The sequence below is a fragment of the Sorghum bicolor genome, chromosome 9, assembly GCF_000003195.3.
Source record: "Sorghum bicolor cultivar BTx623 chromosome 9, Sorghum_bicolor_NCBIv3, whole genome shotgun sequence".
NCBI classification, from domain to species: Eukaryota; Viridiplantae; Streptophyta; class Magnoliopsida; order Poales; family Poaceae; genus Sorghum; species Sorghum bicolor.
Genome location: NC_012878.2, coordinates 47,219,700 through 47,363,878, shown reverse-complemented (window position 1 = coordinate 47,363,878; position 144,179 = coordinate 47,219,700). Strand labels below are relative to the sequence as shown.

The 144,179-nt window shown below is 43.0% G+C and overlaps 8 protein-coding genes and 1 non-coding gene across 23 annotated transcripts; 5 read left to right on the top strand and 4 right to left on the bottom strand.

Annotated features, from left to right (window-relative positions):
• On the bottom strand, nt 687-1,866 carry LOC8077952. Its single transcript, XM_002439675.2, has one exon. It carries the CDS (start codon nt 1,718-1,720, stop codon nt 1,085-1,087), a length of 636 nt encoding a protein of 211 aa, XP_002439720.1. The 5' UTR covers nt 1,721-1,866; the 3' UTR covers nt 687-1,084.
• Nucleotides 25,075-78,961, top strand: LOC8077951. 14 transcript variants are annotated; one of them, XR_002447489.1, is made up of 5 exons: nt 25,075-25,427; nt 29,944-30,028; nt 30,113-30,211; nt 75,336-75,745; nt 76,003-76,241. XR_002447489.1 is itself a non-coding variant. In XM_021447343.1 (4 exons), the coding sequence occupies exons 1-4, from the start codon at nt 27,610-27,612 to the stop codon at nt 78,805-78,807; spliced, it is 426 nt and encodes a 141-aa protein (XP_021303018.1). In that variant the 5' UTR covers nt 26,505-27,609; the 3' UTR covers nt 78,808-78,961. The 14 variants fall into 14 exon arrangements, 6 of the variants coding, with proteins under 6 accessions (XP_021303018.1, XP_021303019.1, XP_021303020.1 ...); XR_002447490.1 differs by lacking the exons at nt 75,336-75,745; nt 76,003-76,241 and adding exons at nt 35,360-35,508; nt 35,602-35,906 and having other exon boundaries at nt 25,080-25,427; XR_002447487.1 differs by lacking the exons at nt 75,336-75,745; nt 76,003-76,241 and adding exons at nt 35,360-35,508; nt 35,594-35,906 and having other exon boundaries at nt 25,081-25,427.
• Nucleotides 81,950-84,840, top strand: LOC8077950 (ABC transporter G family member 23). Its single transcript, XM_002440977.2, has one exon. It carries the CDS (start codon nt 82,395-82,397, stop codon nt 84,516-84,518), a length of 2,124 nt encoding a protein of 707 aa, XP_002441022.2. The 5' UTR covers nt 81,950-82,394; the 3' UTR covers nt 84,519-84,840.
• LOC8076829 (mitochondrial fission 1 protein A) lies at nt 95,558-102,904 on the top strand. Its single transcript, XM_002440975.2, has 5 exons — nt 95,558-95,811; nt 96,477-96,606; nt 96,738-96,859; nt 102,368-102,431; nt 102,629-102,904. Exons 1-5 carry the CDS (start codon nt 95,719-95,721, stop codon nt 102,709-102,711), a joined length of 492 nt encoding a protein of 163 aa, XP_002441020.1. The 5' UTR covers nt 95,558-95,718; the 3' UTR covers nt 102,712-102,904.
• On the bottom strand, nt 102,878-105,021 carry LOC8077948 (annexin D3). Of its 2 annotated transcripts, none has more exons than XM_002439674.2 (5): nt 104,681-105,021; nt 104,343-104,488; nt 103,976-104,209; nt 103,565-103,873; nt 102,878-103,249 (listed from the first exon to the last, which is right to left on the bottom strand). In XM_002439674.2, exons 1-5 carry the CDS (start codon nt 104,874-104,876, stop codon nt 103,049-103,051), a joined length of 1,086 nt encoding a protein of 361 aa, XP_002439719.1. In that variant the 5' UTR covers nt 104,877-105,021; the 3' UTR covers nt 102,878-103,048. The 2 variants fall into 2 exon arrangements, with proteins under 2 accessions (XP_002439719.1, XP_021303175.1); XM_021447500.1 differs by having other exon boundaries at nt 103,976-104,255; nt 104,681-104,796.
• On the bottom strand, nt 106,170-106,242 carry TRNAR-CCU. Its single transcript has one exon. It is a non-coding gene; the product is annotated as a tRNA-Arg (tRNA).
• Nucleotides 108,966-110,702, top strand: LOC110430077 (annexin D4). Its single transcript, XM_021447011.1, has 3 exons — nt 108,966-109,298; nt 109,387-109,790; nt 109,916-110,702. The coding sequence occupies exons 1-3, from the start codon at nt 109,259-109,261 to the stop codon at nt 110,453-110,455; spliced, it is 984 nt and encodes a 327-aa protein (XP_021302686.1). The 5' UTR covers nt 108,966-109,258; the 3' UTR covers nt 110,456-110,702.
• Nucleotides 127,158-131,189, top strand: LOC8076828. The gene is made up of 2 exons (XM_021448159.1): nt 127,158-128,381; nt 130,707-131,189. Exons 1-2 carry the CDS (start codon nt 127,158-127,160, stop codon nt 130,716-130,718), a joined length of 1,236 nt encoding a protein of 411 aa, XP_021303834.1. The 3' UTR covers nt 130,719-131,189.
• LOC8076827 (cytochrome P450 94B3) lies at nt 133,877-136,060 on the bottom strand. The gene has a single exon (XM_002439673.2). The coding sequence runs from the start codon at nt 135,558-135,560 to the stop codon at nt 133,986-133,988; it is 1,575 nt and encodes a 524-aa protein (XP_002439718.1). The 5' UTR covers nt 135,561-136,060; the 3' UTR covers nt 133,877-133,985.

Sequence of the window (144,179 nt, the reverse complement as noted above, 5' to 3'; positions counted from 1 at the left end):
TTAACTATTTATTACATATATTAACCAAGAGAAACAATATGGCCAAGAGCTTAGATTGGCCGTTGCATTGCACCTATCTTAAACTGTAGTCCACTTATAATTTTTTCTAAGTCAAATTTATCTAACTTTAATTAATTTTATAGAAAAATATAGCAATGTCCATAACATCAAATTTATTTCATTAAATCAACCATAAAATATGTTTTGATAGAGGATTCAGTTAGTTATTATGTAAATTTGTTTTTAAATATACTTTGTTAGAGAAGTTTGACTTACAATAAAACTAAAACAATATTTCGAAACAATGGAACTTGCTTCACTGGATCACTTCTAACCAATTAAGCATATATATCCCACCAACATGACAGAGTATGATCTATTGCATTTAAATCTTCATTTCAATTACTGTATTCGAATTACTAGATGCAAAGATACTTTTATAAAACTTCTAATATGTAAAATTTGTTTCAATTTCAAACGAGTTATGATGCCATGTGAAAACCTACTCCAGCTAGATGGATGACGTGGGCAAGTACAAAATGCATATTAAAACTAATAATGGATCAAATAAAAAGATTCTTAAAACCAACTGAAAGGCCTGCTGTAACAAATTAAAAGGTATACCACAACAAATTGAAAAGGACCTATTTCCAAACTGTGACAGCAACCACAACAAAATTGAAGGGCTCTTGCAACAATTCTAGCTTAATTAAAGTTTGTTGTTCTACTCCAAAGCATGCTCAATGCTCATATACATCTGCACTTCTGAGGATCATGTGGGAAGTGGAAACTGCCTTACAATTTTAGACTCTTTTTCCCCTTAGTAGGACAACCCAAATGCGAACTTGCAATGGATGACATGTGCAATTTTATTCAATAATTTTCATGATTCAATCCACTTGGAGTATCCTCCGTTCAAAGGAGAGAAAAATGATGAACTAAAGCTAAATCTAATGTGCCTACTCCTCTCGTTTCTGTATCTATCTACATTGCTTCTTCTCCCTCTTGCATCTCAAGAAGCGAAAATTAGGCTAAACTCTCTATCCCCATCTGCAATCTATCCATGCATATGCAGGGGGCCGGGCTATCTTGAAGAAGCCTTTGCCAGCCCGACCAGCCTCACCGGCGACGGCATCCTCCTCTTCTTGTCGGCCTCGGATATCGTCTCAAGCCCCGGCGACCACGGCCTCTCCGCCCGCGCCCCCACAAGCTGCATGTAGTGCTTCCTCAGCTCCGGCGTGCTGCACAGCTGCTCCGCCGCCGCGGTGCCACACTTGCCGCCGCACGACGTGATCACCTTCTCGATGAACTCGGGCAGGATCCTGATGAGCGGCGCGCCGTCGGAGCCCGTGACGTACTCGAACGGGGACGCCGCGCCGCCGGCGAGGGGCACCTTCGCGGCGGAGGACGACGGCGAGAGCTTGGCGAGCGTCGCGGCGGTGAGCGCCTGGCTGCAGGAGAAGCGTGCCGCGGGGAGCACGAAGTAGGTGCGCCCGGCCACGAGCCGCTCGCACGGAGACAGCGCCGGGACCGGCAGGCCGATGAAGAAGGAGTCCCCGGCGCAGACGAGGTGCTGGTCGGGGAGCTCCGCCATGACGTCCCCGGCGGTGACGGACCGCCGCTCGTCGGCCATCCTCGCCGACCCGCCCCAGAACACCAGCCTGGCCGCCTCGCCGTGCGCGGCCCCGGGGCACAGACAAGGGGAGAGGCCGTTGCCCATGGGCGAGGGAGGGTGTCTAGACACAGAAGCTTCTAGAAGTTGCGAAGGTGAAGGATTGTGAATTGGCGTTTTGAATGGTAGTAGCCTGGAGAGGCGTCGTGTGGAGGGAGATGCATTTATAGTGGAGGGTTGACCACGTAGGGGGTCTGACTTTGGAATGGTCAGAGGTTGGTGTTTGATTTCTTTGTGTTTAGCTAGAGAGTTGACCACCGATAGGTGTTCAAAATCGAAACAGTCGGCCTGAGTTAATTACTTTATTTTATATGTAGTGTGACGCTTGTTCGTCAATGCCCAGTTGGGGCCAAACATCTGGAAACCTTTTGCCTTGTTTAGTTTCCAAAAATTTTTGCAAAATTTTTCAGATTTCCCGTCACATCGAATCTTTAGACGCATGCATAGAGTATTAAATATAAATGAAAATAAAAACCAATTACACAGTTTGATCGAAATTGACGAGACGAATCTTTTGAGCCTAATTAGTCTATGATTGGATAATTTTTGTCAAATACAAACGAAAGTGTTGCAGTGTCGATTTTGCAAAATTTTTTGCAACTAAACAAGGCCTAAAGTAGTGCTCAGCACGGAGACAACACCAGGACTGAGGAGACTGATGAAGAACTTCTCTAATTTTGATTAGACTTAAGAAAAATACACACAGATTAAACTAGCTTCAGCAACTCTCTATAATATATCTTAATTGTATTTATTTGAACATGTCCATGTAAATAAATTAAAAGGAGAGGGAATAATATCCATTTCAACTTGCCAAAACTTTCGATGTGATAATTAATTGATGATATCATTCCTACTAAGGCCTAGGCCTTGTTTGTTTACATACAAAAACTTTTGGAATTTTGACACTGTCACATTTTTATTTGTATTTGGTAAGCAATGTCCAATAATAGACTAACTAGATTCAAAAGATTTGGATCACGATCTACATACAAACTATATAATTTATCTATATTTAATACTTCATGCATGTGTCGCAAGATTCGATATGACAGGATATCTTGTAAACTTTTGAAATTTTGAAGGGATCTAAACAGGCAAAAACCATATTATTTGTTCATTAATTGAAGTAATTGCATAGTTATAAAGTTACACAATAATTATAACATTTACTACACCTATCTAATTGCAAAAACTCAAGCCTGGATAGCTAGGGCCTTGTTTAGTAAATACGAGTTGACTTCAACAAAAAATAAATTGACAGGTGGACTGTTGAGTCATCTAGAGATTGATTTACTATAGATAATTTTTTTTGCTAGGAATCTATTTATTTAGGCCTTGTTTAGATCTATTTTAAAAAAAAATTTGACACTATAGCACTTTCGTTTTTATTTAACAAATATTGTCTAATCATGGACTAACTAAGCTCAAAAGATTCATCTCGCGATTTACAGGTAAACTGTGCAATTAGTTTTTATTTTCATCTATATTTAGTGCTTTATGCATCTGCTGTAAGATTCGATGTTATGATGAATCTTGAAATGTTTTAGAAACTAAACAAGGCCTCCAAGATAATTTATTTCATAGCCACATTTGTTGACCTCCACTTCTTTGAATTTCCAGATGTATTATCTAAAATCTAATTCAAAATATTGATGAGTATGGAATTCTGTGAAGGCAAAAGTCTATTGACCAAAAGGCTAATTGGAATTTGGATTCCCTATTACACATGTATAGTAGATCTAATCAAAGGATCATGTATTCATGTTCGGGTCAGGTCAGAAAAAATGATCAGGTCAAAATCTTTGATCCGAGTCGATCAGAGGTACTGTTGGGTCAGAATATTTTTCGGATTTTCGTACTTATGTCAGTTTTTTTTAGGTGAGCAGGTCAAGTAAGGTCTTGTTTAGTTCACCCTAAAATCCTAAAATTTTTTAAGCCGTAAAATCGAATTTTTAGACACATACGTAAAGCATTAAATATAGATTAAAAATAACTAATTACATAATTTGTCTATAATTTATGAGACAAATCTTTTAAACCTAGTTAGTCTAAGATTGAATAATAATTGTCAAATATAAATAAAATACTATAGTAGTTAAATCTAAAATTTTTCACCAACTTAGGCCTTTTCGGATAGGTAAGTTTGGTGCGGGCGAGATGTCCCATAAAAAGTCTAATGTATAGGTGGAGATGGAGGACGGCGCCAGACTAGATAGATATCACACTGTAACTTAATTTTGAATCTAAAATAAACTAAAACAAGTCCATGACAAGCCAAAATTTGCCATAGCATGATGTAAATATTTTGCCCAATCCAACGTAATCGAGTAGAGGTCAATCACCAGGCGCTTCCTTAACCGGTTAATCGATTTCTTTGTGCAGTGTGCACCAAGTCAGCCCAGCCGACATGCTTCAGAAATAAGATTGCCATGTTATTTCTTCCTGATGACATATCTTGTTATGTCATACAAACAATACTTAATCAGCACTCCTTCTATATTATTATAGAATTATTATATATGTCGGTGCTGACCATCCATCACATTCATTCATTCATTCAAAGGGAGGCTATTCAGCTATCTTCTGAAGAACAGAGCAACTTTTTTCCTTTCTGATGAAGCTTGACCTCACCAGTGGACGGTTGACGACATCGTTGTTCACCCCAGGTTCGTTGCAGCGATCAGGTCCCTCCCCAATGCAAATTACGGCCTTGTTTAGTTTTGGTGAAAAATTTTATAAAATGTTTTTATAACATTTTTGTATTTATATGACAATTGTTGTCCAACTATAAACTAACTAGCCTCAAAAGATTTGATTTATTTCGCAAATTATTAACGGACTATACAATTAGTTATTTTTTATGTATATTTAATATTTTATACATATTTCACAAGATTCGATATATACAACGAGGAATCTTGATCATTTTATAAAATAGTTCAGAAATGCTTTCTGAAATACTCCTATAGGAGTACTAGTAGTATTTAATTTCACATGGAGTGACGGTCGATACCTGAGTATGTAAGGGCACTCACAATGCAAGACTCTATCACAGAGTCCAAGACAATTAACTACATATTATTTATGATATTTTGCTGATGTGGCAGCATATTTATTGAAGAAAGAGGTATTAAAAATAAGACTTCAAGTCTTATTTAGACTTCAAGTCCACATTGTTCGATGTAATAAATAACTTTAGACTCTATGATAGAGTCTGCATTGTGAGTGCCCTAAGTACTTCCTCCGTCCCTCCTAAAATAAGTGTCGTTTTCGCTTCCCGAGAAATAACTTTAACTAATTATATAGTAAAAAATATTAATATTTATAATACATAATTAATATCATTAGAAAGATTTTTAAGTCTAGTTTTTTAACAAATTTATTTAGAGATATAAATATTGTCATATTTTCTACGAATTGAGTCAAACTTGTAGTACGAAAACCTAAAACGACACTCTTTTTGAGACGGAGGGAGTACGTAGAGATGTCGTTGTCATATATGGCACCGTAAGCGCTTGGACCCCGTCAATTTTCGTGAGATGTGAATTATCGCTGCCCGAAGGACGAGACAGCCGCTTTTGATCCGTGGTCCTTGCTTCTGGTGAGCACGTGCGTTTAGCAGCCTTTACGGTCAGCACGCCCATTCCACCACATGCTTCGTGTGCTCAAATCTCAGCAACTGGACGTGCTTGACGGGACGAAACAAAAAACAACGCAAGAAGGCCATGAACGAACGTCGTCGAATGCATGCGCCACTCCGTTGTCCGTTCCGATTCCTAATCTGGGGGCTGCCTTGGTCATTTTCGACCTGAAACCTTTGAACAACTTATTTCCTTTTTAGTGTTTTGCTGCGTATAAAAAGTCTCATTTTTTTTTGTTGGTCCGGGAACACGTGGGCAGCCCTCAGCCCTCTCGATGTCTCAGGAAAGATAAAGTAGTGTAATTGATTAGTTGTAGGGGTTGTATGAGTTTCTTGCTACTTTAGCCGTTTAGCGTAAAAAAAATGAAGGGCGGGCTCTGCGGTTTGCTTTAGAGGGTGTTTGAATGAGGATGTTAAAAGTTTAATATGTACGGTAATATTTTTATTTTATATAGCAATTAATACTTAATTATGGGCTAATTAAGTTTAAAAGATTTGTCTCGCAAATTACTCTTTAACTATGTTTTTAATTTCGTAAATAATTTATATTTAGTACATCATGCATGTATCCAAACATTCGATGCGATAGATGGTAAAAAAATAGTGTAACCAAATAAGCCCTTATTAGCTATTATTCCCTTTGTTCATTTATCTTCATCGTTTTAGTATTTGATGTACTGATCAAGGAGCAGAACAAAAGTACTTAGTTTGTATTTAATCATCGTGTGCTGAACACATACGAGGAATCACATGCTAGGAACAGCCAATGAACAGCAAAAAACAATAAATGCAAGCAAGTGGTAGTCAAGAAGTAGCAAATAGGCAATAAATATAGGCAACTCTCAAGCTAATATTAAGAAGATTTTTTGAATAAAATGTTTTTGCTTAGATGAAGAAGATAAATCAATAAAGAGAGTACTATAGTAGTATGAGTTTTGCTCCAATGATCCTCTTAAAAAAAGTTACACGGACTTTAAAGCGCTAGAGTAGGAGTAATTAACTATAATTAATTTCATTTTGAATTTGGATTAGGGCCAGCCCTATCCATGCCCAATGGAAGCCCAGCCCTTGTTTACTACTCCATCCGTCCCAAAAAGAGCAACGTTTTTTACTTTTAGATAATGTTTTTTTATTTTTAGATATTATGTTTGATTGTTCATTTTATTCATTTTTTATAAATTATAAAATAAATAAATCATTAGTAAAGTATCTCCATTAATAAAATAACTCTGAATAAAATATATAATATTTATGTAAAAAAATAAATAAGACGAATGACCAAACAAGATGTCTGAGATTTTAAAACGACACTCTTTTTTGAAAGGAGGGAGTAGACCCAAATTCACTTCTTTCGATTTCTTGATCTCCCGTCAATGCGTATTTCTTCATTTCTCCTAGGCCTTACTTAGACATCAAAAGTTTTTGGATTTTAACACTGTAACACTTTCATTTATATTTAATAATTATTGTCCAACTATAAATTAACTATGCTAAAAAAATTGTCTTGCAAATTACGTACAAACTATATAATTAATTATTTTTATTTTAATGCTTAATTGTAAAAGAAAATTTTAAAATGTTTTTAGATTTGGGGGTCAACTACACACGGCACGAGAACTCGGGCGGACGGCGACGCTGGCAAGGCAGCGACCTGCGATTACTGTGGAACCACGGCAACGGCGATCGTGCTGACGCTGCCAGAAGCCTGCCGTGTGACCGCCTCGTGCATGGTCCTAAGGCCCTGTTTAGTTCCCCATCAAAAAATTTTTCATCCATCCCATCGAATCTTTGGACACATGCATGGAACATTAAATGTAGATAAAAAAATAAACTAATTACACAGTTTAGTTGAAAATCACGAGACGAATCTTTTAAGCCTAGTTACTCCATGATTAGCCTTAAGTGCTACAGTAACCCACATATGCTAATGACAGATTAATTATGCTTAATAAATTTGTCTTGCAGTTTCCTGACGAGCTATGTAATTTGTTTTTTTATTAGTTTCTAAAAACCCCTCCCGACATCCTTCCGACACGTCCGATGTGACACCCAAAAAATTTTTATCCCCAATCTAAACAGGCCCAAGGCCTTTTTTTTTGAATAGGTCCTAAGGCCTAGTTTCAAAAAAATTTAAGATTCTTTGATATATCGAATATTTAAATATATGTATAAAATATTAAATATATATATAAATAACTAATTATATATTTTATTTATAATTTGCGATACGGATTAAATGAAAGTGCAATAGTAGATAAACTCAAAAAAATTTCACGAACTAACTTTTTAGATTTAGACACTATTTATATTTGATAATTAGTGTCTAACCATGGACTAACTAGGCTCAAAAAATTCATCTTGCAAACTATATTTAATGCTCCATACATGTGCCGTATTATTCGATATGATAGGGAACCTTAAAAATTTTTTATATTTTGGGTACAATTAAACAAGGCCTAAGGCCTAAGGACATTCCTAATGCTAGAAAGTTCATGTAGTTTCTATAGACACCACATATAGAAACCATAGTCCCAAATCCTAATAGATAGTTTCTACAAAATATTTTTTTATTTAATCATATTCATTCTCTCTGCATTCTCAACCAATCACATTACTTCATGTCTTGGTTCTCGTGTAGACATGGTTTCTAACTTAGACTCGATTTTTATAATTTTTGCTCTCTCTCTATTTAATAACTACCTTGTCATATCAGCAAAATACTTAGGCCCTGTTTAGTTTCCTACCCAAAATTTTTTCATCCATCCCGTCGAATCTTTGGACACATGCATGGAACATTAAATGTACATAAAAAATAAACTAATTACACAGTTTGATTTAAAATCGCGAGACGAATCTTTTAAGCCTAGTTACTCTATGATTAGCCTTAAGTGCTACAGTAACCCACATGTGCTAATGACAGATTAATTATACTTAATAGATTTGTCTTGCAGTCCTGACAAGCTATGTAATTTGTTTTTTTATTAGTTTCTAAAAACCTCTTCCGACATCCTTCCGACACATCCGATGTGACACCCAAAAAATTTTCATCTCCAATCTAAACAGGACCTTAGATGATAGTATAATCAATATTTATAAAAATATGATAATTTCTGCATTGGGAGTGCTCTTACAGGTTCTGCTCCCACCATGTCGACGCCCATTCTACGCCGACTGCCACGCCGCCGAGGCTGTCATCCACAACGAATAAGGCCAATTGCTATCGCCGTCCACCGTGGTACTTCCACAGCGCCGTTGGCCTTCTGTACCATGCGGCTACCAGAGTTTGATCTTGCACAGCTCAGTTCTATGAGTCGCTTGGCTGAAAGTACTGTTTACTAAGGCCTTATTTAGTTACTAGGGTGAATTTTTTTGGTACTGTGTCACTTTTGTTTGTATTTGGTAATTATTGTCTAATTATAGACTAACTAGGCTCAAAAGATTTGTCTTGCAAATTACAGACAAATTATGCAATTAGTTATTGTTTTTATCTATATTTAATGCTCCATTCATGTGCCGCAAGATTTAATGTGATGAGGAATCTTAAAAAGTTTTAGGTTTTTAGGTGAAACTAAATAAGATTTTATTGTGAGAGAAAAATACTACTAAATAGTTGACAAATTCAGGAGATAAACTCAAGTGCTCTACGACGTTCTGTTTGATCTGTTCGGGATGGAACGTGGAGTAGATGCACTGACAAGCTAGCTAGATGAAATGAGTTCTACACGCCTAGGAAGCTAGGACTGACACTGAACTAATCATAATTTTAGCTAGCTAAAATCAGCACTTCTAAGATCTAGTTCAAGCTTGTTTCAGGCCTTGTTTAGTTGGGGAAAATTTTTGGCTTTGGCTATTGTAGCATTTTCGTTTGTATTTGATAATTATTGTCTAATTATAAACTAATTAGGTTTAAAAGATTTGTCTCGTAAATTACAGATAAATTATGCTATTAGTTATAATTTTTCTATATTTAATGCTCTATGCATGCTTCTAAAGGTTTGATGTGACAGAAAATCTTGAAATATTTTAGGAACTGAATAAGACCTCAATTTTTGTTACTTGTTCTGTTGATCAGCTCAAAAATCACGCAGAAACAACATGACTTACAGACAGTCAAATACTTCAAGGAAGAGTCGACGATTAGTGTCCTTATTACAAATCATTTAAATTAAAGCTCACGGAACTGAATGCACACTCCCACTCTTCCGTGTAAGTGGTAACTTTTTTCTTGCTTTTCATTATCAGCCGGCCGTAGCCTCAAATACAATTTGATCGTACAGGCACGCTGGAGTTACATGCCACGTCTTCAAGCTATGCGACACTAACACGTGTTTTTTTGCTAGAGTACGTGCTACTTTATTATAATTTTTACTAACAAAAGAAAGTGTAAAATTCTAAAAAGCAGAGCCTGTTTACTGGTCTAAAAAGCTATGATTCAATATATTGTTTGCTGATTTATCGTAAGAGAAAAACATTATTGACTGACAGAAAAAATATGTCTTGTAAGACAAGTGAAAGTTCAGCAATCTTCCTCAGAGTCGAATCAATAACTGATCATTGATCTTCTCTTTTGTTCCAAAGCTACACCAACTGTAGACAATCAGTTTCCATCGTCACCCTTTGCACTCCCAGCTGGTCGGCAAAAATCAAAGCTATCTTTACATGCCTTTGCCTCCATGGAACACGCATCAAAACCCTTCTCATACCATTTCGCTTGTGCAGCATAAAAAGCCCCTCGATGGTCTCTGATGATACATGATGTTGCCCCCTGTTTACTTTCTTTAGAGAAAGCGGCATCTATCTATATTGATCTTCGGACACTCCGGCACCGGTTTCTTCCATCTCTGGACAGCTTGCTCTTCATCCCGGTGCCAACGCTGGTGGCTCCACTGCCATAGGTCGAAGTCCATATCCTTGGCCCAAATCATTGGCCGACAGAGAAGGATGCGTCACCATGACGTTGCTTATTGCATAGCATCCAGAGAGCCCACATACCACACAAGATAACGGCTCGATCACGTTTTGGACATAGGTGTGACATCAGGTACACTGTCTAGGACGCTATATTCAGTGTAGGTATCTTCACCTGTGTAGTAGGTATATTCAGTGTAGCCTACATTCAGTCTTGTTTGTTCCAAAAAGAGTTTGGCTATTGTACAATCTTGAAGAACATGCCTGATAGATTCGTCTGGATCACCACAAACTTCACAAAAGGATATCGGTCCCACATGTCTTCTACACAGTTCTTGACGTGTGGGCAAAAAATCATTCAAAACCCGCCACCGAAACACTCTCGTACTTTAGGAGGGATTTCATGTTTCCGTACCTTTCTCCACGGGCCATCATCAAACGAGGCTAATGGGAGAAGAGGCCTTCAGACTTCTTATTATGCAATAATCTATACGCTGAATGCACCGAATATATCCCAGATCGTTCTAAGTTCAAGGCCCAAAAATCAGAAGCACCCCTACCAATCGGCTGTCTCATGATAGCTTCGGCATCAATCCGCAAGAAGCGATCCCTGATCAGCCCTTCATTCTAGAAGCCATCCTGTAGCAAATCCGATACAAGAACAAGATGTTCAGCATCTCCTGTTGTGATCGGTTGGGCTCCAAAAGGATCTAAGATCCATCGATCCCTCCATATTTCTATATATAGTCTCTCCATTGAGAACTCTTCTTATCAGCCCATGCATGTTGCAGAGAGCTTCACGACCAACTAGGATTGCTCTCCATGTGCTGCTGGCAAGCTTTTTCCTAGTGGCCTGCATAAAGTCTGTGTCATGGAAGTAACTCCCTTTATGAATTCGTGCATATAGAGACTTTGGCCAACTGATGAGGTGCCACCCTTGCTTTCCTAGCATTGCAAGGTTAAAACACCTGAGATCCCAGAATCCCATACCACCTTTGCGTTTAGGTTGGTTTACTCGCTCCCAACTCATCCAATGCATATGTCGGTTGTCGACCAACCTGCCTATAGATAAACCCCACTAGCTAATTCTCTTGACATGCAAAGCATCCACATCATCATCATCCATTAGAGCATCCCACTAACTAATTCTCTTGCCATGCAAAACGTCCACATGAACATCCATTAAATCATCCCACTAATACATTACCCCGCCATGCAAAGTGTTCACATCATTATCCACTAATAAATCAAACTAACACATATCATTTATCCTGCATCTATGTTATTCACATTAGCAAACCACATCATTTTCTAATATATATTTAGTTGTCCATACTAGAATACTAAAAATCATCCACTAACATATATTATGATAATATAATTTTACCGATAATTTCCGCAGCAACGCGCGGGGCATTCTCCTAGTAGTTTGCTATTGCTAATTTCAACTTCTTACAAATATTGATTAGCAACAAGAAATAACACATAGAGTATGTTGGGACTCCTTGGGCAATTGATTTGATCAAGATTTCCCTCCCCGCACAACTGGCCTCACGTCCACACCAGATCTATCCTGCCTGTCACTTGAGCCGGCAAGTAATTAAAAAACCTCAGCTATGTTCCTGCCCGCCTTAGTAGGCAGCCCAAGGTACCTCTCTGCCAGAGCCTCCTTGTGGATGTCAAAGACCTTGGCTAACTGTTTGCTTCATGTCTTGGGTGTGGTTCTTGCTAAAGAAGATAGCTGATTTTTCCTGGTTCACCAACTGTCCCGATCCACGATGATACATCTCCAAAATCTCTAGAAGTAACAGAAATATTCCAAATTGACCTTTTTCGTTTTCTATGTTATGATATCGTTTTCTATATTATGATACCGTTTTCGAATTTTGTCAAACATAACATTTTGTCACTTTCAGTTGGTTTCACAACCATTTTGAATCATTTTTTGTATTCTTTAATTGCTAAAATGTAGAAATATTCCGAACCGACCGTGTTCGTTTTCTATATTGTAATTCCATTTTTGACCGTTTTCATCCTTACCTATGATGCTTTGGAAAAAACTATGCAATCATCTATAAAAAGAAGATGCAAGATCCAGGGGGAGTGGATACCCACTCTAATACCCCTTGACATAGATGCATTGGGCCAACAACTCTTAAGAGACAAGTGAGCCCTTCATCAGAGTATAAGAGAAAAAGATAGGGCAATATGGGATCACCCTGCCTGATGCCCCTTGATGGTCTGAAGCTGTTAGTTAAGGACCCATTAATCTTGATGGAGAAAACAGAAGTTACACATCTCATGGTCTCTGGTGCACAAAATCACTATGATTCAATGCTCAGCGACCCACTACAACAATACTAGAAGTCACAATGCAACATATTTGGAGAATATCTCTACCATTGTACAATCTGTGAACACACTAAAATTATGCTCAACGACCCACTACCACCTAACTCTGACAAGGAGGACAACAATCGAAAGCTACACAGAAGAACCCTACAAGAACCCTACACTACTACAGAATGAGGCATTGGTCGATGCCCAAAATCGCTAAAAACCTCGGCCTTTTTGCGGCCCGGGGTTAAAGACTCTTTTAGCACCGGTTCGTACTGACAGGTGCTGTCGGGACAGGGACCCTTTAGCACCGGTTCGTGTTACCAACCGGTGCTAAAGGGTCTACTTTAGCACCGGCCAGTTGCCACGGGCCGAGGCAAAGCCTTAAGGTCCGATTTATAGGCCGGCTCCCTCCTCCCCTCTGCCCATTTGAAACCGAGAGCACCATTGTTGTTCTTGGAGCTTCTTCTTACTTGTTCTTCATCTCCGACGCCCATCGTTGATCTTCTTCGACTCCGTCATCGTCTCTTCGTGCTTGGAGGTGACCAACTTCAGCCTTTCTTGTCTTTTTCATGTTGTTTTTGGCTTGTGATGTTTCCATCATTTTTAGCTCAAATCCACTTTGTTATTTTGAATCATTCACATGAATTAGTATCCATATATATATATATATATTATATTTCATGGTTGACCTAATATTAATGTAGTTTGCAAGATGAATTATAGTATCTTTTTATGATCTTAGATAGTTCAAATTAATTGGTTTGTTAATATCACTTGATTTATTTTTATTACTACATAATGTCCATTGTATAATTTAGAAGATTTGTTGAAGTAACTAGACAAATAAAGGATATTATTAGGTTCTTCTTTAATCATACATGTTTACTAGTAAATGTGGAATTTATAAGGCAGTGTGGACAGCATCTCATGAGACAGAAGTCTGCACCAATCTTATGAGGTTCTTTGTGAACCAAAAAGAAAAACAAAAAATATTCTTCCCCTTCAACTTCGAGTGAGTTATATAGTTATTAAGTGCATGCATATTTTATTTTACTTATTATTACTCGAAACAAGTTTTATATAGTTATATATAGGACTGACTATATATATATATATATGTGTGTAAACAACTTTCACTGGATACTCATGGTCATTGAAATTTCCAAGAACCGGTTGATAATCTTTGACTCAACGAGAAAACCACAAGAAAATTATCAACAAATGGTAAACATTATTCAAAGGTACGTAATGTCGATCTCAGCTAGAAGAATATCATAATATGACTCTGTAATTATTAGTTCACTGTAACACCCAAAAATTTACAACTTTTGAAATAGGAGAAAAATGATTTAATTTTGTATTCTGTGCTCATGAAAATATAGGAAAATAATATTTTTCATTTATTTAAAATTTATCATAGGATGTAGCAACTTGTTGTGCATTCTTATTGGAGCATTTACTCTCTTGTGCTGTGTGATTTAGGGGAAAGTCAAAATATTTTCAAACTGATTTTTAAATTGTTTTGAAAAGGCTTTAAAAGAAAAAAAAACAAAAGAAGGAGCAAATCCTTTTCCTCTCTCCGGTTTCGGCCTGGAAGGCCCAGCAGCAATGCGCCCAGTTTCCCTTCTCCCTTTTCCCCCTCGGCCCAAACGCGCAACCGGCCCATTCTTCCTCCTCGCCCCGGCCCAATTCCCCCGCCCGAGCCCAGCACGCTGCGCGGCCCAGCGGCCAGCTCTCTGCGCGCTGATTTCTCCCCCTTTCCTTGGCTGACGAACTGGCCCCGCCAGCTCTCTCACTGCGCGCCTGGACCCACTTGTCAGCGCGCTGTTCTTCTCCTTCCTTGTACCGTGGACGAACAGGATTCCACCGGGGGAAAACCGACTCCGTCTATTCCGTGATTCGTTGCCTTTTTCGCCAAACCGACGCCCCTATAAAGCTCGAGGATTTCCCCGCATACTATTTTCCCCACCCGCGAGGCTCGAGAGCTTGGATTGCGGCCATTGTCGCGGTTTCGGATCTCGCCGAGAAGCAGGGAAAGCCGCCGTCGCAAAATCCTTCCTTGGCTGTTGCGTTTCCGAATTCAAGGGCTTGCCGAGCTTCGGATCGAGGTTACGAAGATGCCTTGTCCCTTCTCTTGTTTTCTATTCCATTAGAACGCTCTCCTAACGTCGCCGAACCTTGCGCAGGGAGTTACCGTCCGCCATCCGCGTGGTCCGGCCGACCCCGAGCCTTCTCTGCCGCGATAAAACCCCTAGGTGAGTTCCCCTCGCCTCCCTCTTGCCTCCCATGCTTTTATTTCCTCGAATCGTGCCCAGAATCGCTTTAACCACGAACTCCGGCGAGGTGTGCCCAACTCCGGCCATGGCGCCACCGCGGCTGCCACTGTTCCGGCGGGCAGCTGCCCCTTCTCTCTCCCAGCTCTAATCTGGTCCATCCAGAGAAGATCCAACGGCTGCAGTTAGAAGATACCCCTTCGTTGGGAATTTTCTTAAAGAGTCCCTGATGTTTTTAGAAATAGAACCCGCAATCCAAAACACGCTTTGTGAAATACGCTTTCTCAGTTTAAAAACGTATTCCGCGCCGGTTTGAATTAAAATACGTTTTCACTATTTACAAGTTTGCCACTGATTTTATAATGCTCATAAAATACTCGTTTTAACTCCGTTTTCATCCATTCAAATTTTGTTGGATTCATATTTATGAGCTCTACATCATAGAAGTATTATTCCACTGTTTTGAAACTTTTTATTTTTGCAGTAGCATTTAATTAATTATTTATCTATAGAAAATCCTGGAAAAAGTCATATCTTCTCCGTTTTAACTCCGTTTTTCGTGATCTTCACGTCTATGAAATCGTAGCGCTGCGTAGAATCTTTTTATAAACTTTTCATACTGTTTTTATATGATTGGTGTACTGTTCTAATTATAGCCTTGTTTGCTTCGTGTATGTTGTCTCCGTTTGTTTGTGTGATGATGATCGAGTTTAGACGGAGAGCAGTTTCGGTGATCAAGATCAAAGCTTTGGCAACAAGTGAGACCAGCAGAAACAAAAGGATAAGCAAGAGCATTTGGATTAAGGCAAGTATAGCATTTGGATTTTATTTCTGTGACCATGATCCCGTGACTAGATTAATGTTAAGTAATAAATGATAAAAATGACTTTTTAGCCACTTGATGATTTATCTGTAAGTGATAACCGGGACAACAGTGCAACCATGAGGGCTATAATGGCTCTGGCTTTAGTTAAGTATGAGTAACTTTTCTAGCTCGTTAGCGGTTACCCGTTGTGGCGCAATTGGGGAATAGCAGACCGTGGATTCCTGCGGGTGAATCACATGGACTGACTAATGAAACCAAGCGGCCCTAACTTGTTAGACGAACCTTTGAAAGACTTCATAGTGATCCCTGCCGACCTCCCTTGGAAGGGGGTTAAGAGATTAGCTACCTCGGGCGAAAGGGTAAATCATGACTCATGGGTAAAGATGTACAACCTCTACAGAGTGTTAAAAACTAGTATACTAGCCGAGCTCACGGTCAGGAGCGGCCTTGGGGATTCTTGCGGCGATGATGATGATTCTTGTGTGTTAAATATGCCCATTATTTATTATTTAATGCTCTACATTATTTATGTCACATTGGTCATGAGATTGTGGGAGCTATACAATCTAGTTGCTATACTTGTTGAGTTCGACATGGACTCACTCTTGCTATTTCCCCAAACCTCAGGAGGAGTTTAGGCTTGTGATCAACCAGTCAGTTGGATCCTGTAGAGAGAAGTTAATACCCGAAGTTTGGAGTTGTCTATCCGCTGTTTGTTATCAAAGGTTATCTCTTTTATACTAAGTACGTTATATATTTATGCATTGTCTTTTGATATTACCCCTTATTTGTAGCTATATATGAGAATTGACTTCTAAAACTCATATATAGTGTATATCTGGTTTTGTCCTTAAAATCGGGTGTTACAAAGTGGTATCAAAGCAATGCTGACTGTAGGACGCAAGCCTAGTTAGAACTGGACGTTTTGGCATGCTTCTATCTTTGCTTACTTCTTGCTTTTCGCCTTGACCTTGATAGTTGCTAAAAGTTATGCTTACCTCTTGCCTAGTTCTTTTATAAAACCTTGTCTCGATTCTAAATCCTCTCTCTTTGTCTCTTTAGATGGATCATAACGAGGAGACCTTTGACAAGAAGGAACGAAAGCACCCATATTTTCCAACCGTAAAAGCATTCGACATGGAGAAGCTTCTAGCCATGCAAACACAAGTAGTGGAAGGAATAACTCAGAATAAGAACTCTCAACAACGTATCTCAGGACCCGTGAGGAGACAAGTAGCAGAAGCTTGGAAAAATATGAGAAATCATGGAAGCGTTGGGAGTAATACATCAGGATATCAGGATCAATGCCACTGTTGTGAGCATTATGGTCTTCCTTGTCTTCGGAATATGTCATCTAAGAAGGAAATTAAGACAAAACCAACCTGTGTGACTAATGAGGATAAGAAGAGGAAGGCAAAAGCACTAGAGCTGAGATTGGGAAGTGATCAACACCCAAATCCCAAGATGTCACATGTAGCTTCAAATTCTCGTCAGGAAAACTCAAACCTTGGAGATGAACAAATTCCCCAAGCTAATCCCACTGCTCATGAGGTATGCATAGATGGGTGGACAATTACTTATAGAGAGTTTCAACCTCGGAGGATCAAGCAATGTAGAAAGAAATCTAACCAGGCAAAGATAAACCATCAGAGTATGCAAGTTGATAACACACCGAACAACACTTCAGTGGAAAATAACATCAAAGAGGAACCAGCTAAGAGAAGGTGTTATCACTGCCAACAAGAAGGACATTATATAAGCTCTTGTCCACAAAAGAAGCAACAGATGCATCGTGAAGATAACCACACTAAGTCTAAGATATAGGTGTCCGTGTCCCCTGGTGTAATAAAAACGCTAGTAGCGAAAGTTGAGTTTGTGTGCCTTGTGAACCTTTAATGCTTAATTGCTTGTTATTATGTTTATGTTTGATTTGGATCTTTGTAATGAGTGTAATGATTTTGTGAAGTTCTTCACAATTTCATTTAGTTTATAGAACTAAGGCATACGGAGTAATGACATAAGTAGTTGGGTTTGGTTATATCCTGTTTCTGTCTTTTGCTGATTTCTGGAGCAGTCTGCAATAATCATAGTGTATATCAAGATCTGATCGTGCAAAGTTTACTAAACTTATCTGGAAACAACTAGACTCCAAGATCTTTCTCTAACCACAAGAATCACCCTCATAGCTGTTATGGTTTGGAAGTTACAAAAATCACAACAGGATACAACTGTGCTGTCAAGAACCTGGACCAGTTTCGGTTGCTTACTGTTTTAGACATATATAACTATAGAATTTGGAAGAGTATTCTATAGAAAAGTTGTAGACAATTTTCTATTATTTCCAACGGTATAAGCTGGAACTTATTTGGATAAGTAGAACCTGAGATATGATATTTACAATTGGATGTTTCTGTTCTGTTTCAAAATCTGGGTAGATCTGGCAATTCCTATTCTCAGCCAAGCTTAAAGACAGAATCTGGGGAAAAGTTGTATACAAAAGTTGTAAAGGATTTCATAAGCTTTTCAACAATATAAAGATCATCTCCATATGAGTTAAGTAGCTCGAGGTATAATTTCTGGAATTTACTGCATCTTTGCTGAGATATTATCAGGAAGGATATTATGTTTGGCTGTTTTACCTGAGCTTAAAGACAGAACCTAAGGACGTCTTCTACAGGAAAGTTGTAGGGAATTTCATAATCTTTCTAACAGTATAAGCTACAACTCTATTGGATTAACAGAATGGGAGTTATACCTGTTTTTCTATGCTGGTGTTTTTCATATCGCGGGAAAATTTCAGGATACATGTTTGTTCTCTTGCACAGAAGCTCTTTGGGATGTCATAAGTTCTCAATGTTAGTTAACTTGTCTGGAAAACATGCTAGCTACCTTTCTTGTGTCCCCTAGATGACCTTTATTAAGGGGGGTAGCCTAAATAAAGGGGTTACATGGAGAAGAATTGGATAATGTTGGAACAAGAGACTCGGTACCACGAATGTAAAAGACTATGATGTGTGGCGTTCAAAAAGGATAGGAGAACTAGTCCCTAGTGTCCCCAATCAATCTAATTTTAAGGGGGATAGTACCTTGATATCACGAGTGATGCATTTTAAGACTAGCTTGGAGTGATAATTGTCTTCTAAGATATTCTATGGTTATGATCATCTATCCTTGCCGTGTTACTGACATTGGTCACTTGATGACAGGGAGTGTAGTGTCCCATGAATCCGGAGCACAATATGACACCTCTCATGGATAGGTGGGAAGAATATGATCATCTTGATTTTGAAGAAAGATGCTATGAGTATGACAAAGCTGAGTGTTATCAAAATAATAATATGGAAGAGCAAGTTGACAACGAATCAAATCAAAATCCACAACGACGGAAGCGTAAAAGGAAAGCTCGTAAGAAGCCCGCTCCTGGAAATAAAGTACAGCCAAATTATATCAATAGAAGACTGAACAATGTGGATAGGCATAACATTCAAGGAGCCACCAAAGTGGTGGGAGGCTATATTCAAGTGGACTCAGTACTAGTTTTTGCTCTGTTTGACCGAAGTGCTTCGCATTCTTTTATTTCCGCTGACTTGGTAAAGACAATCGAACGGGTGAAGTGTCCGACAAGAAAGCCTTTGTTAGTTCAAACCCCAATGGAAGAAATACAGGCAGATCAGGTTTGCTCAAATATCAATCTTGTCATAAAGAAGGAAAACTTCACTGTAAACCTCATTGTGCTAGAGTCACTCAATATTCCTTTGGTTCTTGGCAATGGATGGTTATGTGCACACAAGGCAGTGATCTATGCTACCCAGTGGAAAATTTTCTTAACCGCACCATCAGGGAAAAGAATTGAGTATCAAGGTGGTCCACTCCTACCTGAGGAGGCATACCCATGCTAAGTTATCATGCCTTTGAGTTGTATAAGTCAAAAAGTTGGTAGTCAAGATGGATTTTAATCAGCTATGAATAATAGACATTTTATGGAAGTTTTGTTCACAAGTTGTGATCCCGAGACATGAGTGTCTGCTTTTGGAATACAAGTTGTGAAGTTGAATTAGATATCAAGATCTTGTGCTTGTTTTCTCTTTTGGAATCCGTGCTCTTCTGAATCTCGAGGACGAGATTCATTTTAAGGGGGGTAGATTTGTAACACCCAAAAATTTACAACTTTTGAAATAGGAGAAAAATGATTTAATTTTGTATTCTGTGCTCATGAAAATATAGGAAAATAATATTTTTCATTTATTTAAAATTTATCATAGGATGTAGCAACTTGTTGTGCATTCTTATTGGAGCATTTACTCTCTTGTGCTGTGTGATTTAGGGGAAAGTCAAAATATTTTCAAACTGATTTTTAAATTGTTTTGAAAAGGCTTTAAAAGAAAAAAAAACAAAAGAAGGAGCAAATCCTTTTCCTCTCTCCGGTTTCGGCCTGGAAGGCCCAGCAGCAATGCGCCCAGTTTCCCTTCTCCCTTTTCCCCCTCGGCCCAAACGCGCAACCGGCCCATTCTTCCTCCTCGCCCCGGCCCAATTCCCCCGCCCGAGCCCAGCACGCTGCGCGGCCCAGCGGCCAGCTCTCTGCGCGCTGATTTCTCCCCCTTTCCTTGGCTGACGAACTGGCCCCGCCAGCTCTCTCACTGCGCGCCTGGACCCACTTGTCAGCGCGCTGTTCTTCTCCTTCCTTGTGCCGTGGACGAACAGGATTCCACCGGGGGAAAACCGACTCCGTCTATTCCGTGATTCGTTGCCTTTTTCGCCAAACCGACGCCCCTATAAAGCTCGAGGATTTCCCCGCATACTATTTTCCCCACCCGCGAGGCTCGAGAGCTTGGATTGCGGCCATTGTCGCGGTTTCGGATCTCGCCGAGAAGCAGGGAAAGCCGCCGTCGCAAAATCCTTCCTTGGCTGTTGCGTTTCCGAATTCAAGGGCTTGCCGAGCTTCGGATCGAGGTTACGAAGATGCCTTGTCCCTTCTCTTGTTTTCTATTCCATTAGAACGCTCTCCTAACGTCGCCGAACCTTGCGCAGGGAGTTACCGTCCGCCATCCGCGTGGTCCGGCCGACCCCGAGCCTTCTCTGCCGCGATAAAACCCCTAGGTGAGTTCCCCTCGCCTCCCTCTTGCCTCCCATGCTTTTATTTCCTCGAATCGTGCCCAGAATCGCTTTAACCACGAACTCCGGCGAGGTGTGCCCAACTCCGGCCATGGCGCCACCGCGGCTGCCACTGTTCCGGCGGGCAGCTGCCCCTTCTCTCTCCCAGCTCTAATCTGGTCCATCCAGAGAAGATCCAACGGCTGCAGTTAGAAGATACCCCTTCGTTGGGAATTTTCTTAAAGAGTCCATGATGTTTTTAGAAATAGAACCCGCAATCCAAAACACGCTTTGTGAAATACGCTTTCTCAGTTTAAAAACGTATTCCGCGCCGGTTTGAATTAAAATACGTTTTCACTATTTACAAGTTTGCCACTGATTTTATAATGCTCATAAAATACTCGTTTTAACTCTGTTTTCATCCATTCAAATTTTGTTGGATTCATATTTATGAGCTCTACATCATAGAAGTATTATTCCACTGTTTTGAAACTTTTTATTTTTGCAGTAGCATTTAATTAATTATTTATCTAGTTGCTATACTTGTTGAGTTCGACATGGACTCACTCTTGCTATTTCCCCAAACCTCAGGAGGAGTTTAGGCTTGTGATCAACCAGTCAGTTGGATCCTGTAGAGAGAAGTTAATACCCGAAGTTTGGAGTTGTCTATCCGCTGTTTGTTATCAAAGGTTATCTCTTTTATACTAAGTACGTTATATATTTATGCATTGTCTTTTGATATTACCCCTTATTTGTAGCTATATATGAGAATTGACTTCTAAAACTCATATATAGTGTATATCTGGTTTTGTCCTTAAAATCGGGTGTTACATTCACGATCCACAATGACTGTGTAGGGTTTGGAAAAGATTTATTGACCGTGAACATCTCAGTGGATGTAAAGCGCCGCTTAACATAATTCATCCACAAGTAAGTTTTACTAGCTAGCAAACTTTCGCTAACTTTTAGCCTTCTTATTGTCGTGGTCGTGAATATATATATATATATATATATATATATATATATATATATATAGTGGTGTTTAAGACAAGAAGGGGGGGAACAACCTATGTGCATATTACGTATGCAAATTCATGATGGCACAAGTCAATCAAACACCCACAGAGACGCTCAGAGTACGTTACATGTCTCTTTTCATTATCTCCTGAATTATATTGAATAACTTAGATAACTAATACCTTTTTTATTTATTTCAAATTAATGACAGAATAGTTGAGGGAAAAGGTCATGCAAAAAGACTAAATCAAAGCTATCCAAGAGACAATAGCAGGATTTCTCCGCGAGCAAGTGATCAATCCAAACGGCGAGTTTCACTTCAACGGCAACGAAACTCTTATTCCAAACAGCGATGTTCATTTGTATCCTTTTTAGACATTAGGAGAAAAAACTCTATGTATATATGTGTTACGAATTTTGTACTTATAAAACTATATATAAAGCTTTTTATATATCTATTTAATTTTTGATGTGGTCTATTCATTTTATTATAGGCAAAGCTTAATTATAAAGTTAAGCCTATAATTTACATTTATATATGCTTAATATGCGTGTAATATAAATATATTATTGTATCAGCAAAAATATGTATTGAAAAACATATTATTATTATATAAAAACAATAAACAGAACCGAAGAAGTGAACCAAAAAAAAAAAACCCTTTAACATCGGTTGGTAATACCAACCGGTGTCAAAGGGTCCTGCAACGTGGCAACCCTGGCAGGACCCTTTAACACCGGTTGGTATTACCAACCGGTTTTAAAGTGGGGGGCTTTAGCCCCAGTTCCCCGGACCAGGACTAAAGGGTGGGCCTTTAGTCCCGGAAGGGCAGCACCGGCTGGGGAACCGGGGCAACATGCCCTTCCCAACCGGTGCTAATGCCCCAACATGCAGCAGTGTTAACAAAAGAACCTGGACATAGGCTCGGGGGCTACTATGTACATATCCTCAGAAAAGATCTTTAAAATTTTCAAAAACTGAAAGACCCTCTATCTTTTTGTTCCAAATAGCAAGAGGCTCGGGGGCTACACTTAGTGAGTGTATTTTTTCTAAGCGAAAAAACGCACATCACTTAGGAATTTTTTTTAAGAAATCACTCTAAGATTTCTCTCAGAAAGAACACAGGTAAAGTTTGTTTTCATCCGTCAAGACTTGAAGAAGTAAGAACGACTTTTGAGTTCAACCATGGAACGCTCAGGGGCTTGTCGGTACGGGACCATTAGGGTTCCTCACCGACAGGATTCTAAAAGGTGGGTCCTGGTCTGGCCAACGATTCCTAAGAGAAGCATGGTGAAGCACGACACCAACTTCGAGTAGAATAAGGCCGGACTAGCCGGATTCTTATAGAAAGTACCTTGTGTATTAGAATCGGAACATTGTCTATGAATCCGTCTAGGACAATAAACCACCCTTGTCGCCTGTATTGATATAAAGAGTGGCTGTGAGCACCTCTTGTAACAACAAACAGTATTATACAATCAATCCAACACAAAGGCTAACGTTGACTGGACGTAAAGACTTTTACTTGAGATTTACTATCGAGTTCCAGCTAACGCCAAAACCCTGTCCCGGGTACCCTCGTGGCAGGTTATCGATGGTAAAACATCAACAACATGATTCATAGAGGTGAATCCAAACTTTAATAAATATATCACGTTGTTTATTTTTGTGTCCTCCCAATCTACTTATTTGTGTGTGTGTGGTTATAGATCTTCAGAGTAATCAACTAATTCATCTCCAAGAACCTTTTATAACAAGTAGAATCAAATAAATAGGTGAAATATCTCTTGATTTGTGTTCTTCTCGTTACCCATACCAGATATCCGGTGTACACTAGTTCTGGTGCAGACGAAATTTTTGGTCTAGACCATCATGTAGAAATTACGGAACATCTTGTCCTGTAACAGTTTTTTCAAGTTTTTTTTTATCTAGGAACGTCTATTCACCCCTGTGTGGCACCTAATTAAGTCCTTTCACTTACAGATTTTTTTTGGGTAAGCACTCACCACTAAATCTTTTGTACACCAGATTTTCTTATTACAGTCTAGTATGATAGACGTTTCATAGTTTATTTTTGTAACTTCAACAAGATTAATTAGTATAGTCATTACCTAGGTGAATTCCATGCAATGGAAACCAAATGTACAATCAATGAAACTGAATATCCTTACTCTAAAATGCTAGTATTATGCAGTCATAAATTTTAAATTTAAAGTTTATATCAAATATTGAATCTACAACTTATCTCATCAATCACTGTAAGGAATTCGTCAAAGTATCTTAAATTTTATAAAATTTATTGAAGATAGCATCATCATTTATAACTTCAGATATTTAATATAATAAATATATCTTATGACAAATCTAAGGATACTTATCTAGTATAATAAATATTAATATTTTTTATAATAAACTAGATCAAATTTAAGATCATTATATTTAACACTATCTCAAAATCATATCTTTTAGAACAGGGAGTGTAATAGATGACTTCTTCAATTATCTAATTAGTAATTATTTGCTAGCTCTAAACCTGACTAAACTCATTTCTTCATTGCATTGGCGGACTCACTCAATCACGTGTACCGTGCTCCCCTATCAGCCACCATCCGCGGCTTAATTTATCCTCGGTTTTTTTATAAGACATTATATTATTTACAATTTAAACGTTTCATAAAAAGCTATTTTTCTTTCTCCACATCTCATCTCTCTTTTAGATGTAGACACAAAAAATATAACATGAAATCGAAATCTATAAGATAGTCGAGGTGTATCATTAGAGTCTGGAAAGCCCTAACTAAGAAGCTGCTTCGTCGTCCAGAAATCGATTAAGCGGAAGCACTTCTAAGAATATGCGATGACGTGGAAAGCTACTTTTGTTAAGCATGCTTCCAATGCTTGGGCCTTGTTTCGGCAACCTGATTAAATGAACGGCTCGGGGTTGCTAAACATTGCTCTTAACCAGAAATTTGTCAGCTAGTCTTTCTAGTCCTTGTTAAGCTCTCTTTCTTGTTGTCTTGTTTTCTTTTCCTTCGGGCTTGGAGTCAAAGAACTCGTGTGTCTTTTGGTTATATATATATATATATATATATATATATATATATATATATATATATATCATGTGTATATAGAGGCTGGATTTTATATCTATCTAAAAGATCTCTTGTGAAGATTTAGTGATACTGCTCCAACTCTCCTCGTGGCGCTGTGGTCCGCCTTGCACAGTTGCACTGCAGCCCACAGGTGACAGCCACACCACCAGACATGCCTTGCATCAACGGCTCTTCCGCAGACAGCCCCGCAAGAGCTGCAGTGCACAAAGTCACACCGCACACGCAACAAAAATAAAAAAGGCCACGAGATAGAAAGCAGCTGGCCTCCCCTCCCCCGCTCCTCCTCATGTCTAAAGCCTCGCCAAACCTCTCTCATCCCATCTCCGAGCTAGGATCCTGCAGTCCTGAATCCCGATCCATGTCCTAGCTAGCCCCCAGCACGACGCACGCGGCAGGGGTGGTGGCGAGTGTCGGGGATCGGCCGTCGTATTGGGTGGTGCGGTGAGGATGAGGAAGGCTGCCGCCGTGGAGATATTGAACGCATCGCAGGATCCGTTTCGGTGTTGCTGGATCTGTGGAGAGCGGCGTCGTCGACTCGATCAGGTTTTGCATCTCGGATCCCCACTCCTCTTTGCCTCGTCAAAATACTGTTGAATTCTTCCTGGCGCGGCCTATGTTCGTTTTTCTTTCCTTAGCTCCTTGTTTTTGTGTGCCACAAAATCGATGGATGCTCTCACAACAACGTGTTTTCCTTTTGTTTTTTATTGCGCTAAATTCTGCTAAAGTAGTAGTGGAAGAGCTTGTGTTCGTCAACTCTGCTCTAGCTAGTGATGTAGATCAGGGCTTCTGTTAGTTCCCAGCAATTAGAGATACAACAGTTGAACATGGGGCATGGATTTGGTAGCTTCATTCTTGGCTCTGTTTTCCGTGGAGAGACTGCAGTAGTATCGGATTCTTTAGTACCAAATGCTTTTCTCTAATCTTGTCCGCATCATCAAATCACTGGTCTAGTGTTGTCAAACACTTGCTGTGTGTATGGTGAAAGCTGCTTTGAGAGGAGTGGCCAACAGTGGGTTGTATCAGTATATCTTAAGCAATAATATGATTCTAGCCTTGCCGAGCATAGGTTGCTATTTGGTACTTGGTAGAACAAAAAAAAAGAATATATGTTTGGGTTGGCATTTTGCTATATGTATCTAGATAGAACGTATATCTAGATACATAGCAAAATGAATCTATCAAAAAAGTCAAAGCGATTTATAATTTATAACTTTAATATATAATATAATAAATACATCTTATAAAATATCTAAGGATACTTGTCTAGTATGATAAATATTAATATTTTTATAATAAACTAGATAAAATTTAAGATCAGTATATTTAACACTACCTCAAAATCATTTTTTAGAACAGAGAGGGTCGTAATAGATGACTTCTTCAATTATTTAATTAGTAATTATTTGCTAGCTCTAAACCTGACTAAACTCATGTCTTTGTTGCATTGGCGGACTCACTTAGTCACGTGTACTGTGCTCCCCAGCCACCATCCGTGGCTTAATTTATCCTTGGTTACTGTATATATATATATATATATATATATATATATATATATATATATATATATATATATATATAAGACGTATCTGTTTGTTTGGCTTATAAATATTGTTTACTGATTTATTATGAAAAAACACTGTTAAATAGCTTCATAGAAAGCTATTTTTCTTTTTCCACATCCCCTCTTCTCCTGTTTTATATGTAGAAAAAATATAACATGCATGAAATCAAAATCTAAAGTGTATCATTAGAGATTTATTATTAGAGAGTCCAAACTAAGAAGCTGCTTCGTCGTCCAGAAATCGGATTAAAGTGAAAGCACTTCTATAGTAATATATGCAATGACGTGGAAAGGTACTTTTGTTAAGCATGCTTCCAATGCTTGGGGCTAGCTTGTTTGGCAACCTGATTGAATGAACGGCTCGGGGTTACTAAACATGCTCTCTTGCTCTTAACCAACGAAATATGGCACCACGTATCTCGTGAAGACAAAACAAGTCGAAAGCATTGAGGAACAAAAAATTTGGCAGCTAGCTAATCTTTTTATATTTTCTAGTCCTTGTTAAGCTCTCTTTCTTCTTGTTTTTTTTCCTTTGGGTATAAAGCTTTGAGTTAAAAACTCATCTATCTATCTATCTATCTATCTATCTATCTATCTATCTATCTATCTATCTATCGGTCAGATTTTATATCTATCTAAAAGATCTCTGCTTGAAGATTTAGTGATACTGCTCTAACTCTTCCCTTAGCGCTGGTCCGCCTTGCAAGGCAGCCCACCACAGCCCATAGGTCATAGCCACACCATCAGACGGGTAAGTACAGAAGATGCTTGCCTTGCCGTCGACAACTCTTGTGCAGATAGCAGAGCAAGTGTTACAGTGCTCCAAGTCACACCACGGACGCAGGCAACAACAAACTCCCAAGCCAAAAAGGCCACAAGATAGAAAATGCCTGGCCTCCCCTACCCTGCTCCTCCTCGTGCTACTCTATCTATCTATCTATCTATCTATCTATCTATCTATCTATCTATCTATCTATTCTCACACTCTCAAGGCTTGCCAAATCTCTCTCATCTCTTCTCCGAACACTCCTAAAATCACGATCACTCTCAAGCCTTGCCAAATCTCCCTCTTCTCCGAGCTAGGATCTCGCACTCTTGAATCACGATCCGTGTCCTAGCCCTCTCGCCGTCGCTGACTCCGCAACGTCCGTCTACACAGGCGTGATGCACATGGCAGGGGGCGGTGGCGACCGTCGTGGGTTGGCCGTTGTGTTGGGTGGTGTGGTGGCGTTGAGGAAGGCTGCCACGCGTGGAGATGCTGAGCGCATCGCAGGATCCATGTTGGCCTTGCCGGCTCCATGGAGAGCGACGTCGATCAGGTTTGCGCCTGGATCCTCGGTCTCCGCTCCTCTTTGCCTTGTCAAAATACTATTAGAATTCTTCGATCTTCGTGGTGTGGTCTATGTTTTTTTCTTGCCTTAGCTCCTTGTTTTGGGGGGCCATGAAATCGATGGATGCTCTCGACAGTGTGTTCATTTTGTTTTTTTTATGGCGTGAATTCTGCTCCAGTAGTCGTGGTTGGGCTTCTTTTCGTCAACTCTGCTCTAGTTAGTGGTGTCAGGGTTTCGATCTGTTAGTTCTCAGCCATTGGAGAACTACAATTGAACTGTATAATCTGTTGGCATGGGGCATGGATTTGGTAGCTTCATTCTTGGCTCTGTTTTCTGCGGATAGACTGCAGTAGTATCAGATTCTTTAGTACCGAATGCTTTCGTCTAATCTTGTCCGCATCGTCGAATCACTGGTCTGGTATTGTCAAACACTGGCTATGTGTAGGGTGAAAGCTGCTTTCAAAGAAGTGGCCAACACTGGGTTGCATCAGTACATCTTAAGCAATAATGTTTCTAGCCTTCCCGAGCAAAGACTGCTATTTGGTACTTGGTAGAACAAAAAAGAAGAAGAATATATCAGTTTCCGTTGGCAAGCTAGGCGATAATAACTAAAAGAAAAGGCTTCTCTGAGCTATTTCTTGCACCGAGTACATGTAAAAATTATTTTCTGTTTGTCCCGGAGGTGTTACCAGCGGGCGGAGGCAAAAAGCTAGAAAAGGGGTGCTAGACTACAAAGTTGTTGCTGAATTTATTATATTGCCTATCTTTCTCTTATGAATATAGATCTTTGACCGTGGGACGTGCATTGCCGCGGGTTTCTATAATTTATCTCTAAAATTGATATTCATAACTTTTCCTCGTCCTATGTTCAAGTATTCGAATACTCGATTTTTTCTCTTCTCTTCCTCTCCCTCACTTTTTCTCCAAATCTAACAAGCTTAGAAGGGGCTTGATCGGGAGAGGCAAGCCAGCCAACCAGCAGTGGGGACGGCGGGAGGACAGTGGTTAGGGTTCCGGTGGCTTAGGAGGCGGATGGACTAGGTTAACACAGGGGCGCACCCATAGCCATTGCGGCGACGAGAGGGGGGAGAAGATGACGAAGGTTGCCACGGGCAGTAGGGTCTGTTGCCGTAGTTATACGAGAGGAGGAAGGAACAATGAAAAAAAAAATCCGGTGTTGGGAGAGCCCAAAACGCTGAGTGCTGAGCCTTTAAATAAATCATATGGTTTACTGGTTTTCAGCAGCATACGAAAAAGTGTAGGCTGAATTTTAATTACCCTTAGTCTTTTTTTTTGAACACCCTTAGTCTTTTTTAAAAAGGAACTAACTTTATATAAGCACGTATCCTAAATATGGTAGAGAAAAATAGAAAAAGAAATAACAGAGGAATCTGGAGCAAGAAAGGAAGAGGAGCGGAAGCAACAACATTTACGTGTGTCCAATATATCGATCTACTCAATAGAGCTAGCGATGCATCAAGTCGCTGATGACTCGCGACTGCTCCAAGAATGGCGTGGTGGGATTGATTAGTGCATGCTACCACAGGAATTCCTTGATGAGCCGGAACGGATCTAGATGCAAAACCTGTGCTACACCCTCCTAGCACCAGTTATTGCTCAGCCCCTGGGTGTTTATGCTTTAGCAGTGTCACGTTGAGTAATGGTTACTAGAAAACACTACTACTTGCATATTCTATCATGTTGTTGTTTGTTTGTTTTGTTTTCCTACCACAACTTCAGAAGTAATCTTGTCCGTAGTACTAATGTATTTTTTTGGCCAAAATTTATGCTAATGAAAGATCAGAGACCCTTCTAATAATAAATCCAAAGAACCAATGTCTTCATAATTCCACAACGTCTTGTGTAGTATTTACACCAAATTTTTTCAGCTCCAAAAACCAGAATGTTCTGAATATTCTATTGCCAAATTTGTCTGGACAAGCAATAGGAAAATTTTCACCGGAACTTCTGAGAAATCGGTAACCTTGTGTGAAACTAACCTCTTTTTTTCCCGTTGCTATCTAGAGAGCATGTTGTTATTTTTTCCCCACTTTATAACTTGAGTTCAAGCTACAAAGCCAGGGTATGCGAAAATATGGGTGATCATATTACTCAAAACACATTCTTTATTCCATGAAACTTTCACCGTTACATGGTATTTCTATAGGTTATCATTGTTCTCAAGAAAGGGGCATACCTATTGGAATTTGGGCATAGAAGGAAGCCAAAATTTTGTGTTCTTGGACTTTACGGTGTGAGCTCTATTCTCAATTTCCTGAACACATTTTGTTTAGTCTGCCATCTTCTCGCTCATGTTATACATGTCAATTCCTCAGGATGGATCAGTACTAATATGGTTCTCATGGAATGAGGAGAAGTGGTTAACGTCAAACCATGTGTCCAGAGACCAGAATGATTCCTTGCGACAGAATACTGTGAGTCCTGAATCCTGATACAAGTTTCTTGAAGAAAACTTATTTTGCTATTAATGGGCACAATCATGTGATGCTAAAAAATCTACACTAGTAGAAGAACCTTTTGTTTTAAAAATATAACTAGGCTATAAGATTAACTTGCAAAACAAAACTTTTGTTTTCAATGTAGTCGCTTATCTTTCGATAATAAGATACTTCGAACATTGAACAATCTTTCTTACAGCCGTTACCATAAAGTTATTACTAAAATTGTTTGATTATACTCATTTCTACTGTATCCGTCTAAATTTGACACACTAAAGTGCAAATCATAGCTGTCATTAGAAACTAGCTCCAACATTCCATTAGAAACTAGGAAGACAAGTGGGGTAAGACTAGAGATGACAATGGTCCAATTCCTATTTTCCTGTGAGGAATTCACCTATTAGAGGATGGGGAGGGGGAGTTTTATTCCTACAAGGACGCAAATAGGAAAATCTATCCTCATCCATGGAGCAGTACCATCCCCATTTTCCTCCATGGCCTTGTTTATATGATATGTAGGCCAATTTGTATATATTACCTAATTGAAGTGATCAAACCCTAGATCACTGTCACACCCGATTTTAAGAACAAAATCAGATATGCACCATATGTGAGTTTTAGAAGACAAGCCTCACATATAGCTACAAATAAGGGGTAATATCAAAGGACAACGCATAAGTTATATAGCGTAGATAATAAATTAGAAACAACCTTGGGCAGCAAACACGGAAGAGAACTCCAAACTTCGGGTGTTAACCTCACTCTACAGGATCCAACTGACTGGTTGATCACAAGCCTAAAACTTCTCCTGAGGTGTGGGGGAGATAGCAAGAGTGAGTCCATGACGAACTCCGCAAGTATAACAACTAGATTGTATAGATCCCACAATCTCATGATCAATGTGACATAAATAATATAGAGCATTAAACAATAATCAATGAGTTTCTTAACACAAGATTCATCACCCTTAATGTAAGAGTTCCCAAGGCCGCTCGTGACCGTGAGCACGGCTAGTATACCAGTTTTTAACACTCTGCAGAGGTTGTACATCTTTACCCATGAGTCATGATTTACCCTTTCGCCTGAGGTGATCAGCCTCGTAACCCACTACCAAGGTAGGTCGGTAGGGATCACTATGAAGTCTTTCAAAGGTTCGTCTAACAAGTTAGGGCCGCTTGGTTTCAGTAGTCAGTCCGTGTGATTCTACCACTCGCAGGGAATCCACGGTCTGCTATCCCCCATTTGCGCCACACGGGTAACCTCTAACAAGCTAGAAAAATTACTCATACTTGACCAAAGCCAGAGCCATTATAGCCCTCATGGTTGCACTTTCATCCCGGTTATCACTTACGAATAAATCCTCAAGTTGCTAAAAAGTCATTATTATCATTTGTTGCTTTATATTAATCTAGTCACAAGATCATAGTCATAGAATTAAAATCCAAATGCTATACTTGCCTTGAATCCAATTGCTCCTGTTGATCTTACTTGCTTCCAAGGCTCTGATCTTGATTACCGAAGTAAAGCTCACCGACTAGACTCGATCATCGATCATCAACACACAAGCAATCGGGGACAAACATACATGAAGCAAACAAAATTATAATTAGAACAGTACACCAGCAGTAAATAAATTTAAATAAAAGTTTTCCAAAATCATCTACGTGCTGCTACGATCACGTCAACGGGAAATTCACGAAAAACGGAGTTACGACGCGAAAGTTACGCTTTAACGGGATTTCAACAGTAGTTTACGGACTTGTAATTAACTAGGGAATCTAACAGTGGTGACTCTAGCCAACAAAGGTACCAACGCGAAGCTTATGAAATTATAAAACTAACGCAACTTGAACGGATCGAATCGGAGCTAAAACAGAGAAGATATGAATTTTCTAACATTTTCTTTAGAAAAGTAATTAATTAAATAGGGTCACAAAATTAAAATGATACAAATTGTTAAACCAAGTTTACTAACACGTAGATCTCGCGAAAACGAATCTAACGCAATTTGAACGGGTCAAATCAGAGTTAAAACGCACATTTTATGAGCTAAAGAAAATCAGTGGCAATTTGGTAATTACTGAAAACGTCTTTTGAAACAACCCGAACTGAATTACGTTTTCCAATCTGAAAAGCGTATTCCTCCTATGCGCTTTGGACCGCGGGTTGGTTTGTAAAGATTTCAGGGACTCTTTAATAAAAATCCCCATGAAGGGGTAAGTTCTAATCATAGCCGTTGATTTTAGATCTAAGGGCCGAGGAACGATTCAGGGGGAGGGAGAGAGTGCTGGCCGGAACAGAAGGGAGACCACGGTGGCTCCATGGCCGGAAAAGACCGAGCCCCGCCGGAGTTCGTCGGGACAACGTTCTAGAGCACCAAACTCAAATCCGAGAGCATGGGGAGATAGAGGGAGGCAAGGGGAACTCACCTAAGGCAAAAACGAAAGTGAGGACAACTTGGAGCGAGCACACCACACGAACCGACGGACGGCAACTCCCTGCGCGCGTTCTGCAGTGTTAAGAACAACCCCGAGATCGGGAAAATGAGGGGAAGGTGCACCTACGGCTTCGTGATCGCGTTGCGGAGCTCGCCAAGCGGTTTTTGATGGCCTTAGAGAAACAGTGGGCGCTAATGGCGATGGCGGGCGGCTCGGCGAGATGCAAAGTGCCGGGAGAGAGAGGGAGCGGGGTCTGGGGGAGAAATGAATGCGGGGCAACGGCGCGGGCTCAGGCACGACTCAAAGGGAGCGAGGCACGGGGAGAACGTGGGAGAGTGGGAGCGGGGCGCGCGGCTTCGGCCGACGGTTTCTTCACTGCCGTGATGGGAGCGCGGGAACGGTTGGAGGGAGGGGATGGATCTGACAGGTGGGTCCCGTATGGCGGTGAGAGAGAAGAGGAAAGGAGGGGGCTATCGGCTGGGCCTTGACCCAAGAGAGAAAAGGGGGCGCGGGTGAGAGTTGGGCCTAGCAGGCCGAGAATAAGAGAGAAGGGAGAGAAAAGGAATTCCATTTTTCTTTTTTTTTTCCAAAACAATTTTTCAAACTAATTTTCAAAGCTTCTTTCAAATTGAATTTTGAATAAATTTCTTTGCACAAATTCACACATCATAAAAATATGTGCTGCAGCATGAATGCATCAACATGTTTCTAGACTTATATTAAATTTTATTATCCCAAACTTTATTTATTATTTTTTTTTCTATATTATAATGCTCACAAAAATTATTTAATTAATTCAAATTCATCTATTTTAAAAGCAAGCAAATTTTAGGGTGTTACAATCACCGGCGTAGTGCTCTCCTACCACCTCTCTCTCTCTCTCTCTCTCTCTCTCTCTCTCTCTCTAGTAAGAACATGATTAAACATTCTAACAGAATGAACACCACTGCCAGATGTACGGATTACATGCCTGAACTAACATAAACCCTTTGTGTCTTAAGTGTTTATGCCACTGAAATCACATGCATGAACCCACGTTCAGATCACTAATCACTGTCGTGGAATCGAACCCATTATAGTCCCACTATGATGGGAGTGGACGTCCTGAAGATGGATCTATGATACTGTTGTAGGACAAAAAAGATCTACAAAGATGTCCTTGGGAGTGGCAATGGATTCTCTTATGGGGAGCATAGCAGGGAGGTAGTGGTCGATTCACAAAACCTAGACCTATGATACCATCTTACGAATAAGGGAGGTTGAATTGGATGATTGTATTGAGGTCCAATGTCGACTATATATATTCTATTCACCTAAATGGTCATTTAGTGTGTTTGAATGGTAAATGAAGGCTGCCTATGTCATTTAGGCCCTAAACATCAAATTAAATTGTTGGACCATTTATACCCATCTAAATAGTCTAAACATAATCAAGTTAAATGTGGTAAATGACCATTTAATTTACCAATTAGTAAATAGGAGCATTGCAACTACAATATCTAGATAATTCACATCGTAAGTGTAGAAGGTGAAGTGGCATTTAGTTTTCTTCCAATAAGAATTATTTAATAGAATAATTATTACATATTTGACTTTTGCACACATAAAAATGTATATTCTAGCGTTACTACTTACTATACAAAATCTATTACGCTGTTTAACTCTGTTTAACCACCGTCTACAAATGACCTAAATGCTAAACTACAATAGGTGACCAACTTCTTATGGTTTAGCACTTAAGATAACTTTATAAAGTACATGGGAGATACAAGAGGGAAACCCTAGACTGGGAGATTGCACTAATATCATTGATTATTATACCTTAACAGCGAGAACTAAGCAATCCCTAAAGGAATCTTAGCCCTATACTCCTTAACAATTGTCATTAGTCTTCTATGGCCTCATAATTGAAGTGTGGATTATGATGAGAGGAAAATCCCCTTTCCCGATGGTCAAGATGAGGATAGGGATTTTGAAATTTTCTCTACATGGGCCAATTCTGCATATGGGACCATGTATGGGGTAGGATTGGAGGTGTTGCTATAGTATCTATAACAGCAAGAGAATCAATATTGTGGTGCGAGTGACAATGGCATATCTCCACAACATAGGAGAAAAAGGTCTCCTAGGGTGCCTCCCAAGTAGCTTGACTAGAAATATGGGGAAATAAGATGTTTACAAAGTGGTGGTAGCCATTAATCCATCAATGTTAGACATATCCCCCAAATAGTCATAGAACAACAGTGATGCATGGAACATTGAGCCTAGTCCATGGTCAAACATCCCTGTAGAGACTGCCACATGGTAGTAGGTGGTCGAACAAGGTCCCAACTAAGGGTGAACTAGGGTATAAGGATTGTCACCATGAGCCAAAGGATGGTCATAGAGGCCCTATGCGGAAAAGTATAAGACATGGCTCATTAGCGTCACCATGTTCAATGACCATGACCACTAGCAAGCAACAATTGAGGTGGGGGGAATCCTTCTCACTCAAAAATTGCAATAGCCTAGATGCCTGATCCCAATGTGGTAAGCATGAGAGCGCTTTGCTAGGGTCCTAGCAATTCTAGTCTATGGTTCTTCGATGAGGAGATCAATAATGTTGTGAGTGTGATCCAAACATGAGAACCAGGCCCAATGATTGAAGAAAACATAGGAAAAATCTGACTCTTGGTGTGCCTCATAGACCAAGCATACCTCATCGAGGAGAAGCACCGCCACCTCAAGGTCCCTTGCGTGGCTCAAGATGCCCATGATCTTGATGTTGACAACATTGGGTAGGACAATGCTAGAGGAAAAGAAGTAGGAGCCCATCACTCAGAAATTTGGACTATGGTAATGTGTCTACCTATCTTATAGTTTGCAAAGAAATTACTTTAGATTATTTGGAATAATTCTTCTTATGGTACCATTTTTATAGTGATGCAGGTGGGGTGGGTTGAGAACACATCCACAAAGCTACCATGTTTGTTGCAAATAGTTATGGAGAGTTTGTATTTTTCCTAGCCATTTCAACCATGCCACTACCTTATGTTGTGTGGTTTTAGGGGCCAATACATACAAAATACATTGAACACATAGTTGGGTGTGTCGTTGACTTCTACAAGCAATTTTGACTAGAACTACTATGGCACAATGCTTAGTCATTTTGATGTATCTATGATGGCTTCGTGCATTGTTGTAACAATTTGTTGTGTTACGATTAATCCATTCTCATGCCACCTTTTTCTTGACATAATTGTTGTGGAGCTCTGTCACATGCGCTCCGATGTTAGGTACGCCTACCCCTAGACATTTTGGTGGCTGCATGGCATTAATGCCCACTTTTGGTATTCATGGTGATCGAGTCAAGCATGGTTAAGGGTAAGATGCACAAATAGATCAAGCATTACAATATGCCATGAATGTCTCACTTCCTCACGCATAGGTGATCACTAAAGCAAATTATCGCCTTTGTGGTGGTGTCCACAAAAACATTCCTTGCAATGCATGTGCAGAGTAGTGTGCCATACTGAGTGGAGCTGAGGAAAAGTGAACCACAACACCGAGGAGATAATGAACTAAGGAGGCAGTGAATAAAGGAGTAATCTATTGGTCTAGGTCAAGGCATTCAAACAATAATCATCAAGACAATGTAACAAATTCTATTATGTTTTGTAGAGTCTATTTGGTTCCCTACATAACCCCCTAGCTAGGCTTCCACAATACAGGTTAGGCCTGTTTGGTTGCCTGGTTGGCCTTTTAGCCAGGCTTGCAGAAGCCCAACTTTCTGGCTTGCTGGGAATGGCCTATTCAGCCATCCCCGCGGAGCCAGGCTTGTCCCAGCCTCCCGCGCCCCCTCTGGTTGGTCCGCTCACCCCCTCTCCGCCATAGTCGTGGATCCTGCTTGTCCTCCTCTCCACCTAACTGGTAGCGAGCCTTGCTCTCTCCTCTCCACCGTCGAATCGTGCCTCCCCATCGCCAAATCGATCTTCCCTGCCTCCTTCATGCCATGACTCCTCCTCCGCCATCGCCTACTCAAGGCATGGATCCACTCGAGGCGGATCTTGCTGAGGCACTCGACACCAAGCCGGCGCAGGGAGGTGTTGATGGCGGGCTTGCGGACGGAGACGTACACCAGCGCGCACTTGCGGCCTCATCCTCGAGCCGTGCCATGGCGACCTGCACGGCGCCGCACCATGGCAACCTGCTGGTTGTCCTCCTCACACGGTCGGACCTTCCCCTTCCTCCTCGTGTGGTCGGACCAGGAGCCATGGCCGTGGGTCTCTAGCGGGCCACGCGGCCGCCGCTCTTCCCGGCCACTACTCCGGCTCCGCTTCCACTCGACGCCTTGGAGAGTGACGAACTCACTTCGACTCCACACCTCCACTTCCTCCTGCAGCGGAGCATTGATGGCAGCGCGGTGGCCCCGTGCGGGTGGAGGTCATGGCTTCGAGCATATTGACGACGAACTTTGCATTCAGTGATGAAGTGAGGATACGCGGCCATGGCGGACAGACACGCTCCAGGGTGTAGAAGGGCGGACATGCTCCGAGGTGTTAGATGAAATGTCGGCACAGGTAAACTTACCATTTCAATGAAGAGGTGATTCTAGCCAGGCTTAGATGGTACAAAGCAAACCAAGCAACCAAACACATGGATTTCTAGCCACGCTTAGATGGTACAGGCAACCAAACATGTGTTGCTTGCATTGGCTAAAGTTGGCTTGAGCTAACTTGTCTTGGTTTTGCTAGCCAGGCTAGTCTAGGAAACGAACCAAACACACCCGTAGACTCCTATTATTGTGCAATGTGCTATGGTTAAGTTGTATGCCACAAAGGGCAATTTGATGGGGCAAGTAAGGCTATGGAATAATTTGCCACAACTATATTGTTAATTCTCTACATTATACAAAGTTGATGGTTTTACCCAAATCTAATGCTTTTAATCATGTCATATAGCATCCCATGTCACCTAATTATGTTTTTTATCAAGTTGGAGCCATGCATAAGAAATATTGTGTAAAATTCATGAACAAACTTGGCAAGTGGTGTCATTCTAATAATCTAACTAAGGAAATGCCATATTTGGGTCCCTCAACTTGTCTCAAGGTGCCATCAAGTTCCCCAACTTAGAAAGTGTCATTCTCATGTCCCTAAACTTAGCTCAGGTGTCTAAGTCCAAATGGATCCTTGCACTAACGTGGCAATGTGACATGCTGACTGTTCATTGATGTGGACCAACATGTAGGGACCACACGTAATGTCAACATCTCTCCTACCCCTCTAGGGGCAAATGAGGGCTAGCACTAGCTACTGTTGCTAGCATAGATAAACCTACTAATGGTTTGGGCCAAACCCAAATTTCATGGTTGGGTTTAAATTTTGGGCCAATCTAATTTCCTAGAATATGTGCTCACAAGTCAAATGGTGTGGGTCAGTTTGGATGAACACATAGAATGTATTTATTTGGTTGGGTTTGAGAATTTTTGGTGTTGAGATGAGGGTCTCAAACCCATTGCTACTCTCACCTTCCTCCAAACTTCCCAAGGCCACGCTAAGGTTCTACAGGTACAAGGGTGTACCATTGTGCACTTCTATCATGCTCAAGGAGGGCAATATAGTGGAGCGTGTGGGAGCAGAGGAGGTCATGGCATTTTGCTAAGTAGATGCCCTTGTATATGGCACCCCGAACAATGTGTTCAAGCTAAAGGAGTTGCACAAGATTGCCAAGGAAAAGGTGTAGAAGCTCATGCTCCAAGAGCATGAAAAGCAATGGGCATCTCCTACTCTAGCTCCAAGCAGTAGGAACAACAAGGTATAATGAGCAAGCCCTGAGCTAGCATTTCACTATCATCTCCATTGTTGGTGATATGGTTGGGTGTGAGTGCATCAACAACTTGATCATCATCTCATGATCCCTTTCACAAGGTAACTCCATCCCAATCACATAAGGTGTCCATTGCGATCCATTGCCAGCAACATGTCCTTTGAATAGTTTTTGTAGATTGGGAAGTAGTGTTTGGAGTAGGAGATGCATAACATAGTAGGTCACCACAAGCAACATATTTTGTTTGCTCTTCTAGTCATAAACTAGTTTTTGCTCTTCCTGTCTCGACCATCATAGCCCCTGATTCCTATCCTGTATCTCTCTCTTGCTCCCTCAAATCTCCAATAGTAGCGCCGCTTGACTCTACTCAATGCTCCTCGAACCCAACTAGCCCCATTCACCCAATGTTGTTTCCCCCACTACAACTGCCAATGTCATATAGTCACCCTCATGCATTAGTGCCTTAGGTGGATTTGTGCACCATCTATCACCGATGGGCTAGCATCACATAGGGTACCGCCTATCCCCCACTAGGTGGTACCCCTCTGCTCAGCATAGAGGCATGCCAAATGAGCACAGAAGAGCGCATTTTTGAACACTAGAAACTAGGACACATTTGATTTTTAGCCATGCACACTTCCTCTCAATGGACACTTTGTCCAGCTAATCAATTTGTAAAAAGTATATTTTAGTTCACTATTCATAATATCATATTTAATCCTCTCTCCCCCATAATCACCTAATCTTTTCTGTATGCAATATCCCTCTATTTAATGCAAAAGGTGGATGCTCTAGTTGAAACACTTCACAAATGTTGTTGTTACATTTGGTAGTATTCCTACCTTTAGCGTAAAGAGACAAACACACTCATGCACTGAAAACAACAAGGTGTGCAATGTTTAAATGAGAAGAGAACCACCTATTTAGGTCTTAGGCGCACCTAGGTGAGCCTAGACTTTAGCATATAAACACAAGCCAAGGCCCATCAAACAACACAAAGCCCAAGTCTGATGTGCTCACACCCCACTTACAACTTATGTACCACTACAAACACATACATGTTATTCCCTTGCCACACGATATTTGGTCCAACTCGTGGGTTAACACTTAATCCAAGCACGACCATGCATTTGTTGATCCAATCACTTGAGTGATCTAGTGATATCTCTCTCACATAGAGAGGGGCAAATTCCATCTTGATTATCTATGTCTCACAACATGTTTCCTGACAAACCCAAAGACCACCTTTATAACTATCCTATTATGGAGTAGCGTTTAATAGTCCCTAAGTAGGTCGTTTCACATCTTGAGAACATACAATAATCTCAGGTCTAAGGACATAATATACATGACACATAAAGAGACAATAAGAACATCTCAGGTTAGGTCAGTCTAGCCTCATGTCATACATGTGCCCACATTATTAGTTTGACATCTCTATGTCTATGACTTGTGAAACATAGTCATCAACTAATACATGTGCTAATCTAATATTCATGTGTGTCCTCACATGAACTCTAATCTGAGACAACTTTAGAATAACAATACAAGTAAAAGAGTTTCACAAACAATTCACATAATCATCAATCGATACAAGTTTGTCTATAATGGATATTCATTGAACTCATAATATATGTGATGGAAACAATCGTAATATCATCATCTCTATGATTACCTCTAGGGCATATTCCCAACAAACACATACAAAGGCCCATCAATCAGCCCAAAGCCCAAGTTTGATGTGCTTCCACCGCACTAACACATGATATATTTAGGTCCCCTTTGTGCTCTACTAGATCTGTATCCCGTCTCAACCACCACCACCGGTGGTTCATGTCCCTATCTCTCTCTCCCCACTGACCTACTCTGCTCGACGCTCTTCCACCCCCACTGGCAACCTCCGCTCAATCTCCCTTCCTCCACCACCAAAGCCAACATAGTCACCCCAATGCATCCGTGCCTTAGATGGATTTGCATGCCTTCTATTGTTGTCGGGCTGGCATCGCACAGGGTACCCCTCCACCTAGTACAGAGGCACGCGTAGACAAGCATGAAAGAGTGCCCTATTGAGCAATCCTACTAGGATATGTTTGATTTTTGTCCATGCATACTTACTCTCAAGGGGACACTTAGGTCTTATATGTGCACTATTGGATCTCTATCCCATCTCGACCACCACCACCGCCACTAGTGGTTCTTTCCCATATCTATCTCTCTCCACTGCCTGACTCTTCCTCACACGCCGCCAACCACACTGGAAACCTCCACTCAATGTACCTTCCTCCACCAGCATAACCATTGTCATAGTCACCCCAATGCGTCTATGCCTTAGGTGGATTTGCGCGCCTTCTATCATATCCCCCTCAAGCTGGCATCACATAGGGTATCGCCTATATAAAGTTAGGTGGCACCCCTCTACCTAGCGCAGAGGCATACCTAGACAAGCATGAAAGACCGCCTTGTTCAACACTTGTATTAGGACATGTTTGATTTTTTGCCATGCATACTTACTCTAAAGGGATAGTTAGTCTAGCTAGTCTATTTGTAAAAAGGTATATTTTAGTTCAATCTTCATAATATCATATTTAATCTTCTCTCTCCACTACTCTCGCCTACTCTTTTCCGTATGCAAGTGTGTTCCTCTATTTGACGCTAAAGGTGGGTGCCCCCATTGAAACACTTCACAAATGTTGCTGTTGCATTTGGTAGTATTCGTACCTTTAGCGTCAAGAGACGAACACACTTGCCCATCGAAAACGACAAGGTGTGTAGTGTTGGAACAAGAAGAGAACCACATATTTAGATCCTATAGGTGCAACTAGGCGAGTCTAGGCTTTAGCATATAACACATACAAAGTTCTATCAAACAGCCCAGTTTAGATATTCTCCCACTCCACTAACACCATATATACCTAGGTCAACTATGTGCTACACTATCTCTCTATCTTCGCTCAACCATCACTGTTGGTGGTTCCTATCATGTATCTCTCTCCCCTTCGCCTAACCCCGCTCGACACTCCTCCACCCTAGCTAGGAACCTCCAGCCAATGTACCTTCCTCCACCACTACTTCCAATGTCATAGTCACCCGCATGCATCCGTGCCTTAGGTGGGACTTGGATGCCTTTTATTGTCATTGGGCTGGTAACACATAAGGTACCACCTATCCCAATCTAGGTGGTATCCCTCCACCTAGCACAGGGGCACACCCAAAGGAACATGGAGGAGCGCCTTACTTAATACTCATACTAAGACAAATTTGATATTTGGCCATGCATACTTCCTATCAAGGGACAATTAATCCAACTAGTCAATTTGTAAAACATATATTTTAGTTCACTCTTCATAATATCATATTAGAATCCTCCCTCTTCCTCACTCTCACCTACTCTTTTCCGTATGCAAGTGTGTTCCTCTATTAGATGCTAAAGGTTGGTGCTCCTTTTGAAACACCACAAATGTCCTTGTTGCATTTGGTAGTATTCTTACCTTTAGCGTCAAGAGACGAACACACTTGCCCACCGAAAAGGACAAGGTGCGCAGTGTTCGAATGAGAAGAGAACCACCTATTTAGATCCTAGGCACACCTACCTGAGCCTTCGCTTTACAATATGAAATACACACAAAGGCTCATCAAACAACCCAAAGCCATTGTATTATGTTCTCCAACCCCACTAACACCTTATATACTTATGTCTCCTCTATGCTCTACTAGATATTTATCCCATATCGATCGCTATCGCTCACTTAGCTTGACGCTCCTCCACCCCTACTGTCTACCTCCGCCCACTGTCCCTCCCTCCACCACCACCACTAATACCAAAGTTAACCCCAATTCGTTCATGCCTTGGATAGATTTGAGCGCCTTCTGTTGCCCTCGGGCAGGCATCGCAGAGGGTACCACCTATCCCAAGCTACGCTCTACCATCCGCTTAGTGCAGAGGCATGCCTAGGCAAGAATGAAAGAGCACCTTGTTGAACACTAGTACTAGGAGATGTTTGATTTTTGGCCATGCATACTTTGTCCCAAGGGGCACTAAGTCCAACAAGTCAATTTGTAAAATTCACTCTTAATAATATCATAATTTAATCCTCTCTCCCATAGTCTCACCTACTCTTTTCCGTATGCAAGTGTGTTCCTCTATTTGATGCTAAAGGTGGATGCTCCTAATGAAACACTTCAAAAATGTTGTTGTTACATTTTGTAGTATTCTTACCTTTAGCGTCAAGAGAGGAACACACTCGCCCACCGAAAATGACAAGGTGTGCAGTGTTGGAATATGAAAAGAACCACCTATTTAGATCCTATAGGTGCAACTAGGCGAGTCTAGGCTTTAGCATATAAACACATAAAAAGTCCAATCAAACAACCCAACTCAGATGTTCTCCCACTCCACTAACACCTTATATACCTAGGTCAACTCTGTGCTGCAAAAGGTCTCTATTTTGGCTGAACCACCACTGTCAGTGATTCCTATCATGTATCTCTCTCCCCTTCGCCCGACCCTGCTCGACACTCCTCCACCCCGACAAGCAACCTCCAACTAATGTACCTTCCACCACCACTGCTGCCGCCAATGTCATAGTCACTGGCATGCATCCATGCCATAGGTGGATTTGGACACCTTTTATTGTCATTGGGTTGGTAACACATAGGGTACCGCCTATCGCAATCTAGGTGGCACCCGTCTACCTAGCACAGAGGCATGCCTAGATGAACCTTGAAGAGCACCTTATTTAATACTCATACTAGGACACACTTGTTTTTTGGCCATGCATACTTCCTATCAAGGGACACTTAGTCTAACTAGTCCATTTGTAAACATATATTTTAGTTCACTCTTCATAATCTCATATTAGAATCCACCTTCTCTCCCACTCTCGCCTACTCTTTTCCGTATGCAAGTGTGTTCCTCTATTTGACGCTAAAGGTGGGTGCCCCCATTGAAACACTTCACAAATGTTGCTGTTGCATTTGGTAGTATTTGTACCTTTAGCGTCAAGAGACGAACACACTTGCCCATCGAAAAGGACAAGGTGTGTAGTGTTGGAATGAGAAGAGAACCACCTATTTAGATCCTATAGGTGCAACTAGGCGAGTCTAGGCTTTAGCATATAACACATACAAAGTTCTATCAAATAGCCCAGTTTAGATATTCTCCCACTCCACTAACACCTTATATACCTAGGTCAACTATGTGCTACACTAGGTCTCTATCTTCGCTCAACCATCACTGTTGGCGGTTCCTATCATGTATCTCTCTCCCCTTCGCCTAACCCCGCTCGACACTCCTCCACCCTAGCTAGGAACCTCCAGCCAATGTACCTTCCTCCACCACTACTTCCAATGTCATAGTCACCCGCATGCATCCGTGCCTTAGGTGGGACTTGGATGCCTTTTATTGTCATTGGGCTGGTAACACATAAGGTACCACCTATCCCAATCTAGGTGGTACCCCTCCGCCTAGCACAGGGGAACACCCAAAGGAACATGGAGGAGCGCCTTACTTAATACTCATACTAAGACAAATTTGATATTTGGCCATGCATACTTCCTATCAAGGGACAATTAATCCAACTAGTCAATTTGTAAAACATATATTTTAGTTCACTCTTCATAATATCATATTAGAATCCTCCCTCTTCCTCTCTCTCACCTACTCTTTTCCGTATGCAAGTGTGTTCCTCTATTTGACGCTAAAGGTTGGTGCTCCTTTTGAAACACCACAAATGTTCTTGTTGCATTTGGTAGTATTCTTACCTTTAGAGTCAAGAGAAGAACACACTTCGCCACCGAAAAGGACACGGTGCGCAGTGTTGGAATGAGAAGAGAACCACCTATTTAGATCCTAGGCACACCTACTTGAGCCTTCGCTTTACAATATGAAATACACACAAAGGCACATAAAACAACCCAAAGCCATTGTATTATGTGCTCCAACCCCACTAACACCTTATATACTTATGTCTCCTCTATGCTCTACTAGATATTTATCCCATATCGATCGCTATCGCTCACTTAGCTTGACGCTCCTCCACCCCTACTGTCTACCTCCGCCCACTGTCCCTCCCTCCACCACCACCACTAATACCAAAGTTAACCCCAATTCGTTCATGCCTAAGATAGATTTGAGCGCCTTCTGTTGCCCTCGGGCAGGCATCACAGAGGGTACCACCTATCCCATGCTACGCTCTACCATCCGCTTAGTGCAGAGGCATGCCTAGGCAAGAATGAAAGAGCACCTTGTTGAACACTAGTACTAGGAGATGTTTGATTTTTGGCCATGCATACTTTGTCCCAAGGGGCACTAAGTCCAACAAGTCAATTTGTAAAATTCACTCCTAATAATATCATAATTTAATCCTCTCTCCCATAGTCTCACCTACTCTTTTCCGTATGCAAGTGTGTTCCTCTATTTGATGCTAAAGGTGGATGCTCCTAATGAAACACTTCAAAAATGTTGTTGTTACATTTTGTAGTATTCTTACCTTTAGCGTCAAGAGACGAACACACTCGCCCACCGAAAATGACAAGGTGTGCAGTGTTGGAATATGAAGAGAACCACCTATTTAGATCCTATAGGTGCAACTAGGCGAGTCTAGGCTTTAGCATATAAACACATAAAAGTCCCATCAAACAACACAACTCAGATGTTCTCCCACTCCACTAACACCTTATATACCTAGGTCAACTCTGTGCTGCACAAGGTCTCTATTTTGGCTGAACCACCACTGTCGGCGACTCCTATCATGTATCTCTCACCCCTTCGCCCGACCCTGCTCGACACTCCTCCACCCCGACAAGCAACCTCCAACAAATGTACCTTCCACCACCACCGCTGCCGCCAATGTCATAGTCACCCGCATGCATCCATGCCATAGGTGGATTTGGACACCTTTTATTGTCATTGGGTTGGTAACACATAGGGTACCGCCTATCGCAATCTAGGTGGCACCCATCTACCTAGCGCAGAGGCATGCCTAGATGAACCTTGAAGAGCACCTTATTTAATACTCAGACTAGGACACAATTGTTTTTTGGCCATGCATACTTCCTATCAAGGGACACTTAGTCTAACTAGTCCATTTGTAAACATATATTTTAGTTCACTCTTCATAATGTCATATTAGAATCCACCCTCTCTCCCACTCTCGGCTACTCTTTTCCGTATGCAAGTGTGTTCCTCTATTTGACGCCAAAGGTGGGTGCCCCCATTGAAACACTTCACAAATGTTGCTGTTGCATTTGGTAGTATTCATACCTTTAGCGTCAAGAGACGAACACACTTGCCCATCGAAAAGGACAAGGTGTGTAGTGTTGGAATGAGAAGAGAACCACCTATTTAGATCCTATAGGTGCAACTAGGCGAGTCTAGGCTTTAGCATATAACACATACAAAGTTCTATCAAATAGCCCAGTTTAGATATTCTCCCACTCCACTAACACCTTATATACCTAGATCAACTATGTGCTACACTAGGTCTCTATCTTCGCTCAACCATCACTGTTGGCGGTTCCTATCATGTATCTCTCTCCCCTTCGCCTAACCCCGCTCGACACTCCTCCACCCTAGCTAGGAACCTCCAGCCAATGTACCTTCCTCCACCACTACTTCCAATGTCATAGTCACCCGCATGCATCTGTGCCTTAGGTGGGAGTTGGATGCCTTTTATTGTCATTGGGCTGGTAACACATAAGGTACCACCTATCCCAATCTAGGTGGTACCCCTCCGCCTAGCACAGGGGCACACCCAAAGGAACATAGATGAAACGACCTAGATTTTTCCAAAAAGGGAAAAATCCACAGATTCGAATTATAATGTGATAATTCAGAAATTGAGCCATCACATTATCATATATCAGCTGTTATCATAGTCATACATCGTGAAAACAAGATTACATCACATATACTTTACAACTCTTGGTCAACAAGCCTATTACATCATTTTTCTAGCGGAAACACACACGGGTCTTATCAGAGTTGATGTAGCGCGTCAGCGGTGAAGGCTCCTCCTTCACGGGCAATCATCAGAGTCGGCGTAGTTTATCAGCGGGCGTAGGCTTCATCTTTGAACCAAACTTGAGCGCAGGAACGAGACCACCTAATCCTTCTATTCTCTGTAGTTATCGTCATAGGCCACGTTCAAAACCTGCTAAACAATTTTCAGTACGATTTGTACTGGCCACTGGCTCCCACCCTATGCTTTTGCGTAAGCTTTGTGGTGAGTGGAATGCAAAGGGTAGATCAAGAGGCCTATATATATGGCTGCAGTTTTTCCTATGCAAGTTCATCAGTATTTAATAATAATAATTCATCAAGTTTTAATCCATCTCAACCACACGTCCATCCATCCATCCATCCCATCACACACATCTCACCACACTCTCACTCTCTAGGCGGGAAGTACGACTCCCGCTCATGCCTTGCCTCAACGGCCAACGCCGGATCCAACACAAACCCAGGGGAAGATAGAAGGGACTCCTCTCTCTAGTCAAGTGAAGCGGAAACATAGGAAAGGTCCATAGCCGAAAAGACGGCATATGTTTCGATCGATCAACTAGAAACTCTGCAGAGGTTTGCACTAACCACAAGATCACCATCATCGGCGGTGCGCCCCACCTAGGCTGATGCCGGGCTGCCTTCCAACTAAGTACGATGCCACCCTACCACTCAGAACTGGGACCATACCGGAGTACCACCGGTACGCTGAGACTGTGAGGCGTAGTACCGAGCCCCCAAAGGTCACTACACTGTCTTAGGAGGGTGTGGGTCCTCATGCCCGTACCTCCCTACACTATCTACCAACAACCTAGTAGTAGTGGCACCGCCCTAACTGGTCGTACATCCATCTCCTCCCTATAAGAGCGAGTGGGGTGCAAGGCTTCCTACGAACCGGTTCTCAGAACATCTCAGTCCTTAGGGTGACCGAATAGGACATCTTCATGAGGGGCCAACCGATGCTCCGCTCGACGAGACATCCGGCTACCCCGTGCTAAACAACGCCTCCCATCCCGGTGCTTCGTCCCACGAAGACACTCCACTCCGGGACCTCTCCCTGTCACATGTACCCGCCATAGGTAACTCTCGTGGAGAACGCCCAGGTAGCGTTCTCCGGCAAGACTTGTCCCAAGACTCGTCGTAGATCCTGCTCGGTCGACTCAACCCTCACCACACACCCAAGACACACGCCAAGATCTCCCCAAATCCATTATCATCTCATTATCCAGTTATCGGCACCACGTGCCTTATCCACTCACATCCAATCCTCCACAGTGCATCACATCACAGATACAATGCGTAGTAGAAGCAGTAGCAAGTAGTATGCAAGCATCTAACCTAACAGCGGGTGTGCGAGGGTTATAGGTTGCGACAAGGCAATGGCTCACAAGCATTTCTACCATGCAACCTATCTCAGTTCATTTGCATAAAAGTAAAGTACTAGCATCTACATTATTGCATGTCTAATAGGATTCTATGAGGTTGGGTGGGACGTGGCACCTGTTGAATGTCATTTCCAAGATCCTCAGTGCACTTGTGGTTGTTCTTATCCAAAGTCCTTTCATCTACATGTCCTTCCTCCACCGGGTTCCGATTCGACCAACGCTAACCGAAGCAACTACCTCGAAAGCGACAAACAAGGCGAAACAATCAAACCACTAGACCTAGAAAGACTGTGAAAAGAGGCAACAAAACATTGAAGGACAACTACACTGAAAGAACACCGATAGGAAAACAGCCTAGCCCTCTCGACAGATGTCCGATCCCTAGGCTAAAAGAAACGGAAATGGCTGTTCACTAAGTACAAGTCAGAGTCTTAGCCTAGCCGGTACCTCCCGGGTCGACTGAGTCAACCTGTACGGCTTTAATAAATTGCTTAGACTCTAACTCATTGTAAGCAAACACCACAGCTTACGGTCTTTTGATCCAAGTGTTATAGAGATCGACAGGAATCGAAAAGACTAGGAGCACGAGAAGTTCCGATCTCTCTCAATCCATACGCCATTGTAGTTGGCGAGAGCCAAGAGAGGGTGGAACGAAGAGAGAAGAAAATGGGAGTGGTCCACTTCTTCCAATCCACTCGCCATGGTAAGAGACGGGGAATTAGAAAGAGTGACACACAAAGAACATGAGTGCTCAAACTACTTGTAGGGTACCACGACCTAGGTACATTGAATGCACTAAGACATCACCAGGGTTCTTAGCGGTGCGGTTGTCACCACGAGAACCAAGGAAATGCTACGCTCGAATAGGTACAAGCATACAAGAGTTTAAACACAAAGAACCAAAAAGGCGGGAAAAGACACGGGTTTCACTTCCCATTGATCCACTTGCCATAGCGACGACGGGAATCACGGAATTGGAAACAAAACATTAAACAAGCAAAAGGGGATCAAATCCACATCTTACTGGATCGACGGGGATTAATAACAGGAGAGAGAATAGGACCGCACTCTCTCAACCAATTCGTCATGGAACGGATAAAGGTTGGGAGGACACAAGATCCCATGATCTACACCAACTCATATCACTTCACAACCTGGGTGCTTCTAATTCTGCACAAGGTCATTCCTTTAGTTCCAGGCGATGCGGTTGTCACCGCGGAAACTAGGGTAATGCCCGGGTCTAGGTGGCATAAGCATATGAGACGGATAAGATAAACATGCGAGAAGCAAGGTAAAGCCCGATGACCATGGCGAGGCAACTCGCGGCCATGAGCTCCACCTAACGAGTTGGCCTCCGACAATTCCACGAAGGTTGTCCCCTAATTCGTATCCCACTAGACTAGGTCACTTAGATCTCGAGTGTGCGGATAAGAACCGCGTCGATAAAGACATCGAGTCCACGATGACCACGCCTGCGGGACAAGAACAAGAGCTAACGACCGTAGCGCGACAGAGTCAACTGAACATGGGAAATGAGTTACACTCGGCATCGCGATCATGGTGGGACGAACCCACGATCGAAATGGTCAAGCGCACTACCACTTCCCCGACCGGCTCGAAGGCTCAGTCCTCAGGCAAATAACAAAAGAAAGAACAACGACAACACGAGAGAAGGGACATGCTTGGCACTACGACCATGGCGAGACGAACTCGCGATCGCAACATTCAAATACGTCACTCTCTCAACCGGCTCGACGGCACGGTCCACAATGACAAGAACAAACACACAAAGAATCACGACTCGACCAAAGACAACACAAAGGACACGATGACAACTCGGAGTAGCACATTTCCCATAGCACGAGTTAGAGAGATTCATAGATAGATAAATAGACCGACACGAAGGCACGGCACAGGCAGAGATATAATAGAGACAGATCATGTATTAAACGAGATCAGAGATGTATGACATGCATAGATGACTATGATCAAGTATCACCAGTATACAAAAGTATAAGAAAGAAGGACAAGGGTTTTGTCGACGTCACGAAGGGCGTCAACACAGTTCAAGGTTCGACCTTGCTGGTGCAGAGGATGGCAGCGGGCTTCTACAGCTTGGTCGCGGCTTGCTGCAAATGGCCGGGGTGCATCTGTCGTGTTCGGTTGGTGCTGCGGCAATGGTAAAGGCGCGGTCTTCGTCGGCAACGAGGCAAGCTCGGTGTTGCGGCACTGTGGAAGGCGCAGCAGGTCCGTGGACTCCCTGTGACAGCGGTAAAACACGGCACGAAGGCCGGTCTCAGCAAGGTGAACGCAGGAAGTGAAAAAGTTGGGTGTTGGCGAGGCTCACCGGCGGCAGAGGTGGCAGTTTGCACGATGGTGACCGCGGACTGATGACGCACGGAGCAGAGCACGACACCAACGTTCAGCAAGGCAAGGGAGACATCGCGACGCGGCTCTGGATCAGCTCAGTGCGGCGGTGCTTGGCGAAGCTCCTACTCGGCGATGGTGGGGCTCGACGTCGGCGCTCGGCTTGACAGTCGGTGCAGCTCGTGACGTCGGGGATCGCGGGCAGGGTGGTGACCGCGGCGAGCTCGGAGCCGCGGTCGGCTCGGTGGCGCGGCTCGACGCAGAGGCAGACCGGGGCGTCGGGGATGGCCGGGCTCAGGGCAGACCACGGCGAGGATGTCGCCGCGGTTCTGCTGCTGCTCGGCGTCGCGGATGGAGCTCGACGGAGAGGGAGGGTGCGCGGGGCGGTGCCGAGGACGAGGCGCGGTCGTGACGGTGGCGTCGCAGGGCGAGGACGAGGACGCGTCGGGGCTCGGCGTGGTGGGCGGCTCCGGTGCACGAGCCGGAGGGAGCTCGTGCTACTGGTTCGGCTCGGCGTCGCGGACAACGGCGAGGTCGTGGCCGCGGATCGGCAGGCAGCATCAGGGCGAGGCCGGTGGATGCGGGCGCACGCCGAGGGGAGAGGGCAGGCGCGCACAGGCTCAGGCGTGTGCGCGTCGCAGCGGCGGCGCTGAGGGTGCAGGGGCGCGCGGCTCTGCCCAGGAGGCGGGGGTGGTAGCGCCATGGGGAAAAGAGCAGGGGAGCGGCGGCTCGGGCTCTTATACGCGCCATGGCCTAGGGTTCTAGAGGTGCTAGGCGCTGCAGACGGTGATCCTCGGCTTCCGTGCAGTGGGGGTCCGCGTGGTGCACATCCAAGAGGGCACGGAGGCTAGGGCGTGGAGTCGGGCACGCGTGGCAGGGAGCAGGAGGGCGCGGGCGCGGCTCTGCCACTCTGGGTGGTGGCGGCGGCTGTCTTGGGGAGCAGGCGCTCCCCACTCTAGGGTTGGGCACAGGGGAGGAGGAGGCTCGCGGCTAGGCCTTGGGCCGGGGCAAGGTGGGCCACGCGGGGAGGGGGAAGGGGTTCTGGGATGGTTGGGCCAAAGAGGAGGTAGCTGGGCCGCGGAGATGGGGCTGGGCAGGTTGGGCTAAGAGGAGTAGAATGATAAAGGCTCGGCCCAAAAAGGAAAAGGGGTTTCTCCATTTATGAGCAAGGGGATTTGAAGGAGATTCAAATATATATATATATATATATATATATATATATATATATTAAAACGGATTTGGAGGGATATGAGAAGGATTCGAGAGGAGATTTGAAAGGATTTTGAGACGTACTCCAACGAGAAGGTTGAGAAGGGATTCGCTTCGCTTTTGAGATAGGCTCAACGAAAATTCGGGAAGACTTGCTACAGATTTGTGCACTCTAAAAGAAACTCAAAACCCTAAACAAGACCCAACTCAAAACGACTCTCGAACAGGGGCACTCGCCTATAAACAAATCTACATGTATGCTACAATTTGTTAGGGGGTCAGGATCGAATTAGACCTAAAAACTATATGCTTCACAAGATTCAAGAAAAATTTTAAAAAATTCGTATTTTTGGTTTCGTAAAAATCCGGGTTGTTACAATGGAGGAGCGCCTAGACAAATTTGATATTTGGCCATGCATACTTCCTATCAAGGGACAATTAATCCAACTAGTCAATTTGTAAAACATATATTTTAGTTCACTCTTCATAATATCATATTAGAATCCTCCCTCTTCCTCACTCTCACCTACTCTTTTCCGTATGCAAGTGTGTTCCTCTATTTGACGCTAAAGGTTGGTGCTCCTTTTGAAACACCACAAATGTCCAGTATTGATGGAAAATATATAGTTTGAAGACCTGCTGCTGCTATAAGCTTCGCAATTATCGTTTGGTAATCAGCCCATGAACTCTAACTTGATGCATAAATGGTAAGATGGACTTTTCATTGTTGTGTCCAATCAAATTCTTCACACTGAATCTATTTGCACTATCTTGAAATGTAATGAATTTCCTTCTATACATATTTGCATATTGTAGTATGACTATAGAGGGTTGTTAGCTGTGCCTCTGGATTGCAAATTCTTATTTGCCGAGGATTCTTCATACTGGACATGGGAATGTTGATGTGCAAATTAGCATCAATTGCTTAATGTTTTAATGACTTGTTCTGATTACCTTTTTATACATATATACTAGATCTAGGATGTTGGAAATGATCAATTCTTGCATGTCTGAAATGATGGAGATTAAAAGCGAAGAAGGAAGTAGCAAGATTCTGATAATTAAGCCTTCGAGAGTGATGATTGGAAAATCAGTTTTTTTTACAATCCTTATGAATTGTACACTATATTTTTAGATATTTTAAACTTAGTTGATTATAGTAGCAGAACATGTATGGCCATTGTACAATTATTTATTAATGAAATAGCCTTTGGAAGAGCCATTTATGATGTGTTTGCATTGTCATTTATTATTTTGCCGGTTATACATGACAATCAAATTTATATGTACCGACGTACACAAAAATAATATTTTATAATATAGTAAAAAAATTAGTGAAACATCCGAAGTGTAGGCAGCAACACATACAAACGTTGGAAACACTAGGAAAATTCTGTTGCTAGCTTGCAACGCTTTACGGTAGATGTTACCAACGCATAAATATATGTTGCTATAGCCCCTAGCAACATCGCCTCTAGCAGTGCATATTTATGCGTTGGTATAGACTCTGCCAACACTTATTTGGACTTCAAGAAACACATATATGTTGCTAAAAGGGGGTTCTATTTGTAGTGAAGATGGTCTCAAGTTATACTTGAGCTTTCCACATGCTCCTGATCGTCACAGTATTGATCTTGCTCACCAATATGTACTGCTCACCGTCTATACTCGATCATCAATCAACAACACACAAGCAATCGGAGCAATCATACATGAAGCAAATAAAAACTATAATTAGAGCAGTACATCAACAGTAGCAAAACAAATTTAATAGTTTATAAAAACATTCTACGAATCTCTACGATCACGAAAATCAGAGCTAAAACGGAGAAGTTATGAATTTTCTAAGATTTACTATACAAAAGCAATAAATTAAATAGTGTCAAGAAATTAAAAAGTTTCAAACTGAAGAAACAATGCTACTAACGTATAGATCTCATGAATAAGAATCTAACGCAATTTAAACGGGTCAAATCAAAGTTAAAATCAACATTTTATGAACAATACAAAATCAGTGACAAACTTGTAATTACCACTATAGCACAGCCTATCTACAGCGACCTACGGATGGTCGCTATAAATCGGTATAGCGACCTACGGACGGTCGCTATAAACATATACCGACCAACTTGGCCGGTCCCCGTAAGTGGCGTCGCTATAAGTTTTAGCGTCCGACCATACTTATAGCGACCGACCGTTGGACAGTAAGTTGAAGATATAGCGACCAGCCGTTCGACGCCTTTTAGAAACTTATAGCGACCATTAGTCAGACGCTAGTAATATATAGCGTCCAACTGTCAGACGCTACCCATAATAGAAAATAACAGCGCAATTATTCATTAACCTCAAGATTAGTACTAATCATACAATCAAACATACAATCAATGAGCCATAAAATCACCAATTCCATTTTGAACAATACACAATATTTCGGACCAACGGTAAACCTAAATAAAACTAGCGTCCAACCGTCGGACGCCAAACCAAAATATAGCGTCGGACCGTAAGCCTCTAAGCTATACCGACCAACCGTCCAACGCTATTTCCATATCTTTAGCGACCCTTGGTCGGACACTAGTTTGGGTTGTGGTATAGTGTACTGGAAAACGTATTTTGAATTAAACCGACACAAAATATGTTTACACATTCTCTGGATACCCTAAAGGACTGCGGGTTCTATTCTTCAAAATCTCAAGGACTCTTTAACAAAAATCTCATCCAAAGGGTATCTTCTAATCCTAGCCACTACTTTGAGATAGGACGGCTCACATTCATTCAAGGGGGAGCGGTCGGCCGACGGCGAGCATCACCACAACGACGCCATGGCCGGCATCCAAAACCTTGTCGTGTTGTCGTTAAAGGTGGATGCTCCAGTTGAAGCACTTTAGAAGAGTTGTCGTTACCTTCGCAGTATTCTTGCCTTTAGCGTAAATAGAAGAACACACTTGCCCATTAACAAAATAATGTGTGCAGTGTTTGAATGAGAATAGAACCACATATTTAGTGTTGAAAGATGCATTTTGATGGGCACCATACATTTCGATCTTGTAGAACTCACTAACTATTAATTTTACTATAGTTTAAAAGTTGTTTCTTACAGCCATTTCCAATAATCTCACACTTGGTTTCATCATGTGCATTCAACTATAAAAGATTAAAGGTGGATGCTCTCAATGAAACACATGCCAAGTATTGTTCCTTTGGCAGTATTTATACCGTTCATGTTGAGAACACAAACACAAATAAAAGGGGTGAAGTTTATAAATGCTAAACATGATGGGGATCCACCCACATGGTTTGAATGGTGAATGTTGTTTACACCTAATTTAGCCTCATTTTCATTACAACAAAGTACATATTTTATTTTATTTAATAGATATTATTCTTCATATCATTCTCACACTTACTCTACTCCATGTGTGTTACTCATTTTAATGCTTCGTGCGCCGACTTTAACCTGGATGCTTACTAGATGTTGTTACCACCTATATTTTTGTGTTCATAACATAATAGCTAAATAGAAACACATTATTAATAAGACATATATGAAGCAGCTCAGTAATAAAATATGGTTCTATTGTTTTCATATAAGAAGCAGCGGAGCCAGAAACCTTCATGAGCCATGCATTATAGTGCACAACAACTTCTTGCAGCTACTTGTGTTGTTCCATCGTGTCCCTTCATATGTTGATATTGGGTGTAGGCTCAGGCAGCACCGGTGCTCGCGGCTGCAATGTAGGTGGTTTCACCTCCCAGCTCCCGTTTGTGCTACCATATAGGTGTAGGGGCCATATACCTATAATAATATAATGATAATACAGTAAAAATAAAACATCATGTTTATTTGATCACCTCAAATCATGTGCCAGAGAATTGATGTTGGTCCTACAAGCACTCATCTGGATCACATTTTTGAAAGAATGCATCTTCATCTACATAACTACAAACAAGAGTGAATACTAAAATATTTGTTAAATGACTATATTTACTTGACAAAGTAGGAAAATAGATACACTTAAGTATATAATTGATTGTGTGCCATGCATACTTCCTCTCAGAGGGCACTTAGTCCAACTAGTGAATTTGTAAAAAAAAAGTGTATTTTAGTTCATCTTCATAATATCGTATTTCGATCCTCTCTCTCTCCACCACTCTCTCCGACTCGTCTCTGTATGCAAGTGTGTTTCTCTATTTAATGCTAAAGGTAGATACTCCAGTTCAAGCACTTCACAAATAAAGTTGAAACACTTCATAAATAATATTGTTAAATATTGTAGTATTCTTATCTCTAGTGTCAAGAGATGAACGCACATGCGCATCGAAAAAGACAAGGTGTGCAGTGTTGGAATGAGAAGAGAACACACTTGCATACAATTTTGTATGCAACTGTGTTCCTCTATTTGAAGCTAATGGTTCCATCTGAAGCACTTCACAAGTGTCGTTACCTTCACTAGTATTCTTGCATTTAGCGTAAACAGATGAACATACTTGCCCACCAACAAGACAAAGTGTGCAATGTTTGAATGAGAAGAGAACCACATTTTAGTGTAGAAATATGTATTTCTATGGACACCATACACTTTGATCTTAGAGAACTTACTAACTATTAATTTTACTATAGTTAAAAATCCCTTTCTTACAAGTCAATTCCATTACCCTCTCATCCTTTGTTTCTTCATGTGCATTTGACTGTCTAACATTAAACGTGGATGCTCTCAATGAAACACATGACAAGTCTAGTTTCCTTCCCAGTACTTCTATTGTTCATGTTGAGAGCATGAACACAAATAAAAAGGGTGAAGTTTATAAATGCTAAACATGATAGGGACCCACCCATAAGTTTTGAATGATAAATGTTGATTACCCCTAGTTTAGGCACATTTTCATAAAAACAAAGTACATATTTTATTTTACTTAATATATATTTTTCTTCAAATCATTCTCGCACTTACTCGTCCCCATGTGTGTTCCTCATTTGAATGCATGTTGTGCTGACTGTAACCTAAACACTTTCTAGATGTGAGTGCCACCTATTGTAGTGTTCACAACATAATAGCTAAAGAGAAACACATTATTAATAAGACATATATGAAGTAGTGAAGTAACAAAATACCATTTTGTAGCTATCATATATGAAGTAGCAAAGCTAGAAATCTTCATTGGTCATACATAATAGTGCACAACAACTTCTTGCATCAACTTGTGTCATTCCGTCTTGTCCCTCCCTATGTTGATGTCGAGTGGTAGCTTAGGCGGTGCTAGTGCTCGCAGCTTCAACACAGGTGGTTTCACCTCCCAACTCCTATCTATGCCACCATATATGTGTAGGGGCCTCATACCTATAATAATATAATAATAATATAATAAAAATAAAACATCTTGTTCACTACATCACCTCAATTCATTGCTAGAGAATTAATGTTGATCCCTCAAGCACTCACCTAGATCACATTTTTGAAAGAACACCTCCTTATCTCCATAGCCACAAACAAGGCTCCCGTTAGATACTGAATAATAAAACATTTTTTAAATGATTACATTTACTTGACAAAGCAGGAAAATAGCTACACATGAGTACACATTTGATTTTGTGCCATGCAACATTCCTCTTACGGGACACTTAATCCAACTAGTGAATTTGTAAAAAGCATATTTCAGTTCACTCTTCATAATATCATATTTTAATCCTCTCTCTCTCTCCACCACTCTCTTTGACTCTTCTCATTATGCAAGTGTGTTCCTCTATTTTTGATGCTAAAGGTGGATGCTCCAGTTCAAACACTTCACAAATGATATTGTTAAATATTGTAGTATTCTTACCTTTAGCGTCAAGAGATGAACACACCCGCCCTACAAAAAAGACAAGGTGTGCAATGTTCAAATGAGAAGAGAACCACCTATTTAGATCCCAGGCGCACCTATACATTTCTGTATGCAACTGTGTTCCACTATTTGATGCTAAAGGTGGATCCTCCGGTTGAGGCACTTCACAAGTGTTGTTGTTACCTTTGCTAGTATTCTTGTCTTTACCATAAAGAGAAGAACACACTTGCCCACCGACAAGAAAAGGTGTGCGGTGTTCGAATGAGAAGAGAATCACATATTTTGTGTTAAAAGATGCATTTTGGTGGATACCATGCACTTTGATCTTATAGAACTTACCAACTATTAATATTACTATAGTCAAAAAGTCCTTTCTTACAAGTCATTTTTGATACCCTCTCACCCTTTGTTTCTTCTTGTGCATTCGACTGTCTAACATTAAAGGTGGATACTCTCAACAAACAATATGCCAAGTCTAATTTCGTTGGTAGTATGTCTACCGATCATGTCAAGAACATGAACACAAATAAAAAGGGTGAAGTTTATAAATGCTAAATGTGGCGGGGACCCACGCAAAAAGTTTGAATGATGAATGTTGTTTACACCTAATTTAGGCTCACTTTCATAACAACAAAGTACATATTTTACTTTATTTAATATATATTTTCTTCATATCATTCTTGCACTTACTCTTCTCCATGTGTGTTCCTCATTTTAATGCTTTGTGTTCTGACTTTAACCTCAACACTGACTAGATGTTGTTGCCGCCTATTATTGTGTTGATAACATAACATAATAGCTAAAGTGAAACACATTATTAATAAGACACATAAGAAGTAGCAAAGTAATAAAATACCATTCTTAAGCCATGATATATGAAGCAGTTGAGCCAAAAATCTTCATGAACCATGCATCACAGTGCACAACAACTTATTGCAGCTAATTGTGTCGTTCCATCGTGTCCCTCCATATGTTGATGTCGGGTGTTAGCTCAGGCGGCATCGGTGCTCGCAACATCAGCGTAGGTGGTCTCACCTCCCACTTCCCATCTGTGTGCCATATAGGTGTAGGGGCCACATACATAATAATAATTCAATAAAAAGAAAAAATATTCACTTGATCACCTCAATTTATGCACCAGAGAATTGATGTTGATCCCTAAAGCACTCACATGGATCACATTTTTGAAAGAGTGCCTCCTCATCTGCGTACCCACAAACAAGTCTCCCATTAGATAGTGAATATTAAAACATTTTTAATTGACTATATTTACTTGACCAAGGAGGAAAATAGCTGAGTACATGTTTGATTTTGTGTCATGCATACTTACCTCTCAAGGGACACTTAGTCTAACTAGTGAATTTGTAAAAAGTATAATTTAGTTCACTCTTTATAATATCATATTTTAACCATCTCTCTCCCTATCTCCCTCTCTCCTCCACTCTCTCCTGCTCTTTTTTGTATGCAAGTGTGTTCCTCTATTTGACACTAAAGGTGCATGCTCCAGTTGAAACACTTTAGAAATGAAGGGTGAAATACTTCAAAAATTATGTTGTTAAATATTGTTGCATTCTTACCTTTGGGGTCAAGATAAGAACATACTTGTGGGGGTATAAACCTCTATACCCTCATGGATTGACATGGGCCGCACCATCAGAGGTGGCTCGGCCCACAAGATGAAGACATGCGGCACACGATGCTAGTCGGCGTGCACCGCAAGGCTACAAGATATTGTACCAAATAGGATATTTTGCTTGTAACTCTGTCCCTTCAGGATATATAAGGAGGGGCAGAGGTCCCCTAGAGGAACACAACAACAACAACAATTGAATTCAACATGCAGTAATACAATCAGACGCAGGACGTAGGTATTACGCCCACACGGCGGCCGAACCTGGATAAAATCCTTGTCTGTGTCTTGCGTCACCATCAAGTTCGTAGCTTCTGCACCTGTCTGCCGATAAACTACTACCATGGGTATACCCCAAGGTAGACTGCCGACTAGCTTTCGTCGATAGTGGTGCGCCAGGTAGGGGGTGTGTGTACAGTTTCCTAGACGAACAAGATGGCCATCACCCCCAACTCCGCGGCCATGGTGGGCGGCATCACGTTCATCGTCGACCATACCACTGGCTTAAACAGCTTCACCGTCATGACCATGGAGGAGGCGCAGTTCGATCTACACCGATTGCTTCTTCATTGACATCGGTCGCGGCTCCAACCACGCTGGTTGTGGCTCCGACCACTCTAGCAACGTCTACGACCACGCCGACAACGCGTTACTTACTTCCCTGCTACAAAGGGAGGCAGATTGACGACATCGATCTATTCGGGCTATCGACCAAGTTGTTTTACCTGTTTGCTCTGACCATCTGTCATGTTGCAATAATGATCGCCGCGAAGAACGGCGCTACGACAACCGCAACAACCTTCATGAAAACATATTACAAAGCTTAAGGACCAAACAATTTTATCGCCACCAAACAGACTTTCGTCCAAAGATAAGTATATTTCTAATATTTTATTTATTTTTGGCATAATATTTGTAACATTATTATTCTTCAAAAATAACTTTTTGGTTAGCCGACTAGTTTTTTCTCCTACACAAGTTTTCCAGAGCCGGCACTGTCTCTGACTCCTCCCTACACGTGCATGAGATCCGCCCTCTGCATTCCGGGTGGTCGGCAGTAGCTCTCTGGCGAGGTTGGTAATCCTACACGTGCCTAGGTTCCACACCTCATACTCATTGTTGGCTAAACCAGAGCTGGTACAAGCTCTAGGATGAATTAACTACTCGTGCTAATTTTATAACAAAAAAATCTAAAACTTATCTCAGTGCTGATTTTTTATCTAGAGTTTATTTATACATCATGTACTACATATTCTCTATATTATATTTTTCAGGAGTTTGTCCTAGTCAACAAGCTACGCTCGGGGACTTGTCGACTATTCCCTATGCTGTGCTCGGGGACTGCTCCGACCACCGAGCATGTTTACGTTCCCAACCACGCTCGGGAACTTGTCGACTAGTCTCTATGTTGTGCTCGAAGACTGTGCTGACCACCGAGCATGTTTACGTTCCGAACCACGCTCGGGGACTTGTCTACCATCCCTATGCCGTGCTCGGGGACTATGCCAACCACTGAGCATGTTTCTGTTCCCAACCATGCTCGGGGACTGGTCGACCAGTCTCTATACCGTGCTCGGGGACTGTGCTGACCACCGAACACGATTACATTCCAACCATGCTCGGGGACTCATCAATCACTCCCTGCGCTGTGCTCAGGACTTGCTTCGATTACTCTCTGACCACAGCTTGGGGACTGCTCTTCTCAGTTACATATGAATTGGACTCATATACAACTGAGGGATGACTTTAATTTTTCAAACCTTGCTACAAGGCTCATACTTCGCCTTCCAGCAAGCTCGGGGACTACATCAGTACGATGCATTTCACTATCAGATTTTCTATGTGGTTTTTTCTCTTTAGACCCTAGAACCACGTGCCTACGTCACCTACTACTAGGCTTGGGGACTAAGTGGGCACACTTCACCATACGATGAATATGCTTGCTTTTTGAAAGTTTATACTTTTCAAGAAAAGTAAAGTAGGCACACTTCATCAGGAAAGAAATATTTTTTATTAAGAGCACCATGCATTCTTTGAACAACCTGCTTCTTCAATGTCTTGATCAATTGTCTTTTGAGTAGGTTAAAATACCGTTGCAACTGTTCAGGCGACTTTCCTGCTTATCGAAGACGTCAAGCCTCACTTGTCGAAGAAGCTCAAGACGGTGTGTTACATCACAATACACGGTGCTCGGGGACTAGATGTGGGGGGTATAAACCCCTATACCCTCATGGGTTGACATGGGCCGCACCATCAGAGGTGGCTCGGCCCACAAGAAGAAGACGTGCGACACACGATGCTGGTCGGCGTGCACCGCAAGGCTACAAGATATTGTACCAAACAGGATACTTTGCTTGTAACTCTGTCTCTTCAGGATATATAAGAAGGGGCAGAGGTCCCCTAGAGGAACACAACAACAACAACAACAACAACAACAACAACAACAACAACAACAACAACAACAACAACAACAATTGAATTCAACACACAGCAATACAATCAGACGCAGGACATAGGTATTACGCCCACACGGCGGCCGAAGGTGAATAAAATCCTTGTCTGTGTCTTGCGTCACCATCAAGTTCGTAGCTTGCGCACCTGTCTGCCGATAAACTACTACCATGGGTATACCCCAAGGTAGACTGCCGACTAGCTTTCGTCGACAATACTTGCTCACTGAAAAAGGACAAGGTGTGCAGTGTATCAGAGGAGAACCACCTATTTATTGGATCCTATCTGTACCAACACATTTCTGTACACAATTGTGTTCCTCTATTTTACGCTAATGTTGGATGCTCTAGTTGAAGCACTTCACAAGTGTCATTGTTACCTTCACTAATATTCTTGCTTTTAGCGTAAAGAGATGAACACATTTGCCCATAGACAAGATAAGGTGTGTAGTGGTAAAATTAGAAGAGAACCACATATTTAGTGTCAAAAGATGTATTTCGATGGATGCCATACACTTTGATCTTGCAGAACTTAGTAACTATTAATTTTACTATAGTTAAAAAGTCCTTTGTTACAAGTCATTTCCAATACCCTCTCACCCTTTGTTTCTTCATGTGTATTCGACTATCTAACACTAAAGGTGGATGCTCTCAATAAAATACATGCAAACTCTAGTTTCTTTGGTAGTATTTCTACCGTTCATGTTGAGAACAAGAACACAAATAAAAAGGGTGAAGTTTATAAATGCTAAACGTGAATGGGAGCCACCTATAAGGTTTGAATGATGAATGTTGTTTACACCTAGTTTAGGCTCATTTTGATAACTACAAAGTATATATTTTATTTTATTTAATAGATATTTTTCTTCATATCATTCTCACACTTACTCTTCTCCATGTGTTCCTCATCTTAATGGTTGGTGTGGTGACTATAACCTAAACACTAAGTAGATGTTGTTGCCACCTATAATACTGTTCATAACATAATAGCTAAAGAGAAACACATTATTAATAAAGACATATATGAAGTAGCAAAGTAATAAAATTCCATTCTATAGTTGTCAGATATGAAGTAGCAAAGCTAGAAATCCTGATTAGCCATGCATCATGGTGCACAACAACTTCTTGCAGCCACTTGTGTTGTTCCATCGTGTCCCTCCATATGTCGATGTCAGGTGTTGGCTCATGTGGCGTTGATGCTTGCAACTTCAATGCAAGTGGTTTCACCTCCTAGCTCCCATCCATGCCACCATATAGGAGTAGGAGCCACATATTTACAATAATATAATATGGTTACAATGAAAAGAAAATGTCATGTTCACTTGATGACCTCAATTCATGCACTAGATTATTGATGTTGATCTCCCAAGCACTAACCTGGATCACATTTTTGAAAGAACACCTCCTCATCTGCATACCCACAAACAAGGCTCCTGTTAGATACTGAATATTAAACCATTTTTTAAATGACTGTATTTACTTGACAAAGTAGGAAAATAGCTACACGTGAGTACACATTTGATTTTGTGCCATGCATCCTTCCTCTCACAGGACACTTAGTCTAACTAGTGAATTTGTAAAAAGGTATATTTGGTTCACTCTTCATAATATCATATTTAATCCTCTCTCTCCCCTCTCTCTCCACCACTCTCTCTGACTCTTCTTAGTCTACAAGTTTGTTCCTCTATTTGATGCTAAAGGTGGATGATCTAGTTGAAACATTTAACAAATGATATTGTTAAATATTGTAGTATTCTTACCTTTAGCGTCAAGAGACGAACACACCCACCCAACGGAAAAGGCAAGGTGTGTAGTGTTGAATGCAACTATGTTCCTCTATTTGATGCTAAAGGTGGTTCCTCTAGATGAAGCACTTCACAAGTGTCATTGTTACGTCGTTAGTATTCTTGCCTTTAGCTTAAAGAGATGAACACACTTGCCCCTAACAAGACAAGGTGTGCAGTAATCAAATGAGAGTAGAACTACATATTTATTGTTGAAAGATGAATTTTAACAAACACCATGCACTTTGATAGTATTTCTTCCATTCATGTTGAGAACATGAACACAAATAAAAAGGGTGAAGTTTATAAATGTTAAACATGATGGGGACCCACCCATGAGGTTTGAATGATGAATGTTGTTTACACCTAGTTTAGGCTCATTTTCGTAACAACAAAGTACATATTTTATTTAATTTAATAGATACTTTTCTTTACTGCCTCGATATAGTTTTTGAACCTCTCTTGACCAGACGCTAGAGTTCCTCACATTGGATCATTCAGTCAGCACTTAAATCATGTGGGCCACCTCTTTTCCTCACTCACTTGTGCTAAATCTCTCCCTTCTTCCTTCACACCATTCGATCAAGCTTGCAATGCGTCTAACCCATGTGTTGCCTCTCCACTTGCCCGTGCCACTATGGTTGCCCTTGCTCGCATGCTCCACACTCCTGTCATGCTCATGCTCGTCGTGCCCTCGCATAGTGTCTTTGCCACCATGTATCTTCCTTTGTTCAAGTCACCATCGTCTCTTGTGTGTTCCGCGATTGCACATGACCTCTCTCAATGTCTAGCATGGCCTCCCGACTGATTACCTGGTTGATACATAGGGATCATCCTTATCTAAGGTAGTAAGCCATCTTCCTCTATTTTCTCACCTAAATTGCTTGCTTCCCTAGGGCATTCATATCTCTAGAATTATATATGCTTATAGACATTGTCTATCTATCCATTGCAGCAAGTTTGGGCAGTGTGATTACTTGGTCAATGGTCAGTGGCAGATAACTCAAGGCAAAGCCTGTGAGTAATGATTGAGGCCAAGCCTCACAAGGGTCAGTGATCTCATCTATCAGTGGCAACAATTTAGGTGGAGCATTTGTGTGTGAGTTGAGCTACTCAATGATAGTGGTTCTTTGCCTCAATTATTATGGCTCACTGCAATAATGTCGGGGTGGTCCATGTGATGAGGAGAGGTGTCCACCTGGCTTAACACTTGTAGAAAAAGGGAAAAGGAAAGAAGTAAATTGCTAGCAAGAAGCATAAGGCCAGTGATAGAGATGCATAGATGGTTGTAGCAATGGCAGTAGCTACAGAGCATGTAGAGAGAGGAGGTAGAGGTGGTGGCATCCAGATTGATGAGAGATTCTTTCACCTTAAGGGTTGAGAGCTTGGCACTTTAGAGACCAAGCCGTAGTCCATAGAGGACCCTCTAGCTAAGCACACAGAGCAGCTAGAGCAACCAGAGAAGCCTACACAATAGATCGAGGAGACAGAGGTGCCACAGCTTTGTTGCTCCACTTGTGCTCGTGCTCAGGCATCTCCTAGGACTAAGGTGCAGTGCCATGGTGCACGAGATCCTCCCAAACCATGTGCCTCTCCATGAGTTATCACCTTAACCTAAGAGCAGATACAGCCAGGTAGGTGCAGGCCCAAAGTTTTGTTCCCTTTGAGGAGTGGTTTCCATCTTAGAGGGATGAGAGAGCATCTAAGAACTTCTATGTTCTAATTGAGGATGACTTCTATAATGCACATTAGAACAGTGGGGTCACCTTCAGCAAGCAGCGAGTTTGTTCCCTAGATGCCATTATAGCAATTGCTAGAGAGCAGATCCGTCCTCACCTACCTTCTAGGTCTAGCAGACTTACTTGGATGAACTGGTACTTATGTCCCTTCTTGGGTTAGTGAGTTCTATGCTTCACTTTAGGTTGACCATGAACACTAGTGGATACACTTTGCCTTCAGAGGTAGAGACTTGAGGATCTAGAGTTCACGAGCCTGAGAGATCTTGAGGATCCCTGAGTCAGCTAATCGTATTCACTAGATCTGCTATGGTGATATAGAGCCACCAAGACACCCTCATGGTGGATGGGTACCTCTCACTAACCTTGTCTGACCTAGCTTTACAGAGCCATTTGGAGAGGGCTCTAGTCACACCAATCATGACTTGGCACTGACAACACATGTCTTAGATGTTGTCATGAGAAGGACATTGCTTCCGAGGGGTGGTTACAGAGAGGGATTGATGAAGATACAGCTTTGGCTCCTACAACACCTCATCTCTCAAACAAAGTTTTGAAATTTGGGATGTCATGCAATCAGAGATGGAGGACACACTAGCTAAGGGCTTCAAGGGATACCATCAGCTCCTGTATGCTCACTAGATTACCTTCTTGATCTGGAGAGCTACTACACAAATTTTCACTAGAAGCAATAGCTAAGTGCAGTGGTACTACCATAGAGTTCATGTCCTATGACTTGAACCAGCTTGTCTGACATTGTCATGCGAGGGTACCCCCTCTGATTTGAACCAGCTTGTATGACTTGAACCAACAAATGTACCAAAGATTGCTATTGAGTAGGATGTGCTATTGGTGCCATTGTGGAGGTAGCATCGGAGTAGCTAGAGACATAGTAGGAGGACTTCATTGGTAATGATCTAATTGATAGCTCAGATGATGACTATCAGTTGATTTCAAGCATGCCTTCATGTGCACATGATAGTGAAGTTGGTTGCTCTAGCTCAGCACCTCCTCAACCACCTCAGACAAATCTAGCTTTTCTTGCTATACTTCAGAGGATGCAGCACGAGTAGGCCTGATAGGCATAGGCTACCACTACTACACTTGCTCAGATGTAGACATGTCAGGACCAGTCTATGAGGAGCACGATGACTATGGCCAAAGCGGTGGCCTATGACTCTAGGTGTAGCAATTACACCGCGAACACAAAGGTCTCTGAGATGCTAAGCAGGTCAAGCGGGATGTTTTCCTAGGGCACGTGCACCGATAGCCTACAAAATGATGACACCTACTGTAGCAGCATTACGTTGTGTAGGAGCATCTCCTGCATCAGTGTCATACACATGGTGAGGATGTCAAGCAGTGTCGACTTACCCAGTGATGTCTAAAGACATGCACGTGGCGAGGACGTCACAAAGGATGTAGTATGGCGGGGTCGGTGTTGTGCGGCATGGCTTTAGAAGCTGCACCATGAGTGAGCTCAGCATGGCAGTCGACTTTGGAGTAGTAGATGTTCTGGGCGGTGAGCTCATACATGACCTTCTTGGGCAATGGAGACATTAGAGGTGATGTGTTAGCAATGTTGTTCTTCCATGAAGAGATCATTAGTCTGCTAACCCTATTCTCTTGTTTGTTCTCTTGAGAATGATGGTAATCTCACAAAATCGATACTTGAGTGTTGAACCTTATGTTGTGTGGCCAACCAAACAAGAAGGAGAGACGTGTTCTTATCTTGGAATCATCCACACAGGCAACCAAACAAGATGACTATTATCCTATAGGCCCCCAAACATTGTAAGCAAACAAGGTAGGTGAATGCTTTCATCAGGGCTGGAAAGAGCTTAGACAAAGCCTCTATCTTGGAAGACTGACCTCAGAGCAACCAATCATGCCCATAGTATGGGATACTAATACACTGTCTAAGTTTTAATCTTTCCTCTGTAAAGAATCAAACCTAGATGATTCAGAACAATAAAGAAACCATTCCTCTAAGATCTGAGTCTTTGATTCACAAATGACTTGGTTTTGAGTTTTCCCTCTTGATCTCCCTTTGTTTGCTACTTTGATGGGTTTTGATTTCCTATGGGTTTGAGGGTGTTTTCATTGGATGGATTCATGCTAGGACATCTAAGGAACATTTTTACCAAGTGGTTTGGGCAGGTTTCTCATGAGCATGTAGATCTATCACTTCAACAATACCTAGTAGGTACTCACAAGTACTCACGTAAGATGAACTAGATGGTAGCACATGAGACATAAGATTTATACTAGTTCAAGCACATGGGTTGCCCTTGTCCAGTTGGGGTGATGTTGCTCTTCTTGTATTCATATGTTCAGTTACCGGGCTCTGTTGCTCTGACTTATGAAGTAGATGAGGAGAATATGAATGAATGACATCGGTCCCGATCATGAGGGTCATACTCCTCCTTATATAGCTTGAGGGAGTAGGGTTACAACAAGGGTGATTGGCTAATAGATTGGATTCCAAGTTTGTTTCATGGAATACATAATAGATTGATCCTACGCTATCGTCTAGATATGGTGGCTTCTAGATGTCTTTGATATACCTTGATCCCTATGTTGGTGGACTCATTTTACACTCACACTATGTGAAAAGTGTTAATTCACATCCCCTATATAGGTGCCACCATGTGCATGTGTCTGCAGTAGCACTACTATAGACATGTTATACTGACAAGCATCTATAGTAATTGGCTGGCGGGGATCACCGGCTAGGCGAGATCAACATGTGTCTACAATAAGATGTTATTACAGACACGTGTGGTGTTCTCCGAATGTGGGATATTGGGGTCTAAGGTTACAGATGTGTCTCAGGTAGATGTGTCAGTAATGATATCTCTTATTGCAGATGCATGTTATCATACAGATGCTTGTTCACAACACATGTCTCGAGTAACATCTCTTATTGCAGACGCATATGCTTTTGCACATGCTTGTTCACAACATGCATCTCGAGTACTTATACCAGATGTGTGTTCTATACATGTGTCTATAGTAAATGCGTGTCTGTAGTAAACCCTAAATGCGTGTCTATAGTACCCACAGTAGTCATGACATGTGAATTGCATTACATGGAAGTTAGGCTATGCAGGAATCAATGTATGTGGTTAACAAATTGTATGTACAAGCAATTGGTGATCATAAATATCACTGTAGCCATTGACAAACCAGCACCAATATATTGTATATAATGCATAGATCAATGCATTGCCAGCAAAAGTACTTGGAGGGCATTACGTACTACATCATAGATTTTACATCATAGAGATTTACTACTACTGCCCTATTTCATCAACAACAAAAATAAGTCATCACATTAGTTGTTGTTTGCCCATGGTGAAGGTCTGCACATTCTAAACCATGGAATGTAGGTGCTCACCAAACTCATCAAAGTTCTTATTGAAATGCTCTTCCTCCTCTTCCTTCTCAGCATTCTCTCTCTTGAGTTGGTCAACACTATGATGAACAATGACAATACTGTAGTGAAGAAGGGTTATGCTCTCCATGAGGGTTATACTTGGAGGGAGCACATAAGATGGAACCAAATATATACATATGCACATAAACTGTTATTGGAAGTCCTATGTATGAATACATCTATAGATCAATACTCATGCATGCATTATATTACATCACCAAGTTAAAGTGCAACTATAAAGAGCTAAGCAAGAAATAGCTAGCCTTCCTTGTTGCCATGTACCTACCCAAACAGACCTCAATTCCCCCCAAATTAAATTTACATACATACACTTGACATGCATGTTGACTGCAGATCAGGTAGTGGATCAGTTTGACACCAAGCAAGCATGAGAGGGATCAATCAAAGAAGTGGTAAATCAAAATGGCTCTACAGGTGCAAGCCATAACAATTCTATAGGGGGAGAAACAACACTATGTAGTAACTTTCGCAACTACATCTGCATACATCTGCTACTAAAATTACATCACCAATTTAAGCTGAAAGAAATTGCTCCAAGACTGGCAAGGATCGGTGGCTAAATCTAGTTGTTGCATTTAGATCATCTCCTTAAATTCGTATACAGATTCTTCACCCACACATCTAACATTCTAGATTATAGTTGCACACACTAGATCAAAACTAAATAAACCCTAAACACAATCCACGACTAGGTACAAATAGCCCAGGTCAAATTCAAATAATCATCCTAACAAAATAACATTACCATGGGTTGTGTTGCAATAACATATGCATGCATCAAGCAGAGTGCTGAACAAAAAACACTAAATCCAATCACAATGAACAAACTATAGATTATACATACCTAGTTATGGGTGTAGGAGCTTGGACCGGTGACTTCACTGTAGTTGCCATGCTTCTTGGTAGCCGCTGCCCTTGGTGACATGGACTTAGACAAGGGCACCTTCTTCATTTCCTCATCCTCACTATCGCTTATTAGGATCGGACCGAAGATCGAACCGGTGAGGCTATCGGTTCACTGGTCTAATCGTTTAGAACCTGTTGAACCGTCGGTTCAATTATTTTGGATCGGTTAAATCAAATTAGCCACAAATATATTGAACCAGTGTATATATATAACTAATAATTAATAGATAGTAAAAAACACAATTTAATTGTAGAAGCATAAAGTTTATACACATACGGATCCAAATACAAAATGGCATGTTCTTAAATTCAAAACATCAAGTGCATGAACAATCTTGTTGTTATAATTTAAACTGGATTAGAATAGTAATTAAAATATTCACCATTGCAAAACAATATATCTCGAATGCTAAAATGGAGTGTACTATTGCGAAGAGCTTGTTATGGCAATCAAAATAGATATATTATTTATCTAATTTGGAGCTTATTTAAAAAAATTAATGAAAATTTAAAATTTAAAAGATTGTGTTGATGCCAACGCTACCAAGCACCACGACCCAATGCAACATTCAAACTCAGGAGCTGCCAGGTGGGCCAGTCAATGGCACGTGCATGCAGCCAATCCAGCTGCAGTCCACCAGCGTCAAATTCAAAAAAAGGTGAGGAGCAACTAGGCGGGCCCGTCAACGCCACGTGCATGCACTCTACCAGTGAGCACCATGCTACATAGGAAGACGCCAGGTGAAGTAGCATGCCATTACGGACTGGGACGGTTCGAATGGAACCGGGTGGTTCACTAGTTCCACAAAAAACCGGCCGGTTCAACCGGTTTTTACCGGTTCGATTGCATAGACGGTCTTTTAAGTGAATCAGACCGGTTTAAGCTCTAGTTCGGTCTTTTAGCGGTCCAACTGTCGATCTGGTCTGGTCCTAATAACTCTATCTTCACCACCACAAGGAGCTTGGCCCACCTAGTGATCACCAGGCCCTTCCTAGTGGACACCAGTAGGGGATCTGGGATGGCCTTCCTCTTGAAGACCTATGGGGGGCTCACGTCCTCCTTTACCTCTCCAAAGAACGAGCAGTAGAGAATGAGCGAGAGAGGAGTGGATAGACATGAGAGGCCAGGAGTTAAAAATGCGAGAGTGAAGACAAGTAGCGGTGCCAAGTTGCAATGCATGCTTTGAATTGAAGGAGTAAAGGAGTCAATGCATGGGAGAGTGAAGGATGCGGCTAGTCATCTTGTTGGCCTCGTACAGATACATTCTAACAACATGTGTCTGTAATATTATAGATTATAAAAAAAGGACATTCAGGGATATTAATAGAACAATTATGACAACATTACAATGTTAGCATTGTTCATCACAAGCATTGTTCACAAAAGAAAAGAATGTACAGTCATAGCACATTAATTATTCACACAAAACATAATTAACACAACATATTAGTTCATGATTCAAAGTGCATCTTCTTCTACTCGTCATTGTTGAACACATGGTTCACTACCTCCTAGGCCTCTGAATGTCCACAATCTAAGCCGCGACACGCCAAAGTCATCAATCAAGTCCTCATGATTATCTAAACCATCACCCATTGGGAAACCTGTCTCCATGGAAAGCAGGTCATCATGCCCCGTATGCACCTGCACCATGGCCATAGCCACCACTGTGCCATGGCGAACGCTATGCAGGACAATCTCCTAGGCATGCGCATGGATGTCACGGAGTGGTTGATAAGCAGAGGTCCTTGAGCGTTGACGGCATCCAAAGCTGCATTTGCCAGCACTCACAGTTTGTACAATTGAACCATTAGCATAGGCAAAATAAAGAAATCTATAATTATCAAGAGGCAAAGTTGAAGAGCATAAGAATGGGGAGAGGTTTTCTCTGGAACAAAAGAACTCATCACCTCCCACCATGGCATCATCCTCGGCCAACTGGCCCATGCAACTTTGATCTCCTCCTCATTAGCGCGGTGGGTGACTTCAGAGACCTTAAGATGGATCTCAAGCTAACTATTCTCATGAGTCACCTTTGAATAGAGGTCCTTGGTCTTGTTCCACCCTCAAAGATAGCAGTGGGCATCATCGTTGTTGTAGGAGTCTAAGTTCTCAAAGGAGCTAGACCAGTTAGAGGAGGCAGCATCTATGGCATTGGAGGGCGTGTAATTCCTTATAGAAAGAGGGTGAAGGCTATAATTTAAGATGAATCTATGGGGAGCAATATAAAACCATATCAATATAAGCAATGGTGTTTGATCTTACCTCCTGTAGTGGATCCAGTACCGAAGGTGTGTAACATGGTCTTTGACCTCTCATGAGACTGTCAGCGACATGCACTTCCTGGCAGTCTGCCATGCTTGGGCGAACACCACAAAGGAAAAACCGCTCATCCGTCATGCTTAGGTGCTCCGTCAATTATTCTATTAGGTCGTCGCACTAAAGAAGGCATAGTGGAAGAAGCCGATGGCATGGTGACCTTCGCCCTACATGACATCGCCATCAACAAGTCCTACTATAGTGAGTCTAAGGTTTTGAAGAATAGGATCTAGGTTGGTGGTAAGGACCACATGCTGGTGACTATGGGTATGAGGTGCAGCGTAGAGCTCCTTAACCTAATCACCAGCGGACGCATCTTGTTGCCATCCTTTGGGAGCATCTTAGGCATATAGGTGTTGTCGGTCTTAGTGTCTCCTACAATGACCTAGAGATCAGCATTGATCACAAGGTCCAGATGAAGAAGATTGTGCTAGGGCATACGCCATCATAGCCGGAAGGCTACCTGGCTGTCGCTCTATTCTCCGATTGGATAGGTGACAATCGGGTTGCTTATACAAAGTCCAATGATCTACACTAGACTCCATTGAGAATTCCATCTAGTGGTGATCGTGATAGGTATGTGGATGTTCTTGTACATAATGGGAAAGTGTTTGTCGTGACCGCTTCTGCTAAAATCTGCTCCTAGGAGATTAAAGAAGGTGGCAAAGCCACCAAGGGCACATTTGTTGAGTCACCAGTCATTTTCAATGGTGATAGGAGAGATTATGCCACATTTTACCTTACCTCCTCGAGCGGTAGCAACCTTCAGTTGGTCTACGTCTATGACCACACTTTTGAGTATTATCCTTGGTGGAGCTAGGAGAGGATGTCACACCCCAAAATTTCTAATTTTAGGTTGTGCATAGAAAACACTAAATAATTATAAAATAAATTTAATATTTGTATAAGGTTTGCCAAGATTAGTTGAGTTAGTGTAAATTTAGTTATAGGAAAATATGAATTTTCAAATTGTTCCAAATTAACTTTATGTGCTTTTGTTGATGTGATGTGATGCTTGATTGTTGCTTGAATTTGTGTTGTGAGTAGATAAAGATTTAGAGCGCGTTTAGTAAGTCATTTATCTGTATCTGGCATGTATCTACCTTTTTCTACAAATCAAGTCTCCTCTATCATGATCTTAATCTTTTCATCTAAAGTTTCCATATCGTCCTATTCTACTCCAAAGCATTCCTTTGAGTTCATCTTCTATCAACCGGCCTATTAAAACTTCTCGATAATTTTTTCATCATTTTGGGAATTCTTTCTCGCTTTTCTACGAGCATAATCTAATTTTTAGATGCTCCTAGACATCTTTTCATGAGCCCTAAATACTTTATTTGGGTTCTTCATGTTCTAAAATGTCTCTAAGAAGTTTCTTCAAATTTTTGGAGAAATTATGGATTTTTCTAGAATTATTTTAATCTCAAAATTCATTAATTCCTGATATAATAAAATATCTCTTTTTGATGCTCAACGCCTGTGCGAAATAGTTCTTATAAATCCTAAAGAGCCAGACATGAGCTTAAGAAAAAAATTAGGGTATCGTTCCTTCTCCTTGCGCCGCCGTCTTAAAATCAATCTGCTATTCCCTTCGCTGCCAAACATCCGGCGACTCGACGGCAACGAGTACAGGGCAGACTACTGCAGAGTTTCGGAAAGCCGACGTAACCATCTTCAAAAGCAGCGCCGGTAGGTGGACCAAGGATGGCAAGTTCATCATTATCTGTTCTTTGTTTTCTAGTAACTCGCAAGCTTGGCCAGGCCTCGTGCATCTCGGCTCTTTCTGATGGTGTACGAGCAGGGCAGCCGCCATCATCATCTTCGCATGCCCAGGCCGCTGTTGCTTGCCTTTGCTGCACGCAGCTACACATCACGGCTCCGCAAGCCTACCAGCCGAGCCAACGCCATCTCGTCTTGCCTGGTGGGTAGAAGGTTCCTGCCGCCGGAGCCCGAAGCTGCCCCTGGCCCATGCGCTGGTTGGCAAGGCCGAATCAGCCATGACCATCATACATGTTTAAGGTAAGAAGCCAAGGTATTTACGAACTTGGCACCAATTTGTAATATTCTCATAGTTTATTCGTTTTACGTCCGATTCGAGTGGTTCTAGTTGCATTAATTTCGTGTCGATGCGCTCTACACAGTAGTTCTAAAGTTTATCATATCACTTGATTACAAATTCATTAATTTAAATACTAATTAAATTAATCATTATTTAATAGCTTTCTAATTAAAAGCAACATAGGTTTATACCTCGGTCCTTCATAAATAAATATTAATTGCTGACGAAATTTGTTTACAGTTATATATTGCTTAGTTCAACCCATTTGATATACAAAATTCAAATTATTGTATTAGACGCTCTCACATGTTTATTTCTTTTGTAAAGATAACATTTAATAACTTGCTTTATAAAGTAGGTGGTAACATTTATAAAATAAACATGATTAGCGTCCACTTAATTTTCAAGTTAATTTAAATATGTTTTATTTAATCTCAACTAATGCTACACACATAGTTTTTCTTAATTAACACCAATTAAGCTCACAGTTGTAGGCTTTTATAATATAAGCTCTCGGTAGTCGCTTCTTTTCAATCAAAGCCCAGTTCTCAGTGTTTCCTGTGTTTTTGTGACCTTAGCATCAAGCCATGCCGTTTAGTGTGCTCTTTTAAAGTTTTTCCTTTGATTGATGTATTGTTCTTAGTTGCTTTTATTTGTTGCTTGTATGTTTGCCTATGTGTGGTGCTTGCTACGAGTAGAAAGAGATCTATGAGGGCGTTGGAGGACAGAAGCTACAAAAGAGAAGATCAAAGAATATCTATGAGCATTTGCTTTGAGTGAAAAGCAAGTATTCAAGGCAAGTATAACTTGGGATCATCCTTGTTACCTATTCACTATTAACTACACATATATATCATATGCATGCTATCACCTTGTCGACCTTAGCAAAATCATAGATGATTGTTACCTGGATTCCTTGCTACCTACTTGATATGCATTTGGTGTAGATGTGCTAGTGCTTGATATAATCCATGATCTTGTAAGATGATTAATAGCTATGCAATGAACGTTAAAAGATGACAAATAACTATATGAGATCTTGTCTGTAAGTGATCACCGGGACAACAGTGCAACCATGAGGGCTATAATGGCTCTGGCTTTAGCTCAGTATGAAGAACTTTTCTAGCTTGTTAGAGGTTACCCGAAAGGGCGGAGGGGCTGAACCGTTTTGGGTATAGTGCGAGCCCCTGTCCCTATGTGTATAGGCTGCGCGTCATTGTGCCATTTGGAAGGGGGGTATCTATATCTGCGCGCAAAGGAAACCTTGCGGCCCTAACATGTTAGACGAACTTTTGAAAGGCTTCATAGTGATCCCTGCCGACCTCCCTAGGAAGGGGGTTAAGAGACTGGCTACCTCGGGCGAAAGGGTAAATCATGAATCATGGGTAAAGATGTACAACCTCTGCAGAGTGTAAAACTGGTATACTAGCCGTGCTCACGGTTATGAGCGGCCTTGGGGGTTCTTGCTGCGCCGACGATGAGCTTATTAAGTTGTTATGTTCATTTGATTATCGTTTATGCTATGGATTAATTATGCTTACACTTGATCATGTGATTATTGGATTATTTATGCTACCTTGACATTTGCTATTAATTATGAACATGCTATCCACTATTAAAAGCTAAATGCAGTCAAACCAGTGTCAGCTATTTGAGCCTCATGAACCCCCGGTTATACTTGTTGAGTACGATATGTGCTCACTCTTGCTATTTCCCACCACTCCAGTTTATTAGTAAGAGTTATCAGAGGAGCGAAGGAGTTACGAAGGACGTTCTCAGGATACAAGAAGTGCTAGGCATATGTTACCCCCAGTCAACCGTCCCTGTGAAGATTGAGCCTAAAGATTAGTTACCGTTCCGCGATACTCTGATGTAAGTGTTAATTATAAGTATGTTTTCGCTATATAACATTGTTTCTGATACTGTTCCTTTCTGTTGTTGTATGAGTGGACTTCCTGGGCACACATATAGCTAGCCTGGTTTTGTTCCTTAAAACCGGGTGTGACAGAGGATTAATGAATCATAGTGGGGACTTCATGCCATGATGTATCCTCCTCTGTGAGCACGATGACGGCGTATGCCAATGTGGTTTCATCCTATACGCACTAAACTTGGCACAGAATAGAAGCTCTTAAGGTATGGCTACATGTCTAAGAAATTTTGTAGTATCATCATGTCTATGTAACTTTTGTACATGTGGCTTATATTATTTCTTACTTGTAATCCCTGTTAATTTAAATAGCGGGCTATAGAAACATATTTTCCATGTTTTTCACATCAACTACTGATGTTTTTTCATGTTTTTGCCATGTTTAATTTGACATATTTTTATATTTGCCCGCTATTTTAAACTTGGCTTTGTAATATATAACTTTTACATATATGTGGTGAAGCGGCGGTATGTGAGAAGACAATCGTGAAAGACCCTAAAGGACGTACATCATCATGAAAGACCATGAACTGTGTTACAATAGTTTGAAAACTCTTATTTGATGAATAATAGTTTGAACTCTGTAGGCTGGTTGTGGTGAACAATGTTGTTTGAACTCTTGTAATAATGGTTATATTACATTGTTGATTAATACTTCATTAATTCATATTTTGATGATATATGACTATTGTATTTTGACGATGTGATTCAGCTAAAATCGTTTGATGTTTGAAATCATGAAGTTTTGTCATCTGCAATGTTGTCAGTTTAAATGTTGTAAGCCTTTTATAAAGTGAACACCGCTATATGTTCGAACATACTCCCATAGCGCAATGGTTAACCCATAGGATTGGCTTTCCGGAGGTGTTGAGATTGATTCCTCTACGGTCAAATATATAATCTGCCTTATATTTCAATATACTACAGATATGCCTTGAGCAGACGCGTCTATAACAAAATAAAAAATTGTGGATTAATGCTTATTTTGGCTGATAAGATGATCTCACATAGAAAAGTTCTCAACTACAAAGCATCATAACATTTAGAGATCTACAACTTTTATTTTATGAGTTTCTCCATCCAAGATTATTTAGAATACTCAAATGTCAAATTCCAATTTTTCTTATATTTGAGCTTAATTTTAAGGTTCGAGATTACTTCTAATGGAAAAGTTGTAAACTACATAGTTGTTTACCTTCTCAATATCTATAACTTTCATTTTGGTCATTTTTGGATTCAACATAGTGATATTAGCATTGTTCATAATTCTTAGGTATGTCTAGTGTAGTTTCATAAACTATACGAGAGAGATGTAAAATTTATGAATAATGTTACTAATACTTTGTCAGATCAACATATTACCAAAATAAATGTTTTAGATCTTAAGAAGATATAGAACTACTCCCTCCGTATCAGATTTAGAAGTCGTTTAGAACAGCGACACGGTCTCCAAAACACAACATTTGATCTCTTATTTTATAAAAATAATTAGGAAAAAATGATATAGGTATACTTTTATGAAAGTATTTTTCAAGACAAAATCTATTCATATGACTTTCACATTTGCAAACTCAATAATTTTAAAGTTATTGACAATTTATATTCCCAATGTTTGCCTAAACCTTGTCCAAAACGACTTCTAAATCCGATATGGAGGGAGTATATAGTTCATGACTTCATCATCCTAAGTCATTTGATGTTTGAAAATGTTGTTCAAAGTTGTCATTTTTAAATTCACCAATTAAAATGTCAATAATAAAAGATGACCAAAAATAATATTGATAAACAATTGATGGAGCATGATTTTAGAAAAAAATTGGAAAAAACCAACATATTCAAGTTAGTATGAGGGAGAAAGACTAGTCATAAATTTTATCCAAAGATCAAAAAGAGAAATCATAGTTGTTACAAATCATCTCAAGATATATAACTTTTCTAGAGACCTATCTTTAGAAAACGCGTTTGTAACAAGAAAATTATTTTTGGCTTGCACTACATAGAGTTATACTTCAAGATATATATACAACTACTTTTATTTGGCTTGTACATACTTAGGAGACAATTTCAACATCCACCACATCTCCATTAAGCAAACTATAATTAGTTAAGTTTGTTCTAAATGCATGGTCACAAATATCATATATGTTGCATGCATTCCACCTAGCTCGACCCTAATAAATCCTTGCACACCCCATGTACTCAAGATTTTCATGCAACACCACTGAAGAACCTAGTGCACTCCTAGCTGATTCTAAACTCATCGTTGCTAAATAGGCACCACGGCTCCCATGGTGCCATCCATCCAGTGACCCCGCCATAGCCTTCGCCTCGACATTGATGCCTATCTTAGCGAGGCATCGCCTAGACCACAGGAGAAAGATGAGGCCTTATTTCTATAGGTATCACCACGTCGTCCATCAACAAAGTCTTTGCTTGATCGTGGTGCCAAGCACACTTCTCGTTCTTCCACGTCATCGTCGTCGCCACCCACGGGCCCGTCGCCGCTCTGTTGCCTTTGATCTCCTGCAACAGTCGCAGGGTTTCGATGTTGACGTCTACACCATTGTTGGACCTGTACAGTTCAAGAGCAATGACATAGGATGCATGTTCATGCCCAAAATAGGAGGCCCGCAACTTGATGTTTGCGATGGAACATGCCGGTTTGGAGTCTCCTGAGGTAAACTTTTGTAGATACTTGGGTCATGGAATTGAGTGTAATGCAATTCAGTGCTCGTGCTGCCATTCCTATATATAGCTAGGTGAAACTCATTGAATTACTAGTTGTTCATGTTACTAGTACTTGTAGCTTATCGGAGCTAACTGGAATGCTTGCAGGCAAGTGTATAATGTTTGGGTCATGGAACGGTAATGACGCTTGTTGGAGTTTATTTTGTGGATAAACTATGTTGTTACTAGTCCATTTTTCTTTATATTGATTATGTTCAAAAATTTGGTGTAGAAGGAAGTCTAAGTTTAGATAAGAACCACTAATATGTTACATCATGCATAGTAATACTTTGTGCTATCTTTGACTCATCATGCATGTACTTGTTATTGCATATATGCTTCATGTAGGAAAAACTTTTAATTTTTCTACTGCTGGAATACCTAGCACAGATTTACTTATAATGTCATATTTGCGAAGCTTCATCTTATATATGTCTACTTTTCTTTGTCGCAGGAATTTGAAGTGTTGTCCAATGAAATCAACATGATGGAAGTTAGAGAAAGATCGTCATGTTCATTGTCAAGCAGATCATCAACATAAAAGACGAGTTTTATTCTCAAGGAAACCATTTTAATTAGATGATTTAGAGTAATAGACGGTTTATGTTGAGAGCTGTGATTATGAGTTTCGAGCTATGCAAGTCTGAGATACATTATATGTTCTTGTGTTGCGTGTGATGGATATATGTAAAACTTTAGGATATATTTTTCGTGTTCTATGTGATGAAGAAAGCTCATCTATGACACATGAGCTAGTGTGAAGAACAATAATCTATGATGTATATATATATTATTTGCCTGCGATCTATGCATATATATCTATATCTATGATCTGAGACCTAAGATCTGTGGGCTACAGAAGGGTCTGTAATAAACCTAAACGCATCTATGGCGAGCAAACTAATACACACTCAACTAGATAATAGGGGTCGGTAATAAGTTCCTCACTACAGACACGTTGCAAAAATGTTTGTGGTTGTATAATTCCCATAGACACATGTCTTGTACGCGTGTCGCTACTAAGATCATTCACACAGACATAGTTATGGACGGCGTTTGTAATAGTATCCTAAATAATAGACGTGCATTGACTACGCGCGTCTATAGTATCGTTCTCCACATAGACACTTTTACCATCCTTGTTTGTAGTAGTATCCTAACTATAGACGATTGTAGATTGCACTAATATAGTTCTTCACATAGACGTGTGTACCATCGGCATTTGTAGTATTATCGTAACTACAAACGTTTGCGGACAGCACACATCTATAATATCGTTCTTCGCACAAATGTTTGTACTTTCGGCGTCTGTAATTAGATACCTACTACAAACGTTTATAGACTACACACCTCTGTGATAGCATTCTTTACACAGAATGTACTGTCGATGTCTGTAGTAAGAATCTAACTATAGAAAATTGTTGAGCAAACGCTTCTGTAATATCGTTATTCATACAGATGCTTGTACACTGCACAGGTCTGTAGTAGTGTCGTGCCTACAGACCATGTCTGTTTTAATCATAGTCGCATGTAGTTACGTGTGTCTGTAGCTATATTTATTACTACAGATTCTTGTTTTGCGCGTTTGTAATAAGTCTTATTACAAACGTCATATTACCCACGCGCACTGGTGCGTCTATGATGCACCTGAACGCTTGTCTGTCAAGTTTTTTTTTTGACATAATGTCATGGGCCTCCTTCGTCATGGCTTTTATCCTAATAGATGGACGTGCTCAAATATATCAACAATGTTGGTGCCGCAGACACATATATCCACAGTAGCCTTCGTAGGACTTTATGAGCCTGTTCACTAGTCTCACAAGTCATGGCTAAAAGTATTGTTCACTGATTTATTATGAAAGCAAAAGCACTATTGACTAGCAGAAAAAGTACAACCTATAAGGGTGTCTTTATTGGTTCCCAAATAGCTAATCTAGGGAGAATTTTATGGACTATCAATGCTAGTTTACAAATAGTTAGCGAGATAAGATATATAAATAAGAAAAAAATAAACACTATAGTGCAGAGTTATGTGAGAGAGATATTTATAGGAGATCGTGCTAGATCAGCTATTTGGGAGTCGCTAGCTATTTAGGAGTCACTATCTATTTGATCTCTCTCCTTGATAGTAATGGAAGTGTTATTTTTTTATTATTTCTATACCTTATTTAGCTAGTTATTTATAAATTGCCATTAAAGATGTCTTCACAGCCAATAGAATTTCTTCTAGACTAGCTATTTGATTACTATCGAGGACGCTCTAATCCTCGGATGTAAGTCCCAATGAGCGTTCCTTGGGTGGTGAGGTTTAAACGCAATAGCGTCAACTGTCCTCGAGTGTCGAGACTCTCTTAAAGCAAGGTCAATAATAGTACCAAGTGCTTAACTATAAGCCAAGTGATTAGAGTCAAGTTATACAATAAGTTGTTTTATACTTGTCTCTCAAAGACATCATCATTTTCATATTTCTCCTTACAACACTTGCTATGTAGGCCCACCACTACATATGCATCCATATCCGGCTTGATGCTTGCATAAGAGCTAAGTTATCATCTTTTTTAACTTTTCTCCTTCACATTACCATTAGCTTGGCTATAAGCCTATTATTATACCTGCTCTATGCTATGCTGGAGTGTGGACGAGGCTTCGGCCCTGTTTGGATACTCTAACTAAGTTAGAGGTTAGAGTTATTCTCTAGCTCATGACTAGCCTCAACTAACTCTAGCTAAAAAAGTGTTTGGATGTAAGGGTTAGATTGACAATAAATATACTTTTCCATTCATTTGGCTCCTTCCTAGCCAGATTTGGTGTGGCCAGCTGTTGTGTGGCCTCCTCCCGCTCACAAATGACATTGCTCCACATGGTACCTTACGTACCGTTTTGCCATTGCTGGCGGCGGGCCATTTTGCCATTGCTCCATATGGTACCTTGCGGTCTGTTTTGCCATTGTTGGGAGGCGGCGACACGGTTGGAAGGCGGCGACGCGGCTTGGAGGCGGCGGCGCGGTTGAGAGGCGACGACGAGGCAAATTGGAGGCGGCGGTGCTGGTAACCGGGAGGGGTCGTGACTGGGAGGCATCGCGAGTGGGGATCTCCTGCAACACAACTAATCTCTTTTCCTGTGGGCTCCACCTCAAATAGCCCTAAATAGCCCAAATAAACACCTCTTTCGGGGGATAGTTTTTTGTGTGGGTTAGATGCAAATAACTCTAATCTAACCCTCATGTTTGGATACTTTAGGATTATTTGAGCCCCAAATAGCTAAATCTAACTCTAATCCATCCAAAAAAGGACCTTCCTTGGGTAACGAGAGTTATTTGGGTGTCCATATCATGCACGCAATGGATCAATAGTCCCAGTTATGTACAGGCAACCATTGTGCACTTGTTATAGGTCCCTTCAGGATGACGAGTCCGCTGGTTTGTCCCAACAAACACGAAACACGGGCAATCTGGATTTCGCGTAGCACTACAAGAAACGTCGTCTTTGCGACTTTTGCACAAATGGCTGCAAGCCTGCGGTACGTTCATGTGCTAACAACTAGCACCGTGTTGCCTGAAAAATAAACTGAAGCTAAACGCGGTCTCTGTGTCGATCAGAAACTTTGCTTTTACTATTATTACGGTTCGCTCGGCACAGCGAGACAGGACCCCAACCACACGCCACGAAACGCAGGCCCCCCCGTGTGTGGACGGCGCGCGTTCGACCGGTTCAAGCTAAGCCAGCGTGCGCGCCGGTTATATTAGGTGCTTAGGTGCAACCGCCGCGACGACACGCTCGGAGGTGGCCGTTAGACCATTTGGTCACAGTAGCTAGCGGGTCACAACGGCCCTCACCCAAACGAAACAGAATTCCCCCTTCAGCCTCGGGGCCTCGCTCTACACCTGGGCCGACCCGCACAGCAGGCTTTCTTCTCCCATTTGCTCACCCAGTGCAGATCAAATCATCCAAACATGGCAACAAGCTAAGCGCGAGCGCGCATCCCCCTCTCTCTGTCTCTCTTGAAGATCTAGAAACCCGCCATTGGCAAGCTAGTGCTGTGCTGGTGTGCCGTGCCGTGACGAAGCGCGCGCGCGTGCATGGGTGCGTAACACGTTCAAGTAAGCGAGCTGGACTGGATCGGATTGGCATGCAAATGGAAGACGACGGAATCAGCGAGCTATATCTGCTCAGCCGCTTCGCGCCATCCTCGTCCACTCCTCATCGTCACCTCAGGGCTGCACAGATAGCCATGGACCATCAGGACCTGTCTTCGGAGCTGGACCCGGCGCTGCTCATGTCGACGTCGACGTCCTCCTCGTCGCCGCCAGGCTCGGCCTCGCCCTCGCCCTCCTCCTCCTCCTTCTCCCACCCGTCCCCGCCCCACTACACCTTTGCCGTCAACAACCTCTCATGCCCCGCCCCTCGCCGCCGCGCCGCCGCCACCAACCTCCTGCCGTCGTTCCTGTCCTCCGCTTCGCCGGCGGCCACCGACGGTGCCGCCGGCGCGGCGGGCCTGCTCAAGTCCGTGTCCTTCACCGCCTCCAGCTCCAACATCCTCGCCGTCGTGGGCCCCAGCGGCGCCGGCAAGTCGACGCTGCTCCGCATCCTGTCCGGCCGCGGCACGGGCTCCGAGATCGCCAAGCCCGGCACGGTGTCGCTCAACGGCCACGCGGTCGCCTCCCGCGCGCAGCTGCGCCGGCTCTGCGGGTTCGTCACGCAGGACGACAACCTGCTCCCGCTCCTCACGGTCCGCGAGACCATCCTCTTCGCCGCGCGGTTCAGGCTCCGCGCCGCCGACGCGGCCACCGCCGGGGAGCGCGTCGAGGCGCTCATGCAGGAGCTCGGCCTGTCCGAGGTCGCCGACAGCTACGTCGGCGGCGGCGACGGCTGCGGGCTCTCGGCCGCCCGCGGTGTGTCCGGGGGCGAGCGGAAGCGGGTGTCCATCGCGGTGGACATCGTGCACGACCCGCCGGTGCTGCTGCTGGACGAGCCCACGTCGGGGCTGGACAGCCGCTCCGCGCTGGACGTGCTGCAGCTGCTCCACGACGTGTCCCGCGCGCGCCGCCAGGTGGTGGTGCTCAGCATCCACCAGCCCAGCTACCGCATGCTGCGCTACATCTCCTCGCTGCTTCTCCTCTCCCGCGGCGCCGTCGCGCACTTGGGCACGCTCAAGACGCTGGAGGACGCGCTGGCGCGGCTGGGCCACAAGATCCCCACGCAGCTCAACCCGCTGGAGCTCGCCATGGAGGTCACCGGCCAGCTCGAGGAGGACCACCGCTCCCGGTCCAGGATCGCCGCCGCGCACGGTGATCGCCACGCCGACGACGAGGAAGAGGTGACCCGCCTTGTGATCAGTGGACGACGACGACGCCGGCTCGACGTCCCCGACCAGGGCTACTGCAGCCGGTTCACGGAGGTGGCGGCGCTGACGGTGCGGTGCTGGCGGACCATGTACCGCACGCGGGAGCTGTTCGCGGCGCGCGCCGCGCAGGCCGTGGTGGGCGGCCTGGGACTCGGCAGCGTCTACTTCCGGCTGAGCCCGGACAGCCCCGACGGCGTGGCGCTCCGGCTGGGGCTGTTCGCCTTCACGCTCAGCTTCCTGCTCTCGTCCACCGTGGAGGCGCTGCCCGTCCTCCTCCACGAGCGCCGCGTGCTGATGCGGGAGGCATCCAGGCGCGCGTACCGCCTCTCCTCGTACGTGGTGGCCAACGCGCTCGTCTTCGCGCCGTGCCTCCTCGCCGTGTCGCTGCTCTTCTCGGCGCCGCTCTACTGGCTGGCGGGGCTCCGCGCCACGCCGCTCGCCGCCTTCGCCTTCTTCGTCCTCGCCGTCTGGCTCATCGTGCTCATGGCCAGCTCGCTCGTGCTCTTCCTCAGCGCCGTGTCGCCGGACTTCGTGCTAGGGAACGCACTCATCTGCGTGTTCCTGGGCGTCTTCTTCCTCTTCTCCGGCTACTTCATCCCCAAGGACAGCATCCCGAGGTACTGGGCGTTCATGTACTACGTGTCCATGTACAGGTACCCGCTGGACCTGCTGCTCATCAACGAGTACGGGGGCAGCGCGAGGGGCAAGTGTGTGGCGTGGATGGGACGAAACAGTGACGCCATGACCGGCGGCGTGTGCTTGAGGACCGGAGCCGACGTGCTCAGGGACAGGGGCATCGACGAGGGGATGAAGTGGGTCAACGTCGGGGTCATGCTGGGGTTCTTCCTGCTCTACAGGCTCATGTGCTGGGCTGTGCTCATCAGGAGGGCCTCCAAGACCACCCTGTGACTGTGATCGCTTCAAGGACCAGGGTTATTAAATTAGTTTGATTCAGGCCAAGAGCTCTGTGTCTCAGCATGCATTGCAATAATATCTTATTATATCTTGGAGGTGAAGAGAGTTATTAGTTGATTAAATTGGTTCATGTAATTATTGTAGTAATATCTTATCTTGTATTCCTTACTTTGAATATTTTTGGCTATTTTTTGGGTAGGTGTTGAGTCACTAAAGTGATGTTAATCCGTGGCGTGCTATGTGGATCTGAATATATTTTCAGTAATCAATCGCAGTTCTTCCAATAATAAATTGGGCAATCTTGGCTCTTCATCAAGCTTTACTTTAAAATTGGTTCATGCAACTATTGTACTAATATCTTATCTTGTATCCTTTACTTCAAAATCTTCACCTATTTTTTTGGAATTTGTGTTAACTAAGGCCTCCTTTGGTCGGCCTTTGTAGTGCTCAGGCAGTCCGGCTCCCGCTCCAGCTGCACTGTTGTGCACTAGAACCATGTAACATCAAAAGAGCTCAGGCTTCTGTGAGCCAAAAGTGAACTGCACAGAGAAGGGAGATAACGAAGCTGGGTTGGGGTGGCTCCCCTGGCTCTGTTAGATGCACGTGATGAGGTCGTGAGCACTCAGGGTGGACACAATTAACCGAAACCGAGGAACCGAACCGAACCGAAAGAACCGGAACCGAAATCGAAAGAACCGGAACCGAAAAAATCGGTTCCTTATTCGGTTCCAAGTTTCGAGAAACCGAAATAACCGAGAATAATTCGGTTCCTACCCTCGGTTAACCGAAAGAACCGAAATTCATGAATTTTACTTTACTTACTAGTATTTTGTAAGACAAAGTTTGATTTTTGTGTGACATCTCATACTAAATTACTATATATTTATGTTACTATATTGTTGTTGTAATCTTACCAATTATTATTATCTAAATTAGAAGTGGTGTTGCCTATATTTGCTTTAAAACCTATATTTTTTTTGTTGTATTAACCTTTGCTAGAAAAATTCGGTAAGTTCGGTAAGAACCGGAACCGAACCGAAATAACCGAGAACCGAAATGCTCGGTTCCTAAATTTTTTTGGAACCGATCGGTTCTTATATTCTAGGAACCGAATTTCATAAATAACCGAGAAAACCGAACCTAAACCGAACCGAATGCCCACCCTAAGTGAGCACTACAGTGAAGGAGCCGGAGCACTGGAGCCTCACAAAACGATGGCTAAGGCGGTTTTTTATTGGAGATGTTAAAGTTTAATAGGTATTGTACTTTTTTATTTTATTTGGCAATTAATATTCAATTATAGACTAAGGCCTTGTTTAGATTAAAAAAAATTAGATTTTGACACTGTAGCACTTCCGTTTTTATTTGACAAACATTGTCCAATAATTAGGCTTAAAAATTCGTTTTGCGATTTACAGCCAAACTGTACAATTAGTTTATTTAATGCTACATGCATGTGCCACAAGACTTGATGTGACGGGAATCTTGAAAAGTTTTTTTATTTTTGAGGTGAACTAAACAAGGCCTAATTAGGCTCAAAAGATTCGTCTCACAAATTACTCTCAAACTGTGTTTTTAGTTTTGTAAATAGTTTATATTTAGTATTTTATGCATGTGTCCAAACACTCAATGTGACGGGACTTAAACTTTATCCACCCAAACCAAACGGGGCCTAACTGCCTAAGTAGTGATGCCGGTCCGTGCCATGTGGACTTTGAATATTTTCGGTAATCAATCTTAGTTCTTTCGATGAAAATTTGATCAAGCTTGACTCATCAACCTTTGGTGTAGTAAGGACAGAGTATTTGGTGCGTGGAACAAGTGCTTGGTGAACCGTCACAACAATAAAGTCCACCAGCCCTATTAAGACTTTGACAAAGTTGATGAAATACAAAGGAATTCCAGACACAAACTATTAATAAGATAACTTATTGGGCTGGGCTGGGTTGGCCCAACGAACAAAGCAGTGTGTGAGTACTGTATATATATATTTTTTTTAAAAAAAAGAATATAACATGTTAAGATAACATTTTTGTTTTTTGGTTTTGTTTGCGTTGAGTCGCAACATATTTGTCATCATATGAATGAGGTGAGATGAGAGGTTTAAACTGCCATCTCCAGATATTGGCAAAATACAAAGGCTCAAGCCTTGTTATCAACAAAAAAAAAAGCTGAAGCCATTCTACTTCTACAATAGTGTTGCTAACCGAGACAGTGACCCTAAGTGAGTGCTTTAGCATAGACTAGAGGTAGAATTCAATCCACCAAAAACACGGGAATGATCCCTTGTACTGGCTTTCTGTTTCCCCTTTATGTTTTTTGGATTTACTTGTTTGTATTTACCTATGTCTTTTTTAAGATGAGTCATTTGTTAGGATTGAAACTAAGGTTACATCATTTTAGAGGTAGAATAGAACTATGAGATAACCTAGAGCGTATTTAGATAGAATTTAATAAATAATTATCTTACATGTTGTTTATAAAACCATTAGTCTTGGGAGTCCTAATTACATGCCCTCCCTAGACGTTGCCAATCGGATGATCCATTTTGTACAGAGGATCGGATGATCATTACAGTGTGTTTTTAAAATATGTTTAGAATAGATCAAAATTGTCATCCTATATCCTGTCGATTTACATTATTTTTGTTTTTTACTAGCTATGTTAATATGTTTCATGAAAAGATAATTCTAATATCAACTTTGACCTCATGTATGCAATGTGAAACGTACTTGTGTTCCTTAAATTGTTATATCTCCCTTTTGATAGCATTGGTTTTATTCTTATAATAATTATATATTTTGGTAATTGAGAAGCATATTAGAGATATGTACCATCGATTTATCAATATCTTTTTCCTAGGAAACATATTAGAAGTAGTCTACTTTTACTCCTATAGAGTTCACTCAACAACCTACAAAAACCCCTCCTCATCCCACGGTGCACCGCCCACCACTAAACCTTACTATTGTTTATTTAACCCCCGCCCCACCCCCCCCCATTTATTAAAACCATATATCAATGTTCACCTTTGGTTACTCACTATTTTTCTGTGTTGTACAAGAACTCAAGAATGAATTGATTTCTAAAACCATATCAATGTTCACGTTTGGTAACTCACCAATTACGATATGTATTGTATGCTAAGTTAAGGATTAATTGATGATTTTTCCGATCAGGACAAACCATGGTTCATTTGATGCATATTACATTATGGTATGTAAATCTCCGTCATGGCCTTTTGTCGCTATCGCTTTGTGTCATCTCTCTTTCCCTACAACAAATAATTGAAGGTTGAGTCAAGGGATCGCGAGTACAGAAATAAATAACACGTACAAGACCAACATAAAAAGACATGACAAGCACAGCTACCTACATTGAACATCTTCTCTTCTTTGGCTACAAACCAAGCACAATGTGAATAGTTTATTATGCTGCACCCATCTGTCATTCTCAATTTATCTACAATCTTTTTATTCCTCTCTACTTAGGCTGACCTAGCAAATAAATTTGGGGTTCTTAAGGATCGTGTTCAGTTAGTTGCTAGATTGTTTGGTACGCTTATTATTTTTTCTCTCATCTAGCTTAGAGATAAGGAGTAAAAAAAAGTTTGATTGATATATAATAATAATCGATAGATTAGTAGTGGCATACATTTTCATAATAAACTCATTTTGAGATATAATGTTGATATTTTTTTCTATAAAATTAGTGATATTTAGAGAAAAAGAATCTTTAAAAAGCGAGATGCACAGTTTTTTGGGATGAATTATTTGACAAAAAAATGTTTTTTTAAGATGAATGGAGTAAAGGCAAACAATGATCTGGCTTCAAGAAAATAAAAATCAAAGCTCAGGGGTATGAAGTGAACAAGGATAATATACTTCATCATGGGGATAAATACAGGGTTCTTCATGCAATATAATCGTATGTGCTTGCAAAAATCATGGTTAATCTAATGGGCCTTGTTTACTTTCACTTCAAAACCCAAAATTTTTCAAGATTCCTAGTTAGTCCATGGTTTGAGTATTAAATATAGACGGAAATAAAAACTAATTGCACAGTTTGGTCGAAATGTACGAGACGAATCTTTTGAGCCTAGTTAGTCTATGGTTGGACAATAATTACCATAAATAAATAAAAGTACTATAGTATCGCAAAATTTTTCTCTTCGTCAACTAAACAAGACCAAGTAGCCAAAAACACTTGGCAAAGTCAAGGCTGCCAAACGACCGCCGCAACCATGAAAATATGAAGTGGAGCATCTCTTCTTTGTTTACCACGAGAAAAGAAAAAGCTTTAACTTTTAGACCGTTGGCTGTGAATCCCATCCACACCCGAGAACCAAGAGCAGACACTACACTACACTTGGCAGTCATTTAAAAAAACACTACAGCGAAGCCTGCCAGACCTCACGTTCCAATGTCACGTCGATCACAACTAGGAACGTGTCGCGTCGTCCGCGTATTAGACACCGCAAGCGCAAATCCAACTGGAACCTCGCCAGATCACCAGCACGATTGAATTAATGAAATCCATCGCAAAAAAAAAAAGATTAAATTAATGAAATCGGCCGCCAGATTACGTTTTTGTTTTGTCTCCTGTAGTCCTGTTGCATATACCTTCCTCCATTACCTTTTTCGCAGCCGCACCATTCTTGGCGAGGCAAATCGAGTGGTTTCCTCCTCCGCCCGCGCCCTGCACGCTTGCGATGCGAGCGACAGCGAAAGCGAAGCTGCCGCCGTGCCAAGGCGTGAGCAACTGCAAAGCCTGCGCTCCGCTCCGCCCAATAATAGCGCAATCGGATTTGGTGCGTTGGCGTTGCTCTTCTCGCCAATCGCCTCCGCCTCCGTCCCCACCCTCCGCCTCCAATCCCCACCAAAACCACCCGCGCCGTCAATCGCAACCAGCGGCGCTTCCATCGCCGGCGCCACCAGCGAGCCGCGGTTGTTGCTCGGCCGATTGATTGATCGATCGATCGATTGATTGATCCACCGCGGCAAGGGCGGGTGGGGAGGGAGCCGTCGTCGGTGGCGGCCGCGCGCACCGACGGTTTCCTGGCGGTTGCATGTATGCGGGCGGGGAGAGCCGGCCCAATGGTGCGGGCGGGGGTGGAGGTGGAGACGCGCTCCGGCGGCGGAGGCAGCCCGGCCCGTCGGCCGCCTCTCCCGGCGCGGCCGCCGCGTCTTCTTCTTCGTCGTCCGGCAGAGGACCCGAGGAGGAGGAAGGGGAGGTGCTTGGACGAGGGCAGCAGAAGCAGGCGCGGCGCAAGAAGAAGCAGCAGGGGAGGCGCGAGGCGGTGGCCAGGGCGATCCGGGGCGGGCTGCCCTCCTGCTGGGGCGGCGGCGGCTCGGTGGTTCAGGAGGCCGGCGCCTCCGGCGGGCGGAGGGCCGGGACCGGGAGGAGGTGGAGCCGGCGGGAGACCGCGGCGGCGGCCGATCGAGATGCTGCTGCCGCCGGCGACGATGGTTCCACTCCGGGCGCGGGCACCGGCACGGCAGCGCCGCCGGCGTGGTGCTGCATGTGCCCGGGCGGGGACTGCTCGCTGGAGCCCAACCCGAGCGCCAACGGCAAGGAGGACGCCGGCGTCCGGTCCCTCCTCGAGCAGAACGACTTCTTCTCCGCCGACTGCAACCCGCACGCCGACGTCCTCCCCGCCGGCGCTGGCGCCGGCACCGACTACGCCGCCGCCTACGAGTCGCCGTAGCAGGCACAACGACCGGTTCGGTTAGGTGCGCCAGGCAGGCTGCCAGCCAGCTACTCATCCGCATTCTCCCCCACCCACACTGCGATACACAAATTTTACTAGTGATGATGAGAGAGGAAACCTTTGGTTCCGCCGCTGTCACCACCACCACCACCGGTGGAGCTCGATCGGATTCTTGATTCCTTGCTTGCTTTCTTCTTCCATTGCTTCCTTGCCCGTCATCTGTACATGTACTTTGCCGTGGTTGGGAGCAAATGAATGAACTGAGTGATGGGCGGACGGGTGCCTTGTCCCGTAGCCATTTGCGGCTTTGTTTGCCGGCAGCATTTGACCGCACGCATGCCATGGATATGGGCAGGACCAGCTCCAGCTCCCAGGTGTGGTGGTGGTGCCAATGGAAGACGGGGGGGCTCACAGGTCAGAGCTTTACGGCCACTGCAATGAAGGCCTTGTTTCGTACGCGTTGAATTGCTTGAATTGAATGAAGTAGGGGAAGTCAGTCACCCAATGGATGATGTTGCGTAGTACAGTACTTGCGTTGTGTACTCGAGAATTCAAATTGGAGCTGGAAAGGATGGAAGGAGTGAAGGACGAATCACTAGTGCAAACTTTCAAATTGCAATGAACGACATGCGCAGAGTTGCAAGAAGTTGATACTCTGCGAGATGCAATGTTTGTTGAGCGAGTTCCAACTCCAGATGACCAAATCAGCCGCCTTCTCTCAATCATGTGTACCTTTCATTAATCATTTCTTCAGTCTTGTGTATTCATCCTTTTGTCTGGTCCCAGACTATCACATATGGATTCTGAACTGCGGAGTCTACAGGACTCCACTCGGGTGGGCGTAAAAGTTAAGCAGCCTCCACACCATTCGCTTCAAATGTCGGTGAAATGTTTCGAGAAAAAAAAAATATATATATATATATATCGGTGAATCTTTGCTAGTATTACATGTCGATGGTGGAAATGCAGAACATCAGAGAAGAAGAATCAGCATATGTTCAGGAAAGATAGAAAGGCGGCAGGGCCACCACCAGCAGCCACACAGCCAGGTGCAAGTGCAAGGGGGCCAGAGGCCGCCAGGCGACGATGGATTGTTGCTCCACGTCCATGTCCATGTCAATGCGAGCCAGCGAAGCCGTCCAGGGCCACGGCCAGCCCTATGCGCATCGATTTGGAGTTTGGACACGACCAAAGGCAATTTTTCCGCGTCAGAAACCACGGAAAACATCGCGATCAGCCAGCGACTGCGGATACTGCCACCTGGCCTGGCCACACGGATTTCAATGGCGGCGCACATCCACGTCATCAGACCATAACAAGTAATGCCAGTGAAGATTTGGACGCAGACCCTTCCCGTCACATGCTCCTAGAAAGTGCTTCAACTGCTAAAATGCAGAACATCAATCGAATCTGAAGTTGCCATAGCTTTCACACAATAAAACTTTCGTAGCACTAACTTTAAACTCTGTTTTTGGCTTTCTACTTTTTTCAAATGAGTATAAGCATGGAGAGTTTTGCACGACCAATTCAAATGAGATAGAGGGAGAGAGTATATATTTTTCTAGTTATTCGAATTAAACAGATTATAATTTTTCATAGCATATAGCTGACTACAGCTTTTACATGGCTCACGACAGCATGTTTTTCTTAACATCGCGTTGTTGAGCATAAGTGCATAACAGACGTTTAGGCCTTGTTTAGTTTAAAATTTTTTTGCAAAATAAAAATAGTAGTAGTTTCGTTTATATTTGACAAATATTGTTCAATCATAAACTAACTAGGCTCAAAAGATTCGTCTCGTCAATTTCAACCAAACTGTGCAGTTAGTTTTTATTTTCGTTTATATTTAATACTCCATGCATACGTCTAAAGATTTGATGTGACGGGGAATCTGAAAAATTTTGCAATTTTTTTTTAACTAAACAAGGCCTTAATTGTCGCCGGAAGCAGCTAGCTGAACACGATCTGGACATGTTTAATGGTCAAATCGATCGACACCTGATCCTGGTATCCTATGCCGTGCCTAAAAATCATGTGGAACTTTGCGCGCGCCAGTGACCGCACTTGACACTCCACTTCTTTGCATCGCCATGCTGGTGCCCGATGTTTGCCGCGTCTTCTCCTTCAATCCACTCACACGAGCTATACTCTCTTTGTTCCAAATAGATGACGTTATGCATACGTATTGGTCAAACTTTTTTTAGTTTTTATTAGATTTATAAAAAATACATATAATATTTATATTTCTAAAAGATTATTATGATAGTATATTCAACGATCTATCTAATCTAATGAGACTATATAATTATGTATTATAAATATTATTATTTTTTATACTTGCTACATGCTTGTAAAGAAAGTCGTTTAGTATTATAACACGGTCTTCAAAACCTAATTTTGACTTCTTGTTTTTATAAAAAAATATTATCAAAAAGTGGTATATGTATATTTTTATAAAAATATTTATTTTCAAGACAAATCTATTCATATGGTTTTCAGATTTTCAAACTCAACAACTTAAAAGTTATCCATAATTTGTATTCTCAATGTTTGACCTAAACTTTGTCCAAAATAACTTTCTTTATAGTTATAATGGAAGTATATAATTGGTTAAAGTTAAAAAAAATTGGTTTCTTAGAAAAAGAGAATAACTTTTATTTAGGGCCTTGTTTAGTTGGTGAAATTTTTTAAATTTGACTATTGTAGCACTTTCGTTTATATTTGACAATTATTGTCCAACTATAGACTAACTCGACTCAAAAGATTCGTCTCACAAATTATAGACAAATTATGCAATTAGTTATTTTTTATCTATATTTTGCTCCATACAAACATCCAATGTTTTAATGTCCTAAACAAAGCCCTCAATCCTATTGGGTCAGTCACTGTCACTGACTCGCTGTCACATGCGTCCAATATTGCGCCTATTTTGAGTTGTTTATCGTTGAAGCAAGCTGTGCTCTCATCTTCCGACTTTTTATAGTATTTCGACACATAAAGTATTAAATATAGCTTAAAAAACTAATTAAATAGTTTATATGTAGAGAGATGAATTTTTTAAATCTAACTAATCTATAATTGAATACTAATTATTATAGTTATAAATTTACTATAGTATTTAAAAACTTTTCTTTTCCCAAACTAAAGAAGAAGGCTGAACAACCTATAAGATTTTTTTCCTTTTACCTTTGCATCGTGTGTACTGGGATTCTTTGGGCGGATTCACGAAGGAGCAACAGTGGGGGTAGCAGCTCGGCTGCAAAATAAAATAATCTTACTATCTTAGTGTACATTAAATTCAAGAAAATATATCCTAGTGTACTTAGGTTATCATATCCATCTATGGATAACATATAGTAGGTTCTACTGGCTTTCATGTCGTTATCTTAGATCCACAAACTCTATTATTTCAACTACTACTAAATAATAACACAAAATATGTGGACTAGATTAGTTGTCTAAATTTCCTTGTGGTTAGACCAAGTTGTGTAATAGAGTTTATTTTTTTGTTTCTTTCTTTGTTTCTTGAATCTTATCTCTGGAGCTTTGTTTCTCTTGCTGCAAAACTCTTTTTGTAATGTTTATGGTTTCTTCTTTTGAACAAAATTTTGAGTTGGGGCTCTTCTGCCCCAACTGTTCATTAAAAAAAAGTCCTTGTGGTATAATTTGTCGACCCTTCTTCGAGTCTCTTACTATATGCCATTTACATTTTTGGTTAATTACTAGGTAATTTGGTGAAGATGATATTGTTGGAATACGTGGACTTGGCCTATTAAAAATTCTTAATAATTCTAAATAAATCTCAAAGACTCATCGATGTGTGCATACGATGGAGTGGTAGATTTGGTCGATTTTTAGTCCTACCTTCCTAATATAAGTAAAGGTTGTCGTAATTAAATATAAAAGTCATCTTCTCACTCGCATCATCGAGTATGAGTGCGCCACATGTGTGAATGGTCCGTCAAAATCTGCTACGTGGTCTTATAGAAGCATGACCACCTTTTGCAGTTTTAGTTTTTGACTACTTGGCCATTAAATTTGAGGATTGGACTAGATCGTGATCACGAGATGAGATTGTGTGAACTTCCCAGTATAAACAACATAACAACCAACATCAGGAACACATCTATTTGACTTAGTGTTTTTGCCCTTTTTTTCGTCGATGCACCACCATCGTAGTCTTTCCATCTCCCTCCGCACTCCCGTCCTCCCATCCGCGTGCTCTCTCTCACCAACGATGGGACCAACGAGGTCGTCTCGATGCCCGCGTCTCCTCAGGCCCAAGGCCTTGTTTAGTTTCGAAAAGATTTCGGATTTCGATACAGTAGCACTTTCGTTTGTTTGTGACAAATATTATCTAATTATGGACTAACTAGGATTAAAAGATTTGTCTCATGATTTACAGCTAAATTATGTAATTAGTTTTTGTTTTCGTCTATATTTAATGCTTCATGCATGTCGCAAGATTCGATGTGACGGAGAATCTTGAAAACTTTTTGCTTTTTGGGGTGAACTAAACAAGGCCCAAGTGATAGCGCTGCGTGCAGCCCTTGGCCGGACCTCCACCCGCCCTCAGGCGGAACCTCTGTTTGTCGCCTCTGTCGCCCCCCTTAGGACAACTGTGCCCACTCCGCCGCGATTTGTTGCTTGTGATCTGTGCCGACACAGTCGTGATTTGTCACCATCCTTTCATTTTCATAGAAAAATTATTTTTTATGATATATGATATGTGGTCTGTGCCAACGAACAGTACTATGGGCGGTTGCGACGGGCAGACTACACATAGAAATTATATTCTCAGTAAATAATTTCTACAAAACAATTTTTGTCCACATGTCTCTCCATCATCTATCAAAACATATCTCTTTATATCTACATTTCTGTGTAGACCTGGTTTCTTACTAAAGAAACTATTTCATCGTTTCTCTTCTTTAATTGTAATACCATATTATTATTATTTTTCTTGGTTGGCACCTTAATTAAAGTAACATAGAAAACATCTACTCTCTTCATTTAAATTATAATATATTTTAGCTATTCTAGATATATGTTTTAGTATCCATTATGTCTAAAAATGATATATATATATATATATATATATATACAAAATGCAAAGTTTCTTATAATTTATTAGATCTTTTATTATTGGGCCTGTCCTCAGCGGTATGGGCCTCAAAGGATGAGAGAGAGGACGGCCGTCATTCTCCTACCTTCTTTCTTAGCGCTGAAGACACGGAAGCAGTCCCACCGTCGCATTTCACTTAGAGACGATGGTCCCACATATCAGTGACAAAAACACGGCTAGAATCCTCCATTTTCCATTTTCCCCCTCGTGGCGTGCGCAACGATCTAGCACTTCTCGAATCCCCACTCTTCCTTCTGCGGTTCCACGCCCATCCCTGCACACGAAGCCTGGAATAGCCCTCCCCCTGCTCTGCCACCTCCTCGGATCCCGATCGCCCCCCCGCAGACAACAACAGATCGATGGAGGCCAAGATGGAACGCTTCTTCGAGTCCGTGGGCAATTTCTTCACCGGAGGCGACAACATCCCCTGGTGCGACCGCGACCTCATCGCCGTGAGCGCTCTTGGAACTTTCCCCTCTGCATTTTCCCCCTTCGTTTCCGTCCGAATCCTTGCAGATTTTGAGGTTTTGTTGCGGTATCCCGCCAGCTCGGTGGGGACTAGGGTTAAATCGTGTATTTGCAACCGAAAGCATTCGGAGGTTGGGTGTAGCAGAGGAAGGGGGATGGGAGGAGTCAGATGGGGATCATCGCCAACAGTTGCTGTATTGGGGTCGAAGGGCGTGGGTGACTTTTGCACGCGAGCACATAATTGTTTCTGTAATATGTCCTTTCTGATGTCTTCATAGCATTGGCAGCCTAGCCATTCAGCACCATGGCTGTGTTTTGATCATGCTGGCATTTTATTTTGAGCGGCTTGTTGCAGTCATGTGTCATGCTGTGTCTATGGCATAGGCTAACCAAGTCGAATGCCCTCCTGCTTATTTTGGTTGGAGAGTATAGATGGCTATGTTTGCAATATCTACTATTCGATAAAAAAATTTGTTAGCATAATTTGCTAACACGAACTTTCAGCGTTGATCTTGTTGATAGTTGATGCCACTGAATATGTTTTTATATCGCTCTTCACGTTCTTGCTATTGTATTTGTTTCCTGAGGTTCTGCTAATATGTGGAAACTCAGAATTCAGCTGAAGGCTTGTGGTTTTGTTTGTCCTTAGGGCATTGAAAGAGAGCTTGCCGACGCTGCAAATGATGAACAGAGGAATGCTAGCCTTATGAGGTTATCATGGGCCCTTGTGCACTCCAAGCAGACAGACGATGTAAACCGTGGAATCAGCATGCTTCAAGGTCTGTTATCTTGTTTTGCGCAAAGATAGCACTTGTTTCTTGCAACCAGGTCATTAGATTTTGTTGATTATATTTCCTTTGGCCATAGGCTATTCTCGAACCTGTTTTGATCAGCCCATTTGGTTGTACAGCTTCTTTGGATAATTCTGGCAGTCCTCTGGAGACTAAGGAAAAGATGTACCTGTTGGCAGTTGGGCTCTTCAGGATTGGCGACTACTCAAAAAGTAGGCAACTTGCAGATCGCTGTTTGGAGGTATGAGTCCAGGATCATTTAGCTTCTAGAGTGCTATATATGATTTATGATTTCTCGATATCTTATCAATATCTCTACAGCCAAAATGGAATGTTTCCAGGATATGATGCAATTTATGTGTTATTACTCCGCAACGAAACTCTATGTTCCTTTCGACTAGTAAACTGCAAATGACCCAGCATGTATGTTTGTGCTGACCCCATGTGACATGGGCAACCAATTTTTGTATTGAATTGATACTGTAACTGGAACTATTTCTTTGCCATACAACATCATGATGACTAAATTTCACTAAAAATTCGTTTGATCCATTTTTTAACTGAACTGTTTTTTTTTCATCTGAAGTATCACTTTATAATTCTTAAACAGGCCTTATTCTTTTTGTTATTAGTAGCTGGCTACCTACCATCCTATTGTGCCTTATCTTGGGGCCATCTGCTTTAGCAGTTCGACTGCTCCAACAATCATCACAGCTGTACTTTTAAACAATTTTATGTTCTTATATACAGTTATGTTGTGAAGCATTTGACTTCAATAGCTTCTCTGATGTGTTCTATTAATTCCTTCCCTGGACCCATTGCCATCTAATTCTAGCTAGAGCGGCCTAAGATCATGAATTGAAGCGTATGACTGTTTGGAGACTGATGACCTGTTAGGCTGCTGCCCTTGTCTACTACTGCATGAAACGATGGTGAGGGTAGTTTCTGGTTGACCATGACAAAATGACAAATTTGCTTCCAAAGCCAGACAGTGCAGCGATGGTGAGGGTCCCCGTAGACACAAACAGGACCGAATTTCTTCCTAACATGCTTGTGATAACAGATAGCTAAGAAATAAAAATTACAGGACTCGACTACATTAACATCTACTTGATCCCTAGATAAAAGCCACAGCCCTCCAGAAAGACCTTCAGCTGAAATGATATAAGCGTTGTCAAGATTAAATTTGTTTACCAGCTCAGTTTTGGTTATTCTTGTGTTTCTAGTTTCAGAGATGAAGATTACCTGGGCATTAGTGGAGCTGATGAGGCGAGCAAGATGACGCATCTTAGGACTGTCAAGGCTCCCACCGATGCCCTGACAGTTCCAAGATAGGAGACTCATGGCGCCCGTGGCGCCTTGAGGGCTGGCGCCAGAGCTCCTTTAGCATGGTGAAGATCTCCGTGGTCTTGATGTAGATGAAGGGGAAGAAGGACACCCCCGCCGTGTATATTATCGACGGGAGCGGGAGCTTGAAGTACCAGTACAGTGCTTCCCCCTCCTCTCTCTCCATCAGTGCCAATGCCAATATTGCTACCCATTTCCCCGTGCACCAGATCCTTATGAAGAATCTGAGAAACACGCAGGTCCAGTATTGAGCCATCCACTTCCATTGCAGAACCACCTGTGCACTTAGCTTCTCCTGACTGATGTATTGGGCTTTTGACAGCATTGCATATGGCTTTGTCAGTAGAAACAGCCATATCGTCTCCCATAGCCCCCCTATGAATAGAGCTGCTGCCGAGTGGAGTAGAGAGTTCGATGAATTGGTGAACATCTGCTTCATTGATGTGCGTGGAGGGGCTGTGAACTCCGGTCGGCCATTGGTCCCACCTGGAACGGCGAGACCTAGGCTTAATCCCTCCTTTGTCTTCCTCCTCATTTCCTCTGATAATGGAGGTGGCGTCGGAGAGATTTTCTTCTGAAGAGGGCGAGCGAGGGCGGGGAATGCCGACATTTTTACCTTGACCCTCTTCCAGGTTGAGGTTGCTTTACCCGGCTGAAGGTCTTCTGATGAAGTCTCTTCTTCCTCTAGCTCTTGCAGCCCTTCCTCTAAAGCTTCTTCTTCCACTAGTGGTGTCTCCTGCTCCTGTTCTTGCAGTGTTGATGGATCTTCCACTATCTCTTCCACCTCCGACAGATCCGCCAGGCTTGGAGTGGAGGCTAAGAGATCGACTATCCCCATCTCCGGATCCTCCAGAACCGCGACGATTTCCTTCATAGCTGGCTGCGGCACGGAGTGCAGGTTGATGGATGGATTTGCTTTGGATGTTGGTATGAGGCAGAGGATGGTGAGGCCTGCTAGTGTTTTTAGAAGAGTGGCAAAACGGGGCGTGGTTATAGAGAGAGGGGGCAGTAGCAGGCTCGATGGGAGAAATTTGATTCTTGGCCTGAGATGTCGTCGTTGATTCATAGGCAGGAATTGAAGGAGCATCAGCAGGCCTGGTATGAGAGAGATGAACGCCATGAGGTTGTGTGGCGGCGAGGTTGTATGGAGGAGCAGCACTAAGGTGTTTCACAGGTTCACTGTTCACACCTGCATCCCCTTTAGTCCCAGTTCCAAGCTCAAGGGCAGCAGCAGATGAACCAGGAATGCCTCCCAAATTTTCAGGTCTGGAGGTAGAGGGGGAGCAAGAGGATGCAATGAAATTGAGGGGGGAGTGGGGAACTCCCCTAGTTAAAGGATTTGCTTGAGGGGTGAAAGAGACAAGCTCCAGAGTAGGGCTAGCCTCACAAGCAGTGGTGGTACCCAAAATACCCTTGCCAGCCAAGGTGGGATGAGGGCCATCCTTCATGTGAACGCCCTCAATTAGGCCCTGTTTAGTTCCCCACCTAAAAATTTTTCATCCATCCCATCGAATCTTTGGACACATGCATTGAACATTAAATGTAGATAAAAAAAATAAACTAATTACACAGTTTAGTTGAGAATCGCGAGACGAATCTTTTAAGCCTAGTTACTCCATGATTAGCCTTAAGTGCTACAGTAACCCACATATGCTAATGATAGATTAATTATGCTTAATAAATTTGTCTTGCAGTTTCCTGACGAGCTATGTAATTTATTTTTTTATTAGTTTCTAAAAACCTCTCCCGACATCCTTCCGACATATCCGATGTGACACTCAAAAAATTTTCATCCCCAATCTAAACAGGCCCTTAATTAAAGACCAGAGGGCACCTGCAGATCGGGGACAGGACAAGACTGGTTGCAGTCTTTAGCGCCGTGTTGAACAAGGTCACGCTGAGAGCTCTGGTCACAAGCAGTTTCTTTAGTTCAAAAAATTTTGCAAAATTTTTCAGATTTCCCGTCACATCAAATCTTTAGACGCATGCATGGAGTATTAAATATGGACGAAAATAAAAACTAATTGCACAGTTTGGTCGGAATTGACGAGACAAATCTTTTGAGCCTAGTTAGTCTATGATTGGACAATATTTATCAAATACAAACGAAAGTGTTACTATTTCTATTTTGCAAAAAATTTTGGAACTAAACAAGGCCGGTCTTGTTTAGATGCGAAAAGATTTTGGATTTCGCTAGCACTTTCGTTTGTTTGTGGCAAATATTGTCCAATCATGGACTAACTAGGATCAAAAGTTGTCTCGCGATTTACAGGTAAACTGTGTAATTAGTTTTTATTTTCGTCTATATTTAATGCTTCATGTGCCGAAAGATTCGATATGACGGGGAATTTTGAAAACTTTTTGGTTTTTGGTGAACTAAACCAAGGCCTCAGCTGAAGACCCGTTGCATTGGTAGGAGCAACGTTGCTCACAGTGGTGTGAAAAGGAGGGGCAGCTGGTAAACAAAAGCGGCTCCCAGCCATCTCGTGGACAGGAGCATCAATGGGGTATGCCCCTGCCCAACAGAGGAGTGAGTGGCACATGGAGTAGTCTGAAAAGCCAAGTCATCAGGCATATGAACAGCAAACTGCTGCCTGATGTGATGAAGCAAAGTCGGCACAGTGGTTTGCTTTGTAGTGGTGGAAGAAATCTGGAGCCTGACTTGATCAATAGGGATTTCAGATATCTGTGTCATCCAAGGACCATAGACAATGAAAGCAATTTCGCTGGAATTGCTCTTGGAGGCTGAAAGGAGTTTTTGTTCTCTGGCAAGACAGCTCGTGACATTGTGAAAGAAGCCAGCAGTAAAAGGTACAGATTTTGGAATCTTTTCATAGTGGATGAAAATGTTGATGGAAGCATCAGTGGAGGTGGCAAGTTTGAGTCTATCAACGGCCTTTTTGGTGATGTCAATTTTTGCTCTAATCGGGATGAAAAGGGGATCGCGATTGAGAGCACCACTGGTAATTTGGTCGTAGTCCGAAGGAGCAGCGACCTTAGAAAGAATAGTATTGATGAAAGGAATGTTCTTGAGGTCAGGAGGGACACCAAAAAGCCTGATGGTGGCGTGAATATATTGAAAAGTGTAGCTGGAGAATGGCTTGGAGGGGTCGAACCATTCAAAAATGAGAATATCCCGCCTACCAACGACCCAAGGCTGGCGCTTAAGAATGTTGAGCATTTTGCTATGGCTTTCAAAACAGGCGAGGAAAAGATTTTTGCGCACCTCATTGATGGCAAGATAGTTTTCACCCCAGGCTTTTCTCATGTCCTCCCTGATGGCTGAAGCGGGACAAGCCTAGCCGGGATAGAACGAGCAGCTTTCACCAGCAGGGAAAAACTAGTCTGCACCACATCTTCATGGCTTCTTCGAGTGGAGAATTGCAGGGATTGCATGGCACTGGCGAGATCAATTTCAGGAGCATCTGGAGGGTCATTAGAAATCTCGATTGAAGGTGGATCAGGGGGGTTGGGTGGAGGTGGAGGCCGAGCACCAGAGCTAGTAGGAATCAAGTCCATGAAGCTTGAAAGCTGGAGGGGTAGGAAGAAACAAAGGGAATGAAGAATGGGGGACATCAAAGGACAGCAGTTTTATAGAGACAAAAGGAATGAAGGGTAAAAGGGGAGCAAAAGAGGAGGAATATACTCAGAAAACACCCTGACAGAGAATGAAGAAGAGAAGGAATATACACAGAAAACAACCCAGAAAGAAGAGGAAAACTAGCACAAGGAATGGCAAACCAAAGAAAGAGGAAACACAAAACACCACACCAGGAAGAAGAAAGACAAGATGCAGAGCAAAAGGGGAAACACAGCAAGGAAAGGAAGGGAGAATCAGGCAGAAAGATCAAGGGAGGGGGAGGAAGTAGGGGAAAGGAAAGCTACAGGAGCTGAGGAAGAGCAGCTACAGGAGCCACAGGTGCCGGCATACAGCCCTCACGTTCGGTGAGACCGCTTTGGTGCTGCGGCCGAGGGTTGGAAGGTGTCATTTATGCATTGGAACGACAGAAAGAAAGCAATAGTTTCTGCTCTGCCAATGTTCACATGTTACATGTACTGCTTATTCAGAAACAAGTGGTTTATTGAACTGAACATGGATTTGTTAGTTCTTTCCTTTTCTTTGGAACTCCCTTTGTGGAGTTAATCTGGTTCTTTCCTAACCTACATGTTTTCTTGTCAAAAAAAAAACCCTACATGTTTATTGGGTATGTGGTATGTACTGGAAGCTAGCATAGCTGAAATTGTTTAGGATTCTTGTCAGAAGTTCATTCTGGCTTATGTGTGACAGGATGTGTTTATTTTTCAAGACCACTGAATCCTTAAGATTTTAAATTCCCAATTTCTCGAGGATATTGTTGTTTTGATATTCTAATATCGAACTTACATGATTTCTTTCATGTAGATTCAACCTGACTGGAGGCAGGCCATGTCTCTGAAGAAAGCAATAGAAGATAAAATTGCCAAAGGTGAGATAATGAAATCAGCAGTCCTTGGGCACATTTGTTCTGATTGACTTGCATTGGATTCTTTGCAATCCAAATGCTTTCATCACTTCAATGTACTTACCAGGGCCATGTTCATGAAGTGCTGTGTAGAGCTAAAGTTATGGTAAAGTAAAATTTAAAGTTATCTAGATAACCAAACTAAATTCTTCTACTCGCAGATGGTGTGATTGGCATAGGAATCGCAGCAACTGCCGTGGGACTTCTGGTTGGTGGAATAGCTGCTCTTGCCAGGAAGAAGTGAGGCGAATATATTGGACCAGCTCATTGAACTAGGAGAGGTCCCGTCTATAATTACATATCTTCTGTTGTTGCCTTGGTGATATTACAGTCGAATCGCAACAGTCTTTATGTGTACAAACACAAAAAAAAAAGCTTGGATGATAATAGTACTCTTGAGACACCATAGCTTTTGTTAATTAATTGGTTTTCCCATCGATCTGGCGTTTTATTATCACCAAACGGACAAATATCACCATTTTCACTCAGCAGTTGTGTAGGCATTTTGTTCAATCAAACCAAGAACAATCAAGCTACAAGTCGCAAACCTACATATAGATCAATCATCCATCCATGGTGATTCACTCGGGCCCGACTAGAGTGAGCAAGATGCCATTGTAGTATCCGGACGTGTCGCCGTTGACGTCGCTGGTCACCGTCTTGCGGTACCTGGCCTTGTACTCCTCCTTCACCTTCTTCATGTCGATCTCGGCGCGCGAGACGATCGCCCGCGTCAGGGACTCCTCGTCCGTCCCGAGCCCGACGATGGAGCTCCGGATCACCTGGAATGGAACAACAAGAAGGCCATCAGAAATGAACGGAACGGATTGCTACTAAGGCCTTGTTTAGTTCCAAGAAAATTTTGTAAATTTTTCACATTCTCCGTCACATCGAATCTTTAGACGCATGCATGGAGTATTAAATATAGACGAAAATAAAAACTAATTGCACAGTTTGGTCGGAATCTTTTGAGCCTAGTTAGTCCATGATTGGACAATATTTGTCAAATACAAACGAAAGTGCTATAGTGTCGATTTTGCAAAATTTTTCGGAACTAAACAAGGCCTAAACTGAACTGAACTGAATGATAGGGTTACCTCCGCGAAGTGCTTCTCCGGCGACGTCAAGCACCACACCGCTGTCTTGAGCACCGCCGCGAGCTGGTCGCTGCGGCGTTCTTCCTCGAGCACCTCGTCGATGGCCTTGCCATGGCCCTGCCTGTACCGCTCGAACGTCGCCTTCAGCTGCGGCTTGCTCCTGGAGCTGACGATGCGCACGACGTCGCCGTGCAGCGGCTGCTTCCTGGCCACCACCGCGTCGTGCAGCTCCGCGGCCTCCGCCCTCGCCAGCTCGTCGTCGACGAGCTCGCCGGAGTACCGGTACGAGCTCACCAGCCGCACCAAGAACTGCAAAGACAGACAGACACCCGGCTGAGGTGAGCAACTGACTGGCCGTGGCCGGCCGGCCAAGAAACGTCAGGATGGCAGGAGCCGAGCCGGCGGCCTCGCCTGCTTGAGGAGGGGGTCCTTGTTGTAGAGCGGGCACGCGGCGACGTCCTCCTCCAGGGAGGCGGAGTAGGCCTCGCGGTAGGCCTTCCTGACGGCGACGAGGTGGTCCGGCGTCGACGCGCAGGCGACCTCGATGAGCACCCACACGTACCGCTCGCCCTTCTTCTTCATGGCCTTGTGGGCGAGCTTGGCGTCACGCGCCGCCGGGTCCGCCGTCCACAGCATCATCGCGCTCTGCCAGGACACGCCGCCGTGCCGTCCCGGCGAGGAGGGGCAGGAACTGTGTCAGTCAGGCCGGGTCGGCAATCCAAACCATTGAATCGACGACTTGGAACTTGGTGGTGGTGGTGGCTGGTGGGAGAGTTACCCGGAAGTCGCCGGAGAGCTCGGAGTGGAGTCTGTCGAGGAGGGATTCGTTGCAGAGGCCCTCGTAGGCCACGGCGATCTCCGCGCGCTGCGCCGCCGTCCGGTGGCCCAGTATCTCGATCAGCGCCTTCTCGTCCGTGCCCCATCCTGTCCATGAGAGGATTAGTTTCCATGTCTGGAGGGAGGCAGCTCTGTTCTTGATCAGGGAATGAATCAACAGTAACCTCCCAATCCTCAAAGGCTACAACATTTCCAATTCCAATTTCTCGAAACAGCAAGAAAACAGGGGAGACGATCCAGTACAGCATTGCACAACTCAGTGGTTACAGCTCGAAATACCTTGCACTGCTTTCCTAATGTTCTCGGCGTCTTGGGTCGCAGAAGGGACCGGGTTGGGGACCGAGATGGAAGCCATGGAGGCAGGTGCTGCTCCTGCTTCGCCTGGGAGAGCTGGGTCGGCGGAGAAGTGGAGGAAGAGAAGGTTGAGAGGAGCGATGTTATGGATGCACTCCAGGCAGCAGCACCAGCAACACATAGCACACGCCTGGAGACCCCCAAAGCTCCTCCACCTAGGATGAGCTCTGCCGATTTTTCATGGTGTGTTCCCTGACGTGGTTGATGATGATGATGCTGTTTCGATTCATTTTTAGGCTAATTGCTATTATGTGAATTAATGTGATCCAAATTGAAATGGACAGCCTTGGCTAGTGGGGCATGCTGTGTATTGGTACAGCTCAGTCCTGGGATGTTTTTTTTTTTGGGGTTTGCAGTTATAGTAATTATTATTTTTGCTAATATCAAATATGTATGCCTAACTTTGTCGTTGTCGGACATGCTATTCACATTTGTTCAATCCTATTTAACCATCCATATTTAAATAATAATCCACCAACCGTTGGTTGTTTGAACTGCATCCGAATGTTATAACCCAAACAAAATTTAAAATAAATAAACGAACCGCATCGGAATTTTAGTGCCCCTATTTTTTTCAAAACCAAGGCATAGTTTACTGCTATTTGATTTAGAGCAATTGGCATGGTAAGTTCAACTAAAAAAGACTAGTTTTCTCATGTCAATTTACACCTATGTTTTCGGTCGTTCTATGAATTCAACCTCCATTTTGATATCAAATATTCAGACAACATTTTTTTAAAAAAAATATAACAAAGTTTGTAGATATTTTAAATTTAAGGAAACTCCAACAAGTTAAACATACTTAATAAACCATCAGTGAAATTTGAGATGATTGGGATATGGTCAAGGGTAAGTATCATCTTTTTATTTTTCTTTAATTCATTTATTCGGCATTAATCAAACAAGGTCTAAAACAGGGAGGGGGAGGGGGGGGGGGGGTTGAAAGGTGGCTTCGGATTTAAAAAACTGAGTTAAAAAAAACAAGGTGAAAATTAATTGGCTTTTACAGCACGGCAAGAACACCATTCTCCAAAACAGAGGTGAGCCTAAATTTTGAAGAACATGTATTCAACTTATTTTTTCAACATGTATAATTGGTTGTAACTTTAAATACTACTGATCAGCAAAAAAAATAGGAATTCAATGAATACCTCCTGAGTCCTGAGCCTGCCCTGCTCCCAAATCTTATAAGCTATCGAACCATATTAGAATAAATAATCCAGCAACCATTGACTGTTTGAACTGCATCAAAATTTTATAACATGAGCACAAAAAATAGAAACTAGCTGCATCAAATTTTCAACCATTGGATCTTTGAACTGCAAGGAAAATTAAAATAAGGTAAATTTTGAACTGCAAGAAAAAATAAAATAAAATGGTAAATTTTGAACTGCAAGAAAAAATAAAATAAAATCGCGCCAGGTAGGGGTCGAACCTACGGCCTTCTGCTTAGGAAACAGACGCTCTATCCACTGAGCTACAGGCGCTCTTTTTACTCAAGTGCTCATAGTATTTCTGGTGTGTTGTTTGAGTAGAGTTTAGTAATAAATTATTTGTCTGCTCAGATGGAAAACTTACCTTCCTTCCTGACCTGGACAGGGAATGCGCAAAACGATGTCTAGTAACAAAAGGGAAATGGTGAAAACTTCGGAAACCTAAATCGTTCCTTAGCCCATAAGGTTTTGTCATAAAAATTTAAAGGGGCTTGTCTTAGAAAAATGTAAAAGAGGATTTCAATAAAAGCAGAGGAAAGCTCACTGTGTAAAGATATGCATTTAACCTTTTAGCTTTGGAATACAAGAAGGAATATCATGGGCTTGAGAACAAATAATATTAAGAACCTTTCCAGCATCTGTCCTGTGTGCACGTTTCACAACGCTTCTCCTTCAGCACAGCACATCATAATTTTTTTTGCTCTGCATGTGAAACGCGCACGTTTGTTTATTACTAGTCCTCTTTCCCTGTCACTTTAGTCACTTTCAAAGTTCTTCTTCAAATAGGGAATGCAACGCAACAACCAAAAATCTTAGCGCCAAAGTAATTAGACAGCTTCATCAATAGTTCTCACACAAGTGTTTGAAAGAAATATCAATCATACAAATACAGTTGGCGATGCTGGAGTTGACAATAGACCATCTGCTCGCCATATCCAAAAATATATAATGTTCTTGCGGATCGCAAGCATCGGGCTAATGGTTATCAACTCAAAAAGTTGCAGACAGAGTTGAATATTTTTTTTAAACACACAGAGTTGAATAATTTGGTCGCCAACACACAGCCAGACCCATTAGCTAAACGATAATCGAGCAACTAGGCAACCATTAGTCATTAGCAAAATGCACAAGCCAAGCTCTGTGGCAAATGGCCAATGTTTTCTTGTGCAAATAGATCAACACCTCAGATTTTTTTCCCTGAAATTATTAGTGGTGATCTGTTTGTTCGCGTGTCACGGATCGTATAGTCCTACTCCTTCCCCGTGCGGCCATTGCCCTCCTCCATGATTGAGAAGGTGGCCTACCCAACCTCGATGGCTAATGACTTCATTTGGCCCACGATTTGAAGGGGACACATTGTTGGCCCCAGTTAATTGTGCCCAAGAACGATGGGTGCTTGCTTATCCGTGACAGTACTGCATGTTTCTCACGTTGGCGAAATGGTCTTTCTAGTTCTGATGAGCATGCTAGAAGCTTCTGACAAGAGTCTCCCTTTTCACACCTTTGCTTTCGAAGACGTCAGTACTGTAATAATATAATGTGAGCGATCAAGACGTACTGTAATAATATAATGTGAGCGATCAAGACCACATAAATCAGTGATGGGCATGGTTTTTTTTTTCAGAAATTATTTTTTAACTAAATCTTGCAGCTCAGGCCAGCAGCATAGCCATTATCGCTGACATGGAATGGCGATTTGTGATACGGCATTCATAAAATCTGCTGCATGATTTGGCATCAATGTGCCAGAGACAATAAGGCACCGCACAATGGAGTTGGTGTTGCTGGTCATTGACATTGTAAACAGACGCTATAAACAGGAGTTGTTTCGTGGCTCTTCTCAACTTTCTTTAGCGAAACTACGCGTCCTGTGATCGTATTTGAGGAGCATATGTCCTAACTACGTGAACTTGACGCAAACCAACCATGATTATTAGATGACAATAAGTAATGCTGGTGCCATGCTAGCTATTGGCGATGATAAGGATGACAAGCTGGACTGTGTGGTCTGTACTGTTTGCATTAGCAATTTATTAGCCTTTGCTCTCTTTTTTTGGCTCATTCTTTGATGAAAATAAAGTAATACTTGGATCATAATCTCATGTCAGGGTCCAGTCCATATAAAATCTCCTGTAGCTTTAAAATCAGCCAACATATTTATATATATGCTTCCTTTTTAAATAGTTCTGGTTTCTTCATTGAGCTCTATTTTGTATTCAAAATGAGATAGGAAGTGGAGGTATCCATTGCATCAGATATCCTAATGTTCCCAGTGGATTAGGACCATGACATGAGGATCAAAACATTGCATGCAAGGGACCATGATAACGATGGGACTGAACACCTAAAACTGAAAGGGAGAGATATTTCTCACCAATGATTTGTACAATTTCACAGTATTTGGAGACATGGCCTGCTCATGTGATGTGTTCCTGCATATATATTCATGATTAGCAGATGGGGCCTTTCATGTCATCGTCTGCTTTAGTTCTCCTACAGGTTGTCCATTTAATGCATTAATTTCTTCTTCTATTACTTATCTTTATATTATATTTAGTTTATTTGGTTTTATCATATATTGAATTTTATTAGCATTACTTTGCTGAAAATGTTAGGTGAACTATACATCTTGTTGCTATAAAAAATTTCATATGTCTAGCTGCGTACCAAAGCTATATATCTTGGAAAACTAGAACAACTTACAATCAGGCCCCGAGGGAGTACATGATAAGTTTCAAGCGGCAAGTTTCACCATAAATGCAGTAAATTTTGTGCTAAAACTTTGCTAAACCTTAAGAATTCAGCATGATGGTGACTTCCTCAGCCGGTAATAAACAAGGGAGATCAGCTATACTGTGTCTGCATTTTTGCAGTCCTCAATTCCTCATCTCGCACTGTCACACCTCCCCAACGGCTCCCCGTGTTGCACGACCAACCCGTCGATCAGTCCTTGAGCTGTCAATTAGTTTCTTTTTTCTGCCCCTTTCCATTTCAACGGGGACACACACAATAGAGCTAGATTAATGCTTAAGCACATACCTACACATGTGTAAACTATTGACGGCCCTTTTATAATAAATTAGCTGCAGAGATTGTATACGTATGTCAAAGCAGGCATATTGAATTTCCAGCACTGCCCTTTGTATAATTCTATTCCAAACCACACGGTTTGCATTGCAGTATAAAGATCATCCTCAAGAACTCGAGAAGCATACCAGAGCAGTAGAGCAATCCTCTGTTTCTCACTCATCGTCTTCCTCTGCTCCAGTTTTTGTTGTCGATTCAGGCAATGGCCGACGAAGTTCAGCAGCTCACCAGGGCCTTCTCAGGTAGGCATCACTGAAAAATACCTGGATGCTCCTTTCCTTCTGTCGTCGTCGTCGGTGCTCTCTGCTCAGAATGAATTTGTGTGTGAAGGCCTTGGCGGGCTCGGCGTGGATGAGCCGACGATGGTGTCGGCGCTGGCGCGGTGGCGGAAGCAGCCCGAGAAGCGGTCGGGGTTCCGCAAGGGCTTCCCGGGCTTCTTCAAGAGCCACGGCGAGATCGACCGGTGCGAGGACGAGTACATGCTGCACCTGGCCGCCGAGTTCGCGCGGTTCAAGAACCTGATGGTGCTGTGGGCGATGCACCCGTGGGAGCGCGACGCCCGGCTGGCGCACCACGTCCTCCACCAGCAGCACCCGCCCGCCATCGTCGTGGAGGTCGCCTGCACGCGGTCCGCCGACGAGCTCCTGGGCACGCGCCGCGCGTACCAGGCGCTCTTCCACCACTCCCTCGAGGAGGACGTCGCGTACCGCGCCAGGGACAAGCCCTACTGCAGCGTGAGCACTGATATATGACTGACTGTGACTGACCGCCGCCGATGAGCACCGCCATTTCTGATCGATGCATGCTCGCTCTGGCAACAAAGCTCCCTGATGATGACTCGCGAAATGTTTGCATGCAGCTGCTGGTGGGGCTGGTGAGCGCGTACCGGTACGAGGGCCCGCGGGTGAACGAGGAGGTGGCGAAGGCGGAGGCCAAGGCGCTGGGCGCCGCCGTGAAGAGCGCGGCTGCTGCCGGCGGCGGCGGGAAGAAGCTGGTGGAGAACGAGGAGGTGGTCCGGATCCTGACCACCAGGAGCAAGCCGCACCTGGTGGAGACGTTCAAGTACTACAAGGAGATGCACGGCCGGCACGTGGAGGAGGACCTGAGCCAGAGCAGCGGGGAGGAGGAGACGACGACCCTGCTGGAGACCGTGCTGTGCCTCGCCGCGCCGGCCAAGTACTTCAGCCAGGTGATGGAGGGCGCGCTGAGGGACGGCGCGGACCACCACGGGAAGGAGGCACTGACGAGGGTGGCCGTGACGCGGTCGGACCACGACATGGACGACATCAGAGCCGCCTACCACCAGCAGTTCGGGGCCAAGCTGGAGGACGCCATTGCGGCCAAGGCGCACGGGCACTACAGGGACGCGCTGCTCTCCTTGGTCGGCGCCGGCAAGTGATCAATGTGCTGAGCGCTCGCTGCCTGCTGCTGCTGCTGAGCTCGATGGAGTGTTTTTTTCCCCCTCCCTCCCTTCCCGTGTGTTTTTGTTTCGTTTTCGTCTTCGTGGTGTCGTCTGTGTATTGCAAACTTTGTTCTGTTGTCGATCGAGCGGGACTGTAACATTTGCAGCTGATGAGTCATCAGATCCAATAAGATGTGCAAGAGTTTCTTTATTACAACAACAAAAAAAAACGTTGCATTTTCCACGCGATGATCCATTGATTCTATTCCGTGGAGTGGTGTATCTCAAGAAATTCCTAATGGACAATTGTGGCGAAAAATTGGCCTCATATACGTCCGCCCGGACCTGCTCTACGATTCGGGCTGGTCAACTCCTGTCTGATTTCCTTGTATTTCCCAATTTTCATATACACTGCGTAACTTGTTGCCCCGCATTTCTTGAGTGCCCGTAGAATTTGCTTGCCATGACTTTTCAGCCAAGCGATTTGCAATAGCTACGCTCTTTTTTTTTCCTCTCCCTAATACCCATAACCTCGTAGACCCGAACCCCGCCGCGCCGACACTGCCTTCTGGCTTCCCCTTCCCAAACCTTTCTTGTTTCACCAGCGGCCGACGATTACGAGGTTGTTCTGTTGATCTACATCTCAATCCCATCCTATTGGAGAATGAGATGTTAGAAGCTTGCGGCAAGTTGGAAAATACCAAAATATGTTTTTTCACGTTCTATAGATGTCCTTTTATTTTCGGAATTGCGTTTTGAGCCAGTTTCGCTTTGTAAGCTCCTTCCTGTCATCAGGGCCGTCCCTAAGAATTTGAGGCCCTGGTGCAAAACTTAAAAAGAGTCCTGAATGTTTATTCTCCCTTTATCTCAAAATATAAGCTGCACATTATTTGAGATTTGAACTTTGTTACGTTTGGTCAATGATCAGCCTAATTGTATGAAAAGTTGTAAAACAAAAATGGTTAAATTGGATTTATAATTAGGAGTACATTCTAATGTCAAAACTTTTTCCATATATGGTATGCTATGAGAGAAATTAGTAATTATCAAGTTAAACCGGGGCTTTATATTTTGTAGCATATGTTTTTTCTAACCATACTAAGTATTCTTTCCTTATCCTCATGCGTCTTCCTAGGCCTTTTGTTCTTACGACATAAAACATTACATGGGGTATCTATATATCCTATAAAGACAAATCCCACTAAGCTAATTCTCTTGCACCTCCTTGCGCCACATCATCATCCATTTTCTCCTGCTACTGCATGCAATTAAATGCCCACTCACAAATGGTTTCAGTAGTGGATGCAGCTATACCTAGACATGATCATGCATGCATACTACTAGCAATTATTCTCTCACGTGATCTCCTCTCTTTCTCTTCTGAAACTAACTACTAAAAATATATATAGATGACTCAATAGACTAGAGTGAGACCATATTTATATTCCCCTTCATACCCGCAGCAACGCGCGGGGAATCCTCCTAGTATACTAAGAGTTACATTACCTAATTTGTATTAATGAAATTATGTATGTATAATATGCACTTGAATAAAATTTGGGGCCCTTATTTTTTTTGGGCCTTGTGATATCGCCCCACTTGTGCTGCCCTATGTACGGGCCTGCCTGTCATCATGGAGTGACTATTCTATTATCTCAGAACATCTCAATCGGACACAGATTTAGTGCCTTAGCTTCTCCATGGCACCACGTACCATAGCTACCTATCTCTACTGTAAACTTGCCATCCAACGGCTGCCAAGGAGGCCCTTTTTCACCGGTGGCAAAAAAAATAAAGAGCCCCTTTTCACCCGGTGGGAGACCTGCACATAGTGCGCGCACTCACAATTTTTTCCCGCGCCGCTCTCCTCCTTCGCGCCGAGAGGACTCTATGCCGCGCGGACCTCTGCTCTCCCACGCCGCCGCACGTCGCACTGCCACATGCTGTGCTGCGCGTCCCTCTGCTCTCCCACGCTGCCGCACGGCGTGCCGCGCGTCCCTCCTGGTGTCACCTTCCTGCTGCGCACCTCATCGCGGACTCAGGCCTTGTTTAGTTCCTAAAAAATTTTGCAAAATTTTTCAAATTCTCCATCACATCGAATCTTTAGACGTATGCATAAAGTATTAAATATAGACGAAAATAAAAACTAATTACACAGTTTGGTCGGAATTGACTAGACGAATCTTTTGAGCCTAGTTAGTCCATAATTGGATAATATTTGTCAAATACAAACGAAATTGATACTATTCACGTTTTGCAAAAAAATTTGCAAGTAAACGGGGCCTCACTGTTCGTCCCCGAGTTCGAAGGAGAGGGAGGAGGAGCTCGTGCTCTCAGAAGTGCAGACCCGTGGACCATCTCCCGCACCGTCCTGCCTTGCGAGGAGTTGGTCGAAGTCTCGCCGCTGCTGGTACACCCTTCATCCCTACGATTGTTTACGAGTTTCAGATTCAGGCATTCAGCTTACTAATTTCAGATTTGACGAACCACCTAAGGCATTCAGCTTACTAATTTCATATTCAGGCATTCAGCTTACTAATTTCAGATTCATTGAACCACCTAAGGCATTCAGCTTACTAATTTTATATTCAGACATTCAACTTACTAATTTCATATTCAAGCATTCAGCTGGCCTTGTTTACTTCCAAAATTTTTTGCAAAATATAAATAGTAGCACTTTCGTTTGTATTTGATAAATATTGTCCAATTATAGACTAACTAAGCTCAAAAGATTCGTCTCGTCAATTCCGACCAAACTGTGCAATTAGTTTTTATTTTCATCTATATTTAATACTCCATGCATACGTCTAAAGATTCGATATGACGGGGAATCTGAAAAATTTTGCAAAATTTTTGGGTAACTAAACAAGGCCTTACTAATTTCAGATAGGCGTTTCAGATTCAGGCATTCCAAAACACTGTTTTGTGCAACTGTGAGTGCTGCGGATAGGAATGGAGAAATTTGTCAAGGTGATACCGGAACTGAGTTTGAGGTTTAGAAATCCAGATGAGTCTTGGCAGTTCTGGGTTGCATATGGTGGTCGTATGGGGTTTGATGTGAGGAAAAGGTACATAAATGTAAGCACCTTTGACAGTAAGGTGACTTCATGCAGATATGTTTGTTCCAATGAGAGTCATCGAAGGAAAGGACAAACAGACCATGTGACAAAGTGTTTTAGAGCTGGAACTGATTGCAGAGCTCGAATGACCCTTACTTTAGATCGAGGACAGGATAATTATGAAGTCACTGTTATTGTGCTTGAACACAATCACCTCCTTCACTTACCAGAAACTCGCAATGGAAGTATTCTAGATAGGCAAGGAAGAAAAGTGGTAGAAAATCCAAAACTGGAAGCTCAACTTCGGTTAAAGTTTTTGTCTCATAAATTTCACAACATGGCATATAAAGCAGCTAGCTCTACAGAATGTTGTTTGTTCTTAGATAATGCACTTGATTGCCTTGGTACACAACAGCTAGAGGATAAACTCAATATTTCTTCTACTGAGATAAATGAAATATCATGTAAGGACCAAGAAAATGTTGAGTCAAATGTGAAACAAAAAGATGACTTGCTTAGTGTTGTTCAGTTGAAGAAAAAAAGAGGTCCAGTCTAAAAATCCCAGGAGAAAGAGAACTTGGATTGATAAGCTACGCAAGGTGAGGCGCAAGTTAACTAGATCTGCCACACCAACAAAAAAAGTTTCCAAGGTATGCTGCAATATTGATATTTATAATGTTGTCATCATACTTGAACTAATTGTCACCATTCGTTGCAGCAGCAAAAGAAAAAGAATGGTGTGCAGCTTCATATTCTAGGAGAGAATGATGGCAACAAAGAAGCAAATGTGCTTCAAGAGTACCCTGTTGTTGGCAGTTTTGGACTTATGATTCTGCTGCTCTATTCTAGCTAGTTAGAGAGAAATTTATGCAGGGCTAACGGTAGTATTTTGTGGTCTAACTATAGTCTTTTGTTACCTAACTATAGTCTTTTGTGGCCCAAGTGTAAAGTGTAATGGCCTATTAGCCTATAGTTGAATGGCTGTGCTGTTTGCTAGCAGACTTTGTTGCTCCTAAATTGCAGTGAGTTAAGATATGATTTGTCATTGGAAGATGGACAAATTATTTGTGTCTAAAGATTTAGTTTCATTATCATGAACCTGTAGATGTTCATTGGTTGTGGAACGATGTAGGAGTATTAGCAGCAGTAAAAAAAAATTATAATCTAGGAGTACACACTCATGCTTTTTTGGTTGCATAAATTTGTATTTGTAAACATTATGCTACTGCTGGTTGACCGCTTGTGAGAAAGAAGCTTTGCAGCCCCTGGATGCATGGTGTATGGTAGAGATGAGAAGCTAAGGTACGTGGTGCCTTAACGTCACCCAAACCGATTCCAGAAATGACGGAGCGTGGACTCAGGCGATTCTGAGGCGACTGCATGCCGCCGCCTAGGGTTTAGGGCTTTGGCATCCTCCCTTCATCGGTGAGGGAACGCCGGTCATCGCCGGGGCGTCCCGCCGGCAACTGCTCTCACCACTGCAGCGGATCCATCTGGGTCTGGGCTGCGAGTGGCCGTGCGTTCTCACGCACTTCGCTGTTCTGCTGTCGTCCTTCTAGGGTGTTGTGCGCCGTCAGATCAGAGATTAAGGGGTATTGTTTCACTGCCTGCGGATTATATACCCAGCCGCCGGTCTAGGGTTTTGCTCTCTCCTGCTAGCTTCAACATCTGATCGTGTCTGCGGCGGGCGCCATCGTTGGTGGGGGTGATACGGGATCTCCGGTGAGGAGGTTGCCCATCCGATCCGACGGTGGGTGTGTTGCTAGGATTTCGATCTGTGAAGCAATGGCGGAGAGAACTGAACCCTCGACTGAGAAGGGGGTGTTGGGAGATCAGACTGAGGATGGGATAAAGAGCGTTCTCCCACCGGCGCCACCCATTGGGGACGGTGTGGAGATCATGAAGTTGAAGAACCAGGGGGATGGCGTGGAGGATCTGAAGATGAAGAAGAAGGTGCCATCGGAAGTCGATGACAAGGTGGAGGATAACAGGCTGGTTGTCCATGGCTCTAACCAAGTCGAGGATGAGGTGGATAGTGAGGAGGAGTTTGTGTTTGATGAAGAGGAAGTAGCGGCTGAAGTTCACAATCGTTGGATGGCTGTGGCGCTCTACTACTCAAGCCAGGCCTACAATACGAAGGGTATGTTCATGGAGTTGAGCGCGGCTTGGGGCGCTCAGGAACAAGTAAAGGCGAGGTTGATCGGAGAGTGTTAGCTAAACTTGCTGCATAAGATTGTAATCTTTATTTCCAATTGTGTCATGCATAATAAGGTAGGGGAGACGCGTGATTGAAGGCGTGCTAGATCACGACGTAGCCCGAGTTGGTTTAGATCGCGCCACGACGCGTGTTGCGCACGCGGCGCGCACCGCTGAGCAACGGTGACGCGCACGATGTGTGGCGTGGCGCGAGGGGATACTTGGCGATCTGGCCAAGATATCGTGCATGCATATGTGTATAAAAGGGCACGAATAAAAACCTAAAAGGTGCATCTGTTGGCGCCGCCATATTCTTGTTTCTGTCTACTATAGTTTCCAATACACCGTGAACTCGCCGTGGTCACCACGTCGACGTGAGCCGCCGCTCTAGCTCATCGGAGCTCTCGAGTTCCAACAGAGAGAATAGATTTTTGGTGGAATTTGGATCTGAGCAGACGATGAAGTTTGTGTTGAAAGGAGGTCCTTGGAAGCATAGGGGGATGCCCTTATTCTGGTGAAGTATGATGGTTTCACAAAGCTATCGGATGTCATCATCACAAGCATTCTGGTGTGGGTTCGCTTGTATGACATTCCTGTTGGTATGAGCACTTACTCTTTCGTTCATGCCCTTGGGAGTAAGCTGGGAAGGGTGTTGGAAGTGGGGGATATGGTCAAAGATTTTAAGAGAGTGAGGATTGATTTTCCGCTAGCTAGCCCTTTGAAGAAAAGTGTCCCAATCAAGGTACGCGGCTGCGGGTTACTGGAGTTTCAAGCTAAGTATGAGGGTATACCTTTCTTTTGTTTCAACTGCGGGCGCATTGGGCATGCTGTCCGCGAGTGTCCGGAGGAGGAGTCTGAGGAAGGGGCTAGGTTTGGAACGGACCTGCGGGCCTCACCGCTCAGGAGGATGGCTAGCCGGGCTATGACCATTGAAGCTATGAAGACCAGCGCGAAACGGGGCCTCAATTTCAGTGGGTCGCAAAAGGATAAGGTTGCATCTGTGCAGAGTTCCTCTGGTTTTGAGCAGCGTGGAAATTTCCTCGCTGGTGCAGCTAGACAGACAGGCAGTGCTGATCTTGCAGGGCGGTCTGATGCGCCTCCGGCGGCTGCTATTCCTCAGGAGGTTGCAAATGAGTTGGCTCATGGCGTGCAGCAGATAGCTGTGGACGGTAAGACACCGGACCTGAATGCAACACTTATCAAGGAAAGGGTATCCGGCCTCGACTCCTTCATGGCTCCTAGTGGGGAGTCTGGTTCAGTCTCACTGCATGATTCTGGAGCGAAAGGCTCGATCAAGCCGTCAGTGAAGGAGCGTATGGCTACTGACAAATCCGGCAAACAGAGTGGCAACGATCGTAAGCTGGGGATCAAAGGGCCAGGTGTTTCCAGGGATATTGACAAAGTGCGCATGAGCAAGAAACTGGTAGATGCTAATGCAGTGCTGGAGACTTTCCAATATATGCAGGAATACAGTAGGCAGTTGCCGGGCATGGGTGGTGAGGCTGGTGCACCCACTGCTGTTGCCCAGAACACTGAATCACCAGCAAAGAAGACCAAGGTGGGAGGCATGGAGTTCAACACCCTGACGGGAGCTCACGTTGAGCCCCGTCAGGAGCCATGAATGCGATAGCATGGAACTGCCGTGGGCTGGGTAACTCACGGACAATTCACGAACTCTGCGGCTTTGTCAAGTCATATTTACCCAAGTTAGTTTTTCTTTCCGAAACTAGAATGTGTGCTAGTCGAGCTAGAAACATCTCTTGGAGACTTGGTTTTCGCCACAGTCTTGCAGTCAGTAGTGTCGGTCTTAGTGGTGGTCTAGTTCTTTTCTGGGATGAGTCAATAAATGTAACGCTTCTCTATCAAGGAGCGCGGGCTTTTGATATTTTGATTAATGAAACATTGAATGGGGCTCCTTGGCGAGCCACCTTTGTTTATGGAGAGCCTCGTGTAGAAAATAGGAAATTTATGTGAGATCTGCTCTGTAGGCTAAAAGGAAATTGGGCAGGGCCCTGGCTTGTGATGGGGGATTTTAATGAAGCTCTATGGCAACATGAGCATTTTTCAGATTGCCCAAGACCGGACAGACAAATGATGGACTTCAGGGAGGCTCTTAATTTCTGTGAACTTGAAGACATTGGCTTCAGTGGCCTTCCTTGGACCTATAATAATAATCAAGGGGGACGACGAAATGTTAGAGTCAGATTGGATCGGGGAACTGCAAATTCAGAGTGGAGTATGAAGTTCCCAGAAGCCACGGTGACTCACTTGAACTCTTCGAGGTCAGATCACAAAGCCTTGTTGCTCAAAACTGCTTGCTTGCATTGCATAAGTTTCTAAAATCAATATGCATGCTTGTTTGGTGTATGCTAGTTATAGAACTTGATTGATGATATGATAACTAGCATGCATAGGTTGGTAGCTAGACTTGTGTTCTTCAAGTAAAAACTAGACCCTTGCTTATAATGTTGATCTCACGGGGTTTCTAGTGTTTTTGTTGTCTAGCTACACATGGTGCTAAGGATGGTGTACAATTGAATGCTTCAAATGCTATCGATTTTGGTATCGAGCTACAAAGGTTTATTCTATACACCTTAGCACTTAGTAGGGTTTTATGGTGCTTATCCAAATTTTAACATAGAGCTTAATTGTTGGATAAGTAGCATAAAATCCAAAACAAGTTAGCAATTTACACTTGTGTGAAGTGCTAGCTTGAAAAAGCTTAATTTCCATATCTTTGTAGAGTTGTCATCAATTACCAAAAAGGGGGAGATTGAAAGGTCCTTGTTTGGTTTTGGTAATTGAGTGACAACTTAGGTGGACTAATAGTGTTTATGTGAGATACACAGGAGATTAGTCCACAGGTGATTATATGATGATGGAGGAGCTCATTACATATGAGACATGACATGGAGTCATGTGACCAAGGTGGAGAAGATCAAGATGAGGCTTGGCTTGATGGACCGGTTGCAAGAGTGAAGGGCAAGTCGGAGGCTTTGAAGCGAGGGACCGCGTGTGACGGTGAAGCTTGAGCAAGACTTGGCGCCGATGGACCAAGGCAACGGTGAAGAGCAAGTGAGGTCAAGATCGATGAACCAATACGGTCATGTGATGATATGAAGTGGATCATATCATTTGGTGATTGGTTGGTGCATGTGTTGCATCAACATTGGAGGAGATGGAGTGGAATGCGTAAGGCAAAGGTATAACCTAGGGTATTTCCATTTCACCGGTCATAGGTGTGTAGAGAAGTTTATGACCGGATTTAGGATAGATGGCCGTACTATCAAGAGGGGCAAACTTGTTTGCATATCGGTCATCTAGTGCCACTTGAGCGATCTAACTTTGCATACGTGTTAGGATCGAGTGGCATGGCAAGTTTGAGAGACTAACTCCTTTGGAAAAATATTTGTGAAATGCTAACACACTTGCACTTGGTGGTGTACACTTGTTGGTGTTGGCACACTTTACAAAGGAGGTGGTGTTCCTCGGCGCTTTTTGAGAAAATTAAGTGCATATTTTCTATTGCGCCGGTGGGAAATTTTAGAGAAGTCGCGAGAGTGTTTCTCAGTTGGAAACACTCACCGGACGCTCAGCGCGGAGGCACCGGACGCTGGCCTTTAGCGTCCGGTGTGTTGTCGGGTGCAGCAGAGTGCACCGGACGCACCGGAGTGAGTCCGGTGCTCAGCGTCCGGTGTGCGGGCTGTTTGGCGACCCTCTCGGCGCACGAGTCCGGTGAGCACCGGACCGTCCGGTGCCCATCGTCCGGTGGTGCTGTGCAGGCGCGCGTGCGAAGTAGCCGTTGGCGGCAACGGTCGACTTCAAACGGCTAGTGACACGTGGCGGTCAGCTGAGCACCGGACGCTGGGTGTTGAGCGTCCGGTGGCTCCTTGAGAGCGTCCGGTGCTCACGTGTTTTGCCCAGTGAAGGGGCAACGGCTAGTTTAGCCCTTGGGGCTATAAATAGAAGTGGTGGCCGGCCTTGGCCGGTGCTGAGCACCCTTGGGACTTAGTGTCCATGCTTGGGGAGTGCTAGGAAGGCCTCTAACTCACTTGTGCTTGCAAGAGTGCGAATCAATAGCGAGTGAGTGATTCTAGTGCGTTGCATTGAGAGATTGCATCGAGTGGCACTAGGTGTTCGTGTTGCAAGCCGGTGGTGCTTGTTACTCTTGGAGGTTGCCACCTCCTAGACGGGCTTGGTGGCTTGTGACTCCGTCGAAGCACGCAAGGAGATTGTGCGGTGCTCCGGAGAAGAGATTGTGAGGGGTACGGTGCTCACCCTGCGGGGATCGCGAAGAGCAACTCTATTGGATCGTGCGTGTCATTGAGCTACCTCACTTGTGGGTAGGTTCTTGCGGTGTCCTAGTGGGGACGAGGTTCGTGTAACACCTCTTAGCCGCCGAACCACCAAGTGTTGGTCGACACAACGGGGACGTAGCTTGGTGGCAACCAAGTGAACCTCGGGAGAAAATCATCGTGTCAACATTGTTCTTCCCGTTGGTTTGCAAGTCCCTAACACAAGCTTGTTCTTACATTCATATACTTGTGCTTGTGTAGTTGCTCTTGTAATTAGTTAGCTTGTGTAGCTTGCTAGTTACCTTCTTGCTTGTGTAGCTAGAAGTAGTTTCCTTGCGTGACTAATTTGGTTTGTGTAACCTTGTTAGTCACATTGCTTAGTTTGTGTAGCTAAGTAAGTTGCGCTCTCTAATTTGGCATTAGTTGCCTTGTTATTGAGCTTGCTAGTGAGCTTAGGCTTTGTGCGCTTTGCCTCACTAGTTTGTGTAGGAGCTCCCTCGGTTTGTAAAGTACTAGTTGCATAGGTTTGTGTGACCTTGCTCCTAGAATTGATTAGGTGAGCTCTTGCTAAGGTAGCACCTTGTTTGCTTGTTTAGGATCTTTTACAAGGTGCTAGAGAACTTAGATAGAGGGGTGTAGTCTTGGCTAGACCGATAGTTTTAATTCCGCATTTGTTTCGGTTAGCCGACGCGATAAGTTTTAGAAAGGACTATTCACCCCCCTCTAGTGCGCCATCTCGACCTTTCACCTGGCTCAATAGAAACCCCGGGAGTGATCTGGGGAGTATAGCTGACTCGCTTCAGCAGGTTGCGTCGGCGCTGGGGTCCTGGAGAAAGGCCAAGTTTGGCCATGTTAGGAAGGAGCTGCAGCGCCTTAGGCTTCTGTTGGGGACCCTGGAAGCTGACGACCCAATCCAAAATCGGGAGCATATTCTGAAAACAAAAAGGGAGCTTGATGAATTATTATATAGAGAAGAAATGATGTGGCTTCAGAGATCACACATCACGTGGCTGAAGGAAGGTGACAGAAACACGAAAATCTTTCATCGTAAAGCAATAGGGAGAGCAAAGAAAAACCATATCAAAAAGTTGAAACTTCAGGATAATAGTTGGTGCACGGACCAGGGGGCTATGCAGCAAGAAGCAGCTAATTATTTTGAAACCTTGTTTTCCAAGGACGAGGCTGTGGATCCCCAGCAGATAGTAGACCTGTTTGAGGAGTGCATCTCTCCAGAGATGAATTCAGAGTTATGCAAAGAATATACTACGGAGGAGATTAGCAATGCATTATTTCAGATTGGGCCACTGAAAGCTCCGAGACCTGACGGCTATCCTGCACGCTTCTTTCAAAGGAATTGGAGCCTGCTCAAGGAGGACATTGTCCCGGCGGTACAACACTTTTTTGCTACGGGTCAGATGCCGGCTGGGGTAAATGATACATGTATAGTGCTCATTCCAAAAGGGCCGGACCCAGAAACTATGAAAGATTTTCGGCCAATCAGTCTATGCAATGTGATTTATAAAATTGTGTCTAAATGCATGGTCAATAGATTGAGACCTTTACTGCAGGATATTATTTCCCCAAATCAGAGCGCATTCATTCCAGGGCGGATGATTACAGATAATGCATTGATCGCCCTCGAGTGCTTACATGCGATAAATACAAACAGTGACTCCCGCAGCGAGTATTGTGCTTATAAATTGGATTTATCCAAAGCTTATGACCGGGTGGACTGGGGTTTTCTTAACAGTGTTTTGCTGAAGCTGGGCTTTCAGAGTTCATGGGTGCATCGAGTGATGGCGTGTGTATCATCGGTGCGCTACCAGATTCGCTTCAATGGTGCCTTGACAGCACCATTTACCCCGTCCCGTGGTCTACGCCAAGGTGATCCATTATCCCCCTATTTATTCCTTTTTGTCGCTGATGGGCTGTCAAAGTTAATCAATAGAAAAGTGCAGCAGAATTTACTACAGGAACTGAGAATCTGTAGGGGTGCACTAGGTGTGTCGCATCTATTGTTTGCCGATGACACGTTGCTGTTTTTCAAAGGGGATGTCGATCAGGCCATGCAAGTTAAAGATACTATTGATACATATGAGAGATGTACAGGCCAGCTGATCAACAATTCAAAGTGCTCTATTATGTTTAAAGGCGACGAGGAAACAGCAACTCATGCACAGGTGCAGCACATTCTTGGGGTGGGAACAAGAGCTTTTGAAACAAAGTATCTTGGTCTGCCAACTCCTTCAGGAAGAATGAAAGGCGAACAGTTCCAATCGCTGAAGGACAGGATGAGCAAAAGATTAAATGATTTTACAGAAAAACATATGTCTACAGCAGCAAAGGATGTGTTGATTAAAGCTGTTGCTCAAGCGCTCCCCACGTATATTATGGGTGTTTTTAAAATACCTCTGACACTCTGTGATAGCCTAACATCAATTACCAGAGATTTTTGGTGGGGTTCCGAGCATGGAAAAAGAAGAACGGCCTAGGTTGCATGGAAGGAGCTAGTCTTAAGCAAGGGCATGGGTGGGCTGGGTTTCAGAGACTTGAGAATTTTCAACCAAGCCCTACTGGCCAGACAAGCGTGGAGGATTTTAGACAAGCCGGGCAGTCTGTGTGCTCGCTTACTTAAAGCGAAATATTTCCCAAGGGGATCTTTGATAAATACGGTGACTCCAGCAAATGCGTCACCAACTTGGAATGCAATTTTGCATTGTCTGGACCTGCTGAAGCAAGGTTTAATATGGAGAATAGGTAATGGAGCTAGCGTCCGAATTCGGCGAGACCCTTGGATTCCACGGGGTTTCAATTGCAGGGCCACCACAAGAAGAGGTAGGTGTCGGTTACATTGGGTGTCAGACCTGCTGGACAGTGACCGTCGGGGATGGAATTATGGCAAGATTACAACGTTTTTTAATCCGGCTGACGCTGAGGCTATTGCACAGATTAAATTACCAGAGCGGCGAATGGAGGATGTCCTAGCCTGGTTCCATGAAAAATCAGGAATCTTCACTGTTCGCAGCGCCTATCGTTTAGGCCTAAGTCTGCAGGAAAGCCCGCGGGCAACGGCGACGAGCTCGACACCTGACGGTGAGCGTAAGCTATGGAGCAGGGTGTGGAATGCTGCTGTCCCACCAAAAGTCCGCATCTTCGCTTGGAAATTAGCAAGAGACATACTACCGACACAGAAAAATAAATTTATTAGAAAGCTTGAGATGGATTCACAATGCCCGTTATGCAATTGTGCTGTGGAGGACAGCTACCATGCCACGGTGGAGTGCCCACAAGCAAGAAATCTTCGATGCGCTATGCGGGAGCATTGGCCAATTCCTGATGAGAAGCTGTTCAGGAAGACAGGACCTGATTGGTTGTCATTGATGCTGGATAAATGCACTCAGGAGCAAGGAGACTTGATCATTCTCATACTATGGAGAGCCTGGTCGTTACATAATAATGCCACGCACAACTCAGGATCTACCTCCATCTCTGAATCGGTCTTTTTCTTGCTGAATTATAGAGATACACTGTTGCAGGTCAGTCAACATGAGTCTCTTGATGAAAAAGGCAAGGCGAAGTGTTGGGTTGCTAAGCCCCGACTCAGCAGTATGCTGGCCATAAAGCAGAGCTGGGAAGTTCCTCCAGCCGGTTGGATTAAAGTTAATGTTGATGCGTCCTTTGTGAACGCTACTGGTGAAGCCAGTGTTGGAGTTGTGATCAGGAATCACAAGGGCGAAGTCCTCCTAACGGCATGGCGTGTCTTGCTTCGATGTGCCTCGGCAGAGGCGTGCGTGGATGGTCTAAGGCTAGCTTCAAAGTGGTGTGCGGGACCAACTATTTTGGAGTCTGATTCTGCCAGATTGGTCGCTGCTTTAGGAGACGGCAGGGAGGACAGGTCGGAGCTCCGGTGGACTATCCTTGAAGCTAAAGAATATTTGCAGCTGCTGCCCGAGTGGAAGATTAAAAAGGTTAAGAGGGATTGTAATGGTGTTGCTCATGAACTTGCTCATTTAGCTAGACGAAATGTCCATAGTGCGACTTGGTTGAGGCAAGCGCCTGCGTGCGTTGTTGACCTCTTGAAATATGATTGTAATCCTTGTGCTCGCTAAATAAAGATTCCTCTTTTTCGCAAAAAAAAGGTACGTGGTGCCTTGAAGAAGCTTTTTTTTAAAACGCAGGAGAGCTGCGTTTCATTGTATTATAGAGAAGAAAAATAGGGTGGGTCCCTAACAGGATGCTCACTCATACGGGGACCAAATATGAGTGAGGCAATTACACACATCTTTACTGAACTCATAATCAGCTGAAGCTAGACCCTAACTAAGCAGCCCTAGTCAGCCAACGCCAAACCAAGCTCAAGGAACTTCTTTGCCCCAGCCATGCACCAGAGACTATGTTCATTCTTTAGCTCACTCCAAAGCATGCTCAGTGAAGGAGAAACCCCCTCAAACACACATGTGTTTCTATGTTTTCAAATAATCCAGGCTCCTAAAATAATTAGAGAGTTCACTCCTCTCCTGTGTTCCTTGCTCACTCTGCTGATCGTCTTGCGCCACCATTTAGCAAAACTCCGCTCGTTTTGCCGGGAGTTGAATCAGCTGAGTTCAATGGAGTGAGTAATTTGCACCATACTTGTCTTGCCATCACACAAGATGTTAGCAGATGTTGTATTGTCTCCGCTCGTTTTGCCGGGGAGCTGAATCTGTGTCCATCTCAATCTCATCCATGTTTATGTATCTCAGTCTCAGTCAAAGCATGTTTGCTCTTCACATCTGAATCGCGCCCAAAAATCTCTGCCTGATCTGATTTTTCCTCCAGTGATGTTGTCCTTGGCATCTTCTACGCAGCTGTTTTTATAACCAGATTTTTCTACCGAGCATTCTTTCCCAGACAGTTTCAGTCCATTCACATTCAACGCTAAAATAAAAAAGAATCCTTTTATATTCAGACTCATTCCATTCAGTAGAGTTCCTATCTGCTTTTAGTTTTTTTTCTCAAACGAATCTGTTTATTGTTTGCTGCACATTTATGTACCTGTTCATTTTTCGTTACATTCAGATAAGTCCATTCAGTTTCAATTGTTTTTCACCAGTTTTTTCACAATAAACAATTAATTTAGTAGGACTTAAGCACTGTCAGATACGTGCAAGGATGCTATTTTTAGATGCTGAACACGTCTTTTGCTAAGTGAATCGAACACAACTAAAAAAACAGTATACGATCATTGATCATAATAGAAAGAAAATGCCTCTTTACTAAGCTGCTTTAATTGTTAAATGATGCTATCATCTTACTGGTTTTTATTGAATTATAGACTAATTTCACTTGACATAACAAACAACTTTGTTATCCAGATTTGGTAGCAATATGATGCTAGCATCTTACTAGTTCTCGTTGAATTATTGACTGATTTGATACTGCTACCTTGCGAGCATGGTTCCCCCTTTCTTGCTGTACCGCTATGTCGATAAGGCATACTTCTGAACATAGCAATGCCGTTTATAGATTCAAATTACAGATGAAACATTCTGAACAGAGTGTACCTTCTTCATACTTGACACGAGATCATCTTTATGTTGTGATTGTGACATATGAACTTTAGTTAGTTTGATGGAAAGAAAAGGGAGATCAGAGAGACAAAAATTGCAAAATAACAGTTGGACGAACAGGTTCAGGAACAGGATCAACACAGCCCATCATATGGAAGAATTCATATCCTTATAGATTAGAATCCAGTCAATACAACTCCAAGAGGGCGCCAATGACTCTATTACATGGCGTTGGATGGCAGACGACTCCTACACTACCCGCTCAGCCTACAGAATACAATTTAGGGGCGCCTACAACATATTCAACTCAAAACTGATTTGGAGAGCGGACTCGGAAAATAAATGCAAAGTCTTCATGTGGATATTTATCCAAGAAAAGATCCTAACGGCAGATAATTTGTAGAAGAGACAATGGCCCCACCATGACCACTGCGTGCTTTGCAATGGCCCCTTTGAAACAACCATACATCTTTGCTTCAACTGTACCTTCGCCAAAGCTGTTTGAAACCAAATCTTCACTTGAAAAAGTGTCAACACAGAGCTATTGCAAACACATGATGAGCCCAATCACTTCCACACATGGTGGGAACAAGCTGCATCCAAAGTCAGCAAGGATCAAACAAGGAAATTCAATGGCATGGTCATTTATACCTGCTGGAACTTGTGGAAAGAACGAAACCGACGTATCTTCAACAATGCGTTTGAATCAGCAAAAGGGGTGGCGACAAGAATCAAGGAGGACATTGATCAAAGAAGGAGGGCCCTAAGGATAATCGGCTAGAGTGTTGCCCCTTTATTTGTGCCTCTTTTAGTCCGTTTTTTTCCTCCTTATGAGGACTGTTTGTATATAAACTCTTGCTCCTACCTATAATAAAAGGCAGAGCTCTTGCCAGTTCTTTCAAAAAAAAAAGGAAATTGCTCTCGAGATTTGAATAATTGTCTGAGTATCAAATCTGCTTGGTTCCTATTTTTTTCCTTCTCATATGCATTTGTTCTAGCATTAACTATAGGACTCCCCCAAAGAAACATTTTTAAATTTTTACTTTGCACACAAACATTTTTTATTTTTTTAATAGATATACACATCATTCTTATGTTGTAAACTTGTTTTAGTTTCAGTGCCGCTCTTGCTGCTGTGTAACACAATTGGCCTTCAATGAGATCAATTCAGAGTCTTGACTCTTGAACAATCTCAGACAACAATTGAGGAGGAAAAGTTGATCTCAGTTGCAAGGAGGAAGGAGGCGTCCTTTCCGTCGAGTTCTGTTTCATTTCACATGTCTCAGAACGACCGCCATCAATCAAAATTCAAAATGCCTTTTTCATCAAAAAAAAAATCAAAAAATCTCTCTGTCCTTGTAGAAGCGGGAGCGGCAGGGGACTGGGAGCGCTGCCGGTCAGCCGGTGTGAGTGACCTCCAGCTGTCGGTCTGTCGCTGCTTGTTCTCTCTCCCAGTCTCCCCTCCACTCGTCTTGGACTCTCGAGTCTCGGTATCTCGTCTCATCAATCATCATCACTCATGGCGCCCCAAAGCAGCTGCCGAGGCCGCGAGGACCAAACCCTAGCGTCCTCCGCTGCCGCTTCACCTCGCCCCCCGGCAATGGCGCATGCGCCGGTGGTGAAGACGACGACGACGACGGTCGCCGACCTCACGGACCTCGTCCTCCAGGCCATCCTCCTCCGCCTCAGCCCCGCCGACCTCCTCCGCGCGGCGCTCACCTGCCACCGCTGGCGCCGCGCCGCCACCCACGCCCTCCCACGCGTGCCGCCCCTCCTCGGCTACTTCTTCCACCCACAGGGCCCCGGCAATCCGCCCCCCATGCCGATGTACGACACGACCCACCACCCCGCCGTCTTTCTCCCGCTCGACGCCGCCTCCTCCCCGTGCCTCTCCCTCGACCTCACCCCGGGCGCTGCCAGCAGCCTCTCCATCCAGGACGTCCACCTCGGCCTCGTCCTCCTCCTCCCTCACTCGCGCCCCAAGTCGCTCCTGCCCCGCATCCTCGCCGTCGACCCGGCGTCGCGCCGCCGCGTCCTGCTCCCGCCGCCGCCGCGCGACGCGCTGCCTGAGCGTGACGATCGCTGGCGCCGCGACAGGTGCGTCATCGGCGTCGCCGTTCTCGCGCGCGCGCACCCTAGCAGGCTCACCTTCGACGCCGTCTGCCTCACCATCGACGGCGACCTCCCGCGCGCCTGGGTCGCGTCCGTCCGCGAAGGCAACTGCGCCTGGCGCGCGTTGCCGAGGGCCGAGGGGATCACCATCAACTTCGACCCGTGGTTGTTCGAGGGCCGCTGCGTGCACGCCGCTGGGAACATCTACTGGCACATCTGCAACTCCAGCCGCTTACTCCAGCTGGATCCTTGCACGCTGGACTTCTCCTTCATGCCCGTGCCTGCCGTCCTGGGGGATCGCTTCGAAAAGTACCGCATCGGAGAGACGCCGGAGGATGGCCGTTTGTGCATGGCATCGATCGTGGAGAATCTCAGTCTGCAGATCTGGGTGCGTGGAGAGGCCAGGTGCAGCAGCGACAGGGGGTGGTTGCTGGAGAGGAAGATTTGCATGACCAAACTGCTCGACACCGTGCCTGGCCTACCCAAGGACAGCATGATGCGGGTGCTTTGCACCTGGCTCAGCGACATGGACTACGCTCGCACCGGAAAGGTGTTCATCACTACATGGGGATATGGGCGCTACTCGTTCCATCTGGAGACCAGCAAGCTAGAGCGATTGGTGATGGAAGATGGCAAGGAGCATGGAAACCCTATCTATGCCTACACCTTGGCCTGGCCGCCTGAGTTCCTCGCCCAAGAAACTGGCCTTCTGGTGAGTTCCATAGCGTTGTTTATAAGAAGTTTTGCTTGATCAAATAGAGTTCCATTGGTTATTTTCTTTATGATTACCTGTATGCTCTGATGCATGCATATTTTGTCATAGCATCTTGTAGAAGTAGAGGGAGCGTATCCTTTTCTTTTTGGATTTGGTATACAGTTATTACTCTTACTTACTCGCTCGCAAAATTTTAGAACATGGAAATTAGCACATAGTTGTAGAAAGCTTGATGGTCATCAGTTTGGTGAATTGTACTGTTCCCTCCTGTAGCTGTAGGATGTGGTATATACCTATATTTGGTATAAACTAATTTCTCAATAAGTTCTATATACTTAGGTACCAAATTTGAAGTTTGTGTTGGACATCACAGTATTATTCAACACTCCACATTGACTTCCTTTTTGAATTGCTGGTAACAATTGTTATTATGTGTGAATTTAAGGAACTGCTTTGGTTATTTCATTTCTCAGTTGTCAACTTAACTTCACAATTTTTTTAGTTTCATGTGCTTCAGGCTTTGTTGTAACTTGCACTTGTGCAATTGAGCCTTTTACGGGTTATATATACCTTGTGTGTCTAGATACTAAACCTGAGTGTTAACACAAAGGAATACTACAATTGAAACTTCACATTCTGTAGAACTCCACAACAAGAAGCATGTGGCCCCATCTATGCCAACTCCTTGTTCTTGATGCCTGTGTTCCTAGTTGATTTTCTGCTGAGACATTCCTTGGCTTCCATATTCATGTCACTTGTTTATGCAAAGTTGCTTGATCAAATAGAGATCAATTTTTTATGTGTTTGTGTCCTGGGTGTATAAGCTGGTTGTGGACTGCAGTGGAAGGTGCTAGCATATTCCCTTGTTTCTGATGGTTATGATCTACTTGCTACATAAATGTGGTGACAGATCTTTGTAAAGTAGGAGCTAGTTGTCGAAATTAGAATATGTTATCTGATGATCTAATGTATTTTCCAGGCACCTATTAGAAGGATATTTGATGATCCTACATTTAATGTGTTATGTACCTTGCACTGGCTTTAGTAGGCTGTGTTATATTTTGAACAAACAAAATGCTTTTAAAATCTTTATTTTGTGTTTAGGAACCTGTTTAATACTTTGCTTTTACATAGCAGTTTTGTTCCTTAGATTTATGTTTTCCAAACAAAAAGTTCTATGCTTACTACTAATAGCTTTTAGGCTGGACTTTGAATCTGCACAGATTTGTTTGATTGTTGCTTGAATCCAAGGAGTTGCTGTTTTTAGTTTGTTTGCTCTGTTCCTTAAATAGTGGTTTCAAAAATTTTAGTTTGATGAGGTCTAGGTTTAGTTTAAATCTAAAACTGAGCCTCTTTTTTTGCGGGGTAACTGAGCCTCTTTGCTTATGCTAATTTAGTTAACCAAATTTCACAATATTTAATAAGCACAAACAACCTAACTTTATATTCTTTAGAATTGCTAGAATAGATAACTATCTTTTAAAGCTAATTCAGTCTTGCCATCTTTTAAAGCTAATTCAGTCTTGCCAACTTTATATTCTTTTAAAGCATAGTTTCAATTCCCGTGTGATATGTATGCATTTCATGTGTCTGAAATCTGCCATATAGTAGTACTTGTGTATTTTCAGGAGTTTTATAGTTTGGAATGGTACTTTTGTACATTTTGTATGTATCAGAATTACATGTTGCTATGTTAATGTTAGACATTGTAACCTAAAATAATTTCTGCCATTAATTATATTGAAGCATATATTGCCACCTTAGCGTTTGATAATAGTTAGCCACAAATAATTGTGAATCCTTCCATTGTATACCTTATTGTGTTTTTGTTTGCCTTCCTTTGGATCTTCTTTCAAAAAGTTAGTTCAACAATGCCCATTTTCAGCTGGATCTTAGAAATCGAAGGTCTTTACACAAAACTAAAGAATCTACGTACCAATTTGGTGATTCTTACTATGACTGATTGCTCCTTCAAATTTAACAAGTGTTATGGTTCAATTCTCTTATCTTTGCCATTGATTAGGACAGTGGTGCTGGGATTTGACTAAGTTACTTAGATGGTTTTATTCTCTGATCTCTGCATGAATTTCTGCTGATGAAATGAGTTACTAGAAAAACCTCCAGACCTATGAAAGTATACTGCGAATGGTGCTAGGCACTTCTGAACTTTAAACATCACATATACCTGGGATCCATTTTCTGGTTGCAAGCCAGTTTGGCTTATTTACCAATTACACTTGTTATTTTATCGTCAAAATCCAATCTGTTTGATTCCTAGGCAGTTGGAGTTGTGCTAACAGTAATTTCTTCTTTATGATTCAGGTTGTTGACTAGTGAGAGAAGATAACAGTGACGCAAATCAGCTCACCTCTTTGGTCTCTGGGTTAACAAAAGCTCTTTGTTCAGTATGAGTTAATGCAGACAAAGCTACTGCTGATCTTGTCTTTTCATATTTTCGGACTAGATGGCATTCTGAAGATAGTAGTAGGGTGTGCCACGTTATGCTGGTTCCAGGCAAAACAGATATGCTTGCTTCTCATGAGATATTTGTCCCATTAGACTAAGATGTCAAATTGAAGACATTAGGGTGGAATGTCTCCTGTCCTGCTGAAACTGTGGTTTTGTTCATCACAAGTAGCAACTATCATTTTCTACTCTGATAACCTTCCTCCTGTTTTGCGCATCATTTTAACCTTTTTGTGAGTGGTCCATCATTTTGACCTTTGTGGTGCCACACTCTGGTTCTTAACTTTCTCTATTTGAGCTGTGATTCATATCATAATATAACTGCATACACTTCCTAGATTAAACTGTGTCACCATCTTCGCAGCCTAGCTTGTGTCAGCCTTTTCGTGATTGCAGTAGCTGGCTGAGGCTGCAAGATGCTCAACGACAACAGCATGCTTGCGGCCCAACATATTGCCCTGTTTTCGTTGATGTTGCGTGAGAGTTGCGATTAGCCAGGAAGGCAGTTTGCTATTTGGTGTCAAAGGTTTGATTCGAAAATTTTAGTTTCCAAAATTTTTTAAGATTTTTCATCACATCGAATCTTGCGGCACATGCATGGTGCATTAAATATACATGAAAATAAAATCTAATTGTACAGTTCATTTGTAAATCGCGAGACGAATCTTTTAAGTCTAGTTACTCCATGATTAGACAATATTTGTCAAATAAAAATAAAAGTGCTACAGTGTTGAAATCCAAATTTTTTTTGCAAACTGAACAAGGCCTCAAAGTTTTAGTGAAAGCGACGGTTTTCTAGGTGGCCACGTAGCACTCGACGTCAGGGAATGACGGTGTTGAATCATAACTTTGAGCAGCAGAGGCGGAGCTCTCCATGCGGCAGGGTGGGGCAGCTGTAGGGCTAGATATCGAGCCAGCTCGATTCGTCAGTGGCTCGGCTCGTTATAGCTCGTTATACTAAGGAGCTAGACGGCTGGCTCGGCTCGGCTCGTTATGAGCTCGAGCGGCTCGTTTGGCTCGCGAGCCAAATCATAAAAATATAGTACAAATAGACTATAAATTTATAAAAACAATTGAGCAACAAATACATTACATATATACTTAAAATGAACTAAATAAAATACTTATAGCTTTAACAATTCAATAAACAAACTAGAGTTTTGTCCAATCAACCCACTACGACCACGACTATGACGACATGATAGTCATACTCATACAGTTCAAGCATCATCCATTGATGGATAAAGCTACGGATTCACGAATGGGCTAGGTCGAACTACTAAGAAATATTTGGGCATATAGCCAAGCCAATTTTAGTTGCTAGGATGATAATTAACTAGCTCGTTATGGCTCGCGAGCAGCTCACGAGCTAGCTCATTATAAAACGAGATGGCTCATTAACGAGCGAGTCGAGCTCGAGCCGAGCTATTAACGAGCGAGTCGAGCGAGCTAACGAATTACGAGTTTTTTGGTCCATCCTTAGGCAGCTGCCCCACCTTGGGGTAAGACCACTAGTACCTCCATGTCTTCCTCCCTTCCGGTGATGGAGCAGTTGGCATCCGGCACCTGCAGCGACGAGCAGTCAACGAGAGGAGCAGCCAGACAGAATGGAAAACGGGGAGGAAAGAAAAGAAAGACCCAATAAGCCTAGCTAGCCCAAGTAGAAGTGTCCCTGCTGAACCCCCTAATTCCCAATCGAGCTCTCTCGTTATCCTGCTCCTCCCGTTCGCTGTTCGCGTCTGCCGGTCCGCGCCTCCACGGTCCGCTTCCCGCTGGCCGCCGGCACAAGGTCAGAGCTCCGCGCAACGCCCCAGGCCCCCAGCCGGCCAGCCCCCAACTCCAAGCCCACGCCGCGCCACTCGACGCTCGCTGCCTGCTCCCGCAGACCGCAATCCCGCTCCGAGCTACTCAGATGGCCGGCGAGGAGACGACAGGCGCTGGCCACGGGCGTGGCCGTGGGCGTGACCGGGGAGAAGCTGAAGGAGCACGAGAAGGAGGAGCAGGCTGAGGTCGTGGCCGATGCGCAGGCGCCCTAAACAGAAGCGTCATGCCTCTTCTGGTATTGGAAAGAAAAAATTTGTAACAAGAGGTATAGTTTGAGATCGAGGCATTTAGCAATTTATTTGAGATGTGGTATCTGAGATTTTGCTGGCTGTATATGTGTAGATTTGAAGTCATTTTATTCAAGTATGAATCTTGGTTCTGAATCCCACCCAAGTACCCATGAAAGTCAAATTTGCCATAGATAGCTATTGATGTGTATCTTTACTATGTCATTTAAAACTTATGTCTGTGATTCGCATGTTCGAGCTCCGCCACTGTTGAGCAGCCTGAGCTTACCTCTGTGTCACATGTAGCTTGTGCTGGTGCAGCCGGCACATCTCAACACTACCATATATACGATGATGATGATTGATGATATATACTTTCTCCATCTCAAATTATAAGTTATTCTAAGAATTTGGAGGATCAAAGCAACTTAAGTTTAACCAAATTTATATGATATAAGATAATAACATTTATGATACTAACTAATATTATTAGGTTTGTATTAATTATATTTTCATAGTATATTTATTTGATATCATAAATCTTTATAACTTTTTCTATAATTTTGGTTAAACTTAAAATATTTTGATTTTCTAAGGTTCTTTTGTAGGGAGTAGCATTTTTGTGCAGCGAAACAGAGCTCGAGTTTGTAATAGATGGCGTGCCGAACCTTGTCATCATCGAGACCGAACCATGGACAGTGGCGCGACGAGGCAGGTCGCGGGAGGGGAGGTGGAGTGGGTGGATGTCGCGATGCAGGGGGCGGTTGTGCAGCAGAGATGGTATTATGGGGGTTCTATCACGAATATCCAAGATGTTATTATACAAATTAGAGGTTGTTAAGATTAGTAGGGATTAGAATAATTTAGCGTTGGCGCATTTTGCTTCTAGGTCTAGGGAGTGTCAGTGTTTTTTCGATTGTTTTTCATACTGGGTTGCGTCACTCTTACACTCTCTTGTAAGGATGTTACTACTTAATTCTAAGTTTGTTTCTTTCGCAAAAAGTATCCAAGATGTTTATTTGCACTTACTTATAAATACATAATTTTCACTGACACAAACTATTATTGTTGTAATAAGTCACGACTAGTCTTCGCGCCTCCTGAGCCGCACCCACAGTCCTCCTTTCATCTTCATCGTCGCCGTCATCTCGTACGCTGGCGGCGCCTCCATGTTAGCCACCGGCGCCACCACGTCCACTCTAAACCTCCGCAGTAGGGCCGCGGCGACCGTCTTCATCTGCACGTACGCCATCTCCTTCCCGAGGCACACCCGCGGGCCAGCGTGGAACACCGGGAACCGCGCGGCGTCGACCGGCACGAACTCGCCGCGCTCGCCGAGCCACCGCTCCGGCACGAACTCCAAGCAGTCCTTGCCCCACAGCTTCTCCATCCGCCCCATCGCGTACGCCGAGTAGTTGGCGTACCAGCCCGCTCGCACCGCCGCGCCGCCCGGCAGCACGTCGTCGCGCACCGCGACACGGCCGTTGAACGGCACCGGCGGGTACAGCCGCATCGCCTCGGTGATGGCGGCGTGCAGGTAGTGCATCCCCTTCACGTCGCCGTCGTCGTCGTCGTCGTCGCAGCATGACGCGGCCTCCTCGTGGGCGCGCCGCTCGCACCGCGGGTTCGCGGCGAGCAGCCAGAAGAACCAGGTCAGCGCCGACGACGTGGTGTCCTTCCCGGCGAGTACGAAGGTGACGACCATGTCCCGCAGGAACCGGAGCTTGGCCTCTGGCGTGGCGAACATGGCGCCGAGCTCGCTGCCGCCGTCGTCGTCCGTGGCCGCCATGAACCGCGACAGCAGGTCCGCGCTCCCGTCGTCGAGGTTGTTCCTCTGGCGCCGCGCCGCCTTGGATTCGACGACGGACATGGCGTAGTCGTCGATGACACGGACGGCCTCCCGGAGCCGGCGCGACTTGCCAACGTCCAGGAGCTTGGTGAGCCGCCGCACGAACGTGGCCGGCGTGAGCGCGCGCCGGAAGGAGATCTCGACGGCCGTGTCGAACGCCGCGAAGAGCGCCTCCTGCGTCGCGGGGTCCTCGTCGTCGTTGCCATCCAAGCCCTCTACGCCGAACGCGACGTGGCAGATGGTGCGGAAGCCGAACCGGCGCAGCGCGTCCTGCAGGTCGACGGCAACATCGCCGCCGTCCCTGGCGGCGGCGGCGTCCAGGAGCGGCAGGAAGCGGCGGCGCAGGTGCACGGCGAGGACGTCGCCGGTGAAGCGGCGGAGCGAGCGGGACGAGAAGGCGTGCGAGGCGAGCTTCCGCTGGAGGCTCCAGAGGCGGCCGTCGGCGGCGAAGAGCCCGTCGCCGATGAGGTCGGCGGTGGCGTCGCGGAAGAGCGCGCCCCTGGCGTAGCCGTCGAAGCCGGCGCGCAGGAGGTGGTCGACGTCGGCGGGGCTCGCGGTGGTGACGGCGTGGCCCGCGCCAAACGGCCCCCACGCCTCGACGGCGGCGCCCGACGGCGCGGCGCGGAGCAGGTCCGTGTACCAGTCGAAGAAGCGGCGGCGGTTGCGGATGAAGGCGAGGGTGTTGCCCAGGACCGGGTTGGGGTGCGGGGAGTGGGCCGTCGTTGTTGCTGGGCGCTTACGGAGACGGAGGAGGAGGAGGAAGAAGGGCAGGAGGAAGACGAGCACGTAGGCAAGGCGGATAGCTTCCATTATTGTTGCACGGAGCCGAGGATCTCAATCCGCTTCGACCGAGGAACTCTGTCGCAGTGCGCGCGCGCGCACACACACACACACAAAAAAAAAAAAAGTAGTACTACTAGTTGCACTGAGAATGAGCACGGAAAATATCGCATTCGTCTTCTAGAAAAGTTTGAACGGACAGCTGCTCAAGGTTGACTAACAGCCTGGGCGTGGAATCATCAGTTGCGGAAGGTGAAGAGAAGCGCCCTGCCCCTGCAGCAATAGGCTTGGCAATGGCAAAGCCTGGAGATGGTCTCGGAAGCAATGGGCCGGAAACTCAGTTGACAAGGGAGAGTTGGGCTGGCGACACGAGAATGGATTTGATTTTGAAGTACTTACTACACTCCACAATTTCCTTGGACCCTGTTTGGAAATACGGATATTTTGGACGACGCACGTGTTTATTCTTTTTTATTTTATTATATATAACTAGGTAGCGTGCCCGTGCGTCGATACGGGACAACAAAAATTTTATATTAAAAACACATGGGTCGCACAATAAGATAACAGTACTATTTAATAAAAGTTTTTTTAGTTATCATAAAAAAATACTAACTGGTAAAATTTTCTTATCTATAGAGTTAGAATCTCTTTATAGATGATATTCATTGGGAATATTATCACTTACCAGTTTCTTCCCCTTGTTCACATTCTTGTCAACAATTAAAACAATTAAGATCCTGATGTTACATCTTGCTAGGATATAGATAGCGCTACATACAATTGGCTATGTAAAAATACTGGTAAGATAAAGAAACCTAGGCCTGCCTATTGTAACGAAATAACAATCATATACACAAGACTTGACTTGTTCTCGGTAAGGCGAGACAAGCTAGCAGCCACACAAGCACATTGAGAGTTATATACATGAGAGACACATCACGAGTTACATACACAAAGTGCACATGGCAAGTTACATGCCTACTAACCCATCTCCTCTCTCTAATATTGCAGCATCATGAACTTGTGGCTCCAATGATATTTTAAACCTTGTCTAATATTCCCAAACATCAAATATTTGCAAACCAGAGGGAGTACGACAAAAACTTATTGCAGCAAAAAACTTGGATGACATAGATACAATCGGAACCTTTGTATAAAGTTAATAAGGTTCGTAACAAAAACAATGAAAAACTATTAAGACACTCAAAATAGATATTATCCACTACAAAAGTCTTTAAACCAAACTCCATTATTTGAAGTATCCGTGTCAGCACTAATTAAGTGAGAATGGGGATGTGAAGCAGATCATCTAATGTGTCACCTTATCGAGAAGATCATGAGCCTGTGAATGCTGCCGATAGAGAGGGATGTCATCTCCTCTGCGTTGCTCAATCTCCTCAAGAAGGTTGCCAACATCCTGAGCGCGTCTAAGGCAAAGAGATGGTATGGACAATAGGATGGCAACCCGATGAGGCCAGCGTTGCAGACCTATTGATTCCATCGCTTTCCTGCAACCAATTCAAATGTAGTCAGACATGGTACAATCAAATGTTTCAAAGCACCTGTCCAACCAAAGGAAAACCAATAATACTCTTCAGTCAGCTAGTGCAACTTGCAAGAAAATCTTAACATGATGCGTTGCATATTCAAACTCTTGTAGATATCCGTCTTTTTTTAGTTAGATAACATGGTGATTTGAGTATTTGACGATTCAATTTATCACAAGTAATACTCCTTTCTAACAGACCACTATATCAATTAGTTAAGCTTACAAATAGTTCAAGTACTGCCCAAGGTTACTAAACTTAACTGGGATACTATTTTATTCGTGAAATCTTCGACAGTACAAGGTTAAAACAGTGCATTATTCAGATGGCGCTGCATGGGCACAAGATCAACTCCTGGTAGGCGCAAGGGGCCTGGTTGAGTAGGAATTCAGACTGTTTTTTTGTACCACTTTAATTATAATAGGATCAACTCATATCAAAAGTGTTTATGCAACTCCAATAAATCCAAAAATATGACTATTTCAAGATCTCAATTTCAGATAGATATAATAAACATATGAGTTCTGCTCCGGTACTCCTTAACTAAAAAAAACTTTGTGAATCTCAAAGCAAAAGTAGTTAATGTGGTTAGGGGTGGATTCGTCAATAGTCAATTCATTCATCATATCCAACTCTGGGTCGTTCGCTCTGCATGCATGCGTCCATGCAAATCTACGGCTCACTATTTTCGTAAAATCCCATTGTGAGCGTTCGTTAAATACTAATAAGTATTATAAAATAAGAACGTGCTACTCGTACAATATACCAATTGGCAAAGTATAATGTTTTATTCGAAAAATGCATGCCCTGAGTTCAATTTTTTGCCAAAACTTTATGAATTTCGGAGCTGGCGAAAAAATCCAAAATTTCACATTACTTTAGTGCATGTGCTTTAATGTGTATATAAAATTCTTACTCATTTTTTATTATTTATGTTGCATATTCTTCTTAAAAAAACTCATTTTGTTTAGATCTAAAAATTTTAGAAAAACCATATTTTTTTGAGTCTCTAAAATGCTAAAATTTTACGAATTTTAGTGATTTTGAAGGGTGGCCAAAAAATTCAAAAAACTGAAATTAAAATCACTGACATGTTTATCAATCTTCCTCATGTGTTTTTTTTCACTTAAATCTATTTCTTGTTTACTTTTCTAGTTCTAGTTCTAGGTCTAAATATATAGAAACATGAGATATTTGCTGCGTGAAGCCGTGAACTAGCCACGCCGTATACTATTCCGCATGATTAGCAGATACAAAATCTCGAGTTGGGTGATTAGGAGATATTATCTAGCATCCACGCATGCAACCATGCAAAATCTCAGGTTTACTCTGTATTTACCCCTAACCTTATTAACTGCTTCAGCTTTAAGATTCACAAATATTTTTAGAGAAGGAGCACCGGAGTAGTTTTCTAAACATATTGGGGACAAGAGACCCATGCATTTATCTAAAACAATGTATTATTCAGACGGCGCTACACGGGCACAATATCAACTCCTGGTGGACACACGGGACATGGTTGAGTAGGAATTTGGACTATCTTTTGTATCACTTTAATTATAATAGGATCAGCTCATAGCAAAAGTGTTTATGAAACCCCAATAAACCCAAATATATGACTGTTTCAAGATCTCAATTTTAGATTGATATAATAATCCAAAAGCAAAAAGGAATGCACAATGTTTTCTACCATGAAAAATTTAGAAAAAAAATCAGCATTGCAGGCTCAAAGAAGATAAATTCATAATCACAGAAGACCTGAGCACATTCATGAGCAATCTAAAAAGGGGAGAGAGAGGGACCAGTCTTAGGTGAGTAGGAGGAAATGAACCTGAGAGGTGGTCCTGATGGTTTCCTCGTCCTGCCTATTCCAGACCAGGTTCTCATGGAAATCAAAACCTTCAAATCATTCTTCAAAGTGAAAGTAATTCTTTTTGTTTGATAAACATGCTAAAATTCATCCATGGTTGCTGGTTAAATGGGTTATTCGTGCAGAGTTGTATACTAAAATTATCAGTCATATGCACGACGAGTCATATCCCGAAAAAATCTATTATATAGTGATGCTAATGGAGAAATCATCTCTAATGCCAACCTGAAAGCTCTCAGATAACATTAACTGAAATTACCTACTCAAGGTGACATACCTGCAACTTTCCAAGAATACACATCAAAGAATAATCTGAGAGCCTGCAAAGAAGACACAACAATGTTGAATGAGAAACAGATATAAAAATATATCATGCCAGTTCACATATATAGCAAATATGAATAGAGAACAAAAACCAAAGCTACTAAATTTTGCATGGCATCAAACAGTTAGAATGCACTATCCAAATCTTGTACCCCATATATATATATATATATATATATATATATATATAGAGTTGGGCTGCAGCTTACCTTTTAAAAAAATGAGAAGTGCTGCCGGTAATCTACAATATATATAAATTTGATAAGTGTTAGCAGGGATCTACAATAAGGTTATTTGCTCTCAATGCAAAGAGGTGCCATGAAGATAGATGACAGTCAGTACCAATAACTTTGACTATATTTTTCAATGTTCTAAGGCTTAGCTGTATAAAGTTGGTATATTCCTAACATCTGAATTATTTGTCTGAGCAATAAAGAACTTGACTGCTTTTCCAAATGTGATTTCTCATTATGTATTTGCTTTCCCAGACGATGACAAGCTTCTATTTTTCCTTTTTATTTCCAAAGGAAAAGCACCTTGTATAAAGTCAGCCACGAGGTCACTCAATGTAACGCACTAGAATCACTCACTCACTATTGATTCGCACTCTTGCAAGCACAAGTGAGTTAGAGGCTTTCCTAGCACTCTCCAAGCATGGACACTAAGTCCAAAGGGTGCTCAGCACCAGCCAAGGCCGGCCACCACTTCTATTTATAGCCTCAAGGGCTAAACTAGCCGTTGCCCCTTCATTGGGCAAAAGTCGTGAGCACCGGACTCACTGTTGGTAGCACTGGACGCTGGAACAGTGCGTCCGGTGCTCTAGAAACAGCCACGTGTCACTAGCCGTTTGAACTCGACCGTTGCCGCCAACGGCTAGCACACGCACGCGCGTCTGGAACAGTAGCACCGGACGCTCTGCTGCTTCACACCGGACGCTCTGCTGCTTCACACCAGACGCGTCCTGTGCGCACCGGACGCATACGCAGAGAGCAACGCAAACTTGCAGCAGCACCGGACTCTCAGCGTCCGGTGACACCGGACTCGTCCTGTGCGCACCGGACTCTCAGCGTCCTGTGCCACCAGACTCGTCCTATGCGCACCGGACTCTCAGCGTCCTGTGCCTGCAGTTCAACTTGTTAGGTTGCTAACTTCTAGCTCCGAACTCCAAATTCGATGATCTTGGACATTTTGGAAAGCTTACTTAGAGTGCTATCCAATCTATATGAATACTCAATCCAAATAAAAATGGATCAAAGCAGTATTCCAATCTAAAAGTCATCCTAATGTCCGGAGAACACCGAAAGACTTCTCTCTCTTCTCCAAGTTGAACAAAATCAACTCCAACACCTTCTCCTTTGCAAATGTGCCAACACCACCAAGTGTACACCGCCATGTGCAAGTGTGTTAGCATTTTCACAAATATTTTCCCAAAGGAGTTAGCCTCTCAAACTTCCCACGCCACTCGATCCTAACACGTATACAAAGTTAGATCGCTCAAGTGGCACTAGATGACCGATATGCAAACAAGTTTGCCCCTCTTGATAGTACGGCCATCTATCCTAAATCCGGTCATAAACTTCTCTACACACCTATGACCGGTGAAATGGAAATGCCCTAGGTTATACCTTTGCCTTGCGCTTTCCATTTCATCTCCTCCAATGTTGATGCAACACATGCACCAACCAATCACCAAATGATATGATCCACTTCATATCATCATATGACCATATTGGTTCATCGATCTTGACCTCACTTGCTCTTCACCGTTGCCTCGGTCCATCGGCGCCAAGTCTTGCTCAAGCTTCACCGTCACACGCGGTCCCTCGCTTCAAAGCCTCCAACTTGCCCTTCACTCTTGCAACCGGTCCATCGAGCCAAGCCTCATCTTGATCTTCTCCACCTTGGTCACATGACTCCATGTCATGTCTCATATGCAATGAGCTCCTTCATCATCACATAATCACCTGTGGACTAATGTCCTGTGTATCTCACATAAACACTATTAGTCCACCTAAGTTGTCACTCAATTACCAAAACCAAACAAGGACCTTTCAATCTCCCCCTTTTTGGTAATTGATGACAACTCTACAAAGATATGGAAATTAAGCTTTTTCAAGCTAGCACTTCACACAAGTGTAAATTGCTAACTTGTTTTGAATTTTATGCTACTTATCCAACATTTAAGCTCTATGTCAAGATTTGGATAAGCACCATGAAACCCTACTAAGTGCTAAGGTGTATAGAATAAACCTTTGTAGTTCGATACCAAATTCAATATCATTTGAAGCATTCAATGTACACCATCCTTAGCACCATGAGTAGCTAGACAACAAAAACACTAGAAACCCCATGAGATCAACATTAAAAGCAAGGGTCTAGTTTTTACTTGAAGAACACAAGTCTAGCTACCAACCTATGCATGCTAGTTATCATATCATCAATCGAGTTCTATAACTAGCATACACCACACAAGCATGCATATTGAATTTAAAAACTTATGCAATGCAAGCAAGCACATGAATATGCACAATTCAAATGCAAACAATCAATGTTCATGAGCTTGCTCCCCCTACTTGTGTGCTTCTCTTTTGTCCAAGAATTTTGATCCATCATCTTATTTTTAATGTTGCTCCCTTGTCCATGTCCATCTTTGATCTCTCCCCCTTGAAACATATCTTTTGTTGTCCAACTTATCCCATGATCATATCTTTGTTCCAACTTCTCCCCCTTTGTCATCAATTTCCATAAAAGGTATGTGATACCAATCAAATCACTTCATACCAATTGAAAGAGTGTGCATCTCATTGTGACAAAGGATTGCATTGGGATAGATGGCTGAGGCTTGAATCTTGCATTTTTTATGGACATCACCATATGTGTTGGAATGACATTTCTTGTATTGCTCTTGAGATACCACATAGGATCTTTGACCTTGATACCATTTGGTGGGGCACTCCCCCTATGTCATAGCATGGGTCATTCACTTGTCAATCTTGTTGGTGAGGGAACTTTTCTTTGCTTGGTGATCACTTAAAGTTGAGGATCACTTGTCGAACCACCTTCTTGTATGATAGATACCATATGTATAAATGTGATATCATTTGAAATATCTTGTCCGATACCATATGGGATTCTTATACTAATAAGATCTTCTAGTATGGAACCATTTGCTTACTTTCTTGAACAATTGCTATCATGAGTACCAATTGAGGAAACATTTGAGTTTAGATATCCATTTGCATTGTTGTCTTGTTCTTGTACTCTAATCATCATGAGCTTCTAATTGTAGACTTGAACTATGTTGATTTGACTAAGCTTCCAAGTCCGGTTTGAACCAATGACAAGCTTTTTCACACCTCACATTAAGGGTTATCTTGCCAATGTTTTACTTGTCACTTGTTAACAATCCAAAATAGATCAAGTACTTGGGTTCACTAGCTCATGAACAAACTCATATACATACCACTAGATCAACTAATCATTCAAGCAATAGTGGTAGGTTATGAATTGAAAACTTTTCATTTGTCATGCATGATCCTATTAAGCATGAACTATATGCACTAACCGCATACTAGTAAGGGATGAAATGATCATGCACATTACAATGATACCTTTGCTATGATGGAGAAGAGGATAGTCACATAGATTCCAAATCATTTCTCCAATAGCAATGTGAAGTCCAATTGATATGCTTGGTGAAGACCAATCATAGATACCAATTGATAGATCAAATCTTCACCCATATGAATTTAGAACCACTTATGATCAAGTGCACTGTCTTGTTGTGGTTGACTTGCTTCATCTTTTCTTGATCATTGTTTGCATGAGAGAACTAATAAGAATACCACTTGAAATAGCACGACTAGCTCTCTTTTGGGTGTTGCTTGCTTCCTTGATCAATCCTTTTGAATGCTTCAACTAAGCATCTCAAATGTCCTTTAGATCACCACTTCCATGTTAGCCTTCCAAGCACCACACTTGGTTTACCCACTCCTCGGGCGGCACGCCCCTCACATAGGGAGAAGTGACCTCTCTCTAAAGAACCATTCTTGACACTCACTTGAATTGCCTTTGATTGATTGATTCAAGTGATGGACTTAATATGATGAATATCCGTGAACCCTTCTTTAAGTCCTTTTCTTTCTACTTGTTTAAGTTTTTTTCTTTCTAAATAATCCCAATAGTCACTAGAACTTAAACTTTATCTTCATCTTGAGTTTGATCTTGATCTTCAATTTGAGTACTAAATGTGTACACCAAGTACATTCCACAATCAAATGCCCTTGTACTCAATACTTGTCATGCTTCTAGATCAATTCAAAACCAAACTTAGGTGCATCAAACACTTTTAATCATGTTTGAGATTGTTGTAGACTGGCGATGCTAGCTCTAACATCCGTTGTTGTCGTTTTTTGCCTCTGTCGAATCTAGAAGTGTAACACCCTAAAATTTGCTCCTTTCAAAATGGATGAAAATTGATTTAGTTTTTGTGCTCATGAAAATATAGGAAAAATAATATTTTTCATTAATTTAAAATTTATCATAAGGTTTAGCGACATTGTTGTGCATACACGCTGGTGCATTCGATTTGATGTAATGTTTGCTTGTTGCTCCTTTGTGTGTTGAGAGTGAGCAAAATCTTTAAATTGTGTTTAGTAGAACGGTCTTCCTTGATCGGTACGTCTTTATCTTTATCTACAACAAAATTTCCTTGTTTTCAGCTCAAGTTTTTATTTGAAGCTTCCTAAAATCTTTTCTCTACAACCCAAATCACTCCTTTAAGTTCCTCATCTGTCAAACAATCTCTATAAACTTCTTGGTAATTTTTCTGGCCTTTTTCGTGGAGCATAATCTAATTTTTAGATGCTTCAAATTATCTTATCATGAGCTCCAAATACTTTATTT

Coding starts and splice junctions, on each gene's coding strand:
- LOC8077952 (XM_002439675.2), bottom strand. CDS start 1,720: ATGGGCAACGGCCTCTCCCCTTGTCTGTGCCCCGGGGCCGCGCACGGC.
- LOC8077951 (XM_021447343.1), top strand. CDS start 27,610: ATGCACATGGCAGGGGGCGGTGGCGACCGTCGTGGGTTGGCCGTTGTG. Junction 27,765..29,943: donor TGGAGAGCGACGTCGATCAG/GTTTGCGCCTGG, acceptor GTATTTCTATAG/GTTATCATTGTTCTCAAGAA. Junction 30,029..30,112: donor TTGTGTTCTTGGACTTTACG/GTGTGAGCTCTA, acceptor TCAATTCCTCAG/GATGGATCAGTACTAATATG.
- LOC8077950 (XM_002440977.2), top strand. CDS start 82,395: ATGCAAATGGAAGACGACGGAATCAGCGAGCTATATCTGCTCAGCCGC.
- LOC8076829 (XM_002440975.2), top strand. CDS start 95,719: ATGGAGGCCAAGATGGAACGCTTCTTCGAGTCCGTGGGCAATTTCTTC. Junction 96,607..96,737: donor TGGAATCAGCATGCTTCAAG/GTCTGTTATCTT, acceptor TTGGTTGTACAG/CTTCTTTGGATAATTCTGGC. Junction 96,860..102,367: donor TTGCAGATCGCTGTTTGGAG/GTATGAGTCCAG, acceptor TCTTTCATGTAG/ATTCAACCTGACTGGAGGCA.
- LOC8077948 (XM_002439674.2), bottom strand. CDS start 104,876: ATGTGTTGCTGGTGCTGCTGCCTGGAGTGCATCCATAACATCGCTCCT. Junction 104,210..104,342: donor AGCTCTCCGGCGACTTCCGG/GTAACTCTCCCA, acceptor GTGTCCTGGCAG/AGCGCGATGATGCTGTGGAC. Junction 103,874..103,975: donor AGGACCCCCTCCTCAAGCAG/GCGAGGCCGCCG, acceptor CTGTCTTTGCAG/TTCTTGGTGCGGCTGGTGAG.
- LOC110430077 (XM_021447011.1), top strand. CDS start 109,259: ATGGCCGACGAAGTTCAGCAGCTCACCAGGGCCTTCTCAG. Junction 109,299..109,386: donor GCTCACCAGGGCCTTCTCAG/GTAGGCATCACT, acceptor TTGTGTGTGAAG/GCCTTGGCGGGCTCGGCGTG. Junction 109,791..109,915: donor GGGACAAGCCCTACTGCAGC/GTGAGCACTGAT, acceptor GTTTGCATGCAG/CTGCTGGTGGGGCTGGTGAG.
- LOC8076828 (XM_021448159.1), top strand. CDS start 127,158: ATGGCGCATGCGCCGGTGGTGAAGACGACGACGACGACGGTCGCCGAC.
- LOC8076827 (XM_002439673.2), bottom strand. CDS start 135,560: ATGGAAGCTATCCGCCTTGCCTACGTGCTCGTCTTCCTCCTGCCCTTC.